This window comes from Ambystoma mexicanum, chromosome 4p, assembly GCF_040938575.1.
Source record: "Ambystoma mexicanum isolate Mex_15411 chromosome 4p, UKY_AmexF1_1, whole genome shotgun sequence".
NCBI classification, from domain to species: Eukaryota; Metazoa; Chordata; class Amphibia; order Caudata; family Ambystomatidae; genus Ambystoma; species Ambystoma mexicanum.
In genome coordinates, this window is record NC_090927.1 from 20,124,074 (window position 1) to 20,268,252 (window position 144,179).

Below are 144,179 nucleotides of genomic sequence, written 5' to 3' on the forward strand. Positions count from 1 at the left end.
AGGCTAATGAAACTGTCTCCCCTGTTCCTCTGTCTGCCTTACCATCTGTACCTACTGGGCCTATAGCAGGTCCCACACTAAGTCCTCAAGTGCTTGAACTAGAAAAAATGAAAATAGACTTGGAATTCAGAAGGATTACTGCTCAAACTGAACAGAAACACCAAGAAATGCAACAAATTCTTAGGCTCAGAGAAATGGAGCTCAAGCATGAGTTAGAAATGAAAAAGTTGTCTGTCGAAACTGCTTCTGTCTCTGGCTCCTCTAGAAGTTCCAGTCCCAAAAGACCCCGGATGCCTAAGGAATTCATTGGTATGTATGAACCAAAGTTGGATGTGTTGGATTGGCTGAGTTTGTTTGAGTACAATCATGTGCTCCAGAACATCACAGGAAATGACTTACTCACCTGGTTGTTCTCTAGGCTCCCCCCTGTTGCAACTGATGTAGTAATAGAGTTGGGGGAGGAGGATAGGAAAGAGTATGAAAGTGTGAAACTAACTTTGATAGCTAGATTTGGGAAGACCCCTTCCCAGTATCTTAAGAGGTTTAGTTCCCTCAAAAAGCATGATGGTACCCCTTGGGCTACCTGGGTGAGTGAAGGGTTGAAAAACTTAGAGGGATGGATTAAGGGTTACAAGGTGAACACTTATGAGGGTATGAAGAATCTTTTTATGTTGGAGTCTATTTATGATGCCTGTTCTCCTGAGCTCAGACAGCACTTGGCTGATTCGAAGGAATTGGATTCCAGGAAGGTAGCTAAGGCTGCTGACTTGTGGGTTGCCAACAGGGCTACTCATAAGGATTCTGGGGCAACTCAGAAAAAGGATGAGGGAAAACAGCCTAAAAAAGACTCAAAAGAGAAGTCTAATAACTCAAGTTCCAAAGAGGGCCCCAAACAAAACCATAAGGGTTAGCCACAAGGAAAACCACAGCAGAATAGTGTACCTTCTGGTGCCAAACCAGAGGGAGGCCAGAACAAGCCACCATTCCAGAAAGAATTTGGAAAATGCTTTGTTTGTGGCTCTACTGACCATGTGAAAGGAGATCCCAGATGCAAGGGTAAACCTTCAGGGCTTGTCTCCTTAGCCTTCGCTCCAGAGGAGGAAGTCCAAATGACAAGTGGAAACTTTCTACTGCTGGCTGATGATCCCATTGGAGTCTCAGCCAGTGTTTCTTTAGTGTCTCTGGGTTTGTGGGAACAACAGAATTTAGACGTCTATAATTCTATCCCAGATAATACTAACGAGTATTATAAGGACAGCGTCCAGGTGAATAGTCAGGAGACTCCTGCCATTAGGGACACTGGGGCCAGCATAACTGTTGTGGATACATCTTTTTTTCAGGCTGAGGATGTTGCTAAGGCACCCAAAGGCCTCACCAAGTTAGCTGGAGGGCCTGTGCAGATGCTTCCCCAATTACCAGTTCTCATCCAGTGTAATGACATGACTGTGAAGATACCTGTCAGCATACAAAGTGAGCTACCAGGACGAGTTCTGTTGGGTAACGATTTAAAAACTCTCGGAGTTGTGTCTCATACCCCCAGACCTCCTAGTAAACGGTTACAGGTGCTAACCAGACCTGCAAGGGAGAGAACCATGAGAGGTACTCCCCAGGAGATGATGAAGAAGGATATCACTCCGGCTCCACTGGAATTGTCAGCTGCTGTCGCAAAGAAATCAGAAGCGAAAGGGAAACCTAAAACTTCTATACCAAAACCAGCAGCCAGCACTTCAGTGCAGCCCACAAGGACTTCCCCTCGGTTGTCTACAGTTACACCCGTAAGTCCCCCTCCAGCTGAGGCTGAGAGGGTGGTACAACCCTTTGTGGTAGAATTAGACTCTGAAGAAGAGCTAATGGAAGGCCAGGAACTCATTGGAGATCTGGATCCTGTTGACCATCCTGAGCTGCAGTCTTTACTGGCAGAAGGTGGACCAAACAGAGCCGACTTCAGTAAGGGACAGAGAGAATGTCCAACTCTGGAAGGTCTTCGCCACCAGGCAGAAGCTCAGGCTGAAGGGCAAGAGCCTGGGAAATACAGGTTGCACTGGGAAGATGGCCTCTTCTACAGTGAACCGATCGAGTCTGAACCTGGAGACTACAAATGACTTGTAGTACCCCAAGAGAACAGACAACAGTTCTTGCAGTTAGCCCATGAGATTCCTTTGGCTGGTCACTTGAGTTTCAAGAAGACTAAGGAAAGGCTATCTCTCTGCTTTTATTGGCCAAAAATGGGGGCCGAAGTAGAAAAACACTGCAGGAGCTGCCACACCTGCCAGACCTCTGGTAAGGTTGGCTCCAGGAATGTGGCACCTTTAGTGCCTCTCCCAGTTGTGGGAGTCCCATTTGAGAGAGTAGGGATTGACATTGTTGGTCACCTTGATCCTCCAACTTCCTCAGGCAACAGGTTTATACTTGATGTAGTAGACCATGCTACTAGGTATCCTGAGGCAATTGCTATGAGGACTGTTACAGCCCCGGCTGTGGCTAAGGCCTTCCTTGGTATTTTTACCAGGGTCGGGTTTCCTAAGGAAGTAATCTCTGACAGGGGGTCAAACATTATGTCCCCCTACATGAAAGCCATGTGGAAAACATGTGGAGTTACTTACAAGCTCTTGACAGCCTGCCACCCACAAACCAATGGGTTGGTAGAAAGGTTCAACCGAACCATGAAGAGCATGATAGGTGCTTTAGAAGAACCCCTTAAACGAAAGTGGGACCTGCTACTGCCATGCCTTCTCTTTGCTTATAGAGAAGTCCCTCAGGAGGGAGTAGGTTATTCTCCCTTTGAGCTTCTCTATGGTCATCCCGTCAGAGGTCCATTGGCCATGATTAAGGAGGGGTTGGAGAGTGCTCCTTCCCCCAAGCCAGTCAGAGTAACTGACTACGTGATAGGTCTCCGGAGGAGAATGTTGCACATGATGACGGAAGCAAGTGATAACTTGAAAGCTGGACAAGCATTGGTCAAGCACTGGCATGATCAAAAGGCTAACATGGTTGAGTTCACTCAAGACCAGCTAGTTCTCGTTATGATCCCAACAAGGCAGAGGGCCTTGCAAGACAAATGGATGGGACCCTTCAGAGTTGTGGGTAAACTCGGAGAGGTCAACTATCTGGTGGACTTGGGCAACTCCAAGGAGGCTCTGACAGTCTTCCACACCAACCGACTCAAAGCGTATGTCTCAAGACCCGATGTAGGAGCGTTGCTTCTAGCATCATCAGAGGAAGAAGAAGAGAGTAAATCTCTCTTCAAATCTGACACCTGAGCAACAAGAAGAGTGCAAATCTATGTTGAATCAGTTTGCCTCTCTGTTCTCACTTTCACCAGGCTTGACCCCTTGGGGCCAGCATGACATACGCACTGGTGACTGTCTGCCAGTCAAAAGCAGAGGATACCGAATGTCAGAAAACGTACGAACCCACATCAAAGGTGAGGTCAGCAAGATGCTTGATCTCGGGATAATAGAGCCCTCTACTAGTCCATGGTCTAGCCCAGTTGTGTTAGTACCAAAGGCAGGATCTAAAGAACTTAGATTCTGCGTGGATTATAGAGCTCTTAATGCAGTCACTAAGACTGATGCCCACCCTTTGCCAAGAACAGATGAGTTTGTGTATAAACTTGGTTCCGCCAAGTTCCTCAGCACATTTGACTTGACGTCAGGCTATTGGCAAATAGCCCTCACGGACCATGCCAAGAAGAAAACTGCCTTTTCTACCCCCGTTGGCTTATACCAGTTTAAGGTAATGCCTTTCGGATTGAAAAATGCACCTGCTACATTTCAACGGATGGTAAACCAGGTTCTGAATGGGATGGAGGACTTCTGCATGGCATACTTGGATGACATAGCAGTGTTCAGCATTTCCTGGGAAGAACATGTAACCCACCTAAGAGATGTTTTGCAGGCTCTTGGATTAGCCAATCGGACCATAAGGGCGAGTAAATGCCAAATTGGACAGAGTAAGGTAGTCTATCTTGGACATGAGGTAGGAGGTGGAGAAATAAGGCCTTTGCTCAGTAAGATTGAAGCTGTGCAAAATTGGACAACACCTACTACTCAGACCCAGGTGAGGGCCTTCTTAGGTCTCACTGGGTATTACAGGAATTTCATTGAGAACTATGGAACCATAGCTTCTCCTCTGAATGTCATCTGCTCGCCCAAATTTCCTAAAAAGGTTCGATGGAACGAGGAGTGCAATCAGGCTTTTGAAAACCTGAAAAATGCTCTTTGCCAAGCCCCAGTACTCAGAGCTCCTGATTACCACCAAACTTTCATTGTGCAGACAGATGCTTCAAATGTAGGAATAGGTGCAGTACTCAGTCAACTGGATAGTGTTAGGGAGAATTCTCTGTTTAGGCTGAATTTCCTAACCTAGTGAGTCCCCCAGCAGCTTTGCTGGATTTCTGGAGTTTGTTTTTTTCCATCCTGCCAAGAGTGAGACTCTTTTTCTCCCACTCTTGGACATGAATGTAGTTAATTCCTTTGAATGTCTATGTGTTCTATTGGCTATGAGGTCTTTTACTCCATAGGGTCTCATATGTTTTGCTATGTGTGTTACACCGCACCCTCTGTGCCGTAACACTGGGGTGTCCTAGAGGATCCCCACCATAGACTCCATACCCTGGGACTGACTACTGTCTCCCAGGGCATGTAAAGTCACCATTGGCTTTACTAGACCTAAATTTACTAACAGAACTAGTACAAACCATCCTATTGTGGAAGTACTGGTAGGGGTAATTCGATTACCCCTGGGTCTGTTATTCGAGGGGGCACTGTCCCGTCCCCCCTCGTCGAGTTTTGGCTGGTGGCAGTGGAAACTACTTGTTATATTCGACCCCGAATATAATCCTATGGGATTCTTCCCATTGTTGGGGACTAATACTTTTTCCCGTTAGTCTCTAACATACCGCCAGTTTATTTGTCTTAAATAAATCTATCGGTTGGTATTTTCTGCCAGAACTCGGTTTTTAAAATGGCGTCTGTGTTTGTCTCTGTGACTCCGAACCAAAGGTTGAGCCCTTTGTTCCACTTTTGACGGGCTTCTGCACAGAAGCCTTCCAAAGTTGTGCCATTCTGTCTGGGTACTACAGGGGGTGTGGGAGGGGGTTTAGGCACCCTGGACTGAGTTGCCTTGCCAACTCAAGCCGCACTCTGGTGTGATTGGCCCAAGTGGTGAGCCACCCCGCTCACCACTTAGCGTGTTTTGATTGACAGCTAGGCTGAATGAATGGGGGTTTGCTGCATAAAAGCAGGGCTTTTGGGACTGGATCTTCAGAATTTGCCACAGGACCTAAGAATCCGACGAGGTTAAAGCTGAGCCGACCTGCAACAACGACACCTCCGGTGGAGCCCTGCTGAACCGACTCACCACTTCCCAACGACAGAGGAGATCTCCCCGCCGGAGGGTCTTCTTCCCCTGACTGGTGGTGTAAGGATATTTGGCGTGTTACAGCACAGAGTACAGCACTACTGCACAGGTAGCAATTTTTATTTGATGCAGCACCACATGGGTGTGGTGCATTGCTATATGTGTTACCAGATTAACATGGAAAGACAGGCTATTCAGTCAAAAACGATTTTTACATATAAGATGCAAATCTATTTTCACGTGCACATTCAAAAATGCACAATACTTTTCACCTGAAATGCCTATGGTGCAAGAGACACATTTGAAAATTAATAACTAACATTATTAATAAACAACCTGACTAATAAAAATTAATTTAACATAACCCACTAATAAAAATGTGTCTCCACTGCAGAATTAGGCCTATTCTGAAAGGGAACTTTTAAATGCACATTCATTTTTTTTTTTCGTTTTCTCTGCTGCTCTGTCCACATAACTACAGGAAGCAAAAGGGCTCGAAAGAACAGGAAATCAGTTGGTTACAAAGTATTACTATAAAAATGAGCCATTGTGTAGAGAGGGAGGATGTGGCATGATTAATTTCTGATTGCAGCAGCGTCATAGCAAGTATCATGCTAGAGGCAGTGATTAGGGTTTTGCTGGGGGGAGTTTGAAGAGAGAGACAGGACAGTCGGGATTTGGAGAGCTGGGAGAAGGACCTGTTTTCCTGGTTGGAGCATTTCTGATGAAAAAGCTGAGAGCTCCAGGCAATAACCCCGGTTTGAGAACAAAAGACGCTTGTTTTCACCGGGGTTAATCTTCAAGGGAGCCACATTCAGAAAGAGAACAGCTGAAGAAAACTTGGGCTGAACAGATAAGGTAATTACAGAAGTGTGGGGGCTGAGTGTGTACGAGAATATTCAGTCAGTGTAGGAAAGGAGATTCCTGTGCCTTAATCACATGTTAATGTTGCAAATTGAGTTCTTTTCTCCGCCACTCTCTTTTCAGTGTATCACAGACAATGCTGTTACTGTGCTATTTTATTTATTTCTGTAAAGAGTGAGATCGTGTTTAAATGCAACTTTTATAATACAGAAAAATATTTGAAAGCAGACGGGTGGTGTGTTTTATATTTACCAATACAGTGCTGATGATGTGGGGTGATTTTTAAACAGTGCAATGGTCATTTTAAGACAGATGTGTGCATGATCATATTCAGTATGGACAGTTGTGAGTGACTGTTTGTAGCATAGCTCGCTGGAGGTACATGAGCCAACGGGAAGAGGGACTCTCTGGACATAGTTCCCTACCGTATATAAGGTAGTGGAAATTACCACAAAATTACCACATATAGCTCTCTGTCGTAAATAAATCAGTGAGATCGCCCATGGTGGCACACTAACACTAGCACTGAAAATGTGGTATTCCTGAAATGTAGGCCTGAGGTCTCTCTAGTGATTACATGAAAAATCTAAGCAAAGATAAGGCATTCTGGACATTGGGGCCACAAATAAAACAAGGGAATTATGCTCACCAAAATACCACCAACCACGCATACCAACCACGCATACCAAATATCCATGTCTGGGTGCTGAAATAATGCATGTCCACTGTATTATTGTTGTACATGGCCCAATCTGAATACAAGGAGTGATTGTTGCTAAGTTATTTTTCGGCGGTAAGAAAATACCGTCAGGCCCCAAATCTCCACAAAATACCCTACATATTTATGGTGCGTTGCAGGCCGGGAAAGTGATCATAGAGTACCTACTGCGCGTGGCAAGCGTGTCTCACACTGCCATTTGCACATTAAAGGGAACCCATTTTATAATAGCAGTGTGCCACTAAAAACGAATTTCAGAATGTCACAAAGGGAAACCACATTCTCAGATCTAGTGCAATATTTAGAGGCAAAGTTGTTTGCACATGGGAATTGGTCGTCGAATAGCACCATAGAATGGAGTAACCATATGGTTTATTTTAAACAAGTCCCTGCGAATGCAAGAGAATGATACTCAGCTAATTAACAGGTTAAAGACTGAATTAGATGGGGCAAGTAAAAATCAGGAAATGTTGAGAGCAGAATTGGATGTATGCCAAAAAGACATGCAATTAAAATGCAGAGACTTTGATACTCAGTTATCCAAAAGCAAGAAACAATTTGAGGATAGTGAGCAAGAATTGGTACACTTAAAAGCCTTAGTGGACCACATTAGACAGGATAAAGATGAGGTTGTTTCAGAAATGCAGATTTTACAAAAAGAACATTGTGAAAAAGAATGTGATCTCCAGAGTGCAGAACAAGAAATGATTAAAATGATTCAAGAAAGAGACAAGAGAAATAAAGAGTTCAATGAATGCCAAATGCAAATGTGCGACATGCAGGAGGTGATTAATAAGATGAGTGATGAAAACAACTATTTGCAAAATGAAGCAAACAGACTCCTTAAAAAGTGTAAGGACTTAGAACAGCAAATGTGCATTCCCAGGTCCCAGGAGAGGCGGCAGGGTACCACATTCAATGGAGTGGAGGTGAATTCTAGCTCTGCCCAAAGAGCTAGTGCTCCAGTGACTGGGCCGGTGACTGAACTTGGTTGCAGCGCCCTTGGGGGATTTGATACTCCCATTGGGGGCAGCCACCAATCTCATACACCTGAAAACAGGATTGAATCACAAAATAGTGCAATTCCATGCATTGCAACAAGTAGCCCCATAAAAATAATGAAATCCATTAAAGCCCTGATCAAACCATTTAAAAAGGGAGGTGAATGCTGCATTGAGGATCACTTAGAAGCGGTGCATGGCATTTTTAAAGCACTCCAGATACCTAAGGAACAGTACAGACAATATTTTCATTTAACTTTAGATGCCCCGATGGCCAGCATCATAAGGGGATTAAATGAACAGCAGAATATGACCTGGGTGGAGTTTGAAAAAGAAATTAGGCGTCATTTTTCTCCTTTTCAGTCATTTCAGGAGGCAAAGAAAGTCGCTTACACAATTACTGCTGGACCTAATACATCCCCTCGCCAATTTTTACAAGACTTAAAAAGAGCATTTTCTCGCTTTGATGTATCTTTTGACTCAAATTCCAATGAGTTTAAAACTGCATACTTCTATGGGCTACAGAAAGACATCATATCCCAATTGGTCCGTGAATTTGACCGTGACAAGTCCCTTGAATGGATTGTACATCGCAGCACAAAACTATATGAGGTACTCTATTGTCAGGCTAGAGGAAGTGATAAAATGAAAGATACTAGACCTAAATCTAAAGAACCCTCAGCCACAGTAATGGAAATCAGGTCAGCCAAAATGTCCCTTGAGTCTGCTCAAAGCCAAGGTAAAAATAATGTGACACCTGAACAAAGGGGTAATCAACAAAGATCGCCATTTCCTGGACCAATGTTCCAATCACATGATCCTAGTAATAGAGAGAGCTACATCAGCCCTAGGTATTTAGGGGACAGACCCCGGGTAGGATATCGGCCTGATATGGCAGGTATGAACAATAACCAGAGACAAAATCAAGATCAAAGAAATGATGGTCCCTACCAGTCATTGGGGACACAGAGCAGATTTGATCCCAACACCATGATATATGGTAATCAGGATAGGCTCCGATATGTGGATCGATTTACTGATAATGGAAATCAACCTAGGGGCCAGTACCCACAATCTGAGAGACAGGACATGAGGCAAAACGTGAACTACAATCCACGTCAGTACAATGATTCCCCACCAGGGGATTATAATCAAAGGATGGGTGCAACCCGCTCCACTCCACAAATGAATCAAGAGTTCAGAAACCATCCCAACCGACATCAATCACCTGAGAGGTATCAGAATAGATCCAATCAGGGGGAAAACAACCAATATCGACCTAGACCACAGAAAGAGGATCCTAGAGAGATGGAAAGGTTCCAGTGCCTTGAGGCCCAAGTGAAAATGTTAGCTGAGCAAATAGGAAAGCTCTGTACAGCACAAAAACAACCTTCCAAAGAGGGGGCTGATGGCCATAGCAATGACCGGGGGGCTTCCGAAAAGTGACTAAGTACTCATGATAACTGCAGTGCCAAAATGACAGATTGCTCTGATATAATTTTGCATAACTACTCTGAGATGCCTAATGGATTAAATGTGAAAGTGCCAGTAAATGAACTTGTGACAGAAAGTGCAAATAATTCTAAAAAATGGTACGGTTTAATCTAGAGCTAAATAAAACAGTAAAGATTTGTACAAATGAAAAAGAAACATTAGGAATTCCAAAAGAAAAAAGGGACAGACTTAAGAAAAATGACTCATGCATGGGGAATACCAGTGGACAGGGAGTAAGTGGGGATGCTATAGCTCCTTCCCTGGGCAAGCAAAACAATGACCAAACACAGACAGAAAAAGGAAATACTCACAAGGAGGGTACAAGTCAATCACCTGAAGAATTCTTTGAGCCACATATTTTTGAAGAGGCTGAAAAGGCTGGTATCACACTAAATGATCACAAATGCACAGAATTAAAAAATGACAAATTGCTGAATGATGTTGTTACACATGTTCAGTTGGAGGATTGTAATGTGGTCTCTGATGTTACCCAGATGGATGGGCGAACAGTGGCCACACTCCAAAAAACCTCTGATCATGCAGAAATGAATAAAGTCTCTCGCGCAGAAATGGGTAAAAAGGAGGGAAAAATGTCTTTCCATTTACCAATGTGTTTAGCCAAAAGTGAAAAAGACCTGAGAAAGGTGAGCCCTGAAATCAGTAAGAATTCACATTCCTTATGTGTATTAGAGGAAGTTGAGGACAGATATTATGCACCCATCACTGTAGAAGAAAAATGCCACACCTTTGCTATGATTGACACTGGTGCGCAGGCCACAATTATGTCCAAGGAGCTGGTAAAGAGTATCAATGAAGGGAGACCCCCACGGAGTCAGATCACAGTGAAGGAAAATCAAGGCCCAGTGCATAACTTTAATGGGGAGGAGGTGCCCATCATAGGTGTAACTGAGGTTGACATAAAAATAGGAAAGCACAGAATGAAACAAGAGGTATTGATCACATCTATTTGTGAAATTCCATTTCTGATGGGGACAGATTGTCTGAAAAGATTGTCTCCTCTAATAGATGGGGTGAATGGAGTGCTGTGGTCCTTAACCAAAAAACCATTGAGGCCTAAGAAACTAAAATCACAAAACAGCAATATAAATGAATGTCACACCGTTGCCAAAACAAATGATGCTGTGGAGGTATATCTCCAGAATAGCTGCATACCTAGTGTCACTGTTATATTAATGTGTCAAGACAAAATGCAGAGCAACAATGAAAAACTACCTGTACAAATATACTTGGACCCAAGGAAAAATTGGCAGACTGCCATAGATGAGCACACATTACGTTTTTATTTAAAAGAGAAAACATGCAAACAGAATATTGCTCTTAAAACAGATTCAGAAAAACACATTACCACTCTGGCAGAAATACACATGGAAGATGAGCAACCATGGGTTCATGTTGGTATAAATGACTATTTTAAAACAATAAAAGCCACTTTAGCGCTTGAACATGAAAGGAGTTTCATTAATGAGAAATTGTTGCAAAAAATAATGGAGAGGGAAGAAATCCCGAGATTTAGGATTAAAAACCAATATGTTTCTGGGTTGGACAGTCCAGACTTTGAAAACCGAATTGCAGGCAGATGCATGCTTAAAATTAGCATTGGGCAGAAAACAATTTACCATAATGTATGGATAGTGAGTGGAGCACAAAATGAATTTTACATGGGCAATGACATCATGCACAGAATGTGTATGGTGTTAGATTTCCTTAATCAAAAAATATGGTCACGCCTAGGTGGTCCGGCACCTGAATTTGAAGACAAAAGAAGGGCTTATCATTGTGCACAACTGGTTCCTTATGCAATCGAATTACAAATGAGGAAAGATACTATTATTCCTGCATTTACAAAACAGTTTGCAATAACACTGAAATGCAAAAATGGACAGCAGATGAAAGGCTCTGATGCATTTGTATGCCTGAATGAATCCATAAAACAGCAAGGCCTGGATTATGAATACATTCCATTGGTAGATATTGGTGAAGGATCTGTAAAAATTCCAACGACAGAGGAGATCTCCCCGCCGGAGGGTCTTCTTCCCCTGACTGGTGGGCACAACCAGTCCCCTTTTGCTTTGTCTTCGATCCAGGACGTAGTGATCGAATTGCCCATGCTGAGCACCCCGGCAACCGGATAGCCACTAACCACTGTACTGCGAACAAAAGGTGGTGCCTTGTGATGGAGCACTCCGCGGCTGGTCTCTTCCCTGGTGGTGCAACGATCTTCAACTTTTCTTCGACGACGAGAGCATCTCATCTCTTGGCAAAGCCCCAACCTGCATCCACCACCAGGAGCAACTGCCCCCGCCGGAGCTGTCCCTCCACATACAAGGTACTGTGTCTGCCTGGCTTCCCTTGTGACGGTTAGCATGAGGAGTCTTAATCCTTGCCTCTCCATTGGGTTGCCTTCAAGCCTTGTTAACTTTCTGTTCTGAACTAGTCCAATCTTTCTGTGACAATTTGCAACCAAGACTCGAAGTGCATTTCCACTGTGATACTTTTGGGACATAGCGCCTTGCCTCTCTCCGAGTGGGCCTGTCCTCTGAACGTTGTGATCTACGGTAGACCCTGCCTTACTTGCCTTGCATTGTTTCGTAAAAGTGTTGGTACCGAGTTGGTTTCATACCCTGCCTTTTCTCTCCCCTCCTAACGAATATTAGAGTGCCATCTAGGTTAAAGCATTCACCTGTCTGCAAATAAGTTGTGCCGATGTTCCTAGACTTGTCGACATATTGTTAGAGGATTGAGACACTTCTAGTAATTGTAATTTCAGTTGTTTGCCGTATTAGTGCCAGAGTGTTTTTCATAGATGTGTTGTTAGAAATAAATACCTATATATCTTTACACCCAAGCTCTGTTCCGTGTGTGCTTGTTCTACTGTGTAAATTGCCCTATTTTGTATACTCCACAAACTGCCTAACTCTTCTTGAGGGAGGTCTGACTGCTCAGCCACAGCTACCAGGTGAATCTGTGTGGTACAGAAAGCTACCAAGTGGGTTTACTGCCAAACACCTGTAGGCCTAAATCTTTTGCAGTGGTCCCAGAGGGAACTGCACAGGTTTCCGCTTAACAGATGGGAAAGGTAGGGAGCACCCTGTTTGCCTCATCAGCCGCAAGCTGAAGGATCCTGAAACAAGGTGGGCAACAATCGAAAGAGAGTGCTTTGCTATCGTGTGGGCTCTGAAAAAGTTTAGGCCATACTTGTATGGTTCTACTTTTGTCATTCAGACTGACCACCAACCCTTGAGATGGTTAATGCAAATGAAAGGGGAAAACCCAAAACTACTGAGATGGTCAATCTGCCTGCAAGGGTTTGATTTCACCATTGAGCACAGGTCAGGGTGTCACCACCAAAATGCTGATGATCTCTCTAGGATGTATAACATCGACTAGAGGTATGAGATTCATCCAGGAGTGGATTAAATCCTCCTGTCCCTTAGTCTGGGGGGGTGAGTGTTAGGGAGAATTCTCAGTTTAGGCTGAATTTCTTAACCTAGTGAGTCCCCCAGCAGCTTTGCTGGATTTCTGGAGTTTGTTTTTTTTCCATCCTGCCAAGAGTGAGATTCTTTTCTCCCACTCTTGGACATGAATGTGGTTAATTCCTTTGAATGTCAATGTGTTTTATGGGCTATGGGTTCTTTTACTCCATAGGGTCTCATGTGTTTTGCTATGTGTGTTACACCGCACCCTCCGTGCCGTAACACTGGGGTGTCCTAGAGAATCCCCACCATAGACTCCATACCCGGGGACTGACTATTGTCTCCCAGGGTATGTAAAGTCACCATTGGCTTTACTAGACCTAAATTTACTAACAGAACTAGTACAAACCATTCTATTGTGGACGTACTGATATGATATGATATGATATGGCATTTGTAACGCGCCTATACACAAGTGTTTCAAGGCGCGACGAGGCAGGGAGGGGGGAACAAGGGGAAGACAGACAGCGATCCTACTAGGCCAGGTGTCATTCAGACCGCGCAAGTGCAGGGGTAGGGGGAAGGGGAAAAGTGCAAGGGGAAGGGGGAGGGGGGAGGGGGGAGTGCAGTACAAGTAGTAGAATAGAAATAAAATAATAAATAAATAGGGCCAGCTGGTGGCAAGTGCAAGGTAAGTGCAGACAAGTGCTGGGGGGGCTGTAGTGATACAGAGACAGTCCCGCAGTGCAGGGGTTGCCAGGGAGGCAGTGCAAGTGAAGAGTGACTGGGCCCAGGACCGAGGTCGGTGAGAGTGGCCCAGTTGCAGAATCAGTGCAGTTTTGGTGAAGAATTTAGCAGGGGAAAGGGAGAGAGAAAGCAGAACTGAAGAGGAATGTTTTGAGGTGCTTCCGGAACCGGAGATGGTTCTCCTCAAGTTTCAGGGAGGCAGGAAGGCTGTTCCAGAGGGAGGCACCTGCCGCGGAGAGAGATCTACCCCCAGCTCGTTGCTTCGAGAAGCGGCTGACCCTGAGGGAGTTGGAGACGGATGAGCGTAGGGCTCGGGAAGGAAGATATTTAGGAAGAGAGAGTTGAAGGTATTTAGGGCCCAGGCCCTAGAAGGCCTTGTGGACAATGCAGAGGGTTTTGAACTTAATCCTCGCAGCCACTGGGAGCCAGTGTAGAGATTTCAGTCCTGGAGAGATACAGTCCCTGGGCTTGAGGCCAAGGACAAGTCTCGCAGTTCTGTTCTGGATGAGTTGCAGAGGGCGGAGAGTGGAGGCAGGCAGATTAAGATAGAGGCTGTTACAGTAGTCCAGCTTTGAGAGAACCAGGGCTCGGGAGACAGTGAGCTTCTGGGGGAAGGAGAGGAAGGGAAGAATACCTCTGAGGAGGTGCAGCTGGTAATGTGACTTCTTAGAGACGTCAGATACATGAGGAGAGAAGGAGAGTGTGGAGTCGAAGATGACCCCGAGGTTTTTTGCCTGGTAGGGGTAATTCGATTACCCCTGGGTCTGTTGTTCGAGGGGGCACTGTCCCGTCCCCCCTCATCGAGTTTTGGCTGGTGGCAGTGGAAACTACTTGTAATATTCGACCCCGAATATAATTCTATGGGATTCTTCCCATTGTTGGAGGCTAATACTTTTTCCCGTTAGTCTCTAACATACCGCCGGTTTATTTGTCTTAAATAAATCTACCGGTTGGTATTTTCTGCCAGAACTCGGTTTTTAAAAGGGCGCCTGTGTTTGCCTCTGTAACTCCGAACCAAAGGTTGAGCCCTTTCTTCCACTTTTGGCGGGCTTCTGCACAGAAGCTCTTCAAAGTGGTGCCATTCTGTCTGGGTACCACAGGAGGTGTGGGAGGGGGTTTAGGCACCCTGGACTGAGCTGTCTTGCCAACTCAAGTCGCACTCTGGTGTGATTGGCCCAAGTAGTGAGCCACCCCACTCACCACTTAGCGTGTTTTGATTGACAGCTAGGCTGAATGAATGGGGGTTTTCTGCATAAAAGCAGGGCTTTTGGGACTGGAACTTCAGAAGTCGCCACAGGACTTAAGAATCCGATGAGGGTAAAGCTGAGCCGACCTCAACCGATGACACCTCCGGTGGAGCCTTGCTGAACTGACTCACCACTTCCCAATGATAGAGGAGATCTCCCTGCTGGAGAGTCTTCTTCCCCTGACTGGTGGGAACAACCAGTCCCTTGCTTTTTCTTTGCTTCCAGGATGTCTAGTGGTCGAATTACCCGTGCTGAGCACCCCGGCAACCGGATAGCCACTAACCACTGTACAGTGACCAAAAGGGGGTGCCTTGTGATTGAGCACTCCGCGGCTGGTCTCTTCCCTTTTGGTGCAACGATCTTCAACTTTCCTCGACGACGAGATCATCTCATCTTCTGGCAAAACCCCGACTTGCATCCACCACCAGGAACAACTGCCCCCGCCGGAGCTGTCTCTTCACTCTCAAGGTACTGTGTCCGCCTGGCTTCCCTTGAAACGGTTAGTGTGAGGTGTCTTAAATCCTTACCTTTCCATTGGGTCGCCTCTTGACCTTCTTAACTTTTGTTCTAAAACTGGTCCAACCTTTCTGTTACATTTTGCTACAAAGACTTGAAGTGCATTTCCACTGTGATATTTTTGGGACATACCGCCTTGCCTCTCTCCGACTGGGCCTGGCCTCTGAACTTTGTGATTTACAGTAGACCCTGCCTTGCTCGCCTTGCATTTGTTTTGTAAAAGTGTTGGTACTGAGTTGGTTTCATACCCTGCCTTTTTCTCTCCCTTTCTAACGAATACTAGAGTGCCATCTAGGTTAAAGCATTCACCTCTGTCTGCAAATAAGTGGTGCCGTTGAACCTAGACTTGTTATGGGATTGATATATACTTATAGTAACTGTGATTGAAGTTGTTTGCCATATTAGTGCCAGTGTGTTTTCCATAGATGTGTTTTTAAATAAATAATTATATATCTTTACACCCAAGCTCTGATCAGTGTCTGCTTGTTCTACTGTGTAAATTGCCCTATCCTGTATACTCCAAATACGGCCTAACTCGTCTTGAGAGAAGTCTGACTGCTCAGCCACAGCTACCAGGTAAATCTGGGTGGTACAGACTGCTACCAATTGTGTTTACTGCTAACACCTGTAGTCTTAAACTTTTTGCAGTGGTCCCAGAGGGAACTGCACAGGTTTCTGCCTAACATTTGGTGTCCCCTTCCGCCTGAAATCTTATATACACTGTTTATCACACTGGAGCCCCTCAGTGTTATTTGGTGTTCCATTCCCCGTGAAATCCTATATACACTGTGTATCACACTGGACCCTCACTGTGATTTTACTGTCCTGTTCCCGCCGAAATCTTATATACACGTGTATCACACTCCAGTTCCTCGTTGTGATTTGGTGTTCCCTTCCCCCTGAAATCCTATATATACACAGTGTATCACTCTGGACCCCCCTCACTGTGATTTGGTGTCCCTTTTCTTGAAATCCTATATATACGTGTATCACACTGGAGCCCCTTACTGTGATTTGGTGTCCTGTTCCCCCTTGAATCCTGTATATATGCTGTGTATCACACTGGAGCCCCTCACTGTGATTTGGTTTTCCTGTCCCCCTGAAATCCTATATACACCATTTATCAGACTAAAGCACCTACTGTGATTTGGTGTCCCATTACCCATGAAATCCTACATATGCTGTGTATCACACTGGAGCCCCTCACTGTGATTTGATGTCCTGTTCCCCCTCAAATCCTATATACACCATGTATCAAACTGGCGCCACGCACTGTGATTTGGTGTTCCATTCCCACTGACATCCTATATACACCGTCTATCACACTGGAGCCCGTCACTGTGATTTGGTGTTCCGTTCCCCCTCAAATCCAATATAAACTGTGAATCACACTGGAGCCCCTCACTGTGATTTGGTGTTCCGTTCCCCGTGAAATCCTATATACACTGTGACTCACACTGTAACCCCTCACTGTGATTTGGTGTCGCATTTCACCTGAAATCCTATATACACTGTGAATCACACTGGAGCCCCTCACTTTGATTTGGTGTCCTGTTCCCCTTCAAATCCTATATACACCATGTATCACAGTGGTGCCACGCACTGTGATTTGGTGTTCCATTCCCACTGAAATCCTATATACACCGTTTATCACATTGGAGCCCCTCACTGTGATTTGGAGTCTCGTTCCACATGAAATCCTATATACACTGTGAATCACACTGGAACCCCTCACTGCGATTTGGTGTCCCGTTCCCCCTTGAAATCCTATATACACTGTGAATCACACTGGAACCCCTCACTGCGATTTGGTTTCCCATTTCACCTGAAATCCTATATACACTGTGTATCACACTGCAGCCCCTCACTGTGATTTGGTGTCCCCCTTCCCCCTGAAATCTTATATAGACTGTGTATCACACTGGAGCCCCTCACTGTGATTTGGTGTCCCGTTCCCCGTGAAATCCTATATACACTGTGAATCACACTGGAACCCCTCACTGCGATTTGGTTTCCCATTTCACCTGAAATCCTATATACACTGTGTATCACACTGCAGCCCCTCACTGTGATTTGGTGTCCCCCTTCCCCCTGAAATCTTATATAGACTGTGTATCACACTGGAGCCCCTCACTGTGATTTGGTGTCCCGTTCCCCATGAAATCCTATATACACTGTGTATCACACTGCAGCCCTTCACTGTGATTTGGTGTTCCCTTCCCCCTGAATTCCTATATACACTGTGTATCACACTGGAGCCCCTCACTGTGATTTGGTGTCCTGTTTCCCCCGAAATCTCATATACACGTGTATCACACTGGAGACCCTCACTCTGATTTGGTGTCCCATTAACTCTGAAATCCTATATACACTGTGTAACACACTGGAGCCCCTCAATGTGATTTTGTGTCATGTTCCCCCTGAAATCCCCTATACGCTGTGTATCACACTGGAGCCGCTCACTTTGATTTAATGTCCCTTTCCCCATGAAATTCTATGTATACTTTTTATTACACTGGAACCCTTCACTTTGTTTTGGTGTTCCCTGCCCCATGAAATCCTATGTACACTGTGTATAACACTGGAGCCCCTCGTTGTGATTTTGTGTCACGTTCCCCCTGAAATCCTATATACTCTGTGTATCACACTGGAGCCCCTCGTTGTGATTTTGTGTCACGTTCCCCCTGAAATCCTATATACTCTGTGTATCACACTAGAGCCCCTCACTGTGATTTGGTGTCCTGTTCCCCATGAAATCCTATATACGCTGTGTATCACACTGGAGCCCACTCAGTGTGAGTTGGTGTCCTGTTCCCCCTGAAATCCCCTTTACACTGTGTATCAAACTGGATCCCCTCACTGTGATTTAATGTCCCTTTCCCCATGAAATTCTATATACACTTTTTATCACACTGGAACCCTTCACTGTGATTTGGTGTTCCCTGCCCCGTGAAATCCTATGTACACTGTGTATCACACGGGAGCCCCTCGTTGTGATTTTGTGTCACGTTCCCCATGAAATCCTATAAACTCTGTGTATCACACTGAAGCCCCTCACTGTGATTTGGTGTCCCATTCACCCTCTAATCCTATATACACCGTGCATCACACTGGCGCCTCTCACTGTGATTTGGTGTCCCATTCCTGCTGAAATCTTATATACACTGTGTATCACACTGGAGCCCCTCACTGTGATTTGGTGTCCCGTTTTGCCTGATCCTACATACACTGAGTATCACACTGGAGCCCCTTGCAGTGATTTGGTGTCAAGTTCCCCCTGAAATCCGATTTACACCGTATATCACACTGGAGCCCCTCATTGTGATTTGGTGTTCCCTTCCCCCTGAAATCCTAAATACACCATGTATCACACTAAAGCACCTACTGTGATCTGGTGTCCCGTTCCCCCTGAAATCCTTATACACTGTGTATGACACTGAAGCCCCTCACTGTGTTTTGGTTTCCTGTTCCCCCTGAAATCCGATATACACTGTGTATCACACTGGAGCCCCTCACTGTGAATTGGTGTCCTGTTCTCCCTGAAATCCTATATACACAGTGTATCACCCTGGAGCCCCTAACTGTGATTTGGAGTCCCGTTCCCCATGAAATACTATATATGATGTGTATCACACTGGAGCCCCTCACTGTGATCTGATGTCCCCTTCCTCCTGAAACCTCATATACACTGTGTATCACACTCAAACCCCTCACTGTTATTTGCTGTCCCGTTGCCCATGAAATCCTATACATGCTTTGTATCACACTGGTGCCCCTCACTGTGATTTGGTGTCCTGTTCCCCTGAAATCCTATATACACCTTTTAACTCACTGGAGACCCTCACTGTGATTTGGTGTCCCAATTCACCTGAAATCCTATATATACTGTGTATCACATTGGAGCCCCGCACTGTGATTTGGTGTCCCGTTCCACTTGGAATCCTATATACACTGTGTATCACACTGCAGCCCCTAACTGTGATTTGATGTTCCCTTCCCCCTGAAATCCTATATACACTGTGTATCACACTGGAGCCCCTCACTGTGATTTGGTGTACTGTTCCCCCCGAAATCTCATAAACACATGTATCACACCGGAGCTCCTCACTCTGATTTGGTGTCACGTTCCCCCTGGAATCCTATATACACTGTGTATCACACTGGAGCCCCTCACTGTGATTTGGTGTCCCTTTCCCGATGAAATACTATATACACTGTGTATCACAATGGAGCCCCTAATTGTGATTTGGAGTGCCATTCCCCCTGAAATCCTATACACACTGTGTATAACACTGAAGCCATTCACTGTGATTTGGTGTCTCATTGCTCCGAAATCCTATATACACTGTGTATCACACTGGAGCCCCTCACTTTGATTTGGTGTTCTGTTCCCCCTGGAATCCTATATACACTGTGTATCACACTGGAGCCCCTCACTGTGGTTTGGTGTTCTCTTCCCCTAAAAAATCCTATATACACTGTGTATCACACTGGAGCCCCTCACTGTGATTTGGTGTCATGTTCCCCCTGGAATCCTATATACACTGTGTATCACACTGGAACCCCTCACTGTGGTTTGGTGTTCTCTTCCCCTAAAAAATCCTATATACACTGTGTATCACACTGAAGCCCCTGACTGTGATTTGGTGACCCATTCCCCCTGAAATCCAATATGTACTGTGTATCACACTGAAGCCCCTCACTGTGATTTGGTCTCCCATTCCCCCTGAAATCCTATATACACTGTGTATCACACTGAAGCCCCTCACTGTGATTTGGTGTTCCCGTCCCCGTGAAGTCCTATATACACCATGTATCACACTGACACCCCTCACTGTGATTTAGGCTCCCATTCCCTCTGAAATCCTATATACACTGAGTATCACACTGGAGCCCCTCACTGTGATTTGGTGTCCCATTCCCCCTGAAATCATATATACACCGTGTATCACACTGGCACTACTCACTGTGATTTGGTGTCCAATTCCCGTTGAAATCCTATATACACTGTGTATCACACTGGACCCCCCCTCATTGTGATTTGGTGTTCCCGCCCCCCCTGAAATGCTACATTCAGTGCATATCACACGGAAGCCCCTCACTGTGATTTTGTGTCACATTCCCCCTGAAATCCTATATACACTGTGTATTACACTGGAGCCCCTCATTTTGCTTTGGTGTCCTGTTCCCCCTGAAATCCTATATACACTGTGTATAACATTGGCGCCACTCACTTTGATTTGGTGTCCCATTCCTGCTCAAATCCTATATACACTGTGTATCACACTGGAGCCCCTCACTGTGATTTGGTATCCCGTTCTGCCTGAAATCCTATATACACTGTGCATCACACTGGAGCCCCTTGCCATGATTTGGTGTCACTTTCCCCATGTAATCCAATGTACACCGTATGTCACACTGGAGTCCCCCATTGTGATTTGTTGTTCCCTTCCCCCTGAAATCCTATATATACACAGTGTATCACTCTGGACCCCCCTCACTGTGATTTGGTGTCCCTTCCCTTGAAAACCTATATTTATGTGTATCACAATGGAGCCGCTCACTGTGATTTGGTGTCCTGTTCACCCTTGAATCCTGTATATATGCTGTGTATCACACTGGAGCCCTTCACTGTGATTTGGTGTCCTGTTCGCCCTTGAATCCTGTATATATGCTGTGTATCACACTGGATCCCCTCACTGTGATTTGGTGCTCCCATCCCCCTGAAATCCTATATTCCCCATGTATCACACTAAAGCACCTACTGTGATCTGGTGTCCCATTCCCCCTGAAATCCTTATACACTGTGTATCACACTGGAGCCCCTCACTGTGTTTTGGTGTCCTGTTCACCCTTGAATCCTGTATATATGCTGTGTATCACACTGGAGCCCTTCACTGTGATTTGGTGTCCTGTTCCCCCTCAAATCCTATGTACACCATGTATCACACTGGCGCCACGCACTGTGATTTGGAGTTCCATTCTCACTGAAATCGTATATACACTGTCTATCAGATTGGAGCACCTCACTGTGATTTGGAGTCTGGTTCCCCATGAAATCCTATGTACGCTGTGTATCACACTGGAGCCCCTCACTGTGATTTGGTGTCCCATTCCATGAAATCCTATATACGCTGTGTATCACACTGGAGTCCCTCAGTGTGATTTGGTGTCCTGTTCCCCCTCAAATCCTATATACACTATGTATCACACTGAAACTATTCACTGTGATTTGGTGTTCCTGTCCCCCTGAAATCCTTAATACACTGTGTATCACACTGAAGCCATTCACTGTGAATTGGTGTCCCGTTCTCCCTGAAATCCTATATACACTGTGTATCACACTGGCACCACTCACTGTGATTTGGTGTTCCATTGCGACTGAAATCTTATATACACCGTGTATCACACTGGAGCCCCTCACTGTGATTTGGAGTCCCGTTCCCCATGAAATCCTATGTACACTGTGTATCACATTGGAGCCCCTCACTGTGATTTGGTGTCCATTCCCCCTGAAACCTCATATACTCTGTGTATCACACTAGAACCCCTCACTGTGATTTGGTGTCCCGTCCCCATGAAAGCATATATACGCTTTATATCACACTGGTGCCCCTCACTGTGATTTGGTGACCCATTCCCCCTGAAATCCTATATACACGTGAATCACACTGAAGCCCCTCACTTTGATTTGGTGTCCTGTTCCCCCTGGAATCCTGTAATCCTGTATACACTGAGTATCACACTGGAGCCCCTCACTGTGGTTTGGTGTTCTCTTCCCCTAAAAAATCCTAAATACACTGTGTATCACACTGGATACCCTCACTGTGATTTTGTGTCACGTTCCCCCTGAAATCCTATATACACTTTTTATCACACTGGAGCCCCTAACTGTGATTTGGTGTCCCGTTCCACCTGGAATGCTATATACACTGTGTATCACACTGCAGCCCCTCACTGTGATTTGGTGTTCCCTTTTCCCTGAAATCCTATATACACTGTGTATCACACTGAAGCCTCTCACTGTGATTTGGTGTCCCATTCCCCCTGAAATCCTGTATACACTGTTTATCACACTGGAGCCCCTCACTTTGATTTGGTGTCCCGTTCCACCTGGAATCCTATATACACTGTGTATCACACTGGAGCCCCTCACTGTGATTTGGTGTACTGTTCCCCCTGAAATCTCATACACACATGTATCACACTGGAGCCCCTCACTCTGAGTTGGTGTCCCGTTAACTCTGGAATCCTATAAACACTGAGAATCACACTGGAGACCCTCACTGTGGTTTGGTGTTCCTTTTCCCCTGAAATCCTATATACACTGAGTATCACACTGGAGCCCCTCACTGTGGTTTGGTGTTCCCTTTCACCTCAAATCTTATATACACTGTGTATCACACTGCAGCCCCTCACTGTGATTTGGTGTTCCCTTTCCCCAAAATCCTATATACACTGTGTATCACACTGAAGCCTCTCACTGTGATTTGGTGTCCCATTCCTCCTGAAATCCTGTATACACTGTGTACCACACTGGAGCCCCTCACTGTGATTTGGTGTACTGTTCCCCCTGAAATCTCATACACACATGTATCACACTGGAGCCCATCACTCTGAGTTGGTGTCCCGTTATCTCTGGAATCCTATATACACTGTGTATCACACTGAAGCCCCTCACTGTGATTTGGTGCCCCATTCCCCCTGAAATCCTGGTTACACTGTTTATCACACTGGAGCCCCTCACTGTGATTTGGTGTCCCATCCACCCTTGAAATCCTATATACACTTTGTATCACACTGAAGCCCCTCACTGTGATTTGGTGTTCCCGTCCCCTGAAATCCTATATACACCATGTATCACACTGAAGCCCCTACTGTGATTTTGTGTCATGTTCCCCCTCAAATCCTATAAACACTGTGTATCACACTGGAGCCCCTCATTGTGATTTGGTGTCCCATTCCCCCTGAAATCCTATACACACGTGTATCACACTGAAGCCTCTCACTGTGATTTGGTGTCCCATTCCCCCAAAATCCTATATACACTGTGTATCACACTGAAGCCTCTCACTGTGATTTGGTGTCCCATTCCCTCTGAAATCCTGTATACACTGTTTATCACACTGGAGCCCCTCACTTTGATTTGGTGTCCTGTTCCCCCTGGAATCCTATATACACTGCATATCACAATGGAGCCCCTCACTGTGGTTTGGTGTTCTCTTCCTCTAAAAATCCTATGTACACATGTATCACACTGACGCACCTCACTGTGATTTGGTGTCTCATTCCCCCAAAATCCTATATACACTGTGTATCACACTGAAGCCTCTCACTGTGATTTGGTGTCCCATTCCCGCTGAAATCCTGTATACACTGTTTATCACACTGGAGCCCCTCACTTTGATTTGGTGTCCTGTTCACCCTGGAATCCTGTATACACTTTGTATCACACTGGAGCCCCTCACTTTTATTTGGTGTCCCGTTCCCCCTGAAATCCTATATACACTGTGTATCACACTGGAGCCCCTAACTGTGATTTGGTGTCCCGTTCCCCATGAAAATCTATATACACTATGGATCACACTGGACGCCCCTCACTGTGATTTGGTGTTCCCTTCCCCTGAAATCCTATATACACTGTGTATCGCACTGGAGCACCTCACTGTGATTTGGTGTCCTGTTCCCCATGAAAATCTATATACACTGTGGATCACACTGGAGCCCATCATTGTGATTTGGTGTCCCTTTCCCCCTGAAATCCTATACACACCGTGTATCACACTGAAGCCCCTCACTGTGATTTGGTGGTCCCGTCCCCGAAATCCTATATACACCATATATCACACTGAAGCCCCTCACTGTGATTTAGTGCCGCGTCCCCCTGAAATCCTATATACAATGTGTATCACACTGGAGCCCCTCACTGTGATTTGGTGAACTGTTCCCCATGAAATCCTATATATGCTGTGTATCACACTGGCGCCCCTCACTGTGATTTGGTGTCCTGTTCCACCTGAAATCCCATATACACTGTGTATCACAATGGAGCCCCTCACTGTGATTTTGTGTCACGTTGTACCTGAAATTCTATATACACTGTGTATCACACTGGAGCCCCTCATTGTGATTTAGTGTCCCATTCCCCCTGAAATCCTAAACACACCATGTTTCACACTGAAGCCCCTGACTGTGATTTAGTGTCCCATTCCCCCTGAAATCCTATACACATGGTGTATCACACTGAAGCCCCTCACTGTGATTTGGTGTTCCCGTCCCCCTGAAGTCCTATATACACCATGTATCACACTGACACCCTTCACTGTGAATTAGTGTCCCATTTCCCCTGAAATCCTCTATATACTGCGTATCACACTGAAGCCCCTCGCCGTGATTTGGTGTCACGTTCCCTCTGAAAATCCATGTACACCGTATATCACACTGGAGCCCCTCACTGTGATTTGGTGTTCCCTTCCCCCTGAAATCCTATATATACTCAGTGTATCACTCTGGACCCCCTCACTGTGATTTGGTTTCCCTTCCCTTGGAATCCTATATACGTGTATCACACTGGAGCCCCTCACTTTGATTTGTTGTCCTGTTCCCTCTTGAATCCTGTGTATATGCTGTGTATCACACTGGAGCCCCTCACTGTGATTTGGTTTTCCCGTCCCCTGAAATCCTATATACACCATGTATCGCACTGGCACCACTCACTGTGATTTGGTGTCCCATTCCCGCTGAAATCCTATATGCACTGTGTATCACACTGAAGCCCCTCGCCGTGATTTGGTGTCACGTTCCCTCTGAAAATCCATGTACACCGTATATCACACTGGAGCCCCTCACTGTGATTTGGTGTTCCCTTCCCCCTGAAATCCTATATATACTCAGTGTATCACTCTGGACCCCCTCACTGTGATTTGGTTTCCCTTCCCTTGGAATCCTATATACGTGTATCACACTGGAGCCCCTCACTTTGATTTGTTGTCCTGTTCCCTCTTGAATCCTGTGTATATGCTGTGTATCACACTGGAGCCCCTCACTGTGATTTGGTGTTCCCGTCCCCTGAAATCCTAAATACACCATGTATCACACTAAAGCACCTACTGTGATCTGGTGTCCCGTTCCCCCTGAAATCCTTATACACTGTGTATGACACTGAAGCCCCTCACTGTGTTTTGGTTTCCTGTTCCCCCTGAAATCCGATATACACTGTGTATCACACTGGAGCCCCTCACTGTGAATTGGTGTCCTGTTCTCCCTGAAATCCTATATACACAGTGTATCACCCTGGAGCCCCTAACTGTGATTTGGAGTCCCGTTCCCCATGAAATACTATATATGATGTGTATCACACTGGAGCCCCTCACTGTGATCTGATGTCCCCTTCCTCCTGAAACCTCATATACACTGTGTATCACACTCAAACCCCTCACTGTTATTTGCTGTCCCGTTGCCCATGAAATCCTATACATGCTTTGTATCACACTGGTGCCCCTCACTGTGATTTGGTGTCCTGTTCCCCTGAAATCCTATATACACCTTTTAACTCACTGGAGACCCTCACTGTGATTTGGTGTCCCAATTCACCTGAAATCCTATATATACTGTGTATCACATTGGAGCCCCGCACTGTGATTTGGTGTCCCGTTCCACTTGGAATCCTATATACACTGTGTATCACACTGCAGCCCCTAACTGTGATTTGATGTTCCCTTCCCCCTGAAATCCTATATACACTGTGTATCACACTGGAGCCCCTCACTGTGATTTGGTGTACTGTTCCCCCCGAAATCTCATAAACACATGTATCACACCGGAGCCCCTCACTCTGATTTGGTGTCACGTTCCCCCTGGAATCCTATATACACTGTGTATCACACTGGAGCCCCTCACTGTGATTTGGTGTCCCTTTCCCGATGAAATACTATATACACTGTGTATCACAATGGAGCCCCTAATTGTGATTTGGAGTGCCATTCCCCCTGAAATCCTATACACACTGTGTATAACACTGAAGCCATTCACTGTGATTTGGTGTCTCATTGCTCCGAAATTCTATATACACTGTGTATCACACTGGAGCCCCTCACTTTGATTTGGTGTTCTGTTCCCCCTGGAATCCTATATACACTGTGTATCACACTGGAGCCCCTCACTGTGGTTTGGTGTTCTCTTCCCCTAAAAAAATCCTATATACACTGTGTATCACACTGGAGCCCCTCACTGTGATTTGGTGTCATGTTCCCCCTGGAATCCTATATACACTGTGTATCACACTGGAACCCCTCACTGTGGTTTGGTGTTCTCTTCCCCTAAAAAATCCTATATACACTGTGTATCACACTGAAGCCCCTGACTGTGATTTGGTGACCCATTCCCCCTGAAATCCAATATGTACTGTGTATCACACTGAAGCCCCTCACTGTGATTTGGTCTCCCATTCCCCCTGAAATCCTATATACACTGTGTATCACACTGACACCCCTCACTGTGATTTAGTCTCCCATTCCCTCTGAAATCCTATATACACTGAGTATCACACTGGAGCCCCTCACTGTGATTTGGTGTCATGTTCCCCCTGGAATCCTATATACACTGTGTATCACACTGAAGCCCCTGACTGTGATTTGGTGACCCATTCCCCCTGAAATCCAATATGTACTGTGTATCACACTGAAGCCCCTCACTGTGATTTGGTCTCCCATTCCCCCGTGAAGTCCTATATACACCATGTATCACACTGACACCCCTCACTGTGATTTAGTCTCCCATTCCCTCTGAAATCCTATATACACTGAGTATCACACTGGAGCCCCTCACTGTGATTTGGTGTCCCATTCCCCCTGAAATCATATATACACCGTGTATCACACTGGCACTACTCACTGTGATTTGGTGTCCAATTCCCGTTGAAATCCTATATACACTGTGTATCACACTGGACCCCCCCTCATTGTGATTTGGTGTTCCCGCCCCCCCTGAAATGCTACATTCAGTGCATATCACACGGAAGCCCCTCACTGTGATTTTGTGTCACATTCCCCCTGAAATCCTATATACACTGTGTATTACACTGGAGCCCCTCATTTTGCTTTGGTGTCCTGTTCCCCCTGAAATCCTATATACACTGTGTATAACATTGGCGCCACTCACTTTGATTTGGTGTCCCATTCCTGCTCAAATCCTATATACACTGTGTATCACACTGGAGCCCCTCACTGTGATTTGGTATCCCGTTCTGCCTGAAATCCTATATACACTGTGCATCACACTGGAGCCCCTTGCCATGATTTGGTGTCACTTTCCCCATGTAATCCAATGTACACCGTATGTCACACTGGAGTCCCCCATTGTGATTTGTTGTTCCCTTCCCCCTGAAATCCTATATATACACAGTGTATCACTCTGGACCCCCCTCACTGTGATTTGGTGTCCCTTCCCTTGAAAACCTATATTTATGTGTATCACAATGGAGCCGCTCACTGTGATTTGGTGTCCTGTTCACCCTTGAATCCTGTATATATGCTGTGTATCACACTGGAGCCCTTCACTGTGATTTGGTGTCCTGTTCGCCCTTGAATCCTGTATATATGCTGTGTATCACACTGGATCCCCTCACTGTGATTTGGTGCTCCCATCCCCCTGAAATCCTATATTCACCATGTATCACACTAAAGCACCTACTGTGATCTGGTGTCCCATTCCCCCTGAAATCCTTATACACTGTGTATCACACTGGAGCCCCTCACTGTGTTTTGGTGTCCTGTTCACCCTTGAATCCTGTATATATGCTGTGTATCACACTGGAGCCCTTCACTGTGATTTGGTGTCCTGTTCCCCCTCAAATCCTATGTACACCATGTATCACACTGGCGCCACGCACTGTGATTTGGAGTTCCATTCTCACTGAAATCGTATATACACTGTCTATCAGATTGGAGCACCTCACTGTGATTTGGAGTCTGGTTCCCCATGAAATCCTATGTACGCTGTGTATCATACTGGAGCCCCTCGCTGTGATTTGGTGTCCCATTCCATGAAATCCTATATACGCTGTGTATCACACTGGAGTCCCTCAGTGTGATTTGGTGTCCTGTTCCCCCTCAAATCCTATATACACTATGTATCACACTGAAACTATTCACTGTGATTTGGTGTTCCTGTCCCCCTGAAATCCTTAATACACTGTGTATCACACTGAAGCCATTCACTGTGAATTGGTGTCCCGTTCTCCCTGAAATCCTATATACACTGTGTATCACACTGGCACCACTCACTGTGATTTGGTGTTCCATTGCGACTGAAATCTTATATACACCGTGTATCACACTGGAGCCCCTCACTGTGATTTGGAGTCCCGTTCCCCATGAAATCCTATGTACACTGTGTATCACATTGGAGCCCCTCACTGTGATTTGGTGTCCATTCCCCCTGAAACCTCATATACTCTGTGTATCACACTAGAACCCCTCACTGTGATTTGGTGTCCCGTCCCCATGAAAGCATATATACGCTTTATATCACACTGGTGCCCCTCACTGTGATTTGGTGACCCATTCCCCCTAAAATCCTATATACACGTGAATCACACTGAAGCCCCTCACTTTGATTTGGTGTCCTGTTCCCCCTGGAATCCTGTAATCCTGTATACACTGAGTATCACACTGGAGCCCCTCACTGTGGTTTGGTGTTCTCTTCCCCTAAAAAATCCTAAATACACTGTGTATCACACTGGATACCCTCACTGTGATTTTGTGTCACGTTCCCCCTGAAATCCTATATACACTTTTTATCACACTGGAGCCCCTAACTGTGATTTGGTGTCCCGTTCCACCTGGAATGCTATATACACTGTGTATCACACTGCAGCCCCTCACTGTGATTTGGTGTTCCCTTTTCCCTGAAATCCTATATACACTGTGTATCACACTGAAGCCTCTCACTGTGATTTGGTGTCCCATTCCCCCTGAAATCCTGTATACACTGTTTATCACACTGGAGCCCCTCACTTTGATTTGGTGTCCCGTTCCACCTGGAATCCTATATACACTGTGTATCACACTGGAGCCCCTCACTGTGATTTGGTGTACTGTTCCCCCTGAAATCTCATACACACATGTATCACACTGGAGCCCCTCACTCTGAGTTGGTGTCCCGTTAACTCTGGAATCCTATATACACTGAGAATCACACTGGAGACCCTCACTGTGGTTTGGTGTTCCCTTTCCCCTGAAATCCTATATACACTGAGTATCACACTGGAGCCCCTCACTGTGGTTTGGTGTTCCCTTTCACCTCAAATCTTATATACACTGTGTATCACACTGCAGCCCCTCACTGTGATTTGGTGTTCCCTTTCCCCAAAATCCTATATACACTGTGTATCACACTGAAGCCTCTCACTGTGATTTGGTGTCCCATTCCTCCTGAAATCCTGTTTACACTGTGTACCACACTGGAGCCCCTCACTGTGATTTGGTGTACTGTTCCCCCTGAAATCTCATACACACATGTATCACACTGGAGCCCATCATTCTGAGTTGGTGTCCCGTTATCTCTGGAATCCTATATACACTGTGTATCACACTGAAGCCCCTCACTGTGATTTGGTGCCCCATTCCCCCTGAAATCCTGGTTACACTGTTTATCACACTGGAGCCCCTCACTGTGATTTGGTGTCCCATCCACCCTTGAAATCCTATATACACTTTGTATCACACTGAAGCCCCTCACTGTGATTTGGTGTTCCCGTCCCCTGAAATCCTATATACACCATGTATCACACTGAAGCCCCTACTGTGATTTTGTGTCATGTTCCCCCTCAAATCCTATAAACACTGTGTATCACACTGGAGCCCCTCATTGTGATTTGGTGTCCCATTCCCCCTGAAATCCTATACACACGTGTATCACACTGAAGCCTCTCACTGTGATTTGGTGTCCCATTCCCCCAAAATCCTATATACACTGTGTATCACACTGAAGCCTCTCACTGTGATTTGGTGTCCCATTCCCTCTGAAATCCTGTATACACTGTTTATCACACTGGAGCCCCTCACTTTGATTTGGTGTCCTGTTCCCCCTGGAATCCTATATACACTGCATATCACAATGGAGCCCCTCACTGTGGTTTGGTGTTCTCTTCCTCTAAAAATCCTATGTACACATGTATCACACTGACGCACCTCACTGTGATTTGGTGTCTCATTCCCCCAAAATCCTATATACACTGTGTATCACACTGAAGCCTCTCACTGTGATTTGGTGTCCCATTCCCGCTGAAATCCTGTATACACTGTTTATCACACTGGAGCCCCTCACTTTGATTTGGTGTCCTGTTCACCCTGGAATCCTGTATACACTTTGTATCACACTGGAGCCCCTCACTTTTATTTGGTGTCCCGTTCCCCCTGAAATCCTATATACACTGTGTATCACACTGGAGCCCCTAACTGTGATTTGGTGTCCCGTTCCCCATGAAAATCTATATACACTGTGGATCACAATGGACGCCCCTCACTGTGATTTGGTGTTCCCTTCCCCTGAAATCCTATATACACTGTGTATCGCACTGGAGCACCTCACTGTGATTTGGTGTCCTGTTCCCCATGAAAATCTATATACACTGTGGATCACACTGGAGCCCATCATTGTGATTTGGTGTCCCTTTCCCCCTGAAATCCTATACACACCGTGTATCACACTGAAGCCCCTCACTGTGATTTGGTGGTCCCGTCCCCGAAATCCTATATACAATGTGTATCACACTGGAGCCCCTCACTGTGATTTGGTGAACTGTTCCCCATGAAATCCTATATATGCTGTGTATCACACTGGCGCCCCTCACTGTGATTTGGTGTCCTGTTCCACCTGAAATCCCACATACACTGTGTATCACAATGGAGCCCCTCACTGTGATTTTGTGTCACATTGTACCTGAAATTCTATATACACTGTGTATCACACTGGAGCCCCTCATTGTGATTTAGTGTCCCATTCCCCCTGAAATCCTAAACACACCATGTTTCACACTGAAGCCCCTGACTGTGATTTAGTGTCCCATTCCCCCTGAAATCCTATACACATGGTGTATCACACTGAAGCCCCTCACTGTGATTTGGTGTTCCCGTCCCCCTGAAGTCCTATATACACCATGTATCACACTGACACCCTTCACTGTGAATTAGTGTCCCATTTCCCCTGAAATCCTCTATATACTGCGTATCACACTGAAGCCCCTCGCCGTGATTTGGTGTCACGTTCCCTCTGAAAATCCATGTACACCGTATATCACACTGGAGCCCCTCACTGTGATTTGGTGTTCCCTTCCCCCTGAAATCCTATATATACTCAGTGTATCACTCTGGACCCCCTCACTGTGATTTGGTTTCCCTTCCCTTGGAATCCTATATACGTGTATCACACTGGAGCCCCTCACTTTGATTTGTTGTCCTGTTCCCTCTTGAATCCTGTGTATATGCTGTGTATCACACTGGAGCCCCTCACTGTGATTTGGTTTTCCCGTCCCCTGAAATCCTATATACACCATGTATCGCACTGGCACCACTCACTGTGATTTGGTGTCCCATTCCCGCTGAAATCCTATATGCACTGTGTATCACACTGAAGCCCCTCGCCGTGATTTGGTGTCACGTTCCCTCTGAAAATCCATGTACACCGTATATCACACTGGAGCCCCTCACTGTGATTTGGTGTTCCCTTCCCCCTGAAATCCTATATATACTCAGTGTATCACTCTGGACCCCCTCACTGTGATTTGGTTTCCCTTCCCTTGGAATCCTATATACGTGTATCACACTGGAGCCCCTCACTTTGATTTGTTGTCCTGTTCCCTCTTGAATCCTGTGTATATGCTGTTTATCACACTGGAGCCCCTCACTGTGATTTGGTGTTCCCGTCCCCTGAAATCCTATATACACCATGTATCACACTGAAGCCCCTACTGTGATCTGGTGTCCCGTTCCCCCTGAAATCCTTATACACTGTGTATCACACTGAATCCCCTTACTCTGATTTGGTGTTCTGTTCCCCCTGAAATCCTATATACACTGTGTATCACACTGAATCTCCTCACTGTGATTTTGTGTTCCCGTCCCCGCAGAAAACCTAAATACACTGTGTATCACATGAAAGCCGCTCACTGTGAATTGGTGAGGAGTGAGGACAGGACTCTGCTGGTCACACTCTGATTTTCTTTCCAGTCCGCCTTCGCTTACCAGTGATTCTACGTGCTACGTGCTACAAAAGCACTGCGCAGGCGCGGAGCGCGGTGCGGTGTGCGAAGCAGTGTGTCTTGTGAGGAGTGAGGACAGGACTCTGCTGGTCACACTCTGATTTTCTTTCCAGTCTGCCTTCGCTTACCAGTGATTCTAGGTGCTACGTGCTACAAAAGCACCGCGCAGGCGCGGAGCGCGGTGCGGTGTGCGGAGCAGTGTGTCTTGTGTCTGGTGTCGGGAGTTGGGTTGGATTGGAGGTAAGATATGTCCCGGTCCACCTCCCTCAACCCCGCTGCCACTCACCCATCATAGATGGCTCCACTATCACCCACGGAGGATGACATCAGCCGACGTCTACGCAGTAGCAAAACAGGCCAAGATCTACATCCAGACTATCAAGACCTTACAAAAGTGCCTGATATGGTCCGGAAATGCGAGAAAGGGCTTTCAACAGCAGCTATCCCCGCCAGTAGGTAAAGAGACCAGCACAAAATTGCCTCGGGCGTGCTCCCCTCTCCCGCTCCCTCGCTGGAACTCACATGTGGATTCCGTCGGACGAAGAAAACTGGGCCGGCAGGGGCGCCGGAAGGCGCCGTTTCATCCAAACACTCCTTACCATCGGTGGCTAGTACGAAAAGCCCATCTAGCCCGGTTGCAAGAAGGTCCTCTATGCCCGGTCCGATCACTGTCTCAACGAGTGATTCCTCACCGGAGGCCGTAGGAGGACGGTCGCGGCTGGGATCTGATCGGCCGGCCTCGACGACTCCAAATCAGCCGCACAATAGTCTTGACAAGAACAATCACCCCGATCATCTCGACCCTTCGGCGGGCTCGTACGCTTCACCGCGCCAGCCAAACAGCCCAGACCAGAAGACCGAGAGAAATCTAAAGGACCGTTGGCCAGCGTACCAGCAGCAGCCGAGACTGGGCAAACGGACACCCGTCCCATAGCTACTACAGTTCAGATCCAAGTACATCACACAGGCCTCTCAAGGGGGTTGCATCATTACAGGCCGAAACCTAACACCCGGAAAATTAGTCCGATTGACTCGTGGGACATGGAATCGGAGGACGAGGTCTTTGCGCCTAACACACAGCCGGATGCGTCGGAGGTGTCGGAGGTGTCAGAGGTGGATGCCGAACCAAAAGCAGCTAGCACCACGGACCCCGAGTCGGCCAAAGACCCCCAAGTCAACACCGAGACCACAAGGTCAAAAGTGGCCAGTGAACCTCCAGTCCAGGATCGGGACTCATTTACGAGAACTCGTACACCAAACCCGGCTGTAGGCACGCCTCCAGTTGTGTTTGAAGCACAGCAGAGTGACACTGAGCAGCGGGGACAAGCCCCTAAGAAATCACTTCACGTCCCAAAGACTCTGTTCAATAATTGGAGCTCAAATCAGAACCAAACAATGGGAAAAACTAGGTCAAAGAAACAGAAAAAATTCACCGCAAAATCCCAAGGGGAGCACAAAGGCACTTTGAGTTCAACAAACCTGAAAACTCTCAAGGAATATTTTCTGAAGCAGCATAAAAGAAAATTAAGCCAGGAACCTGAACTGTCAGACGCGGAAATCTTGGAGGCTATCCAAGATAACTCACCATCGAGCAAAGCCAGAAAAACCGACTCAACTCTCCAAGGGCGAATAGAGACGGCACCACCACGCGAAAAACTCGGCACCGCACCATCGCGGGGCTTAGAATCAATGAGACCAACACCATCAAAAGTCTTACATCAAGAAATAAGCCAACAGGACTCGCCTGAAAAGGAAGCAGATCTTGCCAATAAGTTAGTCGAAGACCCCCCAAGTCCGTCAAAGACATCAAATGCAACTCTTCCAAACCTTTCGACCAACCCAAGCTTACCTAAGCCGACCCAAAAATTCCGCTTCAACCAGCAGACAGATAACTTCGCGTGGACCCGGCCACATATTCAAGGAAACCCGAATCAAGTGTTAGAAAATCTGCCGCAGGCAATACATCCCAATACATTAACTTCAGAAAGAAGACTCTCTGAAAGATTCACGGTACTCCAGGGTTCCAAAGAATCAAAAACCCCGCTTAAAAACAGATGTCCTACTAATGCATCAATCACGTCGGAAAGTGACTTTCCCTCGAAAAAGAAAAAAGACCTTCTGTCAGTGATGTCGGCATTCTCAATCGCCTTAAATCCCTTTGGAAACTGTATGAATCGATACATGAGGCCTTGAAAGACAATACGTCAATGATCAGCGATCTAAAGGACAAGCTGGTTTTTGTCGAAGGCTATCTAACAGCCACTGAAAGAAATTCAAACTACATATATACAAAATTAGAGGAAATAATTGACAGTCTGACCACAGAACTGCAAAAGAGAGGTGGTCTTTCAAACAAAAGCATAGAACTCTTGATGAAAGCCACACAGACCACCCAGACTGAGAAGAACATAGAAGTAGCCCCTATCTTCACAAAAATGGCCCCAAAGACCAAACTGCATTTGGTCACAGCAGTGCTACTGTCCCCGCCAAAGTCTTTACCCAGGGGGAAGGCAAAAGAAAAGAGAAAAAACTGCACTAAAGCGTCCGTGCTCCTATGTGCGGAGGAATCACTGCCAGAAACTTCGCCTACACGGAGCTCTATCAGGGGAACGGAGATGTCACTAAACCAAGGGGAAGCTGCTAAAAATTCAACGTCTATAAACTTGGAGCAGATGGATATGGCAGACACACCTAGAATAAGTGTGGACTCAAACTCATCCTCAGACCTGCAAAACCTATCACAGTATTCAAATGCTAGGGAACTAGATTCACCATCTCCGACGAAGGGAGGTGACCCACCAAAACAGTCCCAAGAAATCCACCCACAAGATCTTGACCCTACACAGGAAGGGGGGGGAAAAATGCATAACAAGGTGTCTAGCGACTACACTGACCAACGATTACGCTCAAACTCCCCGTCTACTGCACTAGAAGCTTTAAGAAATCTAAAGAATACAAATGAAAATTTTAAACACGAGTCACGAAAAGATCAAGATCAAAAATACAACAGATCACATCACGCCGATAGACCGCGACTTCATTCTAGGAAGGAGCCGAGATGTTTCCAGGAGGCTGTCGCAAATAAAGACAGAAAACTCGAAGGGGCACTACTCTTCAAGCTGGAACAAATTTCGGCCAAGGACAGCTACCTGGTTCTAAATCGCAGAACAGTCTTAAATAGACTGGGAAAAATAGGCAAGCTCCGCCACCTAAGATCGGATGACTTAATATTGGTCGAACCTTACCATCGCGAACATAGAGCGAAAGTTTACCTCCACGTAAGAAGTAAAGTAGCGATGGAGCTCACAACGGAAGTCCAAAAAGACCTTCACAAACTGGGCCTCAAACTACATCTCCTCCAGAAGCTACCAAAGGACAATCCTGACAGAACGAGAGACAAAAGGGAATGCTCAAACCAGGGCATGGAACGACCGAGAGAAAGATACGCACAGAACACCCCGAGGAGTGAAAACCTGACAAGTGTCACCGAACGGCGATGGCGATATAACCAAACTAGTCCACCCATTACCAGTCCAGGCAAAAACCATGTTACATTAAAAACCCAAGAAAATCAGGAGAAAAGAGATCAAAGAGAGTCTAGGACTGAAAATACAAGAGAGATTAGATCCAGAAAAGACCTGAGTGCACCATCTGCACCCAAACCATGGAGATGGCTCACGGACACCTTCTCTCGAAACCAAAAGAAATAGCAACAAACACAGGGACCGAATTCTACAAAGAAGCTCAATACCGGTCCCTCAAATCTTCGAACAAAGATTTTATGTACGCTGTGTGTCACATTGGAGCCTCTCACTGTGATTTGGTGTCCCGATCCCCATGAAATCCTATATACGTTGTGTATCACACTGGTGCCCCTCACTGTGATTTGGTGTCCTGTTGCCCCTGAAATCCGATATACACTGTGTATCACAAAGGAGGGCCTCACTGTGATTTGGTGTCCTGTTCCCTCTGAAATCCTATATACACTGTATATCACACTGGAGCCCCTCACTGTGTTTTGGTGTCCCGTTCCCCATGAAATCCAATATACGCTGTGTATCACACTGGTGCCCCTCACTGTGAATTGGTGTCCCATTCTCCCTGAAATCCTAAATACACCGTATATCAAAATGGCACCACTCACTGTGATTTGGTGTTCCATTCCCACTGAAATCCTATATACACCGTGTGTCACACTGGAGCCCCTCACTGTGATTTGGAGTCCGGTTCCCCATGAAATTCTATGTACGCTCTGTATCACACTGGAGCCCCTCACTGTGATTTGGTGTCCACTTCCCCCTGAAATCCTATATACACTGTGTATCACACCGGAGCCCCTCACTGTGAGTTGGTGTCTCATTCTTCCTGGAATCATGCATGCACCGTTTATCACACTGGAGCCCCTCACTATGATTTGGTGTCCACTTCCACTGGAATCCTGTTCACACTGTTTATCACACTGGACCACCTCACTGTGATTTGGTGTTCCCTTCCCCCTGAAATCCTATATACACTGTGTATCACACTGGAGACCATCACTGTGATTTTATTGTCCTGTTCTCCCTGAAATCCCATATACACGTGTATCACACTGGAGCCCCCTTACTGTGATTTGGTGAAATGTTCCCCATGAAATCCTATATACGCTGTGTATCACACTGGAGCCCCCTTACTGTGATTTGGTGTCCTGTTCCCCCTGAAATCCCATATACACTGTGTATCGCAAAAGAGCCCCTCATGGTGATTTTGTGTCACGTTCTACCTGAAATCCTATATACACTGTGTATCACACTAGAGCCCCTCACTGTGATTTGGTGTCCTATTCCCCATGAATTTCTATATACACTGTTTATCACTCTGAAGCCCCTCATTGTGATTTGCTGTCACATTCCCCCTGAAATCCTATATACGGTGTGTATCACACTGAAGCCCCTCACTGTGATTTGGTGTCCCATTCCCCCTGAAATCCCATACACATATTGTATCACACTGAAGCACCTCACTGTGATTTGTTGTTCCCGTCCCCCTGATGTCCTATACACACAATGTATCACACTGACACCCCTCACTGTGATTTAGTGTCCCACTCCCCCTGAAATTCTATATATACTGTGTATCACAATGAAGCCCCTCACTCTGATTTGGTGTACCCATTCCCCCTGAAATCCTATATACACTGTGTATCACACTGGCGCCACTCACTGTGATTTGGTGTCCCATTCCCGCTGAAATCCTATATACACTGTGTATCACACTGGAGCCCATCATTGTGATTTGGTGTCCCTTTCCCCATGAAATCCTATACACACTGTGTATCACACTGAAGCCCCTCACTGTGATTTGGTGGTCCCGTCCCCCTGAAATCTATATATACACCATGTATCACACTGAAGCCCCTCACTGTGATTTAGTATCCCGTCCTCCTGAAATCCTATATACAATGTGTATCACACTGGAGCCATCTCACTGTGATTTGGTGAACTGTTCCCCATGAAATCCTATATACGCTGTGTATCACACTGGAGCCCCCTTACTGTCATTCGGTGTCCTGTACCCCTGAAATCCCATATACACTGTGTATCACAAAAGAGCCCCTCGTGGTGATTCTGTGTCATGTTCTACCTGAAATCCTATATACACTGTGTATCACACTAGAGCCCCTCACTGTGATTTGGTGTCCTGTTCCCCATGAATTTCTATATACACTGTGTATCACACTGGACCCCCTCACTGTGATTTGGTGTCCCATTCCCCCTGAAATCCCATTCACATAGTGTATCACACTGAAGCCCCTCACTGTGATTTGGTGTTCCCGTCCCCCTGAAGTCCTATATACACCATGTATCACACTGACACCCCTCACTGTGATTTAGTGTCCCATTCCCCCTGAAATCCTATATATACTGTGTATCACACTGAAGCCCCTCACTCTGATTTGGTGTCCCATTCCGCCCTGAAATCCTATATACACTGTGTATCACACTGGCGCCACTCACTGTGATTTGGTGTCCCATTCCCGCTGAAATCCTATATATACTGTGTATCACACTGGAGCCCCTCACTGTGATTTGGTGTTCCCTTCCCCCTGAAAATCTATATATACACAGTGTATCACTCTGGACCCCCTCACTGTGATTTGGTGTCCCTTCCCTTGAAATCCTATATATACGTGTATCACACTGGAGCCCCTCACTGTGATGTGGTGTCCTGTTCCCTCTTGAATCCTGTATATATGCTGTGTATCACATTGGAGCCCCTCACTGTGATTTGGTGTTTCTGTCCCCCTAAAATCCGATATACACCATGTATCACACTGAAACCCATACTGTGATCTGGTGTCCCGTTCCCCGTGAAATCCTATATACACTGTGAATCACACTGGAACCCCTCACTGCGATTTGGTTTCCCATTTCACCTGAAATCCTATATACACTGTGTATCACACTGCAGCCCCTCACTGTGATTTGGTGTCCCCCTTCCCCCTGAAATCTTATATAGACTGTATATCACACTGGAGCCCCTCACTGTGATTTGGTGTCCCGTTCCCCGTGAAATCCTATATACACTGTGAATCAAACTGGAACCCCTCACTGCGATTTGGTTTCCCATTTCACGTGAAATCCTATATACACTGTGTATCACACTGCAGCCCCTCACTGTGATTTGGTGTCCCCCTTCCCCCTGAAATCTTATATAGACTGTGTATCACACTGGAGCCCCTCACTGTGATTTGGTGTCCCGTTCCCCATGAAATCCTATATACACGGTGTATCACACTGCAGCCCCTCACTGTGATTTGGTGTTCCCTTCCCCCTGAATTCCTATATACACTGTGTATCACACTGGAGCCCCTCACTGTGATTTGGTGTCCTGTTTCCCCCGAAATCTCATATACACGTGTATCACACTGGAGACCCTCACTCTGATTTGGTGTCCCATTAACTCTGAAATCCTATATACACTGTGTAACACACTGGAGCCCCTCAATGTGATTTTGTGTCATGTTCCCCCTGAAATCCCCTATACGCTGTGTATCACACTGGAGCCGCTCACTTTGATTTAATGTCCCTTTCCCCATGAAATTCTATGTATACTTTTTATCACACTGGAACCCTTCACTGTGTTTTGGTGTTCCCTGCCCCGTGAAATCCTATGCACACTGTGTATAACACTGGAGCCCCTCGTTGTGATTTTGTGTCACGTTCCCCCTGAAATCCTATATACTCTGTGTATCACACTGGAGCCCCTCGTTGTGATTTTGTGTCACGTTCCCCCTGAAATCCTATATACTCTGTGTATCACACTGGAGCCCCTCACTGTGATTTGGTGTCCTGTTCCCCATGAAATCCTATATACGCTGTGTATCACACTGGAGCCCACTCAGTGTGAGTTGGTGTCCTGTTCCCCCTGAAATCCCCTATACACTGTGTATCAAACTGGACCCCCTCACTGTGATTTAATGTCCCTTTCCCCATGAAATTCTATATACACTTTTTATCACACTGGAACCCTTCACTGTGATTTGGTGTTCCCTGCCCCGTGAAATCCTATGTACACTGTGTATCACACGGGAGCCCCTCGTTGTGATTTTGTGTCACGTTCCCCATGAAATCCTATATACACTGTGTATCACACTGCAGCCCCTCACTGTGATTTGGTGTCCCCCTTCCCCCTGAAATCTTATATAGACTGTGTATCACACTGGAGCCCCTCACTGTGATTTGGTGTCCCGTTCCCCATGAAATCCTATATACACTGTGTATCACACTGCAGCCCCTCACTGTGATTTGGTGTTCCCTTCCACCTGAATTCCTATATACACTGTGTATCACACTGGAGCCCCTCACTGTGATCTGGTGTCCTGTTTCCCCCGAAATCTCATATACACGTGTATCACACTGGAGACCCTCACTCTGATTTGGTGTCCCATTAACTCTGAAATCCTATATACACTGTGTAACACACTGGAGCCCCTCAATGTGATTTTGTGTCATGTTCCCCCTGAAATCCCCTATACGCTGTGTATCACACTGGAGCCGCTCACTTTGATTTAATGTCCCTTTCCCCATGAAATTCTATGTATACTTTTTATCACACTGGAACCCTTCACTGTGTTTTGGTGTTCCCTGCCCCGTGAAATCCTATGTACACTGTGTATAACACTGGAGCCCCTCGTTGTGATTTTGTGTCACGTTTCCCCTGAAATCCTATATACTCTGTGTATCACACTGGAGCCCCTCATTGTGATTTTGTGTCACGTTCCCCCTGAAATCCTATATACTCTGTGTATCACACTGGAGCCCCTCACTGTGATTTGGTGTCATGTTCCCCATGAAATCCTATATACGCTGTGTATCACACTGGAGCCCACTCAGTGTGAGTTGGTGTCCTGTTCCCCCTGAAATCCCCTATACACTGTGTATCAAACTGGAGCCCCTCACTGTGATTTAATGTCCCTTTCCCCATGAAATTCTATATACACTTTTTATCACACTGGAACCCTTCACTGTGATTTGGTGTTCCCTGCCCCGTGAAATCCTATGTACACTGTGTATCACACGGGAGCCCCTCGTTGTGATTTTGTGTCACGTTCCCCATGAAATCCTATATACTCTGTGTATCACACTGAAGCCCCTCACTGTGATTTGGTGTCCCATTCACCCTGAAATCCTATATACACCGTGCATCACACTGGCGCCTCTCACTGTGATTTGGTGTCCCATTCCTGCTGAAATCTTATATACACTGTGTATCACACTGGAGCCCCTCACTGTGATTTGGTGTCCGGTTCTGCCTGATCCTACATACACTGAGTATCACACTGGAGCCCTTTGCAGTGATTTGGTGTCAAGTTCCCCCTGAAATCCGATTTACACCGTATATCACACTGGAGCCCCTCATTGTGATTTGGTGTTCCCTTCCCCCTGAAATCCTAAATACACCATGTATCACACTAAAGCACCTACTGTGATCTGGTGTCCCATTCCTCCTGAAATCCTTGTACACTGTGTATGACACTGAAGCCCCTCACTGTGTTTTGGTTTCCTGTTCCCCCTGAAATCCGATATACACTGTGTATCACACTGGAGCCCCTCACTGTGAATTGGTGTCCCGTTCTCCCTGAAATCCTATATACACAGTGTATCACCCTGGAGCCCCTAACTGTGATTTGGAGTCCCATTCCCCATGAAATACTATATATGATGTGTATCACACTGGAGCCCCTCACTGTGATCTGATGTCCCCTTCCTCTTGAAACTTCATATACACTGTGTATCAGACTCAAACCCCTCACTGTTATTTGCTGTCCCGTTGCCCATGAAATCCTATACATGCTTTGTATCACACTGGTGCCCCTCACTGTGATTTGGTGTCCTGTTCCCCTGAAATCCTATATACACCTTTTAACTCACTGGAGACCCTCACTGTGATTTGGTGTCCCAATTCACCTGAAATCCTATATATACTGTGTATCACATTGGAGCCCCGCACTGTGATTTGGTGTCCCGTTCCACTTGGAATCCTATATACACTGTGTATCACACTGCAGGCCCTAACTGTGATTTGATGTTCCCTTCCCCCTGAAATCCTATATACACTGTGTATCACACTGGAGCCCCTCACTGTGATTTGGTGTACTGTTCCCCCCGAAATCTCATATACACATGTATCACACAGGAGCCCCTCACTCTGATTTGGTGTCACGTTCCCCCTGGAATCCTATATACACTGTGTATCACACTGGAGCCCCTCACTGTGATTTGGTGTCCCTTTCCCGATTAAATACTATATACACTGTGTATCACAATGGAGCCCCTAATTGTGATTTGGAGTGCCATTCCCCCTGAAATCCTATACACACTGTGTATAACACTGAAGCCATTCACTGTGATTTGGTGTCTCATTGCTCCGAAATCCTATATACACTGTGTATCACACTGAAGCCTCTCACTGTGATTTGCTGTCCCATTCCCCCTGAAATCCTGTATACACTGTTTATCACACTGGAGCCCCTCACTTTGATTTGGTGTTCTGTTCCCCCTGGAATCCTATATACACTGTGTATCACACTGGAGCCCCTCACTGTGGTTTGGTGTTCTCTTCCCCTAAAAAATCCTATATACACTGTGTATCACACTGGAGCCCCTCACTGTGATTTGGTGTCATGTTCCCCCTGGAATCCTATATACACTGTGTATCACACTGGAACCCCTCACTGTGGTTTGGTGTTCTCTTCCCCTAAAAAATCCTATATACACTGTGTATCACACTGAAGCCCCTGACTGTGATTTGGTGACCCATTCCCCCTGAAATCCAATATGTACTGTGTATCACACTGAAGCCCCTCACTGTGATTTGGTCTCCCATTCCCCCTGAAATCCTATATACACTGTGTATCACACTGAAGCCCCGCACTGTGATTTGGTGTTCCCGTCCCCCTGAAGTCCTATATACACCATGTATCACACTGACACCCCTCACTGTGATTTAGTCTCCCATTCCCCCTGAAATCCTATATACACTGAGTATCACACTGGAGCCCCTCACTGTGATTTGGTGTCCCATTCCCCCTGAAATCATATATACACCGTGTATCACACTGGCACTACTCACTGTGATTTGGTGTCCAATTCCCGTTGAAATCCTATATACACTGTGTATCACACTGGACCCCCCCTCATTGTGATTTGGTGTTCCCGCCCCCCCTCAAATGACACATTTAGTGCATATCACACGGAAGCCCCTTACTGTGATTTTGTGTCACATTCCCCCTGAAATCCTATATACACTGTGTATTACTCTGGAGCCCCTCATTTTGCATTGGTGTCCTGTTCCCCCTGAAATCCTATATACACTGTGTATAACACTGGTGCCACTCACTTTGATTTGGTGTCCCATTCCTGCTCAAATCCTATATACACTGTGTATCACACTGGAGCCCCTCACTGTGATTTGGTATCCCGTTCTGCCTGAAATCCTATATACACTGTGCATCACACTGGAGCCCCTTGCCATGATTTGGCGTCACTTTCCCCATGTAATCCAATGTACACCGTATGTCACACTGGAACCCCCCATTGTGATTTGGTGTCCCTTCCCTTGAAAACCTATATTTATGTGTATCACACTGGAGCCGTTCACTGTGATTTGGTGTCCTGTTCACCCTTGAATCCTGTATATATGCTGTGTATCACACTGGAGCCCTTCACTGTGATTTGGTGTCCTGTTCACCCTTGAATCCTGTATATATGCTGTGTATCACACTGGATCCCCTCACTGTGATTTGGTGCTCCCGTCCCCCTGAAATCCTATATTCACCATGTATCACACTAAAGCACCTACTGTGATCTGGTGTCCCGTTCCCCCTGAAATCCTTATACACTGTATATCACACTGGAGCCCCTCACTGTGATTTGGTGTCCTGTTCACCCTTGAATCCTGTAAATATGCTGTGTATCACACTGGAGCCCCTCACTGTGATTTAGTGTCCCATTCCCCCTGAAATCCTTATACACTGTGTATCACACTGGAGCCCCTCACTGTGATTTGGTGTCCTGTTCACCCTTGAATCCTGTATATATGCTGTGTATCACACTGGAGCCCTTCACTGTGATTTGGTGTCCTGTTCCCCCTCAAATCCTATGTACACCATGTATCACACTGGCGCCACGCACTGTGATTTGGAGTTCCATTCTCACTGAAATCGTATATACACTGTCTATCAGATTGGAGCACCTCACTGTGATTTGGAGTCTGGTTCCCCATGAAATCCTATGTACGCTGTGTATCACACTGGAGCCCCTCACTGTGATTTGGTGTCCCGTTCCATGAAATCCTATATACGCTGTGTATCACACTGGAGTCCCTCAGTGTGATTTGGTGTCCTGTTCCCCCTCAAATCCTATATACACTATGTATCACACTGAAACTATTCACTGTGATTTGGTGTTCCTGTCCCCCTGAATCCTTAATACACTGTGTATCACACTGAAGCCATTCACTGTGAATTGGTGTCCCGTTCTCCCTGAAATCCTATATACACTGTGTATCACTCTGGCACCACTCACTGTGATTTGGTGTTCCATTGCGAATGAAATCTTATATACACCGTGTATCACACTGGAGCCCCTCACTGTGATTTGGAGTCCCGTTCCCCATGAAATCCTATGTACACTGTGTATCACATTGGAGCCCCTCACTGTGATTTGGTGTCCATTCCCCCTGAAACCTCATATACTCTGTGTATCACACTAGAACCCCTCACTGTGATTTGGTGTCCCGTCCCCATGAAAGCATATATACGCTTTATATCACACGGTGCCCCTCACTGTGATTTGGTGACCCATTCCCCCTGAAATCCTATACACACGTGAATCACACTGAAGCCCCTCACTTTGATTTGGTGTCCTGTTCCCCCTGGAATCCTGTAATCCTGTATACACTGAGTATCACACTGGAGCCCCTCACTGTGGTTTGGTGTTCTCTTCCCCTAATAAATCCTAAATACACTGTGTATCACACTGGATACCCTCACTGTGATTTTGTGTCACGTTCCCCCTGAAATCCTATATACACTTTTTATCACACTGGAGCCCCTAACTGTGATTTGGTGTCCCGTTCCACCTGGAATGCTATATACACTGTGTATCACACTGCAGCCCCTCACTGTGATTTGGTGTCCCATTCCCCCTGAAATCCTGTATACACTGTTTATCTTACCCTGGGGCCCCTCACTTTGATTTGGTGTCCCGTTCCACCTGGAATCCTATATACACTGTGTATCACACTGGAGCCCCTCACTGTGATTTGGTGTACTGTTCCCCCTGAAATCTCATACACACATGTATCACACTGGAGCCCCTCACTCCGAGTTGGTGTCCCGTTAACTCTGGAATCCTATATACACTGAGAATCACACTGGAGACCCTCACTGTGGTTTGGTGTTCCCTTTCCCCTGAAATCCTATATACACTGAGTATCACACTGGAGCCCCTCACTGTGGTTTGGTGTTCCCTTTCACCTCAAATCTTATATACACTGTGTATCACACTGCAGCCCCTCACTGTGATTTGGTGTTCCCTTCCCCAAAATCCTATATACACTGTGTATCACACTGAAGCCTCTCACTGTGATTTGGTGTCCCATTCCCCCTGAAATCCTGTATACACTGTGTATCACACTGGAGCCCCTCACTGTGATTTGGTGTACTGTTCCCCCTGAAATCTCATACACACATGTATCACACTGGAGCCCCTCACTCTGAGTTGGTGTCCCGTTATCTCTGGAATCCTATATACACTGTGTATCACACTGAAGCCCCTCACTGTGATTTGGTGCCCCATTCCCCCTGAAATCCTGGTTACACTGTTTATCACACTGGAGCCCCTCACTGTGATTTGGTGCCCCATCCACCCTTGAAATCCTATATACACTTTGTATCACACTGAAGCCCCTCACTGTGATTTTGTGTTCCCGTCCCCTGAAATCCTATATACACCATGTATCACACTGAAGCCCCTACTGTGATTTTGTGTCATGTTCCCCCTCAAATCCTATAAACACTGTGTATCACACTGGAGCCCCTCATTGTGATTTGGTGTCCCATTCCCCCTGAAATCCTATACACATGTGTATCACACTGAAGCCTCTCACTGTGATTTGGTGTCCCATTCCCCCAAAATCCTATATACACTGTGTATCACACTGAAGCCTCTCACTGTGATTTGGTGCCCCATTCCCTCTGAAATCCTGTATACACTGTTTATCACACTGGAGCCCCTCACTTTGATTTGGTGTCCTATTCCCCCTGGAATCCTATATACACTGCATATCACAATGGAGCCCCTCACTGTGGTTTGGTGTTCTCTTCCTCTAAAAATCCTATGTACCCATGTATCACACTGACGCACCTCACTGTGATTTGGTGTCTCATTCCCCCAAAATCCTATATACACTGTGTATCACACTGAAGCCTCTCACTGTGATTTGGTGCCCCATTCCCGCTGAAATCCTGTATACACTGTTTATCACACTGGAGCCCCTCACTTTGATTTGGTGTCCTGTTCACCCTGGAATCCTGTATACACTTTGTATCACACTGGAGCCCCTCACTTTTATTTGGTGTCCCGTTCCCCCTGAAATCCTATATACAGTGTGTATCACACTGGAGCCCCTAACTGTGATTTGGTGTCCCGTTCCCCATGAAAATCTATTTACACTGTGGATCACACTGGACGTCCCTCACTGTGATTTGGTGTTCCCTTCCCCTGAAATCCTATATACACTGTGTATCGCACTGGAGCACCTCACTGTGATTTGGTGTCCCGTTCCCCATGAAAATCTATATACACTGTGGATCACACTGGAGCCCATCATTGTGATTTGGTGTCCCTTTCCCCCTGAAATCCTATACACACCGTGTATCACACTGAAGCCCCTCACTGTGATTTGGTGGTCCCGTCCCCGAAATCCTATATACACCATGTATCACACTGAAGCCCCTCACTGTGATTTAGTGCCCCGTCCCCCTGAAATCCTATATACAATGTGTATCACACTGGAGCCCCTCACTGTGATTTGGTGAACTGTTCCCCATGAAATCCTATATATGCTGTGTATCACACTGGCGCCCCTCACTGTGATTTGGTGTCCTGTTCCACCTGAAATCCCATATACACTGTGTATCACAATGGAGCCCCTCACTGTGATTTTGTGTCACGTTCTACCTGAAATTCTATATACACTGTGTATCACACTGGAGCCCCTCATTGTGATTTAGTGTCCCATTCCCCCTGAAATCCTAAACACACCATGTTTCACACTGAAGCCCCTGACTGTGATTTAGTGTCCCATTCCCCCTGAAATCCTATACACATGGTGTATCACACTGAAGCCCCTCACTGTGATTTGGTGTTCCCGTCCCGCTGAAGTCCTATATACACCATGTATCACACTGACACCCCTCACTGTGAATTAGTGTCCCATTTCCCCTAAAATCCTCTATATACTGCGTATCACACTGAAGCCCCTCACTGTGATTTGGTGTCTCATTCCCCCAGAAATCCTATATACACCATGTATCGCACTGGCACCACTCACTGTGATTTGGTGTCCCATTCCCGCTGAAATCCTATATGCACTGTGTATCACACTGAAGCCCCTCGCCGTGATTTGGTGTCACGTTCCCTCTGAAAATCCATGTACACCGTATATCACACTGGAGCCCCTCACTGTGATTTGGAGTTCCCTTCCCCCTGAAATCCTATATATACTCAGTGTATCACTCTGGACCCCCTCACTGTGATTTGGTTTCCCTTCCCTTGGAATCCTATATACGTGTATCACACTGGAGCCCCTCACTTTGATTTGTTGTCCTATTCCCTCTTGAATCCTGTGTATATGCTGTGTATCACACTGGAGCCCCTCACTGTGATTTGGTGTTCCCGTCCCCTGAAATCCTATATACACCATGTATCACACTGAAGCCCCTACTGTGATCTGGTGTCCCGTTCCCCCTGAAATCCTTATACACTGTGTATCACACTGAATCCTCTTACTCTGATTTGGTGTTCTGTTCCCCCTGAAATCCTATATACACTGTGTATCACACTGAATCTCCTCACTGTGATTTGGTGTTCCCGTCCCCGCAGAAAACCTAAATACACTGTGTATCACATGAAAGCCGATCACTGTGAATTGGTGAGGAGTGAGGACAGGACTCTGCTGGTCACACTCTGATTTTCTTTCCAGTCCGCCTTCGCTTACCAGTGATTCTACGTGCTACGTGCTACAAAAGCACTGCGCAGGCGCGGAGCGCGGTGCGGTGTGCGAAGCAGTGTGTCTTGTGAGGAGTGAGGACAGGACTCTGCTGGTCACACTCTGTTTTTCTTTCCAGTCTGCCTTCGCTTACCAGTGATTCTAGGTGCTACGTGCTACAAAACCACCGCGCAGGCGCGGAGCGCGGTGCGGTGTGCGGAGCAGTGTGTCTTGTGTCTGGTGTCGGGAGTTGGGTTGGATTGGAGGTAAGATATGTCCCGGTCCACCTCCCTCAACCCCGCTGCCACTCACCCATCATAGAGGGCTCCACTATCACCCACGGAGGATGACATCAGCCGACGTCTACGCAGTAGCAAAACAGGCCAAGATCTACATCCAGACTATCAAGACCTTACAAAAGTGCCTGATATGGTCCGGAAATGCGAGAAAGGGCTTTCAACAGCAGCTATCCCCGCCAGTAGGTAAAGAGACCAGCACAAAATTGCCTCGGGCGTGCTCCCCTCTCCCGCTCCTCGCTGGAACTCACATGTGGATTCCGTCGGACGAAGAAAACTGGGCCGGCAGGGGTGCCGGAAGGCGCCGTTTCATCCAAACACTCCTTACCATCGGTGGCTAGTACGAAAAGCCCATCTAGCCCGGTTGCAAGAAGGTCCTCTATGCCCGGTCCGATCACTGTCTCAACGAGTGATTCCTCACCGGAGGCCGTAGGAGGACGGTCGCGGCTGGGATCTGATCGGCCGGCCTCGACGACTCCAAATCAGCCGCACAAAAGTCTTGACAAGAACAATCACCCCGTTCATCTCGACCCTTCGGCGGGCTCGTACGCTTCACCGCGCCAGCCAAACAGCCCAGACCAGAAGACCGAGAGAAATCTAAAGGACCCGTTGGCCAGCGTACCAGCAGCAGCCGAGACTGGGCAAATGGACACCCGTCCCATAGCTACTACAGTTCAGATCCAAGTACATCACACAGGCCTCTCAAGGGGGTTGCATCTTTACAGGCCGAAACCTAACACCCGGAAAATTAGTCCGATTGACTCTTGGGACATGGAATCGGAGGACGAGGTCTTTGCGCCTAACACACAGCCGGATGCGTCGGAGGTGTCAGAGGTGTCAGAGGTGGATGCCGAACCAAAAGCAGCTAGCACCACGGACCCCGAGTCGGCCAAAGACCCCCAAGTCAACACCGAGACCACAAGGTCAAAAGTGGCGAGTGAACCTCCAGTCCAGGATCGGGACTCATTTACGAGAACTCGTACACCAAACCCGGCTGTAGGCACGCCTCCAGTTGTGATTGAAGCACAGCTGAGTGACACTGAGCAGCGGTGAAAAGCCCCTAAGAAATCACTTCACGTCCCAAAGACTCTGTTCAATAATTGGAGCTCAAATCAGAACCAAACAATGGGAAAAACTAGGTCAAAGAAACAGAAAAAATTCACCGCAAAATCCCAAGGGGAGCACAAAGGCACTTTGAGTTCAACAAACCTGAAAACTCTCAAGGAATATTTTCTGAAGCAGCATAAAAGAAAATTAAGCCAGGAACCTGAACTGTCAGATGCGGAAATCTTGGAGGCTATCCAAGATAACTCACCATCGAGCAAAGCCAGAAAAACCGACTCAACTCTCCAAGGGCGAATACAGACGGCACCACCACGCGAAAAACTCGGCACCGCACCATCGCGGGGCTTAGATTCAATGAGACCAACACCATCAAAAGTCTTACATCAAGAAATAAGCCAACAGTACTCGCCTGAAAAGGAAGCAGATCTTACCAATAAGTTAGTCGAAGACCCCCCAAGTCCGTCAAAGACATCAAATGCAACTCTTCCAAACCTTTCGACCAACCCAAGCTTACCTAAGCCGACCCAAAAATTCCGCTTTAACCAGCAGACAGATAACTTCGCGTGGACCCGGCCACATATTCAAGGAAACCCGAATCAAGTGTTAGAAAATCTGCCGCAGGCAATACATCCCAATACATTAACTTCAGAAAGAAGACTCTCGGAAAGATTCACGGTACTCCAGGGTTCCAAAGAATCAAAAACCCCGCTTAAAAACAGATGTCCTACTAATGCATCAATCACGTCGGAAAGTGACTTTCCCTCGAAAAAGAAAAAAGACCTTCTGTCAGTGATGTCGGCATACTCAATCGCCTTAAATCCCTTTGGAAACTGTATGAATCGATACATGAGGCCTTGAAAGACAATACGTCAATGATCAGCGAACTAAAGGACAAGCTGGTTTTTGTCGAAGGCTATCTAACAGCCACTGAAAGAAATTCAAACTACATATATGCAAAATTAGAGGAAATCATTGACAGTCTGACCACAGAACTGCAAAAGAGAGGTGGTCTTTCAAACAAAAGCATAGAACTCTTGACGAAAGCCACACAGACCACCCAGACTGAGAAGAACATAGAAGTAGCCCCTATCTTCACAAAAATGGCCCCAAAGACCAAACTGCATTTGGTCACAGCAGTGCTACTGTCCCCGCCAAAGTCTTTACCCAGGGGGAAGGCAAAAGAAAAGAGAAAAAACTGCACTAAAGCGTCCGTGCTCCTATGTGCGGAGGAATCACTGCCAGAAACTTCGCCTACACGGAGCTCTATCAGGGGAACGGAGATGTCACTAAACCAAGGGGAAGCTGCTAAAAATTCAACGTCTATAAACTTGGAGCAGATGGATATGGCAGACACACCTAGAATAAGTGTGGACTCAAACTCATCCTCAGACCTGCAAAACCTATCACAGTATTCAAATGCTAGGGAACTAGATTCACCATCTCCGACGAAGGGAGGTGACCCACCAAAACAGTCCCAAGAAATCCACCCGCAAGATCTTGACCCTACACAGGAAGGGGGGGGGAAAAAGCATAACAAGGTGTCTAGCGACTACACTGACCAACGATTACGCTCAAACTCCCCGTCTACTGCACTAGAAGCTTTAAGAAATCTAAAGAATACAAATGAAAATTTTAAACACGAGTCACGAAAAGATCAAGATCAAAAATACAACAGATCACATCACGCCGATAGACCGCGACTTCATTCTAGGAAGGAGCCGAGATGTTTCCAGGAGGCTGTCGCAAATAAAGACAGAAAACTCGAAGGGGCACTACTCTTCAAGCTGGAACAAATTTCGGCCAAGGACAGCTACCTGGTTCTAAATCGCAGAACAGTCTTAAATAGACTGGGAAAAATAGGCAAGCTCCGCCACCTAAGATCGGATGACTTAATATTGGTCGAACCTTACCATCGCGAACATAGAGCGAAAGTTTACCTCCACGTAAGAAGTAAAGTAGCGATGGAGCTCACAACGGAAGTCCAAAAAGACATTCACAAACTGGGCCTCAAACTACATCTCCTCCAGAAGCTACCAAAGGACAATCCTGACAGAACGAGAGACAAAAGGGAATGCTCAAACCAGGGCATGGAACGACCGAGAGAAAGATACGCACAGAACACCCCGAGGAGTGAAAACCTGACAAGTGTCACCGAACGGCGATGGCGATATAACCAAACTAGTCCACCCATTACCAGTCCAGGCAAAAACCATGTTACATTAAAAACCCAAGAAAATCAGGAGAAAAGAGATCAAAGAGAGTCTAGGACTGAAAATACAAGAGAGATTAGATCCAGAAAAGACCTGAGTGCACCATCTGCACCCAAACCATGGCGATGGATCACGGACACCTTCTCTCGAAACCAAAAGAAATAGCAACAAACACAGGGACCGAATTCTACAAAGAAGCTCAATACCGGTCCCTCAAATCTTCGAACAAAGATTTTATGTACGCTGTGTGTCACATTGGAGCCTCTCACTGTGATTTGGTGTCCCGATCCCCATGAAATCCTATATACGTTGTGTATCACACTGGTGCCCCTCACTGTGATTTGGTGTCCTGTTGCCCCTGAAATCCTATATACACTGTGTATCACAAAGGAGCCCCTCACTGTGATTTGGTGTCCTGTTCCCTCTGAAATCCTATATACACTGTATATCACACTGGAGCCCCTCACTGTGTTTTGGTGTCCCGTTCCCCATGAAATCCAATATACGCTGTGTATCACACTGGTGCCCCTCACTGTGAATTGGTGTCCCGTTCTCCCTGAAATCCTAAATACACCGTATATCACACTGGAGACCCTCACTGGGGTTTGGTGTTCCATTTCCCTTGGAAATACTATGTACACTGTGTATCACACTGGAGCCCCTCACTGTGATTTGGTGTCCCGTTCCCCATGAAATCCTATATACGCTGTGTATCACACTGGAGTCCCTCAGTGTGATTTGGTGTCCTGTTCCCCCTCAAATCCTATATACACTGTGTATCACACTGGAACCCCTCACTGTGTTTTGGTGTCCTGTTCCCCTGAAATCCTATATACACTATGTATCACACTGAAACTCTTCACTGTGATTTGTAGTTCCCGTCCGCCCTGAAATCCTTAATACACTGTGTATCACACTGAAGCCCCTCACTGTGAATTGGTTTCCCGTTCTCCCTGAAATCCTATATACACTGTGTATCACATTGGCACCACTCACTGTTATTTGGTGTTCCATTGCCACTGAAATCCTATATACACCGTGTATCACACTGGAGCCCCTCACTGTGATTTGGAGTCCCGTTCCCCATGAAATCCTATCTACACTGTGTATCACACTTGCACCACTCACTGTGATTTGGTGTCCCATTGCCACTGAAATCCTATATACACTTTGTATCACACTGAAGACCCTCACTGTGATTTGGTGTCCCATTCCCCCTGAAATCCTGCATACACTGTTTATAACACTGGAGCCCCTCTCTTTGATTTGGTGTCCTGTTCCCCCTGGAATCCTGTATACTCTGAGTATCACACTGGAGCCCCTCACTGTGGTTTGGTGTTCTCTTCCCCTAAAAAATCCTATATAAACTGTGTATCACACTGGAGCCCCTCACTGTGATTTGGTGATTCGTTCCCCCTGAAATCCTATATACACTGTGTATCACACTGCAGCCCCTCACTGTGATTTGGTGTCCCATTTCACCTGAAATCCTAAATACACTGTGTATCACACTGCAGCCCCTCACTGTGATTTGGTGTTCCCTTCCCCCTGAAATCATATATACACTGTGTATCACACTGGAGCCCCTCACTGTGATTTTGTGTCATGTTCCCCTTCAAATACTGTAAACGCTGTGTATCACACTGGAGCCCCTCATTGTGATTTGGTGTCCCATTCCCCCTGAAATCCTATACAAACGTGTATCACGCTGAAGCCCCTCACTGTGATTTGGTGTCTCATTCCCCCAAAATCCTGCATACACTGTGTATCACACTGAAGCCTCTCACTGTGATTTGGTCTCCCATTCCCCCTGAAATCCTGTATACACTGTTTATCACACTGGAGCCCCTCACTTTGATTTGGTGTCCCATTCCCCATGAAAATCTTTATACACTGTGTATCACACTGGACCCCCTCACTGTGATTTTGTGTTCCCTTCCCTGAAATCCTATATACACTGTGTATCACACTGGAGACCCTCACTGTGATTTTATTGTCCTGTTACCCCCGACATCCCATATACACGTGTATCACACTGGAGCCTCTAACTGGGATTTGTTGTTCCCTTCCACTCTGAAATCCAATATTTATGCTGTGTATCGCACTGGAGAACTTCACTATGATTTGGTAGCCCTTTCCCTCTGAAATCCTATATACACTGTGTATCACACTGAAGCCTCTCACTGTGATTTGGTGTCCCATTCCCCCTGAAATCCTGTATACAATGTTTATCACACTGGAGCCCCTCACTTTGATTTGGTGTCCTGTTCCCCCTGGAATCCTATATACACTGCATATCACACTGGAGCCCCTCACTGTGGTTTGGTGTTCTCTTCCCCTAAAAAATCCTATATACACCTTGTATCTCACTGGATACCCTCACTGTGATTTGGTGTCCCATTTCACCTGGAATCCTATATACACTGTGTATCACACTGAAGCCCCTCACTGTGATTTGGTGTCCCATTCCCGCTGAAATCCTATATACACTGTGTATCACACTGCAGCCCCTCACTGTGATTTGGTGTACTGTTTCCCCTGAAATCTCATACACACATGTATCACACTGGAGCCCCTCACTCTGATTTGGTGTCCCATTAACTCTGAAATCCTATATACACTTTGTATCACACTGAAGCCCCTCACTGTGATTTTGTCATGTTCCCCCTGAAATCCTATAAACACTGTGTATCACACTGGAACCCATCATTGTGATTTGGTGTCCCATTCCCCCTGAAATTCTATACACACGTGTATCTCGCTGAAGCCCCTCATTGTGATTTGGTGTCTCATTCCCCCAAAATCCTATATACACTGTGTGTCACACTGAAGCCCCTCCTTGTGATTTGGTTTCCCATTCACCCTGGAATCCTGTATACACTGTGTATCACACTGGAGACCCTCACTTTTATTTGGTGTCCCGTTCCCCCTGAAATCCTATATACACTGTGTATCACACTTGAGCCCCTCACTGTGAGCTGGTGTCTCATTCTTCCTGGTTTTATGCATGCACCGTTTATCACACTGGAGACCCTCACTGTGATTGTTTTGTCCGGTTCCCCCCGAAATCCCATATACATATGTATCACACTGGAGCCCCTAACTGGGATTTGTTCTTTCCTTCCCCTCTGAAATCCAATATATATGCTGTGTATCGCACTGGAGCACCTCACGGTGATTTGGTGTTCCCTTTCCCTCGGAAATCCTATATACACTGTGTATCACACTCGAGCCCCTCACTGTGATTTGGTGGCCCGTTCCCCATGAAAATCTTTATACACTGTGGATCACACTGGACCCCCTCACTTTGATTTGGTGTCCCATTCACCCTGGAATCCTGTATACACTGTGTATCACACTGGACCCCCTCACTGTGATTTTGTGTTCCCTTCCCCTGAAATCCTATATACACTGTGTATCACACTGGAGACCCTCACATTGATTTTATTGTCCTGTTACCCCCGAAATCCCATATACACGTGTATCACACTGGAGCCTCTAGCTGGGATTTGTTGTTCCCTTCCCCTCTGAAATCCAATATATATGCTGTGTATCGCCCTGCAGCACCTCACTATGATTTGGTAGCCCTTTCCCTTTGAAATCCTATATACACTGTGTTTCACACTAGAGCTCCTCACTGTTATTTGGTGTTACCGTCCCCCTGAAGTCCTATATACACCATGTATCACACTGACACCCCTCACTGTAAATTAGTGTCCCCTTCCCCCTGAAGTCCTCTATGTACTGCGTATCACACTGAAGCCCCTCACTGTGATTTGGTGTCCCTTTCCCGCTGAAATCCTATACACACTGCGTATCAGACTTATGCCCCTCAGTGTGATTTGGTGTCCTGTTCCCCCTGAAATCCTATATACACTGAGTATCACACTGAAGCCCCACACTGTGATTTGGTGTTCCCTTCCCCCTGAAATCCTAAATACACTATGTATCACATTGGAGCCCCTCACTCTGATTTAGTGTCCCCTTAATTCTGAAATCCTATATACACTTGGTATCACATTGGAGCCCCTCACTGTGATTTGGAGTCTGGTTCCCCATGAAATCCTATATACACTGTTTATCACACTGGAGCCCCACACTGTGATTTGGTGTCCCATTCCCCCTGAAATCCTATACACACATGTATCACACTGACGCCCCTCACTGTGATTTGGTGTCTCATTCCCCCAAAATCCTATATACACTGTTTATCACACTGGAGCCCCTCGCTTTGATTTAGTGTCCTGTTCCCCCTGGAATCCCATATACACTGAGTATCACACTGTAGCCCCTCACTGTGTTTTGGTGTTCTCTTCCCCTAAAAAATCCTATATACATCTTGTATCTCACTGGAGCCTGTCACTGTGATTTGGTGTACTGTTCCCCCTGAAATCTCATACACACATGGATCACACTGGAGCCCATCACTCTCAGTTGGTGTCCCGTTAACTCTGAAATCCTATATACACTTTGTATCACACTGATACCCCTCACTGTGATTTGGTGTCCCATTTCACTTGAAATCCTATATACACCGTGTATCACACTGGAGCCCCTCACTGAGATTTGGTGTTCCCTTCCCCCTGAAATCCTATTTAAACTGTGTATCACACTGGAGCCCCTCACTCTGATTTGGTCTCCCATTCCCTCTAAAATCATATATACACTTTATATCACACTGAAGCCCCTCACTGTGATTTTGTGTCATGTTCCCATTGTAATCCTATAAACACTGTGTATCACACTGGAGCCCGTCATTGTGATTTGGTGTCCCATTCCCCCTAAAATCCTATACACACGTGTATCACGCTGAAGCCCCTCACTGTGATTTGGTGTCTCATTCCCCCAAAATCCTATATACACTGTGTATCACACTGAAGCCTTTCACTGTGATTTGGTGTCCCATTCCCCCTGAAATCCTGTATACACTGTTTATCACACTGGAGCCCCTCACTTTGATTTGGTGTCCTGTTCACCCTGGAATCCTATATACACTGAGTATCACACTGGAGACCCTCCCTGTGATTTGGTGTCCTATTCCCCCTGAAATCCTATATACACTGTGTATCACACACACTGGAGCCTCTCACTGTGAGTTGGTGTCTCATTCTTCCTGGAATCATGCATGCACCGTTTATCACACTGGAGCCCCACACTGTGATTTGGTGTCCTGTTCCCTCTTGAATCCTGTGTATATGCTGTGTATCACACTGGAGCCCCTCACTGTTATTTGGTCTCCCATTCCCCCTGAAATCCTATATACACTGTGTATCACACTGGAGCACCTCACTGTGATTTGGTGTTCTCTTCCCCTAATAAATCCTGCATACACTGTGTATCACACTGGAGCCCCTCACTGTGATTTGGTCTCCCATTCCCTCTAAAATCTTATATACACTGTATATCATACTGGAGCCCCTCACTTTTATTTGGTGACCGTTCCCCCTGTAATCCTATATACACTATGTATCACACTGGAGCCCCTCACTGTGAAATAGTGTCCCATTCCCCCTGAAATCCTCTATATACTGCGTATCACACTGAAGCCCCTCACTGTGATTTCATGTCCTGTTCCCCATGACATCCTATATACAGTGTGTATCACACTGGAGCCCCTCACTGTGATTTAGAGTTCCCTTCCCCCTGAAATCCTATATATATACAGTGTATCACTCTGGACCCGCTCACTGTGATTTGGTGTCCCGTTCCCCATGAAATCCTATATACGCTGTGTATCACACTGGAGTCCCTCAGTGTGATTTGGTGTCCTGTTCCCCCTCAAATCCTATATACACTGTGTATCACACTGGAACCCCTCACTGTGTTTTGGTGTCCTGTTCCCCTGAAATCCTATATACACTATGTATCACACTGAAACTCTTCACTGTGATTTGTAGTTCCCGTCCCCCCTGAAATCCTTAATACACTGTGTATCACACTGAAACCCCTCACTGTGAATTGGTTTCCCGTTCTCCCTGAAATCCTATATACACTGTGTATCACATTGGCACCACTCACTGTGATTTGGTGTTCCATTGCCACTGAAATCCTATATACACCGTGTATCACACTGGAGCCCCTCACTGTGATTTGGAGTCCCGTTCCCCATGAAATCCTATCTACACTGTGTATCACACTGGCACCACTCACTGTGATTTGGTGTCCCATTGCCACTGAAATCCTATATACACTTTGTATCACACTGAAGCCCCTCACTGTGATTTGGTGTCCCATTCCCCCTGAAATCCTGCATACACTGTTTATAACACTGGAGCCCCTCGCTTTGATTTGGTGTCCTGTTCCCCCTGGAATCCTGTATACTCTGAGTATCACACTGGAGCCCCTCACTGTGGTTTGGTGTTCTCTTCCCCTAAAAAATCCAATATACACTGTGTATCACACTGGAGCCCCTCACTGTGATTTGGTGATTCGTTCCCCCTGAAATCCTATATACACTGTGTATCACACTGCAGCCCCTCACTGTGATTTGGTGTCCCATTTCACCTGAAATCCTAAATACACTGTGTATCACACTGCAGCCCCTCACTGTGATTTGGTGTACTGTTCCCCCTGAAATCTCATACACACATGTATCACACTGGAGCCCCTCACTCTGATTTGGTGTCCCATTAACTCTGAAATCCTATATACACTTTGTATCACACTGAAGCCCCTCACTGTGATTTTGTCATGTTCCCCAAGAAATCCTATAAACACTTGTATCACACTGGAGCCTCTAACTGGGATTTGTTGCTCCCTTCCCCTCTGAAATCCAATATGTATGCTGTGTATCGCACTGGAGAACTTCACTATGATTTGGTAGCCCTTTCCCTCTGAAATCCTATATACACTGTGTATCACACTGAAGCCTCTCACTGTGATTTGGTGTCCCATTCCCCCTGAAATCCTGTATACAATGTTTATCACACTGGAGCCCCTCACTTTGATTTGGTGTCCTGTTCCCCATGGAATCCTATATACACAGCATATCACACTGGAGCCCCTCACTGTGGTTTGGTGTTCTCTTCCCCTAAAAAGTCCTATATACACCTTGTATCTCACTGGATACCCTCACTGTGATTTGGTGTCCCATTTCACCTGGAATCCTATATACACTGTGTATCACACTGAAGCCCCTCACTGTGATTTGGTGTCCCATTCCCGCTGAAATCCTATATACACTGTGTATCACACTGCAGCCCCTCACTGTGATTTGGTGTACTGTTCCCCCTGAAATCTCATACACACATGTATCACACTGGAGCCCCTCACTCTGATTTGGTGTCCCATTAACTCTGAAATCCTATATACACTTTGTATCACACTGAAGCCCCTCACTGTGATTTTGTCATGTTCCCCCTGAAATCCTATAAACACTGTGTATCACACTGGAGCCCATCATTGTGATTTGGTGTCCATTCCCCCTGAAATTCTATACACACGTGTATCTCGCTGAAGCCCCTCACTGTGATTTGGTGTCTCATTCCCCCAAAATCCTATATACACTGTGTGTCACACTGAAGCCTCTCACTGTGATTTGGTGTCCCATTCCCCCTGAAATCCTGTATACACTGTTTATCACACTGGAGCCCCTCCCTGTGATTTGGTTTCCCATTCACCCTGGAATCCTGTATACACTGTGTATCACACTGGAGACCCTCACTTTTATTTGGTGTCCCGTTCCCCCTGAAATCCTATATACACTGTGTATCACACTTGAGCCCCTCACTGTGAGCTGGTGTCTCATTCTTCCTGGATTTATGCATGCACCGTTTATCACACTGGAGACCCTCACTGTGATTGTTTTGTCCGGTTCCCCCCGAAATCCCATATACACATGTATCACACTGCAGCCCCTAACTGTGATTTGTTCTTTCCTTCCCCTCTGAAATCCAATATATATGCTGTGTATCGCACTGGAGCACCTCACTGTGATTTGGTGTTCCCTTTCCCTCGGAAATCCTATATACACTGTGTATCACACTGGAGCCCCTCACTGTGATTTGGTGGCCCGTTCCCCATGAAAATCTTTATACACTGTGGATCACACTGGACCCCCTCACTTTGATTTGGTGTCCCATTCACCCTGGAATCCTGTATACACTGTGTATCACACTGGACCCCCTCACTGTGATTTTGTGTTCCCTTCCCCTGAAATCCTATATACACTGTGTATCACACTGGAGACCCTCACTGTGATTTTATTGTCCTGTTACCCCCGAAATCCCATATACACGTGTATCACACTGAAGCCCCTCACTGTGATTTGGTGTCCCATTCCCGCTGAAATCCTATATACACTGTGTATCACACTGCAGCCCCTCACTGTGATTTGGTGTACTGTTCCCCCTGAAATCTCATACACACATGTATCACACTGGAGCCCCTCACTCTGATTCGGTGTCCCATTAACTCTGAAATCCTATATATACTTTGTATCACACTGAAGCCCCTCACTGTGATTTTGTCATGTTCCCCAAGAAATCCTATAAACACTGTGTATCACACTGGAGCCCATCATTGTGATTTGGTGTCCCATTCCCCCCTGAAATTCTATACACACGTGTATCTCGCTGAAGCCCCTCACTGTGATTTGGTGTCTCATTCCCCCAAAATCCTATATACACTGTGTGTCACACTGAAGCCTCTCACTGTGATTTGGTGTCCCATTCCCCCTGAAATCCTGTATACACTGTTTATCACACTGGAGCCCCTCCCTGTGATTTGGTTTCCCATTCACCCTGGAATCCTGTATACACTGTGTATCACACTGGAGACCCTCACTTTTATTTGGTGTCCCGTTCCCCCTGAAATCCTATATACACTGTGTATCACACGTGAGCCCCTCACTGTGAGCTGGTGTCTCATTCTTCCTGGATTTATGCATGCACTGTTTATCACACTGGAGACCTTCACTGTGATTGTTTTGTCCGGTTCCCCCCGAAATCCCATATACACATGTATCACACTGGAGCCCCTAACTGGGATTTGTTCTTTCCTTCCCCTCTGAAATCCAATATATATGCTGTGTATTGCACTGGAGCACCTCACTGTGATTTGGTGTTCCCTTTCCCTCGGAAATCCTATATACACTGTGTATCACACTGGAGCCCCTCACTGTGATTTGGTGGCCCGTTCCCCATGAAAATCTTTATACACTGTGGATCACACTGGACCCCCTCACTTTGATTTGGTGTCCCATTCACCCTGGAATCCTGTATACACTGTGTATCACACTGGACCCCCTCACTGTGATTTTGTGTTCCCTTCCCCTGAAATCCTATATACACTGTGTATCACACTGGAGACCCTCACTGTGATTTTATTGTCCTGTTACCCCCGAAATCCCATATACACGTGTATCACACTGGAGCCTCTAGCTGGGATTTGTTGTTCCCTTCCCCTCTGAAATCCAATATATATGCTGTGTATTGCCCTGCAGCACCTCACTATGATTTGGTAGCCCTTTCCCTTTGAAATCCTATATACACTGTGTATCACACTAGAGCTCCTCACTGTGATTTGGTGTTACCGTCCCCCTGAAGTCCTCTATGTACTGCGTATCACACTGAAGCCCCTCACTGTGATTTGGTGTCCCATTCCCCCTGAAATCCTAAATACACCGTGTATCGCACTTGCACCACTCACTGTGATTTGGTGTCCCATTCCCGCTGAAATCCTATACACACTGCGTATCAGACTTATGCCCCTCAGTGTGATTTGGTGTCCTGTTCCCCCTGAAATCCTATATACACTGAGTATCACACTGAAGCCCCACACTGTGATTTGGTGTTCCCTTCCCCCTGAAATCCTAAATACACTATGTATCACATTGGAGCCCCTCACTCTGATTTAGTGTCCCCTTAATTCTGAAATCCTATATACACTTGGTATCACATTGGAGCCCCTCACTGTGATTTGGAGTCTGGTTCCCCATGAAATCCTATATACACTGTTTATCACACTGGAGCCCCACACTGTGATTTGGTGTCCCATTCCCCCTGAAATCCTATACACACATGTATCACACTGATGCCCCTCACTGTGATTTGGTGTCTCATTCCCCCAAAATCCTATATACACTGTTTATCACACTGGAGCCCCTCGCTTTGATTTAGTGTCCTGTTCCCCCTGGAATCCCATATACACTGAGTATCACACTGTAGCCCCTCACTGTGTTTTGGTGTTCTCTTCCCCTAAAAAAACCTATATACACCTTGTATCTCACTGGAGCCTGTCACTGTGATTTGGTGTACTGTTCCCCCTGAAATCTCATACACACATGGATCACACTGGAGCCCATCACTCTCAGTTGGTGTCCCATTAACTCTGAAATCCTATATACACTTTGTATCACACTGATACCCCTCACTGTGATTTGGTGTCCCATTTCACTTGAAATCCTAAATACACTGTGTATCACACTGGAGCCCCTCACTGTGATTTGGTGTTCCCTTCCCCCTGAAATCCTATTTAAACTGTGTATCACACTGGAGCCCCTCACAGTGATTTTGTGTCATGTTCCCCCTGAAATCCTATATACACTGTGTATCACACTGGAGCACCTCACTGTGATTTGGTGTTCTCTTCCCCTAATAAATCCTGCATACACTGTGTATCACACTGGAGCCCCTCACTGTGATTTGGTCTCCCATTCCCTCTAAAATCTTATATACACTGTATATCATACTGGAGCCCCTCACTTTTATTTGGTGACCGTTCCCCCTGTCATCCTATATACTCTATGTATCACACTGGAGCCCCTCACTGTGAGTTGGTGTCTCATTCTTCCTGGAATCCTATTCACACTGTGTATCATACTGGAGACCCTCACTGTGATTTGGTGTCCTGTTCCCCCTCAAATCCTATGTACACCACGTATCACACTGGTGCCACGCACTGTGATTTGGTGTCTCGTTCCCCATGAAATCCTATATATGCTGTGTATCACACTGGAACCCGTCACTGTGTTTTGGTGTCCTGTTCCCCTGAAATCCTATATACACTGTGTATCACAATGAAGCTGCTCACTGAGATTTGATGTTCCCTTTCACCTGAAATCCTATACACATAGTGTATCACACTGAAACTCTTCACTGTGATTTGGTGTTCCCGTCCCCCCTGAAATCCTTAATACACTGTGTATCACACTGAAGCCCCTCACTGTGATTTGGAGTCTGGTTCCCCATGAAATACTATGTACGCTGTGTGTCACATTGGAGCCTGTCACTGTGATTTGGTGTCCCGATCCCCCTGCAATCCTATATACACCTTGTATCACACTGCAGCCCCTCACTGTGATTTGGTGTCCCATTCCCCCTGAAATCCTATGCACACATGTATCACACTGACGTCCCTCACTGTGATTTGGTGTCTCATTCCCCCAAAATCCTATATACACTGTGTATCACACTGAAGCCTCTCACTGTGATTTGGTGTCCCATTCCCCCTAAAATCCTGTATACACTGTTTATCACACTGGAGCCGCTCACTTTGATTTAGTGTCCTGTTCCCCTGGAATCCTATATACACTGTGTATCACACTGTAGCCCCTCACTGTGATTTGGTGTCCCGTTCCACCTGGAATGCAATATACACCGTGTATCACACTGGAGCCCCTCATTGTGATTTGGTGTACTGTTCCCCCTGAAATCTCATACACACATGTATCACACTGGAGCCCATCACTCTCAGTTGGTGTCATGTTAACTCTGAAATCCTATATACAGTTTGTATCACACTGATACCCCTCACTGTGATTTGGTGTCCCATTTCACCTGAAATCCTATATACACTGTGTATCACACTGAAGCCCCTCACTGTGATTTGGTGTCCCGTTCCCCCTGGAATCCTATATATACTGTGTATCACACTGCAGCCCCTCAATCTGAGTTGGTGTCCCATTAACTCTGAAATCCTATATACACTTTTTATCACACTGGAGCCTCGCACTGTGATTTGGTGTCCCGTTCCACTTGGAATCCTATATACACTGTGTATCACACTGCAGCCCCTCACTGTGATTTGGTGTTCCCTTCCCCCTGAAATCCTATGTAAACTGTGTATCACATTGGAGCCCCTCACTCTGATTTGGTATCCCGTTAACTCTGAAATCCTATATATACTTTGTATCACACTGAAGCCCCTCACTGTGATTTGGTGTCTCATTCCCCCAAAATCCTATATACACTGTGTATCACACTGAAGCCTTTCACTGTGATTTGGTGTCCCATTCCCCCTAAAATCCTGTATACCTGTTTATCACACTGGAGCCCCTCACTTTGATTTGGTGTGTGTTCCCCTGGAATCCTATATACACTGAGTATCACACTGGAGCCCCTCACTGTGATTTGGTCTCCCATTCCCTCTGAAATCCTATATACACTGTGGATCACACTAGAGCCCCTCACTGTGATTTGGTGTCCCGTTCCCCATGAAAATCTATATACACTGTGGATCACACTGGAGCCCATCATTGTGATTTGGTGTCCCCATCCCCTGAAATCCTATACACACCGTGTATCACACTGAAGCCCCTCACTGTGATTTGGTGGTCTCGTCCCCTGAAATCCTATATACACCAGGTATCACACTGAAGCCCTCACTGTGATTTAGTGTCCCGTCCCCCTGAAATCCTATATACAATGTGTATCACACTGGAGCCCCTCACTGTGATTTGGTGAACTGTTCCCCATGAAATCCTATATACGCTGCGTATCACACTGGAGCCCCCTTACTGTGATTTGGTGTCCTGTTCTACCTGAAATCCCATATACACTGTGTAGCACAATGGAGCCCCTCACTGTGATTTTGTGTCACGTTCTACCTGAAATCCTACATACACTGTGTATCACACTATAGCCCCTCACTGTGATTTGTGTCCTGTTCCCCATGAATTTCAATATACACTGTGTATCACACTGGAGCCCTCACCGTGATTTGGTGTGACGTTCCCTCTGAAATCCTATATATACACAGTGTATCACTCTGGAGCACTTCACTATGATTTGGTAGCCCTTTCCCTCTGAAATCCTATATACACTGTGTATCACACTAGAGCCCCTCACTGTGATTTGGTGTCCCGTTCCCCATGAAAATCTATATACACTGTGGATCACACTGGAGCCCATCATTGTGATTTGGTGTCCCTGTCCCCCTGAAATCCTATACACACCGTGTATCACACTGAAGCCCCTCACTGTGATTTGGTGGTCTCGTCCCTTGAAATCCTATATACACCAGGCATCACACTGAAGCCCTCACTGTGATTTAGTGTCCCGTCCCCCTGAAATCCTATATACAATGTGTAGCACAATGGAGCCCATCATTGTGATTTGGTGTCCCATTCCCCCTGAAATCCTTTATGTACTGTGTATCACACTGGAGCCCCTCGCCGTGATTTGGTGACACGTTCGCTCTGAAAATCCATGTACACCGTATATCACACTGGAGCCCCTCACTGTGATTTGGTGTCCCATTCCCTCTGAAATCCTATAAGCACTGTGTATCACACTGGAGCCCCTCGCCGTGACTTGGTGTCACGTTCCCTCTGAAAATCCATGTACACCGTATATCACACTGGAGCCCCTCAGTGTGACTTGGTGTTCCCTTCCCCCTGAAATCCTATATATACAGAGTGTATCACTCTGGACCCCCCTCACTGTGATTTGGTTTCCCTTCCCTTGAAATCCTTTATATACGTGTATCACACTGGAGCCCCTCACTGTGATTTGGTGTCCTGTTCCCTCTTGAATCCTGTGTATATGCGGTGTATCACACTGGAGCCCCTCACTGTGATTTGGTGTTCCCGTCCCCCTGAAATCCTATATACACTGTGTATTCCAATGGATACCCTCACTGTGATTTTGTGTCACGTTCTACCAGAAATCCTATATACAATGTGTATCACACTAGAGCCCCTCACTGTGATTTGGTGTCCCATTTCACCTGAAATCTTATATACACTGTGTATCACTCTGGACCCCCCTCACTGTGATTTGGTTTCCCTTCCCTTGAAATCCTTTATATACGTGTATCACACTGGAGCCCCTCACTGTGATTTGGTGTCCTGTTCCCTCTTGAATCCTGTGTATATGCGGTGTATCACACTGGAGCCCCTCACTGTGATTTGGTGTTCCCGTCCCCCTGAAATCCTATATACACCATGTATCACACTGACACCCCTCACTGTGAATTAGTGTCCCATTCCCCCTGAAATCCTCTATATACTGCGTATCACACTGAAGCCCCTCACTGTGATTTAGAGTTCCCTTCCCCCTGAAATCCTATATATATATACAGTGTATCACTCTGGACCCCCTCACTGTGATTTGTTTTCCCTTCCCTTGAAATCCTATATATACGTGTATCACACTGGAGCCCCTCACTGTGATTTGGTGTCCTGTTCCCCCTTAAACCTGTGTATATGCTGTGTATCACACTGGACCCCCTCACTGTGATTTTGTGTTCCCTTCCCCTGAACTCCTATATACACTGTGTATCACACTGGATCCCCACACTTTGATTTGGTGTCCCGTTCCACCTGGAATCCTATATACACCGACAACCACACTGCAGCCCCTCACTCTGAGTTGGTGTCCCGTTAACTCTGAAATCCTATATACACTTTTTTTATCACACTGATACCCCTCACTGTGATTTGGTGTCCTGTTCCCCTGAAATCCTATATACACCTTGTATCACACTGGAACCCCTCCCTGTGATTTGGTGTCCCATTCACCCTGGAATCCTGTATACACTGTGTATCACACTGGAGCCCCTCACTGTGAGTTGGTGTCTCATTCTTCCTGGAATCCTGTATGCACCGTTTATCACACTGGAGACCCTCACTGGGATTTGGTGTTCCCTTTCCCTTGGAAATACTATGTAAACTGTGTATCACACTGGAGCCCCTCACTGTGATTTGGTGTCCCGTTCCCCATGAAATCCTATATACGCTGTGTATCACACTGGAGTCCCTCAGTGTGATTTGGTGTCCTGTTCCCCCTCAAATCCTATATACACTGTGTATCACACTGGAACTCCTCACTGTGTTTTGGTGTCCTGTTCCCCCTCAAATCCTATATACACTGTGTATCACACTGAAACTCTTCACTGTGATTTGGAGTTCCCGTCCCCCCTGAAATCCTTAATACACTGTGTATCACACTGAAGCCCCTCACTGTGAATTGGTTTCCCGTTCTCCCTGAAATCCTATATACACTGTTTATAACACTGGAGCCCCTCACTGTGATTTGGAGTCCCGTTCCCCATGAAATCCTGTATACACTGTTTATAACACTGGAGCCCCTCACTTTGATTTGGTGTCCTGTTCCCCCTGGAATCCTGTATACTCTGAGTATCACACTGGAGCCCCTCAGTGTGGTTTGGTGTTCTCTTCCCCTAAAAAATCCTATATACACTGTGTATCACACTGGAGCCTCTCACTGTGATTTGGTGATTCGTTCCCCCTGAAATCCTATATACACTGTGTATCACACTGCAGCCCCTCACTGTGATTTGGTGTCCCATTTCACCTGAAATCCTAAATACACTGTGCATCACACTGCAGCCCCTCACTGTGATTTGGTGTTCCCTTCCCCCTGAAATCATATATACACTGTGTAACACACTGGAGCCCCTCACTGTGATTTTGTGTCATGTTCCCCTTCAAATACTATAAACACTGTGTATCACACTGGAGCCCCTCATTGTGATTTGGTGTCCCATTCCCCCTGAAATCCTATACAAACGTGTATCACGCTGAAGCCCCTCACTGTGATTTGGTGTCTCATTCCCCCAAAATCCTACATACACTGTGTATCACACTGAAGCCTCTCACTGTGATTTGGTCTCCCATTCCCCCTGAAATCCTGTATACACTGTTTATCACACTGGAGCCCCTCACTTTGATTTGGTGTCCAGTTCCCCATGAAAATCTTTATACACTGTGTATCACACTGGACCCCCTCACTGTGATTTTGTGTTCCCTTCCCCTGAAATCCTATATACACTGTGTATCACACTGGAGACCCTCACTGTGATTTTATTGTCCTGTTACCCCCGAAATCCCATATACACGTGTATCACACTGGAGCCTCTAACTGGGATTTGTTGTTCCCTTCCCCTCTGAAATCCAATATTTATGCTGTGTATCGCACTGGAGAACCTCACTATGATTTGGTAGCCCTTTCCCTCTGAAATCCTATATACACTGTGTATCACACTGAAGCCTCTCACTGTGATTTGGTGTCCCATTCCCCCTAAAATCCTGTATATAATGTTTATCACACTGGAGCCCCTCACTTTGATTTGGTGTTCTGTTCCCCCTGGAATCCTATATACACTGCATATCACACTGGAGCCCCTCACTGTGGTTTGGTGTTCTCTTCCCCTATAAAATCCTATATACACCTTGTATCTCACTGGATACCTTCACTGTGATTTGGTGTCCCATTTCACCTGGAATCCTATATACACTGTGTATCACACTGAAGCCCCTCACTGTGATTTGGTGTCCCATTCCCGCTGAAATCCTATATACACTGTGTATCACACTGCAGCCCCTCACTGTGATTTGGTGTACTGTTCCCCCTGAAATCTCATACACACATGTATCACACTGGAGCCCCTCACTCTGATTTGGTGTCCCATTAACTCTGAAATCCTATATACACTTTGTATCACACTGAAGCCCCTCACTGTGATTTTGTCATGTTCCCCCTGAAATCCTATAAACACTGTGTATCACACTGGAGCCCATCATTGTGATTTGGTGTCCCATTCCCCCTGAAATTCTATACACACGTGTATCTCGCTGAAGCCCCTCACTGTGATTTGGTGTCTCATTCCCCCAAAATCCTATATACACTGTGTGTCACACTGAAGCCTCTCACTGTGATTTGGTGTCCCATTCCCCCTGAAATCCTGTATACACTGTTTATCACACTGGAGCCCCTCCCTGTGATTTGGTTTCCCATTCACCCTGGAATCCTGTATACACTGTGTATCACACTGGAGACCCTCACTTTTATTTGGTGTCCCGTTCCCCCTGAAATCCTATATACACTGTGTATCACACTTGAGCCCCTCACTGTGAGCTGGTGTCTCATTCTTCCTGGATTTATGCATGCACCGTTTATCACACTGGAGACCCTCACTGTGATTGTTTTGTCCGGTTCCCCCCGAAATCCGATATACACATGTATCACACTGGAGCCCCTAACTGGGATTTGTTCTTTCCTTCCCCTCTGAAATCCAATATATATGCTGTGTATCGCACTGGAGCACCTCACTGTGATTTGGTGTTCCTTTTCCCTCGGAAATCCTATATACACTGTGTATCACACTGGAGCCCCTCAGTGTGATTTGGTGTCCCGTTCCCCATGAAAATCTTTATACACTGTGGATCACACTGGACCCCCTCACTTTGATTTGGTGTCCCATTCACCCTGGAATCCTGTATACAGTGTGTATCACACTGGACCCCCTCACTGTGATTTTGTGTTCCCTTCCCCTGAAATCCTATATACACTGTGTATCACACTGGAGACCCTCACTGTGATTTTATTGTCCTGTTACACCCGAAATCCCATATACACGTGTATCACACTGGAGCCTCTAGCTGGGATTTGTTGTTCCCTTCCCCTTTGAAATCCAATATATATGCTGTGTATCGCCCTGCAGCACCTCACTATGATTTGGTAGCCCTTTCCCTTTGAAATCCTATATACACTGTGTATCACACTAGAGCTCCTCACTGTGATTTGGTGTTACTGTCCCCCTGAAGTCCTATATACACCATGTATCACTCTGGGCCCCCCGCACTGTGATTTGGTGTCCCATTCCCGCTGAAATCCTATAAGCACTTTGTATCACACTGAAGCCCCTCCCTGTAATTTGGTATCCCATTCCACCTGAAATCCTATACACACTGCATATCAGACTTATGCCCCTCAGTGTGATTTGGTGTCCTGTTCCCCCTGAAATCCTATATACACTGAGTATCACACTGAATCCCAACACTGTGATTTGGTGTTCCCTTCCCCCTGAAATCCTATATACACTGTGTATCACACTGGAGCCCCTCACTCTGATTTGGTGTCCCGTTAACTCTGAAATCCTATATACACTTTGTATCACACTGAAGCCCCTCACTGTGATTTTGTGTCATGTTCCCCCTGAAATCCTATAAACACTGAGTATCACATGGAAGCCGCTCACTGTGAATTGGTGTCCTGTTCTCCCTGAAATCCTATATACACTTTGTATCACATTGGAGCCCCTCACTCTGATTTGGTGTCCCCTTAACTCTGAAATCCTATATACACTTTGTATCACATTGGAGCCCCTCACTGTGATTTGGAGTCTGGTTCCCCATGAAATCCTATATACACTGTTTATCACACTGGAGCCTGTCACTGTGATTTGGTGTCCTGTTCCCCTGAAATCCTATATACACTGTGTATCACACTGGAGCCCCACACTGTGATTTGGTGTCCCATTCCCCCTGAAATCCTATACACACATGTATCACACTGACGCCCCTCACTGTGATTGGGTGTCTCATTACCCCAAAATCCTATATACACTGTTTATCACACTGGAGTCCCTCGCTTTGATTTAGTGTCCTGTTCCCCCTGGAATCCCATATACACTGAGTATCACACTGTAGACCCTCACTTTGGTTTGGTGTTCTCTTCCCCTAAAAAATCCTATATACACCTTGTATCTCACTGGAGCCTGTCACTGTGATTTGGTGTACTGTTCCCTCTGAAATCTCATACACACATGGATCACACTGGAGCCCATCACTCTCAGTTGGTGTCCCGTTAACTCTGAAATCCTATATACACTTTGTATCACACTGATACCCCTGACTGTGATTTGGTGTCCCATTTCACTTGAAATCCTATATACACTGTGTATCACACTGGAGCCCCGCACTATGATTTGGTGTCCCGTTCCACCTGGAATTCTATATACACTGTGTATCACACTGCAGCCCCTCACTGTGATTTGGTGTTCCCTTCCCCCTGAAATCCTATATACACTATGTATCACACTGAAGCCTCTCACTGTGATTTGGTACCCCATTCCCCTTGAAATCCTGTATACACTGTTTATCACACTGGAGCCCCTCACTTTGATTTGGTGTCCTGTTCCCCCTGGAATCCCATATACACTGAGTATCACACTGGAGCCCCTCACTGTGGTTTGGTGTTCTCTTCCCCTAAAAAATCCTATATACACATGTATCACACTGCATCCCCTCACTCTGAGTTGGTGTCCCCTTAACTCTGAAATCCTATATACACTTTGTATCACACTGATACCCCTCACTGTGATTTGGTGTCCCATTCCCCATGAAATCCTATTTAAACTGTGTATCACACTGGAGCCCCTCACTCTGATTTGGTGTTCCCTTCCCCCTGAAATCCTATTTAAACTGTGTATCACACTGGAGCCCCTCACTCTGAGTTGGTCTCCCATTCCCTCTAAAATCATATATACACTTTGTATCACACTGAAGCCCCTCACTGTGATTTTGTGTCATGTTCCCATTGTAATCCTATAAACACTGTGTATCACACTGGAGCCCGTCATTGTGATTTGGTGTCCCATTCCCCCTAAAATCCTATACACACGTGTATCACGCTGAAGCCCCTCACTGTGATTTGGTGTCTCATTCCCCCAAAATCCTATATACACTGTGTATCACACTGAAGCCTTTCACTGTGATTTGGTGTCCCATTCCCCCTGAAATCCTGTATACACTGTTTATCACACTGGAGCCCCTCACTTTGATTTGGTGTCCTGTTCCCCCTGGAATCCTATATACACTGAGTATCACACTGGAGACCCTCCCTGTGATTTGGTGTCCTATTCCCCCTGAAATCCTATATACACTGTGTATCACACACACTGGAGCCTCTCACTGTGAGTTGGTGTCTCATTCTTCCTGGAATCATGCATGCACCGTTTATCACACTGGAGCCCCACACTGTGATTTGGTGTCCTGTTCCCTCTTGAATCCTGTGTATATGCTGTGTATCATACTGGAGCCCCTCACTGTGATTTGGTCTCCCATTCCCCCTGAAATCCTATATACACTGTGTATCACACTGGAGCCCCTCACTGTGATTTGGTGTTCTCTTCCCCTAATAAATCCTGCATACACTGTGTATCACACTGGAGCCCCTCACTGTGATTCGGTCTCCCATTCCCTCTAAAATCTTATATACACTGTATATCATACTGGAGCCCCTCACTTTTATTTGGTGACTGTTCCCCCATAATCCTATATACACTATGTATCAAACTGGAGCCCCTCACTGTGAGTTGGTGTCTCATTCTTCCTGGAATCCTATTCACACTGTGTATCACACTGGAGACCCTCACTGTGATTTTTTTGTCCTGTTCCCCCTGAAATCCCATATACACATGTATCACACTGGAGCCCCTCACTGTGATTTGGTGTTCCCTTTTCCTCGGAAATCCTATATACACTGTGTATCACACTGGAGCCCCTCACTGTGATTTGGTGTCCTGTTCCCCCTCAAATCCTATGTACACCACGTATCACAGTGGTGCCACACACTGTGATTTGGTGTCCCGTTCCCCATGAAATCCTATATACGCTGTGTATCACACTGGAACCCGTCACTGTGTTTTGGTGTCCTGTTCCCCTGAAATCCTATATACACTGTGTATCACAATGAAGCTGCTCACTGTGATTTGATGTTCCCTTTCACCTGAAATCCTATACACATAGTGTATCACACTGAAACTCTTCACTGTGATTTGGTGTTCCCGTCCCCCCTGAAATTCTTAATACACTGTGTATCACACTGAAGCCCCTCACTGTGATTTGGAGTCTGGTTCCCCATGAAATCCTATGTACGCTGTGTGTCACATTGGAGCCTGTCACTGTGATTTGGTGTCCCGATCCCCCTGCAATCCTATATACACCTTGTATCACACTGCAGCCCCTTACTGTGATTTGGTGTCCCATTCCCCCTGAAATCCTATGCACACATGTATCACACTGACGCCCCTCACTGTGATTTGGTGTCTCATTCCCTCAAAATCCTATATACACTGTGTATCACACTGAAGCCTCTCACTGTTATTTAGTGTCCCATTCCCCCTGAAATCCTGTATACACTGTTTATCACACTGGAGCCGCTCGCTTTGATTTAGTGTCCTGTTCCCCCTGGAATCCTATATACACTGTGTATCACACTATAGCCCCTCACTGTGATTTGGTGTCCCGTTCCACCTGGAATGCAATATACACCGTGTATCACACTGGAGCCCCTCATTGTGATTTGGTGTACTGTTCCCCCTGAAATCTCATACACACATGTATCACACTGGAGCCCATCACTCTCAGTAGGTGTCATGTTAACTCTGAAATCCTATATACAGTTTGTACACAATGATACCCCTCACTGTGATTTGGTGTCCCATTTCACCTGAAATCCTATATACACTGTGTATCACACTGAAGTCCCTCACTGTGATTTGGTGTCCCGTTCCCCCTGGAATCCTATATATACTGTGTATCACACTGCAGCCCCTCACTCTGAGTTGGTGTCCCATTAACTCTGAAATCCTATATACACTTTTTATCACACTGGAGCCTCGCACTGTGATTTGGTGTCCCGTTCCACTTGGAATCCTATATACACTGTGTATCACACTGCAGCCCCTCACTATGATTTGGTGTTCCCTTCCCCCTGAAATCCTATGTAAACTGTGTATCACACTGGAGCCCCTCACTCTGATTTGGTATCCCGTTAACTCTGAAATCCTATATATACTTTGTATCACACTGAAGCCCCTCACTGTGATTTGGTGTCTCATTCCCCCAAAATCCTATATACACTGTGTATCACACTGAAGCCTTTCACTGTGATTTGATGTCCCATTCCCCCTAAAATCCTGTATACCTGTTCATCACACTGGAGCCCCTCACTTTGATTTGGTGTCCTGTTCCCCTGGAATCCTATATACACTGAGTATCACACTGGAGCCCCTCACTGTGATTTGGTCTCCCATTCCCTCTGAAATCCTATATACACTGTGTATCACACTAGAGCCCCTCACTGTGATTTGGTGTCCCGTTCCCCATGAAAATCTATATACACTGTGGATCACACTGGAGCCCATCATTGTGATTTAGTGTCCCCGTCCCCCTGAAATCCTATACACACCGTGTATCACACTGAAGCCCCTCACTGTGATTTGGTGGTCTCGTCCCCTGAAATCCTATATACACCAGGCATCACATTGAAGCCCTCACTGTGATTTAGTGTCCCGTCCCCCTGAAATCCTATATACAATGTGTATCACACTGGAGCCCCTCACTGTGATTTTGTGTCACGTTCTACCTGAAATCCTACATACACTGTATCACACTGGAGCCCCTCACTGTGATTTGCTGTCCTGTTCCCCATGAATTTCAATATACACTGTGTATCACACTGGAGCCCTCACTGTGATTTGGTGTCCCGTTCCCGATGAAAATCTATATACACTGTGGATCACACTGGAGCCCATCATTGTGATTTGGTGTCCCTGTCCCCCTGAAATCCTATACACACCGTGTATCACACTGAAGCCCCTCACTGTGATTTGGTGGTCTCGTCCCCTGAAATCCTATATAACCAGGCATCACACTGAAGCCCTCACTGTGATTTAGTGTCCCGTCCCCCTGAAATCCTATTTACAATGTGTATCACACTGGAGTCCCTCACTGTGATTTGGTGAACTGTTCCACCTGAAATCCCATATACACTGTGTAGCACAATGGAGCCCCTCACTGTGATTTTGTGTCACCTTCTACCTGAAATCCTACATACACTGTGTATCACACTATAGCCCCTCACTGTGATTTGGTGTTACCGTCCCCCTGAAGTCCTATATACACCATGTATCACACTGACACCCCTCACTGTGAATTAGTGTCCCATTCCCCCTGAAATCCTCTATGTACTGCGTATCACACTGAAGCCCCTCACTGTGATTTGGTGTCCCATTCCCTCTGAAATCCTATATACACTGTGTATCACACTGGAGCCCCTCACTGTGATTTGGTGTTTCCTTCCCCCTGAAATCCTATATATACACAGTGTATCACTCTGGACCCCCCTCACTGTGATTTGGTTTCCCTTCCCTTGAAATCCTATATATACGTGTATCACACTGGAGCCCCTCACTGTGATTTGGTGTCCTGTTCCCTCTTGAATCCTGTGTATATGCTGTGTATCACACTGGAGCCCCTGACTGTGATTTGGTTTTCCCGTCCCCCTGAAATCCTATATACACCATGTATCACACTGAAGCCCCTACTGTGATCTGGTGTCCCGTTCCCCCTGAAGTCCTATATACACCATGTATCACACTGACACCCCTCACTGTGAATTAGTGTCCCATTCCCCCTGAAATCCTCTATATACTGTGTATCACACTGAATCCCCTCACTGTGATTTGGTGTCCCATTCCCCCTGATATCCTATAAACACTGTCTATCACACTGGAGCCCCTCACCGTGATTTGGTGTTCCCTTCTCCCTGAAATCCTTATACACTGTGTATCACACTGAAGCCCCTTATTCTGATTTGGTGTTCCCGTCCCCCCAGAAATCCTTAATACACTATGTATCACATGGATGCCGCTCACTGTGATTTGGAGTCTAGTTCCCCATGAAATCGTATGTACACTGTGTATCACACTGGAGCTCCTCACTGTGATTTGGTGTCCCGTTCCACCTGGAATGCAATATACACTGTGTATCACACTGGAGCCCCTAATTGTGATTTGGTGTACTGTTCCCCCTGAAATCTCATACACACATGTATCACACTGGAGCCCATCACTCTCAGTTGGTGTCATGTTAACTCTGAAATCCTATATACATTTTGTATCACAATGATACCCCTCACTGTGATTTGGTGTCCCATTTCACCTGAAATCCTATATACACTGTGTATCACACTGAAGTCCCTCACTGTGATTTGGTGTCCCGTTCCCCCTGGAATCCTATATATACTGTGTATCACACTGCAGCCCCTCACTCTGAGTTGGTGTCCCATTAACTCTGAAATCCTTTATACACTTTTTATCACACTGGAGCCTCGCACTGTGATTTGGTGTCCCGTTCCACTTGGAATCCTATATACACTGTGTATCACACTGCAGCCCCTCACTGTGATTTGGTGTTCCCTTCCCCCTGAAATCCTATGTAAACTGTGTATCACACCAGAGCCCCTCACTCTGATTTGGTATCCCGTTAACTCTGAAATCCTATATATACTTTGTATCACACTGAAGCCCCTCACTGTGATTTGGTGTCTCATTCCCCCAAAATCCTATATACACTGTGTATCACACTGAAGCCTTTCACTGTGATTTGATGTCCCATTCCCCCTAAAATCCTGTATACCTGTTCATCACACTGGAGCCCCTCACTTTGATTTGGTGTCCTGTTCCCCTGGAATCCTATATACACTGAGTATCACACTGGAGCCCCTCTCTGTGATTTGGTCTCCCATTCCCTCTGAAATCCTATATACACTGTGTATCACACTAGAGCCCCTCACTGTGATTTGGTGTCCCGTTCCCCATGAAAATCTATATACACTGTGGATCACACTGGAGCCCATCATTGTGATTTGGTGTCCCCGTCCCCCTGAAATCCTATACACACCGTGTATCACACTGAAGCCCCTCACAGTGATTTGGTGGTCTCGTCCCCTGAAATCCTATATACACCAGGCATCACACTGAAGCCCTCACTGTGATTTAGTGTCCCGTCCCCCTGAAATCCTATATACAATGTGTATCACACTGGAGCCCCTCACTGTGATTTTGTGTCACATTCTACCTGAAATCCTACATACACTGTGTATCACACTGGAGCCCCTCACTGTGATTTGCTGTCCTGTTCCCCATGAATTTCAATATACACTGTGTATCACACTGGGGCCCTCACTGTGATTTAGTGTCCCGTCCCCCTGAAATCCTATATACAATGTTTATCACACTGGAGCCCCTCACTGTGATTTGGTGAACTGTTCCACCTGAAATCCCATATACACTGTGTAGCACAATGGAGCCCCTCACTGTGATTTTGTGTCACGTACTACCTGAAATCCTACATACACTGTGTATGACACTATAGCCCCTCACTGTGATTTGGTGACCCATTCCCCCTGAAATCCTAAACACACCATGTTTCACACTGAAGCCCCTGACTGTGATTTAGTGTCCTATTCCCCCTGAAATCCTATACACATAGTGTATCACACTGAAGCCCCTCACTGTGATTTGGTGTTACCGTGCCCCTGAAGTCCTATATACACCATTTATCACACTGACACCCCTCACTGTGAATTAGTGTCCCATTCCCTCTGAAATCCTATATACACTGTGTATCGCACTGGCACCACTCACTGTGATTTGGTGTCCCATTCACACTGAAATCCTATAAGCACTGTGTATCACACTGGAGCCCCTCGCCGTGATTTGGTGTCACGTTCCCTCTGAAATTCCATGTACACCGTATATCACACTGGAGCCCCTCACTGTGATTTGGTGTTCCTTCCCCCTGAAATCCTATATATACACAGTGTATCACTCTGGACCCCCCTCACTGTGATTTGGTTTCCCTTCCCTTGAAATCCTATATATACGTGTATCACACTGGAGCCCCTCACTGTGATTTGGTGTCCTGTTCCCTCTTGAATCCTGTGTATATGCTGTGTATCACACTGGAGCCCCTCACTGTGATTTGGTTTTCCCGTCCCCCTGAAATCCTATATACACCATGTATCACACTGAAGCCCCTACTGTGATCTGGTGTCCCGTTCCCCCTGAAGTCCTATATACACTGTGTATCGCACTGGCACCACTCACTGTGATTTGGTGTCCCATTCGCGCTGAAATCCTATAAGCACTGTCTATCTCACTGGAGCCCCTCACCGTGATTTGGTGTCACGTTCCCTCTGAAATTCCATGTACACCGTATATCACACTGGAACCCTCACTGTGATTTGGTGTTCCCTTCCCCCTGAAATCCTATATATACACAGTGTATCACTCTGGACCCCCTCACTGTTATATGGTTTGCCTTCGCTTGAAATAATATATATACGTGTATCACACTTTAGCACCTCACTGTGATTTGGTGTCCTGTTCCTTCTTGAATCCTGTGTATATGCTGTGTATCACACTGGAGCCCCTCACTGTGATTTGGTGTTCCCGTCCCCCTGAAATCCTTATACACTGTGTATCACACTGAAGCCCCTTATTCTGATTTGGTGTTCCCGTCCCCCCAGAAAACCTAAATACACTGTGTATCACATGGAAGCCGCTCACTGTGATTTGGAGTCTGGTTCCCCATGAAATCGTATGTACGCTGTGTGTCACATTGGGACCTCTCACTGTGATTTGGTGTCCTGTTCCCTCTGAAATCCTATATACACTGTGTATCACACTGGAGCCCCTCACTGTGATTTGGTGTCCTGTTCCCTCTTGAATCCTGTGTATACGCTGTGTATCACACTGGAGCCCCTCACTGTGATTTGGTGTCCTGTTCCCTCTGAAATCCTATATACACTGTGTATCACACTGGATCCCCTCACTGTGATTTGGTGTCCTGTTCCCTCTTGAATCCTGTGTATACGCTGTGTATCACACTGGAGCCCCTCACTGTGATTTGGTGTTCCCGTCCCCCTGAAATCCTATATACACCATGTATCACACTGAAGACCCTACTGTGATTTGGTGTTCCCTTCCCCCTGAAATCCTACATATACACAGTGTATCACTCTGGGCCCCCCGCACTGTGATTTGGTGTCCCGTTCCACCTGGAATCCAATATACACTGTGTATCACACTGCAGCCCCTCACTGTTATTTGGTGTTCCTTTCCCCCTGAAATCCTATATACACTGTGTATCACATTGCAGCCCCTCACTGTGATTTGGTGTTCCCTTTCCCCTGAAATCCTATATACACTGTGTATCACACTGGAGCCCCTCACTGTGATTTTGTGTCCCGTTAACTCTGGACTCCTGTATACACTTTGTATCACACTGAAGCCCCTCACTGTGATTTTGTGTCATGTTCCCCCTGAAATCCTATAAACACATGTATCGCACTGAAGCCCCTCACTGTGATTTGGTGTCTCATTTCCCCAAAATCCTATATACACTGTGTATCACACTGAAGCCTCTCACTGTGATTTGGTGTCCCATTCCCCCTGAAATCCTGTATACACTGTTTAACACACTGGAGCCCCTCACTTTGATTTAGTGTCCTGTTCTCCCTGGAATCCTACATACACTGAATATCACACTGGAGCCCCTCACTGTGGTTTGGTGTTCTCTTCCCCTAAAAAGTCCTATATACACCTTGTATCTCACTGGATACCCTCACTGTGATTTGGTGGCCCGTTCCACCTGGAATCCTATATACACTGTGTATCACACTGCAGCCCCTCACTGTGATTTGGTGGCCCGTTCCATCTGGAATCCTATATACACTGTGTATCACACTGGAGCCCCTCACTGTGATTTGGTGTTCCCTTCCCCCTGAAATCCTATATATACACAGTGTATCACTCTGGAGCACCTCACTATGATTTGGTAGCCCTTTCAATCTGAAATCCTATATACACTGTGTATCACACTAGAGCCCCTCACTGTGATTTGGTGTCCCGTTCCCCATGAAAATCTATATACACTGTGGATAACACTGGAGCCCATCATTGTGATTTGGCGTCCCTGTCCCCCTGAAATCCTATACACACCGTGTATCACACTGAAGCCCCTCACTGTGATTTGGTGGTCTCGTCCCCTGAAATCCTATATAACCAGGCATCACACTGAAGCCCTCACTGTGATTTAGTGTCCTGTCCCCCTGAAATCCTATTTACAATGTGTATCACACTGGAGCCCCTCACTGTGATTTGGTGAACTATTCCACCTGAATTCCCATATACACTATGTAGCACAATGGAGTCCCTCACTGTGATTTTGTGTCACCTTCTACCTGAAATCCTACATACACTGTGTATCACACTATAGCCCCTCACTGTGATTTGGTGTTACCGTCCCCCTGAAGTCCTATATACACCATGTATCACACTGACACCCCTCACTGTGAATTAGTGTCCCATTCCCCCTGAAATCCTCTATGTACTGCGTATCACACTGAAGCCCCTTATTCTGATTTGGTGTTCCCGTCCCCCCAGAAAACCTAAATACACTGTGTATCACACTGGAGCCCCTCACTGTGATTTGGTGTTTCCTTCCCCCTGAAATCCTATATATACACAGTGTATCACTCTGGACCCCCCTCACTGTGATTTGGTTTCCCTTCCCTTGAAATCCTATATATACGTGTATCACACTGGAGCCCCTCACTGTGATTTGGTGTCCTGTTCCCTCTTGAATCCTGTGTATATGCTGTGTATCACACTGGAGCCCCTGACTGTGATTTGGTTTTCCCGTCCCCCTGAAATCCTATATACACCATGTATCACACTGAAGCCCCTACTGTGATCTGGTGTCCCGTTCCCCCTGAAGTCCTATATACACCATGTATCACACTGACACCCCTCACTGTGAATTAGTGTCCCATTCCCCCTGAAATCCTCTATATACTGTGTATCACACTGAATCCCCTCACTGTGATTTGGTGTCCCATTCCCCCTGATATCCTATAAACACTGTCTATCACACTGGAGCCCCTCACCGTGATTTGGTGTTCCCTTCTCCCTGAAATCCTGTATACACTTTGTATCACACTGCAGCCCCTCACTGTGATTTGGTGTTCCCGTCCCCCTGAAATCCTTATACACTGTGTATCACACTGAAGCCCCTTGTTCTGATTTGGTGTTCCCATCCCCCCAGAAATCCTTAATACACTGTGTATCACATGGATGCCGCTCACTGTGATTTGGAGTCTGGTTCCCCATGAAATCGTATGTACACTGTGTATCACACTGGAGCTCCTCACTGTGATTTGGTGTCCTGTTCCCTCTGAAATCCTATATACACTGTGTATCACACTGGAGCCCCTCACTGTGATTTGGTGTCCTGTTCCCTCTTGAATCCTGTGTATACGCTGTGTATCAGACTGGAGCCCCTCACTGTGATTTGGTGTTCCCTTCCCCCTGAAATCCTACATATACACAGTGTATCACTCTGGGCCCCCCGCACTGTGATTTGGTGTCCCGTTCCCCCTGAAATCCTATATACACTGTGTATCACACTGCAGCCCCTCACTGTGATTTGGTGTTCCCTTCCCCCTGAAATCCTACATATACACAGTGTATCACTCTGGGCCCCCCGCACTGTGATTTGGTGTTCCCTTTCCCCTGAAATCCTATATACACTGTGTATCACACTGGAGCCCCTCACTGTGATTTTGTGTCCCGTTAACTCTGAACTCCTGTATACACTTTGTATCACACTGAAGCCCCTCACTGTGATTTTGTGTCATGTTCCCCCTGAAATCCTATAAACACATGTATCGCACTGAAGCCCCTCACTGTGATTTGCTGTCTCATTCCCCCAAAATCCTATATACACTGTGTATCACACTGAATCCCCTCTCTTTGATTTGGTGTCCCATTCACCCTGGAATCCTGTATACACTGTGTATCACACTGGAGACCCTCACTGTGATTTTTTTGTCCTGTTCCCCCCGAAATCCCATATACACATGGATCACACAGGAGCCCCTAACTGGGATTTGTTGTTTCCTTCCCCTCTGAAATCCAATATATATGCTGTGTATCGCACTGGAGCACCTCACTGTGATTTGGTGTCCTGTTCCCCCTCAAATCATATGTACACCACATATCACACTGGCGCCACGCACTGTGATTTGGTGTTCCATTCTCACTGAAATCCTATATACACTGTCTATCAGATTGGAGCACCTCACTGTGATTTGAAGTCTGGTTCCCCACAAAATCCTATGTACGCTGTGTATCACACTGGAGCCCCTCACTGTGATTTGGTGTCCCATTCCCCATGAAATCCTATATACGCTGTGTATCACACTGGAGTCCCTCAGTGTGATTTGGTGTCCTGTTCCCCCTCAAATCCTATATACACTGTATATCACACTGGAACCCCTCACTGTGTTTTGGTGTCCTGTTCCCCTGAAATCCTATATACACTATGTATCACACTGAAACTCTTCACTGTGATTTGGTGTTCCCATCCCCCCTGAAATCCTTAATACACTGTGTATCACACTGAAGCCCCTCACTGTGAATTGGTGTCCCATTCTCCCTGAAATCCTATATACACTTTCTATCACACTGGCACGACTCACTGTGATTTGGTGTTCCATTGCCACTGAAATCCTATATACACTGTGTATCACACTGGAGCCCCTCACTGTGATTTGGAGTCCCTTTCCCCATGAAATACTATGTACACTGTGTATCAAATCGGAGCCCCTCACTGTGATTTGATGTCCTTTCCCCCTCAAACCTCATATACTCTGTGTATCACACTGGAACCCCTCACTCTGATTTGGTGTCCCGTTAACTCTGAAATCCTATATACACTTTGTATTACACTGAAGCCCCTCACTGCGATTTTTTGTCATGTTCCCCTTGACATCCTATATACACTGTGTATCACACTGGAGCCCCTCATTGTGATTTGGTGTCCCATTCCCCCTGAAATCCTATACAAACGTGTATCACACTGAAGACCCTCACTGTGATTTGGTGTCTCATTCCCCCAAAATCCTATATACACTGTGTATCACACTGAAGCCTCTCACTGTGATTTGGTGTCCCATTCCCCCTGAAATCCTGTATACACTGTTTATCACACTGGAGCCCCTCACTTTGATTTGGTGTCCTGTTCACCCTGGAATCCTGTATACACTGAGTATCACACTGGAGCCCCTCACTGTGGTTTGGTGTTCTCTTCCCCTAATAAATCCTATATACACTGTATATCATACTGGAGCCCCTCCCTGTGATTTGGTGTCCCTTTCACCCTGGAATCCTGTATACACTGTGTATCACACTGGAGCCCCTCACTTTTATTTGGTGTTCCGTTCCCCCTGAAATCCTATATACACTGTGTATCACACACACTGTTTGTTTGTTTGTTTGTTTATTTATTTATTGTGCGCACCAGACCCTAGGGTAGCAGGGCGCAAGAGAACAAGGAGGTTTACAGCTTAGTTAACGTTTACAGGTTACAGATAAGTTAACGTTACAGGTTACAGGCATAGTGGACATTTCGAATCTGCAGGGTAGGGCAAGTGCAAGTGCAGATAAGGCGTAGCTAGACAGTCAAATCTATGGCGATCAAACAGTAGAAGCAGGTTAGTACAAACATTATAAGAAGACATTACGTATAAAGTGACGTACGCTATGTCGCATTCTCAATAAGCCATTTTATGGTGTTCTTTCTAAAGTTATTGAAGGTTTGGTCAGATCTGAGTGCAAGGGGTAGGGAGTTCCATAACTGTGCTGCCTTAACTGGGAAGCTGGAGCCTCCAATGGTGGCTAGTTTGAATCTGGGCACTAGAAGGCAGTTGGGGCTGGCTGTCCTTGTGAGTCTCGTTGGATTTTTCCTGTTGAAGCGTTCTGAGAGGTATCGGGGAGCTTTGTTGTTTAGGCATTTGTGGATAAGGGACGCAGATTTAAGGTTGATTTTTTCTTGGGTGGAAAGCCATTTGTGTTTTCGTCTTATTTCTGAAATGTGTGCACTTCTGGGGATACTTAGGGCCGCTCTAAGTGCATTGTTTTGGAGCACTTGGATTCTGTGGATGATTTGTTTGGTAGTCCCTATGTAGAGGGCGTTGCAATAATCTAGTTTCGATAAAATGAGGGCTCTAGCTAGAATAAGACAGCTGTCCTCTGAAAGGAATGGTTTCCCAGCTCGTATTAACTTGCATGTATAGGCAGTGGATGATGACAGTGAGTTCACCTGTTTAGTGAAAGATAGTGTCGCATCAAGGTAAAAACCTAGGGTTTTTACTTCTCTGGCGACCTTGATAGTGTTGCCATCGATGATGAAGGCGGAGTAGTTTTGGTTAAGTTTGGAGATACGGGCTGCCGTGCCCAGGATGATGAGCTCTGTTTTGTCATCGTTCAAGCATAGGCCATGGTTGGCCATCCATGCCTGAACGATGCTGTAGACTCTATTCACCAGAGCCAGATCTTCGACGTAATCCCCAGTAAGTGGTAAGAGAATCTGAGTATCATCTGCATAGTTAGTGTAGGTGATACCCAGATTATCAAGATCGTCAAAGAGTGGCTTGGTGAAGATGTTATAGAGTGTCGGCGAGACGCAGGATCCCTGGGGCACTCCGCAAGTGATTGGGATAGGGTCTGCTGCCGCTGCGGGGGAGAACACCCTCATAGTCCTGTCACTAAGAAATGATTGAATCCAGACTATAGCCTCCTCTGAGAAGTGGGCAGCCGAGTCCAAGTGATTACATAGGACTTTATGGTCCACCAGATCAAAGGCGGCTGAGAGGTCTAGAAGGAGGAGGAGAGCTAGTTTTCCCTCGTCTCTGAGTGAATCTATTTGGGCTTTTAGGTCGATAAGGGCAGTCTCTGTGCCGTGTTGCGGACGGAAACCGGATTGGCGGGTGCCGAGGAGATAGTTCATCTCAAGGAAGTTCTGGATTTGGGTGTATGCTACCTTGTCTAATATTTTTAGTAGGAAGGGAACCGTGGTGATGGGCCTGTAGTTAGTAGGAATGTTGGGGTCCAATGTTTGCTTTTTTAGGAGGGGGAGTACCCAAGATTCCTTTAGATTGCGGGGGATGGTGCCCGTAGTAAAGGAGGCATTGATAAGTTTTGTGATAAAGGGGGCTAAATCCCTAGCCGCATCCTTGATCAGTTGTGCGGGGCATTGGTCGCCTTTGCAATTAGAAGGTTTGAGAGTCAAAATGGTCTTCTCTACCTCAATTACTGAGACCTTGGAGAAACGGAATTGGGTGGATTCTGGGTTGTTGGATGAGGGAATTTTGACTATCAGAGGTTGAGTTGGCAGAGAGGCTTTCTTTAGGGCTATTTTTGTTTGGAGGTTGGATACTTTGTTGGTTAGTGCCAGTTGTATGTCTGTGCACCAAGTTTTGTCTTTGATGGAGTCATCCTGTACTGTGATAGGAGTTTCCAATTCCTTTAGGATGGAGAATAGCTCCTTCATGCTGGAGTTGGATTGGGAGATCCTATTATTATAGGTTTCTTGTTTGGCCAGGATGATGTCTCTTTTGTATTGCGAGGAGATGTTAATTAGGTTAGTTTTATTTTCAGCGGTCGGATGTCGGTTCCAAGCTGTTTCGCATTTTCTCTTCTGTAGTCTTAAGTTTTTTAGGTGGGGTGTAAACCATGAGTTCAAATGCTTTTTGGGTTTACTGATCCGAAGTTTAAATGGAGCAATACTGTCAAGAGCAGAGCACATGGCTGCGTTGAATGCATCCACTAGGATGCCTGGGTCAGAGTGGTCAGGTAGGGAATTTAGTTTGGGTAGGATGTGGGGCAGAATATTGTCGGCTGTAATGTTTTTCTTGTTTCTCGTTAAGGTGGGTGTGGCTGGCGTGGGTGTTAAGACTGTGGGTCTTTTGGTGTTGAGGGTGAAAGAGATAAGGTAATGGTCAGACCATATTTGGGTGGTGATGGCTGTTATAGAGGGGTAGCAGTTGTGACTGGCAATCCAGTCTAGTGTTCTTCCCTTGATATGTGTGGAAGTATTCACGAACTGCGTGAAGCCTAGCACTGACAGAGTATTACCTGTGGCAGTAGCATGATGGTCGTTGATATCGTTGAGCCCTAGATTGAAATCTCCTAGTACTAGTGTTTGGGAGGATTCTTTTAGCTTCTCAGAGATGACAGTGGTGATGTCTTCAGTGAAGGTGCTGACGGGGCCAGGGGGTCTATAGATGAGGTGGATATTTAGTGTTTGGGAGTTTGCAGTCGGTAATTTGATAGAGAGAAGCTCGCAGGATTTGAGGGAGGGTGTGGGTGTGATTCTCATAGAGAGATTAGATTTGGCGATAATTGCAATTCCTCCACCGCGCGAGTCTGGTCTGTCAGCTCTGAGAATGGTATAATTCTCTGGGACTGCCAGAGTGAGAGCCGGACCTGCTGCATCGTGGAGCCAAGATTCAGTAATGGCAATAAAGTCAACACTGGAGCCCCTCACTGTGAGTTGGTGTCTCATTCTTCCTGGAATCATGCATGCACTGTTTATCACACTGGAGCCCCTCTCTGTGATTTGGTGTTCCCTTTCCCCTGAAATCCTATATACACTGTGTATCCCACTGGAGCCCCTCACTGTGATTTGGTGTCCCGTTAACTCTGAAATCCTATATACACTTTGTATCACACTGAAGCCCCTCACTGTGATTTGGTGTCCTGTTCCCCTGAAATCCTATATACACTGTGTATCACACTGGAGCCCCTCACTGTGATTTGGTATCCTGTTCCCCCTGGAATCCTATATACACTGAGTATCACACTGGAGCCCCTCACTTTGGTTTGGTGTTCTCTTCCCCTAATAAATCCTATATACACCTTGTATCTCACTGGAGCCCCTCACTGTGATTTGGTGTCCTGTTCCCCCTGGAATCCTATATACACTGTGTATCACACTGGAGCCCCTCACTGTGATTTGGTGTCCCATTTCACCTGAAAATCTATATACACTCTTTGTATCACACTGGAGCCCATCACTGTGATTTGGTGTACTGTTCCCCCTGAAATCTCATATACACATGTATCACACTGGAGCCCCTCACTCTGATTTGGTGTCCCGTTAACTCTGAACTCCTATATACACTTTGTATCACGCTGAAGCCCCTCATTGTGATTTGGTGTCCCATTCCCCCTCAAATCCTATATACACTGTCTATCACACTGGAGCCCCTCACTGTGATTTGGTGTACTGTTCCCCCTGAAATCTCATACACACATGTATCACACTGGAGCCCTTCACTCTGAGTTGGTGTCCCGTTAACTCTGAAATCCTATATACACTTTGTATCACACTGAAGCCCCTCACTGTGATTTGGTGTCCTGTTCCCCTGAAATCCTATAAACATAGTGTATCACACTGAAGCCCCTCACTGTGATTTGGTGTTCCCGTCCCCCTGAAGTCCTATATAGACCATGTTTCACACTGAAGCCCCTCACTGTGATTTCGTGTCCCATTCCCCCCGTAAATCCTATAAACACTGTGTATCACACTGAAGCCCCTCACTGTGATTTGGTGTTCCCGTCCCCCCAGAATACCTAAATACACTGTGTATCACATGGAAGCCGCTCACTGTGAATTGATGTCCTGTTCTCCCTGAAATCCTATATACACCATGTATCATACTGGCACCACGCACTGTGATTTGGTGTCCTGTTCCCCCTGAAATCCTATATACACTGTGTATCACACTGGAGCCCCTCACTGTGATTTGGTGTCCTGTTCCCCCTGAAATCCTATATACACTGTGTATCACACTGGAGCCCCTCACTGTGATTTGGTGTCATGTTCCCCCTGAAATCCTATATACTCTGCGTATCACACTGAAACTCTTCACTGTGATTTGGTGTTCCCGTCCCCCATGACATCCTATATACACTGTGTATCACACTGGTGCCCCTCACTGTGATTTGGTGTCCTGTTCCCCCTGAAATCCTAAATACACTGTGTATCACACTGAAGCCCCTCACTTTGAATCGGTGTCCCGTTCTCCCTGAAATCCTAAATACACCGTATATCACAATGGCGCCACTCACTGTGATTTGGTGTTCCATTCCCACTGAAATCCTATATACACCTTGTATGACACTGGAGCCCCTCACTGTGATTTGGAGTCCCGTTCCCAATGAAATTCTATGTACGCTGTGTATCACACTTGAGCCCCTCACTGTAATTTGGTGTCCCCTTCCCCCTGAAATCTTATATACACTGTGTATCACACTGGAGCCCCTCACTGTGATTGGTGTCCTGTTCCCTCTTGAATCCTGTGTATACGCTGTGTATCACACTGGAGCCCCTCACTGTGATTTGGTGTCCTGTTCCCTCTGAAATCCTATATACACTGTGTATCACACTGAAGCCCCTCACTGTGGTTTGGTGTCCCGTTCCCCATGAAATCCTATATACACTGTGTATCAGACTGGCGCCCATCACTGTGATTGGGTGTCCCATTTCCCCTGAAATCATGTGTGTATAGTATAAATCAGTCAAGCAATTCACTGTGAGTTTCTGGTCTGTCATTCACAAGAAAGCGTGCTTGTACTGCAGCCATTCACTGTGACAGCACACAAAGTGATCTGGGGTGTCAGAGTGAAGCAAGTCACTGTGACAGCACACAGTGATCTGGGGTGTCAGAGAGAAGCCAGTCACTGTGACAGCACACAAAGTGATCTGGGGTGTCAGAGTGAAGCAAGTCACTGTGACAGCACATACAATGATCTGGGGTGTCAGATTGAAGCCAGTCACTGTGGCAGCACACAGTGATCTGGGGTGTCAGAGAGAAGCCAGTCACTGTGACAGCACACAAAGTGATCTGGGGTGTCAGAGTGAAGCAAGTCACTGTGACAGCACACACAATGATCTGGGGTGTCAGATTGAAGCCAGTCACTGTGACAGCACACAGTGATCTGGGGTGTCAGAGAGAAGCCAGTCACTGTGACAGCACACAACATGATCTGGGGTGTCAGAGTGAAACCAGTCACTATGACAGCACACGACATGATCTGGGGTGTCAGAGTGAAACCAGTCACTATGACAGCACACGACATGATCTGGGGTGTCAGAGTGAAGCCAGCCACTGTGATAGCACACGACATGAGCTGAGGTGTCAGAGAAAAGCCAGACATTGTGAGAGCACACAATGTGATCTGGGGTGTCAGAGTGAAACCAGTCACTGTGATAGCACACGACATGAGCTGAGGTGTCAGAGAAAAGCCAGACATTTTGAGAGCACACAATGTGATCTGGGGTGTCAGAGAGAAGCCAGCCACTGTAACAGCACACCCAGTGATCTGGGGTGTCAGAGAGAAGCAAGTCACTGCTCCCTTCCCCCTGAAATCCTATATATACACAGTGTATCACTCTGGACTCCCCTCACTGTGATTTGGTTTCCCTTCCCTTGAAATCCTATATATACGTGTATCACACTGGAGCCCCTCACTGTGATTTGGTGTCCTGTTCCCTCTTGAATCCTGTGTATATGCTGTGTATCACACTGGAGCCCCTCACTGTGATTTGGTGTTCACGTCCCCCTGAAATCCTTATACACTGCGTATCATATGGAAGCCGCTCACTGTGATTTGGAGTCTGGTTCCCCATGAAATCCTATATACGTTGTGTATCACACTGGTGCCCCTCACTGTGATTTGGTGTCCTGTTGCCCCTGAAATCCTATATACACTGTGTATCACAAACATGATCTGGGGTGTCAGAGAGACAATATGATCTGGGGTGTCAGAGAGAAGCCAGTCACTGTGACAGCACGCAACATGATCTGGGTGACAGAGTGGAACCAGCCATTGTGATGCTCTGCTCCCTCTTCCCAAGTAATCATGTGCTTTATGTAGCACTCAAGCCAGTGGAGGTGAGTTAGTGCTCCTTCAAAATCACATGCGTGTGGCTGTGGATCATGCCATGTGTGTGTGTTTAACTCTTCAATCAGAAATTCATTATAATGCTTTCATTATGCGTCATAATTGTAAGTGAGAATTGCCCATTGATATTTTTACTCTGTGCTTCGACTCAAACTCTAATTTTAATATAGTTTTATTTGTGGGACGCTTATTCAAATTCGACGTTATCCCTAATTGTGTTACACAAGAATATTGAACATGTGTCTAGAGGTGTATGCACCTGCTTTAAGAGTCCAATGATACAAATGTAACATGAAGAACAGCCCACAGTGGAGAGCACTCCAGATGCCCCAGGAACACTGCCCGCAGATGAGACAGAGGGACTGGCTAGCAGACGAGGCAATGCTTCACACTCTATATGCTGACCAAGAAATGAAATAGCCATCAAAATCCTAGAGCCTGGGGCTGGGTCATGAGTGCTGGACACTCACTGAAGAGGGAAACACATACACACTAACCTGGAACATGGTCTCGTTCTGCCGTAGACCGCACCATTCAAATCCAAGATGCCACCAACGATGAAGTCCCCTCCTCTGTAATATCCCCTCATTCTGGCCGCCTGATTCCAACGTCCTTTATCATGGGGATTTGTGAAGGTGCACATCTGAGTGTGCATGACGCTGCCAGCCCAAGGAACGCAGAGGAGGTTCAGCAGAAGGAGTAACATCATGGGATGCAGGACTGACACAGTGGCGCCAAAGACTCTCGCCAAACAATCGAAGCGTGAAATTAAATTTGAACACATTGGAATATTCTGGAACATTTTGATTGGTTGAGTCTCCTTGTTTCCCAAAGAGAATCCCTCACTGCAGCCTTTCCTTTCAAAATATGAACATGGACTAGAAGGGGTACATGCACCAGTGACCCCAAATCACCCATCCAATGGCAGGATCAGTTTCAATGTTAACTGAAGCAGGAAATTGACCTCCTGCAAGACAATCTGTGGGTCTATTTGTAGAGGCACTCTCTGAATCCAAACAAAGAGGATGGCCTATCTTGCCCTGGTGATCAATCACTCTAATTATACATTTATGATCTGTCTGCTCCCAAATTTTCTAAGCACGCAATTAATCTGTTTGACTACCTGTATTTTGTCAAAATGGTCTGGAGCACAGACACCCTTTAGAGAACTGAAAATAGCACACGTACGAGGGAGAATTAGACTCAAGACACTGAAGTCTTCAAGACATCACCTGCGCTCCTCTGACAAGATGTTTACCTGGTGTCCTCTGCGGTGAGGGTCCCTAGAGGGGCAACAGGACAGTGACATAAATGCTTCTAAAGGCAGTCTCCTTGACCATGTGGGACCATGAGCAACAAGATCCAGAAACACCTAATTTGGGACAACTACCTGAAAAGTACTTTTAATTATACACTCATCTGGGGCACCTGCTGCAGGCTGTGTGAGATGTGACTGAAGAACTCTTATGAAAACTGACCTCATCTCGAGAGACCAAGGTCAATTCTGCACCTGTTGCAGTTAGAATAAAACACTTCAGCTTATGCTTTTCTGGCTTTTCAATAGTGCATAATTAACAGAAAGTTTGAAATGGTAAAAATAATTTCTTTTCACAAACTTTATTTAAGTTGCTTGCAGACAAGTTACGGGGTGAACCGCCATAATACAGTTACATCTTGTACATATTATTGTTTGTTCTTGTAGAGTCTGTCACACGTGTCGAGTCATCACATTAATGTCCATCTCACAGGTATTCCCTGAATGGTCCCCATATGTCTTTTAGCCTGCTAGCTGCCAATACCTTTCCAACATATCCCTCTTCCCTCTCATTCACATATGTCAATTCTCTGAGCCATTCAAGCATTGTCGGTGCTGCATTAGATTTCCATGTAGCAACATACATTTCTTGGCAATGAAACAGCACAGGATAAACAATCTACAAATGTTGATATTAACCTTTTCAATATCCCCCAGTAGGTATTTGAGGTGAAGGAGCGTAGGAGGAATCGTGGTCATTTCATGCATCAGTTACCTCATAACAGAACACTGCTACCTTCCAACAGCTCCAGAACATATGCAGTGTGTTTGCTCCCTCCTGTTGACACTTGGGGCAAATGTCTTGTGTGTTTGGTGCAAATTGTGCTACTTTCCCTGGCGTGTAGTGCAGTCTATTCAGAAATTTTAATTGTGTGAGTTGGGGACATGCATTGAGTGAGACCTCTTTAGTTAGGAGACAAAACCTTTGGACTTAGTCTCGTTAATATTTGTTCCTGTGTTTCCTCTCACCGCCTCTTGGCTATATTGTGCTGCTGTTCTCTCCCGTCTTGTATTTTAGCATATACTCTGGATAGTAGACCTTTGTGGTCCTCCCTTTGTGTCACCATTTCGCCACTATAGCATAATTTTGGTTCCTGAGGGAATGATGGCCATTTCTTCCTGACCGCTGCATGCATACGGTGGTATTGTAATATTCTGACTGGATTGTCCTCTAATTTCGACCTACATTTTTCCAATGTCACAAATCTGTGCTTAGGGTATAGATCTCCAAGTGTCATGACATTCCCAAGTTCCCATGCCCTCCGAATGTCGCTGTCAACCGCAGGAAGGAGCCCGGGGCAATTCCACACGGGGATTTTGCTGCAGTAGGGTGCATCAGTGCCTAAACTGCTGAATATTTAGCTCCATGCTCTCAAAGTTGTGAGTACTGCATCGAAAGAGCATGTATTAACATAGTGTTCACTTAATATAAATGACTTAAGATCAGCTGGGGTCACCTCATAACGCTCCAGTGCAAGATGTGACGTGTTCTGATCGTGTGTGTAACAGAGCCCTGCATAGCGAGCCTGTGCCGCCAAACAATATAGTTTAAAGTCAGGGGCCGCTAGGCATCCCTTATCATAGGGTTCTGTCAAAAATTCACAATTTAAGCGGGCCACCCCTCCACCCCAGACGGGCCGAACAGCCAATGTGCAGAGCTTAGTAAAGAATTTGTGGCCTGGTCATGTTGGAATTGTGTTTAAGTAATATAGTAGCTTGGGCACCACTAGCATCTTCACCAGAGAAATTCTACCACAGAGCGACATAAGTAATATAGTAGCTTGGGCGCCACTAGCATCTTCAGCAGAGACATTCTACCACAGAGCGACATAAGTAATATAGTAGCATGGGCGCCACTAGCATCTTCAGCAGAGACATTCTACCATAGAGCGACATAAGTAATAAAGTAGCTTGGGCGCCACTAGCATCTTCAGCAGAGACATTGTACCATAGAGCGACATAAGTAATATAGTAGCTTGGGCGCCACTAGCATCTTCAGCAGAGACATTCTACCATAGAGCGACATATGTAATATAGTAGCTTGGGCGCCACTAGCATCTTCAGCAGAGTAATTCTACCATACAGCGACATAAGTAATATAGTAGCTTGGGGGCCACTAGCATCTTCAGCAGAGACATTCTACCACAGAGCGACATAAGTAATATAGTAGCTTGGGGGCCACTAGCATCTTCAGCAGAGACATTCTACCATAGAGCGACATATGTAATATAGTAGCTTGGGCGCCACTAGCATCTTCAGCAGAGACATTCTACCATAGAGCGACATATGTAATATAGTAGCTTGGGCGCCACTAGCATCTTCAGCAGAGAAATTCTACCATAGAGAGACATAAGTAATATAGTAGCTTGGGCGCCACTAGCATCTTCAGCAGAGACATCCTACCACAGAGCGACAAAAGTAATATAGTAGCTTGTGCACCACTAGCATCTTCAGCAGAGACATTCTACCATAGAGCGACAGAAGTAATATAGTAGCTTGGGCGCCACTAGCATCTTCAGCAGAGAAATTCTACCATAGAGCGACAGAAGTAATATAGTAGCTTGGGCGCCACTAGCATCTTCAGCAGAGACATTCTATCATAGAGCGACATAAGTAATATAGTAGCTTGGGGGCCACTAGCATCTTCGGCAGAGACATTCTACCATAGAGCGACATAAGTAATATAGTAGCTTGGGCGCCACTAGCATCTTCACCAGAGAAATTCTACTACAGAGCGACATATGTAATATAGTAGCTTGGGGGCCACTAGCATCTTCAGCAGAGACATTCTACCATAGAGCGACATAAGTTATATAGTAGCTTGGGCACCACTAGCATCTTCAGCAGAGAAATTCTACCATAGAGCGACATAAGTAATATAGTAGCTTGGGCACCACTAGCATCTTCAGCAGAGACATTCTACCATAGAGCGACAGAAGTAATATAGTAGCTTGGGGGCCACTAGCATCTTCAGCAGAGACATTCTACCATAGAGCGACATAAGTAATATAGTAGCTTGGGCGCCACTAGCATCTTCAGCAGAGACATTCTACCATAGAGCGACATAAGTAATATAGTAGCTTGGGGGCCACTAGCATCTTCAGCAGAGACATTCTACCACAGAGCGACATAAGTAATATAGTAGCTTGGGCGCCACTAGCATCTTCAGCAGAGACATTCTACCACAGAGCGACATAAGTTATATAGTAGCTTGGGGGCCACTAGCATCTTCAGCAGAGACATTCTACCATAGAGCGACATAAGTAATATAGTAGCTTGGGCGCCACTAGCATCTTCAGCAGAGACATTCTACCATAGAGCGACATAAGTAATAAAGTAGCTTGGGGGCCACTAGCATCTTCAGCAGAGACATTCTACCATAGAGCGACATAAGTAATATAGTAGCTTGGGAGCCACTAGCATCTTCAGAAGAGACATTCTACCATAGAGCAACATAAGTAATATAGTAACGTGGGCGCCAATAGCATCTTCAGCAGAGACATTCTACCATAGAGCGACATAAGTAATATAGTAGCTTGGGCGCCACTAGCATCTTCAGCAGAGACATTCTACCATAGAGCGACATAAGTGATATAGTAGCTTGGGCGCCACTAGCATCTTCAGCAGAGACATTCTACCATAGAGCGACATAAGTAATATAGTAGCTTGGGAGCCACTGGCATCTTCAGCAGAGACATTCTACCACAGAGCGACACAAGTAATATAGTAGCTTGGGCACCACTGGCATCTTCAGCAGAGACATTCTACCATAGAGCGACATAAGTAATATAGTAGCTTGGGGGCCACTAGCATCTTCAGAAGAGACATTCTACCATAGAGCGACATAAGTAATATAGTAACGTGGGCGCCACTAGCATCTTCAGAAGAGACATTCTGCCATAGAGCGACACAAGTAATATACTAGCTTGGGCGCCACTGGCATCTTCAGCAGAGACATTCTATCATAGAGCGACATAAGTAATATAGTAGCTTGGGCGCCACTAGCATCTTCAGCAGAGACATTCTACCATAGAGCGACACAAGTAATAAAGTAGCTTGGGAGCCACTAGCATCTTCAGCAGAGACATTCTACCATAGAGCGACACAAGTAATATAGTAGCTTGGGCGCCACTAGCATCTTCAGCAGAGACATTCTACCATAGAGCGACACAAGTAATATAGTAGCTTGGGGGCCACTAGCATCTTCAGCTGAGACATTCTACCACAGAGCGACATAAGTAATATAGTAGCTTGGGCGCCACTAGCATCTTCAGCAGAGACATTCTACCATAGAGCGACACAAGTAACATAGTAGCTTGGGCGCCACTAGCATCTTCAGCAGAGACATTCTACCATAGAGCGACATAAGTAATATAGTAGCTTGGGCGCCACTAGCATCTTCAGCAGAGACATTCTACCACAGAGCGACATAAGTAATATAGTAGCTTGGGGGCCACTAGCCTCTTCAGCAGAGACATTCTACCATAGAGCGACATAAGTAATATAGTAGCTTGGGGGCCACTAGCATCTTCAGCAGAGACATTCTACCATAGAGCGACATAAGTAATATAGTAACGTGGGCGCCACTAGCATCTTCAGCTGAGACATTCTACCACAGAGCGACATAAGTAAAATAGTTGCATGGGCGCCACTAGCATCTTCAGCAGAGACATTCTACCATAGAGCGACATAAGTTATATAGTAGCTTGGGCACCACTAGCATCTTCAGCAGAGACATTCTACCATAGAGCGACATAAGTAATATAGTAGCTTGGGGGCCACTAGCATCTTCAGCAGAGACATTCTACCATAGAGCGACATAAGTAATATAGTAACGTGGGCGCCACTAGCATCTTCAGCTGAGACATTCTACCACAGAGCGACATAAGTAAAATAGTTGCATGGGCGCCACTAGCATCTTCAGCTGAGACATTCTACCATAGAGCGACATAAGTAAAATAGTAGCTTGGGCGCCACTAGCATCTTCAGCTTAGACATTCTACCATAGAGCGACACAAGTAATATAGTAGCTTGGGCGCCACTAGCATCTTCAGCAGAGACATTCTGCCATAGAGCGACATAAGTAATATAGTAGCTTGGGCGCCACTAGCATCTTCAGCAGAGACATTCTACCATAGAGAGACATAAGTAATATAGTAGCTTGGGCGCCACTAGCATCTTCAGCAGAGACATTCTACCATAGAGCGACACAAGTAATATAGTAGCTTGGGCGCCACTAGCATCTTCAGCAGAGACATTCTACCATAGAGCGACATAAGTAATATAGTAGCTTGGGGGCCACTAGCATCTTCAGCAGAGACATTCTACCATAGAGAGACATAAGTAATATAGTAGCTTGGGCGCCACTAGCATCTTCAGCAGAGACATTCTACCATAGAGCGACACAAGTAATATAGTAGCTTGGGGGCCACTAGCATCTTCAGCAGAGAAATTCTACCATAGAGCGACATAAGTAATATAGTAGCTTCGGCGCCACAGGCATTTTCAGCAGAGACATTCTACCATAGAGCGACATAAGTAATATAGTAGATTGGGCGCCACTAGCATCTTCAGCAGAGACATTCTACCATAGAGCGACATAAGTAATATAGTAGCTTGGGCACCACTAGCATCTTCAGCAGAGACATTCTACCATAGAGCGACATAGGTAATATAGTAGCTTGGGGGCCACTAGCATCTTCAGCAGAGACATTCTACCATAGAGCGACATAAGTAATATAGTAGCTTGGGCGCCACTAGCATCTTCAGCAGAGACATTCTACCATAGAGCGACATAAGTAATATAGTAGCTTGGGCGCCACTAGCATCTTCAGCAGAGACATTCTACCATAGAGCGACATAAGTAATATAGTAGCTTGGGCGCCACTAGCATCTTCAGCAGAGACATTCTACCATAGAGCGACATAAGTAATATAGTAGCTTGGGGGCCACTAGCATCTTCAGCAGAGACATTCTACCATAGAGAGACATAAGTAATATAGTAGCTTGGGCACCACTAGCATCTTCAGCAGAGACATTCTACCATAGAGCGACATAAGTAATATAGTAGCTTGGGGGCCACTAGCATCTTCAGCAGAGACATTCTACCACAGAGCGACATAAGTAATAAAGTAGCTTGGGCGCCACTAGCATCTTCAGCAGAGAAATTCTACCACAGAGCGACATAAGTAATAAAGTAGCTTGGGCGCCACTAGCATCTTCAGCAGAGACATTCTACCATAGAGCAACATAAGTAATATAGTAGCTTCAGCACCACAAGCATCTTCATCAGAGACATTCTACCATAGAGCGACATAAGTAATATAGTAGCTTGGGGGCCACTAGCATCTTCAGCAGAGACATTCTACCACAGAGCGACATAAGTACTATAGTAGCTTCAGCACCACAAGCATCTTCAGCAGAGACATTCTACCATAGAGCGACATAAGTAATATAGTAGCTTCAGCACCACAAGCATCTTCAGCAGAGACATTCTACCATAGAGCGACATAAGTAATATAGTAGCTTGGGCACCACTAGCATCTTCAGCAGAGACATTCTACCACAGAGCGACATAAGTAATATAGTAGCTTGGGGGCCACTAGCATCTTCAGCAGAGACATTCTACCATAGAGCGACATAAGTAATATAGTAGCTTGGGGGCCACTAGCATCTTCAGCAGAGACATTCTACCACAGAGGGACATAAGTATTATAGTAGCTTGGGCACCACTAGCATCTTCAGCAGAGACATTCTACCATAGAGCGACATAAGTAATATAGTAGCTTCAGCACCACAAGCATCTTCAGCAGAGACATTCTACCACAGAGCGACATAAGTAATATAATAGCTTGGGTGCCACTAGCATCTTCAGCAGAGACATTCTACCATAGAGCGACATAAGTAATATAGTAGCTTGGGGGCCACTAGCATCTTCAGCAGAGGCATTCTACCATAGAGCGACATAAGTAATATAGTAGCTTGGGCACCACTAGCATCTTCAGCAGAGACATTCTACCATAGAGCGACATAAGTACTATAGTAGCTTGGGGGCCACTAGCATCTTCAGCAGAGACATTCTACCATAGAGCGACATAAGTCATATAGTAGCTTGGGCGCTACTAGCATCTTCAGCAGAGAAATTCTACCATAGAGCGACATAAGTAATATAGTAGCTTGGGAGCCACTGGCATCTTCAGCAGAGACATTCTACCATAGAGCGACATAAGTAATATAGTAGCTTGGGCGCCACTAGCATCTTCAGCAGGGACATTCTACATAGAGCGACATACATAATATAGTAGTTTGGTGGCCACTAGCATCTTCAGCAGAGACATTCTACCATAGAGCGACATAGGTAATATAGTAGCTTGGGGGCCACTAGCATCTTCAGCAGAGACATTCTACCATAGAGCGACATAAGTAATATAGTAGCTTGGGCGCCACTAGCATCTTCAGCAGAGACATTCTACCATAGAGCGACATAAGTAATATAGTAGCTTGGGCGCCACTAGCATCTTCAGCAGAGTAATTCTACCATACAGCGACATAAGTAATATAGTAGCTTGGGGGCCACTAGCATCTTCAGCAGAGACATTCTACCATAGAGCGACATAAGTAATATAGTAGCTTCGGCGCCACAGGCATCTTCAGCAGAGACATTCTACCATAGAGTGACATAAGTAATATAGTAGATTGGGTGCCACTAGCATCTTCAGCAGAGACATTCTACCATAGAGCGACATAAGTAATATAGTAGCTTGGGCACCACTAGCATCTTCAGCAGAGACATTCTACCATAGAGCGACATAGGTAATATAGTAGCTTGGGGGCCACTAGCATCTTCAGCAGAGACATTCTACCATAGAGCGACATAAGTAATATAGTAGCTTGGGGGCCACTAGCATCTTCAGCAGAGACATTCTACCATAGAGCGACATAAGTAATATAGTAGCTTGGGCGCCACTAGCATCTTCAGCAGAGACATTCTACCATAGAGCGACATAAGTAATATAGTAGCTTGGGCGCCACTAGCATCTTCAGCAGAGACATTCTACCATAGAGCGACATAAGTAATATAGTAGCTTGGGGGCAACTAGCATCTTCAGCAGAGACATTCTACCATAGAGAGACATAAGTAATATAGTAGCTTGGGCACCACTAGCATCTTCAGCAGAGACATTCTACCATAGAGCGACATAAGTAATATAGTAGCTTGGGGGCCACTAGCATCTTCAGCAGAGACATTCTACCACAGAGCGACATAAGTAATAAAGTAGCTTGGGCGCCACTAGCATCTTCAGCAGAGAAATTCTACCACAGAGCGACATAAGTAATAAAGTAGCTTGGGCGCCACTAGCATCTTCAGCAGAGACATTCTACCATAGAGCAACATAAGTAATATAGTAGCTTCAGCACCACAAGCATCTTCAGCAGAGACATTCTACCATAGAGCGACATAAGTAATATAGTAGCTTGGGGGCCACTAGCATCTTCAGCAGAGACATTCTACCACAGAGCGACATAAGTACTATAGTAGCTTCAGCACCACAAGCATCTTCAGCAGAGACATTCTACCATAGAGCGACATAAGTAATATAGTAGCTTCAGCACCACAAGCATCTTCAGCAGAGACATTCTACCATAGAGCGACATAAGTAATATAGTAGCTTCAGCACCACAAGCATCTTCAGCAGAGACATTCTACCATAGAGCGACATAAGTAATATAGTAGCTTGGGGGCCACTAGCATCTTCAGCAGAGGCATTCTACCATAGAGCGACATAAGTAATATAGTAGCTTGGGCACCACTAGCATCTTCAGCAGAGACATTCTACCATAGAGCGACATAAGTACTATAGTAGCTTGGGGACCACTAGCATCTTCAGCAGAGACATTCTACCATAGAGCGACATAAGTAATATAGTAGCTTGGGGGCCACTGGCATCTTCAGCAGAGACATTCTACCATAGAGCGACATAAGTAAAATAGTAGCTTGGGCGCCACTGGCATCTTCAGCAGAGACATTCTACCATAGAGCGACACAAGTAATATAGTAGCTTGGGGACCACTAGCATCTTCAGCAGAGACATTCTACCATAGAGCAACACAAGTAATATAGTAGCTTGGGCGCCACTAGCATCTTCAGCAGAGACATTCTACCATAGAGCGACATAAGTAATATAGTAGCTTGGGAGCCACTGGCATCTTCAGCAGAGACATTCTACCACAGAGCGACATAAGTAATATAGTAGCTTGGGCGCCACTGGCATCTTCAGCAGAGACATTCTACCATAGAGCGACATAAGTAATATAGTAGCTTGGGGGCCACTAGCATCTTCAGCAGAGACATTCTACCATAGAGCAACATAAGTAATATAGTAGCTTGGGGGCCACTGGCATCTTCAGAAGAGACATTCTACCATAGAGCGACATAAGTAATATAGTAGCTTGGGCGCCACTAGCATCTTCAGCAGAGACATTCTACCATAGAGCGACATAAGTCATATAGTAGCTTGGGCGCTACTAGCATCTTCAGAAGAGACATTCTACCACAGAGCGACATAAGTAATATAGTAGCTTGGGCGCCACTAGCATCTTCAGCAGAGACATTCTACCATAGAGCGACAGAAGTAATATAGTAGCTTGGGCACCACTGGCATCTTCAGCAGAGACATTCTACCACAGAACGACATAAGTAATATAGTAGCTTGGGCACCACTAGCATCTTCAGCAGAGACATTCTACCATAGAGCGACATAAGTAATATAGTAGCTTGGGCGCCACTAGCATCTTCAGCAGAGACATTCTACCATAGAGCGACATAAGTCATATAGTAGCTTGGGCGCTACTAGCATCTTCAGCAGAGAAATTCTACCATAGAGCGACATAAGTAATATAGTAGCTTGGGAGCCACTGGCATCTTCAGCAGAGACATTCTACCATAGAGCGACATAAGTAATATAGTAGCTTGGGCGCCACTAGCATCTTCAGCAGAGACATTCTACCATAGAGCGACATACATAATATAGTAGTTTGGTGGCCACTAGCATCTTCAGCAGAGACATTCTACCATAGAGCGACATAAGTAATATAGTAGCTTGGGCGCCACTAGCATCTTCAGCAGAGTAATTCTACCATACAGCGACATAAGTAATATAGTAGCTTGGGGGCCACTAGCATCTTCAGCAGAGACATTCTACCATAGAGCGACATAAGTAATATAGTAGCTTGGGCGCCACTAGCATCTTCAGCAGAGACATTCTACCATAGAGCGACATAAGTAATATAGTAGCTTGGGCGCCACTAGCATCTTCAGCAGAGACATTCTACCATAGAGCGACATAAGTAATATAGTAGCTTGGGCACCACTAGCATCTTCAGCAGAGACATTCTACCATAGAGCGACATAAGTAATATAGTAGCTTGGGCGCCACTAGCATCTTCAGCAGAGACATTCTACCATAGAGCGACAGAAGTAATATAGTAGCTTGGGAGCCACTAGCATCTTCAGCAGAGACATTCTACCACAGAGCGACATAAGTAATATAGTAGCTTGGGGGACACTAGCATCTTCAGCAGAGACATTCTACCATAGAGCGACATTAGTAATATAGTAGCTTGGGCGCCACTAGCATCTTCAGAAGAGACATTCTACCACAGAGCGACATAAGTAATATAGTAGCTTGGGAGCCACTAGCATCTTCAGCAGAGACATTCTACCATAGAGCGACATAAGTAATATAGTAGCTTGGGCGCCACTAGCATCTTCAGCAGAGACATTCTACCATAGAGCGACACAAGTAATAAAGTAGCTTGGGAGCCACTAGCATCTTCAGCAGAGACATTCTACCATAGAGCGACACAAGTAATATAGTAGCTTGGGAGCCACTAGCATCTTCATCAGAGACATTCTACCATAGAGCAACATAAGTAATATAGTAGCTTGGGCGCCACTAGCATCTTCAGCAGAGACATTCTACCATAGAGCGACACAAGTAATATAGTAGCTTGGGGGCCACTAGCATCTTCAGCTGAGACATTCTACCACAGAGCGACATAAGTAATATAGTAGCTTGGGCGCCACTAGCATCTTCAGCAGAGACATTCTACCATAGAGCGACACAAGTAACATAGTAGCTTGGGCGCCACTAGCATCTTCAGCAGAGACATTCTACCATAGAGCGACATAAGTAATATAGTAGCTTGGGCGCCACTAGCATCTTCAGCAGAGACATTCTACCACAGAGCGACATAAGTAATATAGTAGCTTGGGGGCCACTAGCCTCTTCAGCAGAGACATTCTACCATAGAGCGACATAAGTAATATAGTAGCTTGGGGGCCACTAGCATCTTCAGCAGAGACATTCTACCATAGAGCGACATAAGTAATATAGTAACGTGGGCGCCACTAGCATCTTCAGCTGAGACATTCTACCACAGAGCGACATAAGTAAAATAGTTGCATGGGCGCCACTAGCATCTTCAGCAGAGACATTCTACCATAGAGCGACATAAGTTATATAGTAGCTTGGGCACCACTAGCATCTTCAGCAGAGACATTCTACCATAGAGCGACATAAGTAATATAGTAGCTTGGGGGCCACTAGCATCTTCAGCAGAGACATTCTACCATAGAGCGACATAAGTAATATAGTAACGTGGGCGCCACTAGCATCTTCAGCTGAGACATTCTACCACAGAGCGACATAAGTAAAATAGTTGCATGGGCGCCACTAGCATCTTCAGCTGAGACATTCTACCATAGAGCGACATAAGTAAAATAGTAGCTTGGGCGCCACTAGCATCTTCAGCTTAGACATTCTACCATAGAGCGACACAAGTAATATAGTAGCTTGGGCGCCACTAGCATCTTCAGCAGAGACATTCTGCCATAGAGCGACATAAGTAATATAGTAGCTTGGGCGCCACTAGCATCTTCAGCAGAGACATTCTACCATAGAGAGACATAAGTAATATAGTAGCTTGGGCGCCACTAGCATCTTCAGCAGAGACATTCTACCATAGAGCGACACAAGTAATATAGTAGCTTGGGCGCCACTAGCATCTTCAGCAGAGACATTCTACCATAGAGCGACATAAGTAATATAGTAGCTTGGGGGCCACTAGCATCTTCAGCAGAGACATTCTACCATAGAGAGACATAAGTAATATAGTAGCTTGGGCGCCACTAGCATCTTCAGCAGAGACATTCTACCATAGAGCGACACAAGTAATATAGTAGCTTGGGGGCCACTAGCATCTTCAGCAGAGAAATTCTACCATAGAGCGACATAAGTAATATAGTAGCTTCGGCGCCACAGGCATTTTCAGCAGAGACATTCTACCATAGAGCGACATAAGTAATATAGTAGATTGGGCGCCACTAGCATCTTCAGCAGAGACATTCTACCATAGAGCGACATAAGTAATATAGTAGCTTGGGCACCACTAGCATCTTCAGCAGAGACATTCTACCATAGAGCGACATAGGTAATATAGTAGCTTGGGGGCCACTAGCATCTTCAGCAGAGACATTCTACCATAGAGCGACATAAGTAATATAGTAGCTTGGGCGCCACTAGCATCTTCAGCAGAGACATTCTACCATAGAGCGACATAAGTAATATAGTAGCTTGGGCGCCACTAGCATCTTCAGCAGAGACATTCTACCATAGAGCGACATAAGTAATATAGTAGCTTGGGCGCCACTAGCATCTTCAGCAGAGACATTCTACCATAGAGCGACATAAGTAATATAGTAGCTTGGGGGCCACTAGCATCTTCAGCAGAGACATTCTACCATAGAGAGACATAAGTAATATAGTAGCTTGGGCACCACTAGCATCTTCAGCAGAGACATTCTACCATAGAGCGACATAAGTAATATAGTAGCTTGGGGGCCACTAGCATCTTCAGCAGAGACATTCTACCACAGAGCGACATAAGTAATAAAGTAGCTTGGGCGCCACTAGCATCTTCAGCAGAGAAATTCTACCACAGAGCGACATAAGTAATAAAGTAGCTTGGGCGCCACTAGCATCTTCAGCAGAGACATTCTACCATAGAGCAACATAAGTAATATAGTAGCTTCAGCACCACAAGCATCTTCATCAGAGACATTCTACCATAGAGCGACATAAGTAATATAGTAGCTTGGGGGCCACTAGCATCTTCAGCAGAGACATTCTACCACAGAGCGACATAAGTACTATAGTAGCTTCAGCACCACAAGCATCTTCAGCAGAGACATTCTACCATAGAGCGACATAAGTAATATAGTAGCTTCAGCACCACAAGCATCTTCAGCAGAGACATTCTACCATAGAGCGACATAAGTAATATAGTAGCTTGGGCACCACTAGCATCTTCAGCAGAGACATTCTACCACAGAGCGACATAAGTAATATAGTAGCTTGGGGGCCACTAGCATCTTCAGCAGAGACATTCTACCATAGAGCGACATAAGTAATATAGTAGCTTGGGGGCCACTAGCATCTTCAGCAGAGACATTCTACCATAGAGCGACATAAGTAATATAGTAGCTTGGGGGCCACTAGCATCTTCAGCAGAGACATTCTACCACAGAGGGACATAAGTATTATAGTAGCTTGGGCACCACTAGCATCTTCAGCAGAGACATTCTACCATAGAGCGACATAAGTAATATAGTAGCTTCAGCACCACAAGCATCTTCAGCAGAGACATTCTACCACAGAGCGACATAAGTAATATAATAGCTTGGGTGCCACTAGCATCTTCAGCAGAGACATTCTACCATAGAGCGACATAAGTAATATAGTAGCTTGGGGGCCACTAGCATCTTCAGCAGAGGCATTCTACCATAGAGCGACATAAGTAATATAGTAGCTTGGGCACCACTAGCATCTTCAGCAGAGACATTCTACCATAGAGCGACATAAGTACTATAGTAGCTTGGGGGCCACTAGCATCTTCAGCAGAGACATTCTACCATAGAGCGACATAAGTAATATAGTAGCTTGGGGGCCACTAGCATCTTCAGCAGAGACATTCTACCATAGAGCGACATAAGTAAAATAGTAGCTTGGGCGCCACTGGCATCTTCAGCAGAGACATTCTACCATAGAGCGACACAAGTAATATAGTAGCTTGGGGACCACTAGCATCTTCAGCAGAGACATTCTACCATAGAGCGACATAAGTAATATAGTAGCTTGGGCGCCACTAGCATCTTCAGCAGAGACATTCTACCATAGAGCGACATAAGTCATATAGTAGCTTGGGCGCTACTAGCATCTTCAGCAGAGAAATTCTACCATAGAGCGACATAAGTAATATAGTAGCTTGGGAGCCACTGGCATCTTCAGCAGAGACATTCTACCATAGAGCGACATAAGTAATATAGTAGCTTGGGCGCCACTAGCATCTTCAGCAGGGACATTCTACATAGAGCGACATACATAATATAGTAGTTTGGTGGCCACTAGCATCTTCAGCAGAGACATTCTACCATAGAGCGACATAGGTAATATAGTAGCTTGGGGGCCACTAGCATCTTCAGCAGAGACATTCTACCATAGAGCGACATAAGTAATATAGTAGCTTGGGCGCCACTAGCATCTTCAGCAGAGACATTCTACCATAGAGCGACATAAGTAATATAGTAGCTTGGGCGCCACTAGCATCTTCAGCAGAGTAATTCTACCATACAGCGACATAAGTAATATAGTAGCTTGGGGGCCACTAGCATCTTCAGCAGAGACATTCTACCATAGAGCGACATAAGTAATATAGTAGCTTCGGCGCCACAGGCATCTTCAGCAGAGACATTCTACCATAGAGTGACATAAGTAATATAGTAGATTGGGTGCCACTAGCATCTTCAGCAGAGACATTCTACCATAGAGCGACATAAGTAATATAGTAGCTTGGGCACCACTAGCATCTTCAGCAGAGACATTCTACCATAGAGCGACATAGGTAATATAGTAGCTTGGGGGCCACTAGCATCTTCAGCAGAGACATTCTACCATAGAGCGACATAAGTAATATAGTAGCTTGGGGGCCACTAGCATCTTCAGCAGAGACATTCTACCATAGAGCGACATAAGTAATATAGTAGCTTGGGCGCCACTAGCATCTTCAGCAGAGACATTCTACCATAGAGCGACATAAGTAATATAGTAGCTTGGGCGCCACTAGCATCTTCAGCAGAGACATTCTACCATAGAGCGACATAAGTAATATAGTAGCTTGGGGGCAACTAGCATCTTCAGCAGAGACATTCTACCATAGAGAGACATAAGTAATATAGTAGCTTGGGCACCACTAGCATCTTCAGCAGAGACATTCTACCATAGAGCGACATAAGTAATATAGTAGCTTGGGGGCCACTAGCATCTTCAGCAGAGACATTCTACCACAGAGCGACATAAGTAATAAAGTAGCTTGGGCGCCACTAGCATCTTCAGCAGAGAAATTCTACCACAGAGCGACATAAGTAATAAAGTAGCTTGGGCGCCACTAGCATCTTCAGCAGAGACATTCTACCATAGAGCAACATAAGTAATATAGTAGCTTCAGCACCACAAGCATCTTCAGCAGAGACATTCTACCATAGAGCGACATAAGTAATATAGTAGCTTGGGGGCCACTAGCATCTTCAGCAGAGACATTCTACCACAGAGCGACATAAGTACTATAGTAGCTTCAGCACCACAAGCATCTTCAGCAGAGACATTCTACCATAGAGCGACATAAGTAATATAGTAGCTTCAGCACCACAAGCATCTTCAGCAGAGACATTCTACCATAGAGCGACATAAGTAATATAGTAGCTTCAGCACCACAAGCATCTTCAGCAGAGACATTCTACCATAGAGCGACATAAGTAATATAGTAGCTTGGGGGCCACTAGCATCTTCAGCAGAGGCATTCTACCATAGAGCGACATAAGTAATATAGTAGCTTGGGCACCACTAGCATCTTCAGCAGAGACATTCTACCATAGAGCGACATAAGTACTATAGTAGCTTGGGGACCACTAGCATCTTCAGCAGAGACATTCTACCATAGAGCGACATAAGTAATATAGTAGCTTGGGGGCCACTAGCATCTTCAGCAGAGACATTCTACCATAGAGCGACATAAGTAAAATAGTAGCTTGGGCGCCACTGGCATCTTCAGCAGAGACATTCTACCATAGAGCGACACAAGTAATATAGTAGCTTGGGGACCACTAGCATCTTCAGCAGAGACATTCTACCATAGAGCAACACAAGTAATATAGTAGCTTGGGCGCCACTAGCATCTTCAGCAGAGACATTCTACCATAGAGCGACATAAGTAATATAGTAGCTTGGGAGCCACTGGCATCTTCAGCAGAGACATTCTACCACAGAGCGACATAAGTAATATAGTAGCTTGGGCGCCACTGGCATCTTCAGCAGAGACATTCTACCATAGAGCGACATAAGTAATATAGTAGCTTGGGGGCCACTAGCATCTTCAGCAGAGACATTCTACCATAGAGCAACATAAGTAATATAGTAGCTTGGGGGCCACTGGCATCTTCAGAAGAGACATTCTACCATAGAGCGACATAAGTAATATAGTAGCTTGGGCGCCACTAGCATCTTCAGCAGAGACATTCTACCATAGAGCGACATAAGTCATATAGTAGCTTGGGCGCTACTAGCATCTTCAGAAGAGACATTCTACCACAGAGCGACATAAGTAATATAGTAGCTTGGGCGCCACTAGCATCTTCAGCAGAGACATTCTACCATAGAGCGACAGAAGTAATATAGTAGCTTGGGCACCACTGGCATCTTCAGCAGAGACATTCTACCACAGAACGACATAAGTAATATAGTAGCTTGGGCACCACTAGCATCTTCAGCAGAGACATTCTACCATAGAGCGACATAAGTAATATAGTAGCTTGGGCGCCACTAGCATCTTCAGCAGAGACATTCTACCATAGAGCGACATAAGTCATATAGTAGCTTGGGCGCTACTAGCATCTTCAGCAGAGAAATTCTACCATAGAGCGACATAAGTAATATAGTAGCTTGGGAGCCACTGGCATCTTCAGCAGAGACATTCTACCATAGAGCGACATAAGTAATATAGTAGCTTGGGCGCCACTAGCATCTTCAGCAGAGACATTCTACCATAGAGCGACATACATAATATAGTAGTTTGGTGGCCACTAGCATCTTCAGCAGAGACATTCTACCATAGAGCGACATAAGTAATATAGTAGCTTGGGCGCCACTAGCATCTTCAGCAGAGTAATTCTACCATACAGCGACATAAGTAATATAGTAGCTTGGGGGCCACTAGCATCTTCAGCAGAGACATTCTACCATAGAGCGACATAAGTAATATAGTAGCTTGGGCGCCACTAGCATCTTCAGCAGAGACATTCTACCATAGAGCGACATAAGTAATATAGTAGCTTGGGCGCCACTAGCATCTTCAGCAGAGACATTCTACCATAGAGCGACATAAGTAATATAGTAGCTTGGGCACCACTAGCATCTTCAGCAGAGACATTCTACCATAGAGCGACATAAGTAATATAGTAGCTTGGGCGCCACTAGCATCTTCAGCAGAGACATTCTACCATAGAGCGACAGAAGTAATATAGTAGCTTGGGAGCCACTAGCATCTTCAGCAGAGACATTCTACCACAGAGCGACATAAGTAATATAGTAGCTTGGGGGACACTAGCATCTTCAGCAGAGACATTCTACCATAGAGCGACATTAGTAATATAGTAGCTTGGGCGCCACTAGCATCTTCAGAAGAGACATTCTACCACAGAGCGACATAAGTAATATAGTAGCTTGGGAGCCACTAGCATCTTCAGCAGAGACATTCTACCATAGAGCGACATTAGTAATATAGTAGCTTGGGCGCCACTAGCATCTTCAGCAGAGACATTCTACCATAGAGCGACATAAGTAATATAGTAGCTTGGGGGCCACTAGCATCTTCAGAAGAGACATTCTACCACAGAGCGACATAAGTAATATAGTAGCTTGGGAGCCACTAGCATCTTCAGCAGAGACATTCTACCATAGAGCGACATAAGTAATATAGTAGCTTGGGGGCCACTAGCATCTTCAGCAGAGACATTCTACCATAGAGCGATATAAGTAATATAGTAGCTTGGGCGCCACTAGCATCTTCAGCAGAGACATTCTACCACAGAGCGACATAAGTAATATAGTAGCTTGGACGCCACTAGCATCTTCAGCAGAGACATTCTACCACAGAGCGACATAAGTAATATAGTAGCTTGGGGGCCACTAGCATCTTCAGCAGAGACATTCTACCATAGAGAGACATGATTAATATAGTAGCTTGGGGGCCACTAGCATCTTCAGCAGAGACATTCTACCATAGAGCGACATAAGTAATATAGTAGCTTGGGCGCCACTAGCATCTTCAGCAGAGACATTCTACCATAGAGCGACACAAGTAAGATAGTAGATTGGGCACCACTAGCATCTTCAGAAGAGACATTCTACCACAGAGCGACATAAGTAATATAGTAGCTTGGGCACCACTAGCATCTTCAGCAGAGACATTCTACCATAGAGCGACATAAGTAATATAGTAGCTTGGGCGCCACTAGCATCTTCAGCAGAGACATTCTACCATAGAGCGACATAAGTAATATAGTAGCTTGGGCGCCACTAGCATCTTCAGCAGAGACATTCTACCATAGAGCGACATAAGTCATATAGTAGCTTGGGCGCTACTAGCATCTTCAGCAGAGACATTCTACCATAGAGCGACATAAGTAATATAGGAGCTTGGGCGCCACTAGCATCTTCAGCAGAGACATTCTATCATAGAGCGACATAAGTAATATAGTAGCTTGGGGGCCACTAGCATCTTCAGCAGAGACATTCTACCACAGAGCGACATAAGTGATATAGTAGCTTGGGCACCACTAGCATCTTCAGCAGCGAAATTCTACCACAGAGCGACATAAGTAATATAGTAGCTTGGGGGACACTAGCATCTTCAGCAGAGACATTCTACCATAGAGCGACACAAGTAATATAGTAGCTTGGGCACCACTAGCATCTTCAGCAGAGACATTCTACCATAGAGCGACATAAGTAATATAGTAGCTTGGGCACCACTAGCATCTTCAGCAGAGACATTCTACCATAGAGCGACATAAGTAAAATAGTAGCTTGGGCGCCACTAGCATCTTCAGCAGAGACATTCTACCATAGAGCGACATAAGTAATAAAGTAGCTTGGGGGCCACTAGCATCTTCAGCAGCGAAATTCTACCACAGAGCGACTTAAGTAATATAGTAGCTTGGGCACCACTAGCATCTTCAGCTGAGACATTCTACCATAGAGCGACATAAGTCATATAGTAGCTTGGGCGCTACTAGCATCTTCAGCAGAGACATTCTACCATAGAGCGACATAAGTAATATAGTAGCTTGGGCACCACTAGCATCTTCAGCAGAGACATTCTACCATAGAGCGACATACGTAATATAGTAGCTTGGGGGCCACTAGCATCTTCAGCAGAGACATTCTACCCTAGAGCGACATAAGTAATATAGTAGCTTGGGCACCACTAGCATCTTCAGCAGAGACATTCTACCATAGAGCGACATAAGTAATATAGTAGATTGGGCGCCACTAGCATCTTCAGCAGAGACATTCTACCATAGAGCGACATAAGTAATATAGTAGCTTGGGCGCCACTAGCATCTTCAGCAGAGACATTCTACCATAGAGCGACATAAGTAATATAGTAGCTTGGGGGCCACTAGCATCTTCAGCAGAGACATTCTACCATAGAGCGACATAAGTAATATAGTAGCTTGGGCACCACTAGCATCTTCAGCAGAGACATTCTACCACAGAGCGACGTAAGTAATATAGTAGCTTGGGCGCCACTAGCATCTTCAGCAGAGACATTCTACCATAGAGCGACAGAAGTAATATAGTAGCTTGGGCACCACTAGCATCTTCAGCAGAGACATTCTACCATAGAGCGACATAAGTAATATAGTAGCTTGGGCGCCACTAGCATCTTCAGCAGAGACATTCTACCATAGAGCGACATAAGTAATATAGTAGCTTGGGGGCAACTAGCATCTTCAGCAGAGACATTCTACCATAGAGAGACATAAGTAATATAGTAGCTTGGGCACCACTAGCATCTTCAGCAGAGACATTCTACCATAGAGCGACATAAGTAATATAGTAGCTTGGGGGCCACTAGCATCTTCAGCAGAGACATTCTACCACAGAGCGACATAAGTAATAAAGTAGCTTGGGCGCCACTAGCATCTTCAGCAGAGAAATTCTACCACAGAGCGACATAAGTAATAAAGTAGCTTGGGCGCCACTAGCATCTTCAGCAGAGACATTCTACCATAGAGCAACATAAGTAATATAGTAGCTTCAGCACCACAAGCATCTTCAGCAGAGACATTCTACCATAGAGCGACATAAGTAATATAGTAGCTTGGGGGCCACTAGCATCTTCAGCAGAGACATTCTACCACAGAGCGACATAAGTACTATAGTAGCTTCAGCACCACAAGCATCTTCAGCAGAGACATTCTACCATAGAGCGACATAAGTAATATAGTAGCTTCAGCACCACAAGCATCTTCAGCAGAGACATTCTACCATAGAGCGACATAAGTAATATAGTAGCTTCAGCACCACAAGCATCTTCAGCAGAGACATTCTACCATAGAGCGACATAAGTAATATAGTAGCTTGGGGGCCACTAGCATCTTCAGCAGAGGCATTCTACCATAGAGCGACATAAGTAATATAGTAGCTTGGGCACCACTAGCATCTTCAGCAGAGACATTCTACCATAGAGCGACATAAGTACTATAGTAGCTTGGGGACCACTAGCATCTTCAGCAGAGACATTCTACCATAGAGCGACATAAGTAATATAGTAGCTTGGGGGCCACTAGCATCTTCAGCAGAGACATTCTACCATAGAGCGACATAAGTAAAATAGTAGCTTGGGCGCCACTGGCATCTTCAGCAGAGACATTCTACCATAGAGCGACACAAGTAATATAGTAGCTTGGGGACCACTAGCATCTTCAGCAGAGACATTCTACCATAGAGCGACACAAGTAATATAGTAGCTTGGGCGCCACTAGCATCTTCAGCAGAGACATTCTACCATAGAGCGACATAAGTAATATAGTAGCTTGGGAGCCACTGGCATCTTCAGCAGAGACATTCTACCACAGAGCGACATAAGTAATATAGTAGCTTTGGCGCCACTGGCATCTTCAGCAGAGACATTCTACCATAGAGCGACATAAGTAATATAGTAGCTTGGGGGCCACTAGCATCTTCAGCAGAGACATTCTACCATAGAGCAACATAAGTAATATAGTAGCTTGGGGGCCACTGGCATCTTCAGAAGAGACATTCTACCATAGAGCGACATAAGTAATATAGTAGCTTGGGCGCCACTAGCATCTTCAGCAGAGACATTCTACCATAGAGCGACATAAGTCATATAGTAGCTTGGGCGCTACTAGCATCTTCAGAAGAGACATTCTACCACAGAGCCGCATAAGTAATATAGTAGCTTGGGCGCCACTAGCATCTTCAGCAGAGACATTCTACCATAGAGCGACAGAAGTAATATAGTAGCTTGGGCACCACTGGCATCTTCAGCAGAGACATTCTACCACAGAACGACATAAGTAATATAGTAGCTTGGGCACCACTAGCATCTTCTGCAGAGACATTCTACCATAGAGCGACATAAGTAATATAGTAGCTTGGGCGCCACTAGCATCTTCAGCAGAGACATTCTACCATAGAGCGACATAAGTCATATAGTAGCTTGGGCGCTACTAGCATCTTCAGCAGAGAAATTCTACCATAGAGCGACATAAGTAATATAGTAGCTTGGGAGCCACTGGCATCTTCAGCAGAGACATTCTACCATAGAGCGACATAAGTAATATAGTAGCTTGGGCGCCACTAGCATCTTCAGCAGAGACATTCTACCATAGAGCGACATACATAATATAGTAGTTTGGTGGCCACTAGCATCTTCAGCAGAGACATTCTACCATAGAGCGACATTAGTAATATAGTAGCTTGGGCGCCACTAGCATCTTCAGCAGAGTAATTCTACCATACAGCGACATAAGTAATATAGTAGCTTGGGGGCCACTAGCATCTTCAGCAGAGACATTCTACCATAGAGCGACATAAGTAATATAGTAGCTTGGGCGCCACTAGCATCTTCAGCAGAGACATTCTACCATAGAGCGACATAAGTAATATAGTAGCTTGGGCGCCACTAGCATCTTCAGCAGAGACATTCTACCATAGAGCGACATAAGTAATATAGTAGCTTGGGCACCACTAGCATCTTCAGCAGAGACATTCTACCATAGAGCGACATAAGTAATATAGTAGCTTGGGCGCCACTAGCATCTTCAGCAGAGACATTCTACCATAGAGCGACAGAAGTAATATAGTAGCTTGGGAGCCACTAGCATCTTCAGCAGAGACATTCTACCACAGAGCGACATAAGTAATATAGTAGCTTGGGGGACACTAGCATCTTCAGCAGAGACATTCTACCATAGAGCGACATTAGTAATATAGTAGCTTGGGCGCCACTAGCATCTTCAGAAGAGACATTCTACCACAGAGCGACATAAGTAATATAGTAGCTTGGGAGCCACTAGCATCTTCAGCAGAGACATTCTACCATAGAGCGACATTAGTAATATAGTAGCTTGGGCGCCACTAGCATCTTCAGCAGAGACATTCTACCATAGAGCGACATAAGTAATATAGTAGCTTGGGGGCCACTAGCATCTTCAGAAGAGACATTCTACCACAGAGCGACATAAGTAATATAGTAGCTTGGGAGCCACTAGCATCTTCAGCAGAGACATTCTACCATAGAGCGACATAAGTAATATAGTAGCTTGGGGGCCACTAGCATCTTCAGCAGAGACATTCTACCATAGAGCGATATAAGTAATATAGTAGCTTGGGCGCCACTAGCATCTTCAGCAGAGACATTCTACCACAGAGCGACATAAGTAATATAGTAGCTTGGACGCCACTAGCATCTTCAGCAGAGACATTCTACCACAGAGCGACATAAGTAATATAGTAGCTTGGGGGCCACTAGCATCTTCAGCAGAGACATTCTACCATAGAGAGACATGATTAATATAGTAGCTTGGGGGCCACTAGCATCTTCAGCAGAGACATTCTACCATAGAGCGACATAAGTAATATAGTAGCTTGGGCGCCACTAGCATCTTCAGCAGAGACATTCTACCATAGAGCGACACAAGTAAGATAGTAGATTGGGCACCACTAGCATCTTCAGAAGAGACATTCTACCACAGAGCGACATAAGTAATATAGTAGCTTGGGCACCACTAGCATCTTCAGCAGAGACATTCTACCACAGAGCGACATAAGTAATATAGTAGCTTGGGCGCCACTAGCATCTTCAGCAGAGACATTCTACCATAGAGCGACATAAGTAATATAGTAGCTTGGGCGCCACTAGCATCTTCAGCATAGACATTCTACCATAGAGCGACATAAGTCATATAGTAGCTTGGGCGCTACTAGCATCTTCAGCAGAGACATTCTACCATAGAGCGACATAAGTAATATAGGAGCTTGGGCGCCACTAGCATCTTCAGCAGAGACATTCTATCATAGAGCGACATAAGTAATATAGTAGCTTGGGGGCCACTAGCATCTTCAGCAGAGACATTCTACCACAGAGCGACATAAGTGATATAGTAGCTTGGGCACCACTAGCATCTTCAGCAGCGAAATTCTACCACAGAGCGACATAAGTAATATAGTAGCTTGGGGGACACTAGCATCTTCAGCAGAGACATTCTACCATAGAGCGACACAAGTAATATAGTAGCTTGGGCACCACTAGCATCTTCAGCAGAGACATTCTACCATAGAGCGACACAAGTAATATAGTAGCTTGGGCACCACTAGCATCTTCAGCAGAGACATTCTACCATAGAGCGACATAAGTAATATAGTAGCTTGGGCACCACTAGCATCTTCAGCAGAGACATTCTACCATAGAGCGACATAAGTAAAATAGTAGCTTGGGCGCCACTAGCATCTTCAGCAGAGACATTCTACCATAGAGCGACATAAGTAATAAAGTAGCTTGGGGGCCACTAGCATCTTCAGCAGCGAAATTCTACCACAGAGCGACTTAAGTAATATAGTAGCTTGGGCACCACTAGCATCTTCAGCTGAGACATTCTACCATAGAGCGACATAAGTCATATAGTAGCTTGGGCGCTACTAGCATCTTCAGCAGAGACATTCTACCATAGAGCGACATAAGTAATATAGTAGCTTGGGCACCACTAGCATCTTCAGCAGAGACATTCTACCATAGAGCGACATACGTAATATAGTAGCTTGGGGGCCACTAGCATCTTCAGCAGAGACATTCTACCCTAGAGCGACATAAGTAATATAGTAGCTTGGGCACCACTAGCATCTTCAGCAGAGACATTCTACCATAGAGCGACATAAGTAATATAGTAGATTGGGCGCCACTAGCATCTTCAGCAGAGACATTCTACCATAGAGCGACATAAGTAATATAGTAGCTTGGGCGCCACTAGCATCTTCAGCAGAGACATTCTACCATAGAGCGACATAAGTAATATAGTAGCTTGGGCACCACTAGCATCTTCAGCAGAGACATTCTACCATAGAGCGACATAAGTAATATAGTAGCTTGGGCACCACTAGCATCTTCAGCAGAGACATTCTACCATAGAGCGACGTAAGTAATATAGTAGCTTGGGCGCCACTAGCATCTTCAGCAGAGACATTCTACCATAGAGCGACATAAGTAATAAAGTAGCTTGGGCTCCACTAGCATCTTCGGCAGAGACATTCTACCATAGAGCGACATACATAATATAGTAGCTTGGGCGCCACTAGCATCTTCAGCAGAGACATTCTACCATAGAGCGACATAAGTAATAAAGTAGCTTGGGCTCCACTAGCATCTTCGGCAGAGACATTCTACCATAGAGCGACATACATAATATAGTAGCTTGGGGGACACTAGCATCTTCAGCAGAGACATTCTACCATAGAGGGACATAAGTAATAAAGTAGCTTGGGCTCCACTAGCATCTTCAGCAGAGACATTCTACCATAGAGCGACATAAGTAATATAGTAGCTTGGGGGACACTAGCATCTTCAGCAGAGACATTCTACCATAGAGCGACATAAGTAATATAGTAGCTTGGGGGCCACTAGCACCTTCAGCAGAGACATTCTACCATAGAGCGACATAAGTAATATAGTAGCTTGGGGGCCACTAGCATCTTCAGCAGAGACATTCTACCATAGAGCGACATAAGTAATATAGTAGCTTGGGGGCCACTAGCATCTTCAGCAGAGACATTCTACCACAGAGCGACATAAGTAATATAGTAGCTTGGGCGCCACTAGCATCTTCAGAAGAGACATTCTACCATAGAGCGACATAAGTAATATAGTAGCTTGGGCGCCACTAGCATCTTCAGCAGAGACATTCTACCATAGAGCGACATAAGTGATATAGTAGCTTGGGCACCACTAGCATCTTCAGCAGAGAAATTCTACCACAGAGCGACGTAAGTAATATAGTAGCTTGGGCGCCACTGGCATCTTCAGCAGAGACATTCTACCACAGAGCGACATAAGTAATAAAGTAGCTTGGGCTCCACTAGCATCTTCAGCAGAGACATTCTACCACAGAGCGACATAAGTAATATAGTAGCTTGGGCACCACTAGCATCTTCAGCAGAGACATTCTACCATAGAGCGACATAAGTAATAAAGTAGCTTGGGCTCCACTAGCATCTTCAGCAGAGACATTCTACCATAGAGCGACATAAGTAATATAGTAGCTTGGGCACCACTAGCATCTTCAGCAGAGACATTCTACCATAGAGCGACATAAGTAATATAGTAGCTTGGGCACCACTAGCATCTTCAGCAGAGACATTCTACCATAGAGCGACATAAGTAATATAGTAGCTTGGGCGCCACTAGCATCTTCAGCAGAGACATTCTACCATAGAGCGACATAAGTAATATAGTAGCTTGGGCGCCACTAGCATCTTCAGCAGAGACATTCTACCATAGAGCGACATAAGTAATATAGTAGCTTGGGGGCCACTAGCATCTTCAGCAGAGACATTCTACCATAGAGCGACATAAGTAATATAGTAGCTTGGGGGCCACTAGCATCTTCAGCAGAGACATCCTACCACAGAGCGACAAAAGTAATATAGTAGCATGGGCGCCACTAGCATCTTCAGCAGAGACATTCTACCATAGAGCGACATAAGTAATATAGTAGCTTGGGCGCCACTAGCATCTTCAGCAGAGACATTCTACCATAGAGCGACATAAGTAATATAGTAGCTTGGGGGCCACTAGCATCTTCAGCAGAGACATTCTACCATAGAGAGACATGAGTAATATAGTAGCTTGGGGGCCACTAGCATCTTCAGCAGAGACATTCTACCCTAGAGCGACATAAGTAATATAGTAGCTTTGGCGCCACTAGCATCTTCAGCAGAGACATTCTACCATAGAGCGACAGAAGTAATATAGTAGCTTGGGCGCCACTAGCATCTTCAGCAGAGACATTCTACCACAGAGCGACATAAGTAATATAGTAGCTTGGGGGACACTAGCATCTTCAGCAGAGACATTCTACCATAGAGCAACGTAAGTAATATAGTAGCTTGGGCGCCACTAGCATCTTCACCAGAGACATTCTACCATAGAGCGACACAAGTGATATAGTAGCTTGGGCGCCACTAGCATCTTCAGCAGAGACATTCTACCATAGAGCGACATAAGTAATATAGTAGCTAGGGCACCAGTAGCATCTTCAGCAGAGACATTCTACCATAGAGCGACAGAAGTAATATAGTAGCTTGGGCGCCACTAGCATCTTCAGCAGAGACATTCTACCACAGAGGGACATAAGTAATATAGAAGCTTGGGGGCCACTAGCATCTTCAGCAGAGACATTCTACCATAGAGCGACATAAGTAATATAGTAGCTTGGGCACCACTAGCATCATCAGCAGAGACATTCTACCATAGAGCGACATAAGTAATATAGTAGCTTGGGCACCACTAGCATCTTCAGCAGAGAAATTCTACCATAGAGCGACAGAAGTAATATAGTAGCTTGGGCACCACTAGCATCTTCAGCAGAGACATTCTACCATAGAGCGACAGAAGTAATATAGTAGCTTGGGCACCACTAGCATCTTCAGCAGAGACATTCTACCATAGAGCGACATAAGTAATATAGTAGCTTGGGCGCCACTAGCATCTTCAGCAGAGACATTCTACCATAGAGCGACAGAAGTAATATAGTAGCTTGGGCGCCACTAGCATCTTCAGCAGAGAAATTCTACCATAGAGCGACATAAATAATATAGTAGATTGGGCGCCACTAGCATCTTCAGCAGAGACATTCTACCATAGAGCGACATAAGTAATATAGTAGCTTGGGAGCCACTAGCATCTTCAGCAGAGCCATTCTACCATAGAGCGACATAAGTAATATAGTAGCTTGGGGGCCACTAGCATCTTCAGCAGAGACATTCTACGATAGAGCGACACAAGTAATATAGTAGCTTGAGCACAACCAGCATCTTCAGCAGAGACATTCTACCACAGAGCGACATAAGTAATATAGTAGCTTGGGCGCCACTGGCATCTTCAGCAGAGACATTCTATCACAGAGCGACATAAGTAATATAGTAGCTTGGGCGCTACTAGCATCTTCAGCTGAGACATTCTACCATAGAGCGACATAAGTAATATAGTAGCTTGGGCACCACTAGCATCTTCAGCAGAGACATTCTACCATAGAGCGACGTAAGTAATATAGTAGCTTGGGCACCACTAGCATCTTCAGCAGAGACATTCTACCATAGAGCGACATAAGTAATATAGTAGCTTGGGCACCACTAGCATCTTCAGCAGAGACATTCTACCATAGAGCGACATAGGTAATATAGTAGCTTGGGGGCCACTAGCATCTTCAGCAGAGACATTCTACCATAGAGCGACATAAGTAATATAGTAGCTTGGGGGCCACTAGCATCTTCAGCAGAGACATTCTACCATAGAGCGACACAAGTAATATAGTAGCTTGGGCTCCACTAGCATCTTCAGCAGAGACATTCTACCATAGAGCGACACAAGTAATATAGTAGCTTGGGCGCCACTAGCATCTTCAGCAGAGACATTCTACCATAGAGAGACACAAGTAATATAGTAGCTTGGGGGCCACTAGCATCTTCAGCAGAGACATTCTACCATAGAGCGACATAAGTAATATAGTAGCTTGGGCGCCACTGGCATCTTCAGCAGAGACATTCTACCATAGAGCGACATAAGTAATATAGTAGCTTGGGAGCCACTGGCATCTTCAGCAGAGACATTCTACCATAGAGCGACATAAGTAATATAGTAGCTTGGGCGCCACTAGCATCTTCAGCAGAGACATTCTACCATAGAGCGACATAAGTAATATAGTAGCTTGGGCGCCACTAGCATCTTCAGCAGAGACATTCTACCATAGCGCGACATAAGTAATATAGTAGCTTGGGCGCCACTAGCATCTTCAGCAGAGACATTCTACCATAGAGCGACATAAGTAATATAGTAGCTTGGGCGCCACTAGCATCTTCAGCAGAGACATTCTACCATAGAGCGACAGAAGTAATATAGTAGCTTGGGAGCCACTAGCATCTTCAGCAGAGACATTCTACCACAGAGCGACATAAGTAATATAGTAGCTTGGGCGCCACTAGCATCTTCAGCAGAGACATTCTACCACAGAGCGACATAAGTAATATAGTAGCTTGGGAGCCACTGGCATCTTCAGCAGAGACATTCTACCATAGAGCGACGTAAGTAATATAGTAGCTTGGGCGCCACTGGCATCTTCAGCAGAGACATTCTACCATAGAGCGACGTAAGTAATATAGTAGCTTGGGCGCCACTAGCATCTTCAGCAGAGACATTCTACCATAGAGCGACATAAGTAATATAGTAGCTTGGGCGCCACTAGCATCTTCAGCAGAGACATTCTACCATAGAGCGACATAAGTAATAAAGTAGCTTGGGCGCCACTAGCATCTTCAGCAGAGACATTCTACCATAGAGCGACATAAGTGATATAGTAGCTTGGGCGCCACTAGCATCTTCAGCAGAGACATTCTACCATAGAGCGACATAAGTAATATAGTAGCTTGGGCACCACTAGCATCTTCAGCAGAGACATTCTGCCATAGAGCGACATAAGTAATATAGTAGCTTGGGGGCCACTAGCATCTTCAGCAGAGACATTCTACCACAGAGCGACATAAGTAATATAGTAGATTGGGCTCCACTAGCATCTTCAGCAGAGACATTCTACCACAGAGCGACAGAAGTAATATAGTAGCTTGGGAGCCACTAGCATCTTCAGCAGAGACATTCTACCACAGAGCGACATAAGTAATATAGTAGCTTGGGCGCCACTAGCATCTTCAGCAGAGACATTCTACCACAGAGCGACATAAGTAATATAGTAGCTTGGGCGCCACTAGCATCTTCAGCAGAGACATTCTACCACAGAGCGACATAAGTAATATAGTAGCTTGGGGGCCACTAGCATCTTCAGCAGAGACATTCTACCATAGAGCGACATAAGTAATATAGTAGCTTGGGCGCCACTAGCATCTTCAGCAGAGACATTCTACCCTAGAGCGACATAAGTAATATAGTAGCTTGGGCGCCACTAGCATCTTCAGCAGAGACATTCTACCATAGAGCGACAGAAGTAATATAGTAGCTTGGGCGCCACTAGCATCTTCAGCAGAGACATTCTACCATAGAGCGACATAAGTCATATAGTAGCTTGGGGGCCACTAGCATCTTCAGCAGAGACATTCTACCATAGAGCGACATAAGTAATATAGTAGCTTGGGGGCCACTAGCATCTTCAGCAGAGACATTCTACCATAGAGCGACATAAGTAATATAGTAGCTTGGGGGCCACTAGCATCTTCAGCAGAGACATTCTACCATAGAGCGACATAAGTAATATAGTAGCTTGGGCGCCACTAGCATCTTCAGCAGAGACATTCTACCATAGAGCGACATAAGTAATATAGTAGCTTGGGCGCCACTAGCATCTTCAGCAGAGACATTCTACCATAGAGCGACATAAGTAATATAGTAGCTTGGGCACCACTAGCATCTTCAGCAGAGACATTCTACCATAGAGCGACATAAGTAATATAGTAGCTTGGGGGCCACTAGCATCTTCAGCAGAGACATTCTACCATAGAGCGACATAGGTAATATAGTAGCTTGGGGGCCACTAGCATCTTCAGCAGAGACATTCTACCATAGAGCGACATAAGTAATATAGTAGCTTGGGCGCCACTAGCATCTTCAGCAGAGACATTCTACCATAGAGTGACAGAAGTAATATAGTAGCTTGGGAGCCACTAGCATCTTCAGCAGAGACATTCTACCACAGAGCGACATAAGTAATATAGTAGCTTGGGCGCCACTAGCATCTTCAGCAGAGACATTCTACCATAGAGCGACATAAGTAATATAGTAGCTTGGGCGCCACTAGCATCTTCTGTAGAGACATTCTACCACAGAGCGACATACGTAATATAGTAGCTTGGGCGCCACTAGCATCTTCAGCAGAGACATTCTACCATAGAGCGACAGAAGTAATATAGTAGCTTGGGAGCCACTAGCATCTTCAGCAGAGACATTCTACCATAGAGCGACATAAGTGATATAGTAGCTTGGGTGCCACTGGCATCTTCAGCAGAGACATTCTACCACAGAGCGACATAAGTAATATAGTAGCTTGGGAGCCACTAGCATCTTCAGCAGAGACATTCTACCATAGAGCGACATAAGTGATATAGAAGCTTGGGCACCACTAGCATCTTCAGCAGAGACTTTCTACCATAGAGCGGGTTAATTAATATAGTAGCTTGGGCGCCACTAGCATCTTCAGCAGAGACATTCTACCATAGAGAGACATAAGTAATATAGTAGATTGGGCACCACTAGCATCTTCAGAAGAGACATTCTACCACAGAGCGACATAAGTAATATAGTAGCTTGGGGGCCACTAGCATCTTCAGCAGAGACATTCTACCATAGAGCGACATAAGTAATATAGTAGCTTGGGGGCCACTAGCATCTTCAGCAGAGACATTCTACCATAGAGCGACACAAGTAATATAGTAGCTTGGGCGCCACTAGCATCTTCAGCAGAGACATTCTGCCATAGAGCGACATAAGTAATATAGTAGCTTGGGCGCCACTAGCATCTTCAGCAGAGACATTCTACCATAGAGCGACATAAGTAATATAGTAGCTTGGGGGCCACTAGCATCTTCAGCAGAGACATTCTACCACAAAGCGACATAAGTAATATAGTAGCTTGGGCGCCACTAGCATCTTCAGCAGAGACATTCTACCATAGAGCGACAGAAGTAATATAGTAGCTTGGGAGCCACTAGCATCTTCAGCAGAGACATTCTACCACAGAGCGACATAAGTAATATAGTAGCTTGGGCGCCACTAGCATCTTCAGCAGAGACATTCTACCATAGAGCGACATAAGTAATATAGTAGCTTGGGCGCCACTAGCATCTTCAGCAGAGACATTCTACCACAGAGCGACATAAGTAATATAGTAGCTTGGGCGCCACTAGCATCTTCAGCTTAGACATTCTACCATAGAGCGACACAAGTAATATAGTAGCTTGGGCGCCACTAGCATCTTCAGCAGAGAAATTCTACCATAGAGCGACAGAAGTAATATAGTAGCTTCAGCACCACTAGCATCTTCAGCAGAGACATTCTACCACAGAGCGACATAAGTAAAATAGTAGCTTGGGCGCCACTAGCATCTTCAGCTTAGACATTCTACCATAGAGCGACACAAGTAATATAGTAGCTTGGGCGCCACTAGCATCTTCAGCAGAGACATTCTGCCATAGAGCGACATAAGTTATATAGTAGCTTGGGCACCACTAGCATCTTCAGCAGAGAAATTCTACCATAGAGCAACATAAGTAATATAGTAGCTTGGGCGCCACTAGCATCTTCAGCAGAGACATTCTACCATAGAGCGACATAAGTAATATAGTAGCTTGGGCGCCACTAGCATCTTCAGCAGAGACATTCTACCATAGAGCGACAGAAGTAATATAGTAGCTTGGGAGCCACTAGCATCTTCAGCAGAGACATTCTACCATAGAGCGACATAAGTAATATAGTAGCTTGGGCGCCACTAGCATCTTCAGCAGAGACATTCTACCATAGAGCGACAGAAGTAATATAGTAGCTTGGGGGCCACTAGCATCTTCAGCAGAGACATTCTACCATAGAGCGACATAAGTAATATAGTAGCTTGGGGGCCACTAGCATCTTCAGCAGAGACATTCTACCATAGAGCGACATAAGTAATATAGTAGCTTGGGCGCCACTAGCATCTTCAGCAGAGACATTCTACCATAGAGCGACGTAAGTACTATAGTAGCTTGGGGGCCACTGGCATCTTCAGCAGAGACATTCTACCATAGAGCGACATAAGTAATATAGTAGCTTGGGCACCACTAGCATCTTCAGCAGAGACATTCTACCATAGAGCGACATAAGTAATATAGTAGCTTGGGCACCACTAGCATCTTCAGCAGAGACATTCTACCATAGAGCGACATAAGTAATATAGTAGCTTGGGCACCACTAGCATCTTCAGCAGAGACATTCTACCATAGAGCGACATAAGTAATATAGTAGCTTGGGCGCCACTAGCATCTTCAGCAGAGACATTCTACCATAGAGCGACATAAGTAATATAGTAGCTTGGGCGCCACTAGCATCTTCAGCAGAGACATTCTACCATAGAGCGACATAAGTAATATAGTAGCTTGGGCACCACTAGCATCTTCAGCAGAGACATTCTACCACAGAGCGACATAAGTAATATAGTAGCTTGGGCGCCACTAGCATCTTCAGCAGAGACATTCTACCATAGAGCGACATAAGTAATATAGTAGCTTGGGCACCACTAGCATCTTCAGCAGAGACATTCTACCATAGAGCGACGTAAGTAATATAGTAGCTTGGGCGCCACTAGCATCTTCAGCAGAGACATTCTACCACAGAGCGACATAAGTAATATAGTAGCTTGGGCACCACTAGCATCTTCAGCAGAGAAATTCTACCATAGAGCGACATAAGTAATAAAGTAGCTTGGGGGACACTGGCATCTTCAGCAGAGACATTCTACCATAGAGCGACATAAGTAATATAGTAGCTTGGGCGCCACTAGCATCTTCAGCAGAGACATTCTACCATAGAGCGACACAAGTAATATAGTAGCTTGGGCGCTACTAGCATCTTCAGCAGAGACATTCTACCACAGAGCGACATAAGTAATATAGTAGCTTGGGGGCCGCTAGCATCTTCAGCAGAGACATTCTACCACAGAGCGACATAAGTAATATAGTAGCTTCAGCACCACAAGCATCTTCAGCAGAGACATTCTACCATAGAGCGACATAAGTAATATAGTAGCTTGGGGGCCACTAGCATCTTCAGCAGAGACATTCTACCACAGAGCGACATAAGTAATATAGTAGCTTGGGGGCCACTAGCATCTTCAGCAGAGACATTCTACCACAGAGCGACATAAGTAATATAGTAGCTTCAGCACCACAAGCATCTTCAGCAGAGACATTCTACCACAGAGCGACATAAGTAATATAGTAGCTTCAGCACCACAAGCATCTTCAGCAGAGACATTCTACCATAGAGCGACATAAGTAATATAGTAGCTTGGGCGCCACTAGCATCTTCAGCAGAGAAATTCTACCATAGAGCGACATAAGTAATATAGTAGCTTGGGCACCACCAGCATCTTCAGCAGAGAAATTCTACCACAGAGCGACGTAAGTAATAAAGTAGCTTGGGGGCCACTAGCATCTTCAGAAGAGACATTCTGCCATAGAGCGACATAAGTAATATAGTAGCTTGGGGGCCACTAGCATCTTCAGAAGAGACATTCTGCCATAGAGCGACATAAGTAATATAGTAGCTTGGGGGCCACTAGCATCTTCAGCAGAGACATTCTACCATAGAGCGACATAAGTAATATAGTAGCTTGGGCACCACTAGCATCTTCAGCATAGACATTCTACCATAGAGCGACATAAGTAATATAGTAGCTTGGGCGCCACTAGCATCTTCAGCAGAGACATTCTAACATAGAGAGACATAAGTAATATAGTAGCTTGGGCACCACTAGCATCTTCAGCAGAGACATTCTACCATAGAGCGACACAAGTAATATAGTAGCTTGGGCGCCACTAGCATCTTCAGCAGAGACATTCTACCATAGAGCGACGTAAGTAATATAGTAGCTTGGGTACCACTAGCATCTTCAGCAGAGACATTCTACCACAGAGCGACGTAAGTAATATAGTAGCTTGGGCACCACTAGCATCTTCAGCAGAGAAATTCTACCACAGAGCGACGTAAGTAATATAGTAGCTTGGGCGCCACTGGCATCTTCAGCAGAGACATTCTACCACAGAGCGACATAAGTGATATAGTAGCTTGGGCACCACTAGCATCTTCAGCAGCGAAATTCTACCACAGAGCGACGTAAGTAATATAGTAGCTTGGGCGCCACTAGCATCTTCAGCAGAGAAATTCTACCACAGAGCGACGTAAGTAATATAGTAGCTTGGGCGCCACTGGCATCTTCAGCAGAGACATTCTACCACAGAGCGACACAAGTGATATAGTAGCTTGGGCTCCACTAGCATCTTCAGCAGAGACATTCTACCACAGAGCGACATAAGTAATATAGTAGCTTGGGGGCCACTAGCATCTTCAGCAGAGACATTCTACCATAGAGCGACATAAGTAATATAGTAGCTTGGGAGCCACTAGCATCTTCAGCAGAGACATTCTACCATAGAGCGACATAAGTAATATAGTAGCTTGGGCGCCACTAGCATCTTCAGCAGAGACATTCTACCATAGAGAGACTTAAGTAATATAGTAGATTGGGCACCACTAGCATCTTCAGAAGAGACATTCTACCATAGAGCGACATAAGTAATATAGTAGATTGGGCGCCATTAGCATCTTCAGAAGAGACATTCTACCATAGAGCGACATAAGTAAAATAGTAGCTTGGGCGCCACTAGCATCTTCAGCAGAGACATTCTACCATAGAGAGACATAAGTAATATAGTAGCTTGGGCGCCACTGGCATCTTCAGCAGAGACATTCTACCATAGAGCGACATAAGTAATATAGTAGCTTGGGCGCCACTAGCATCTTCAGCAGAGACATTCTACCATAGAGCGACAGAAGTAATATAGTAGCTTGGGCGCCACTGGCATCTTCAGCAGAGACATTCTACCATAGAGCGACATAAGTAATATAGTAGCTTGGGCGCCACTGGCATCTTCAGCAGAGACATTCTACCATAGAGCGACAGAAGTAATATAGTAGCTTGGGCGCCACTAGCATCTTCAGCAGAGACATTCTACCCTAGAGCGACATAAGTAATATAGTAGCTTGGGCGCCACTAGCATCTTCAGCAGAGACATTCTACCATAGAGCGACAGAAGTAATATAGTAGCTTGGGCGCCACTAGCATCTTCAGCAGAGACATTCTACCACAGAGGGACATAAGTAATATAGTAGCTTGGGGGCCACTAGCATCTTCAGCAGAGACATTCTACCATAGAGCGACATAAGTAGTATAGTAGCTTGGGCACCACTGGCATCTTCAGCAGAGACATTCTACCATAGAGCGACATAAGCAATAAAGTAGCTTGGGCACCACAAGCATCTTCAGCAGAGACATTCTACCACAGAGGGAAATAAGTAATATAGTAGCTTGGGGGCCACTAGCATCTTCAGCAGAGACATTCTACCATAGAGCGACATAAGTAATATAGTAGCTTGGGGGCCACTAGCATCTTCAGCAGAGACATTCTACCATAGAGCGACATAAGTAATATAGTAGCTTGGGGGCCACTAGCATCTTCAGCAGAGACATTCTACCATAGAGCGACATAAGTAATATAGTAGCTTGGGCGCCACTAGCATCTTCAGCAGAGACATTCTACCATAGAGCGACATAAGTAATATAGTAGCTTGGGCACCACTAGCATCTTCAGCAGAGACATTCTACCATAGAGCGACATAAGTAATAAAGTAGCTTGGGCGCCACAAGCATCTTCAGCAGAGACATTCTACCATAGAGCGACATAAGTAATATAGTAGCTTGGGCGCCACTAGCATCTTCAGCAGAGACATTCTACCATAGAGCGACATAAGTAATATAGTAGCTTGGGCGCCACTAGCATCTTCAGCAGAGACATTCTACCACAGAGCGACATAAGTAATATAGTAGCTTGGGCACCACTAGCATCTTCAGCAGAGACATTCTACCATAGAGCGACATAAGTAATATAGTAGCTTGGGGGCCACTAGCATCTTCAGCAGAGACATTCTACCATAGAGCGACATAAGTAATATAGTAGTTTGGGGGCCACTAGCATCTTCAGCAGAGACATTCTACCATAGAGCGGGTTAATTAATATAGTAGCTAGGGCACCAGTAGCATCTTCAGCAGAGACATTCTACCATAGAGCGACATAAGTAATATAGTAGCTTGGGGGCCACTAGCATCTTCAGCAGAGACATTCTACCATAGAGCGACATAAGTAATATAGTAGCTTGGGCGCCGCTAGCATCTTCAGCAGAGACATTCTACCATAGAGCGACATAAGTAATATAGTAGCTTGGGGGCCACTAGCATCTTCAGCAGAGACATTCTACCATAGAGCGACATAAGTAATATAGTAACTTGGGGGCCACTAGCATCTTCAGCAGAGACATTCTACCATAGAGCGACATAAGTAATATAGGAGCTTGGGGGCCACTAGCATCTTCAGCAGAGACATTCTACCATAGAGCGACACAAGTAATATAGTAGCTTGGGGGCCACTAGCATCTTCAGCAGAGACATTCTACCATAGAGCGACATAAGTAATATAGTAGCTTGGGGGCCACTAGCATCTTCAGCAGAGACATTCTACCATAGAGCGACATAAGTAATATAGTAGCTTGGGCACCACTAGCATCTTCAGCAGAGACATTCTACCATAGAGCGACATAAGTAATATAGTAGCTTGGGCACCACTGGCATCTTCAGCAGAGACATTCTACCACAGAGCGACATAAGTAATATAGTAGCTTGGGGGCCACTAGCATCTTCAGCAGAGACATTCTACCATAGAGCGACAGAAGTAATATAGGAGCTTGGGCACGACTAGCATCTTCAGCAGAGACATTCTACCATAGAGCGACATATGTAATATAGGAGCTTGGGGGCCACTAGCATCTTCAGCAGAGACATTCTACCATAGAGCGACACAAGTAATATAGTAGCTTGGGGGCCACTAGCATCTTCAGCAGAGACATTCTACCATAGAGCGACATAAGTAATATAGTAGCTTGGAGGCCACTAGCATCTTCAGCAGAGACATTCTACCATAGAGCGACATAAGTGATATAGTAGCTTGGGGGCCACTAGCATCTTCAGCAGAGACATTCTACCATAGAGCGACATAAGTAATATAGTAGCTTGGGGGCCACTAGCATCTTCAGCAGAGACATTCTACCATAGAGCGACATAAGTAATATAGTAACTTGGGGGCCACTAGCATCTTCAGCAGAGACATTCTACCATAGAGCGACATAAGTAATATAGGAGCTTGGGGGCCACTAGCATCTTCAGCAGAGACATTCTACCATAGAGCGACACAAGTAATATAGTAGCTTGGGGGCCACTAGCATCTTCAGCAGAGACATTCTACCATAGAGCGACATAAGTAATATAGTAGCTTGGGGGCCACTAGCATCTTCAGCAGAGACATTCTACCATAGAGCGACATAAGTAATATAGTAGCTTGGGCACCACTAGCATCTTCAGCAGAGACATTCTACCATAGAGCGACATAAGTAATATAGTAGCTTGGGCACCACTGGCATCTTCAGCAGAGACATTCTACCACAGAGCGACATAAGTAATATAGTAGCTTGGGGGCCACTAGCATCTTCAGCAGAGACATTCTACCATAGAGCGACAGAAGTAATATAGGAGCTTGGGCACGACTAGCATCTTCAGCAGAGACATTCTACCATAGAGCGACATATGTAATATAGGAGCTTGGGGGCCACTAGCATCTTCAGCAGAGACATTCTACCATAGAGCGACACAAGTAATATAGTAGCTTGGGGGCCACTAGCATCTTCAGCAGAGACATTCTACCATAGAGCGACATAAGTAATATAGTAGCTTGGGGGCCACTAGCATCTTCAGCAGAGACATTCTACCATAGAGCGACATAAGTGATATAGTAGCTTGGGGGCCACTAGCATCTTCAGCAGAGACATTCTACCATAGAGCGACATAAGTGATATAGTAGCTTGGGGGCCACTAGGATCTTCAGCAGAGACATTCTAGCATAGAGCGACATAAGTAATATAGTAGCTTGGGCGCCACTAGCATCTTCAGCAGAGACATTCTACCATAGAGCGACATAAGTAATATAGTAGCTTGGGCGCCACTAGCATCTTCAGCAGAGACATTCTACCACAGAGCGACATACGTAATATAGGAGCTTGGGCACCACTAGCATATTCAGCAGAGACATTCTACCACAGAGCGACATAAGTAATATAGTAGCTTGGGCACCACTAGCATCTTCAGCAGAGACATTCTACCATAGAGCGACATAAGTGATATAGTAGCTTGGGCGCCACTAGCATCTTCAGCAGAGACATTCTACCACAGAGCGACATAAGTAATATAGTAGCTTGGGGGCCACTAGCATCTTCAGCAGAGACATTCTACCATAGAGCGACATAAGTAATATAGTAGCTTGGGCGCCACTAGCATCTTCAGCAGAGACATTCTACCATAGAGCGACATAAGTACTATAGTAGCTTGGGCACCACTAGCATCTTCAGCAGAGACATTCTACCATAGAGCGACATAAGTAATATAGTAGCTTGGGCGCCACTAGCATCTTCAGCAGAGACATTCTACCATAGAGCGACATAAGTAATATAGTAGCTTGGGCGCCACTAGCATCTTCAGCAGAGACATTCACCAAACAGCGACATAAGTAATATAGTAGCTTGGGCACCACTAGCATCTTCAGCAGAGACATTCTACCATAGAGCGACACAAGTAATATAGTAGCTTGGGAGCCACTAGCATCTTCAGCAGAGACATTCTACCATAGAGCGACATAAGTAATATAGTAGCTTGGGCACCACTGGCATCTTCAGCAGAGACATTCTACCATAGAGCGACATAAGTAATATAGTAGCTTGGGCACGACTAGCATCTTCAGCAGAGACATTCTACCATAGAGCGACATATGTAATATAGTAGCTTGGGGGCCACTAGCATCTTCAGCAGAGACATTCTACCATAGAGCGACATAAGTAATATAGTAGCTTGGGGGCCACTAGCATCTTCAGCAGAGACATTCTACCATAGAGCGACATAAGTAATATAGTAGCTTGGGCGCCACTAGCATCTTCAGCAGAGACATTCTACCATAGAGCGACACAAGTAATATAGTAGCTTGAGCACAACCAGCATCTTCAGCAGAGACATTCTACCATAGAGCGACATAAGTACTATAGTAGCTTGGGGGCCACTAGCATCTTCAGCAGAGACATTCTACCATAGAGCGACATAAGTAATATAGTAGCTTGGGGGCCACTAGCATCTTCAGCAGAGACATTCTACCAGAGAGCGACATAAGTAATATAGTAGATTGGGCGCCACTAGCATCTTCAGAAGAGACATTCTACCATAGAGCGACATAAGTGATATAGTAGCTTGGGCGCCACTAGCATCTTCAGCAGAGACATTCTACCATAGAGCGACATAAGTAATATAGTAGCTTGGGCGCCACTAGCATCTTCAGCAGAGACATTCTACCATAGAGCGACATAAGTAATATAGTAGCTTGGGAGCCACTGGCATCTTCAGCAGAGACATTCTACCATAGAGCGACATAAGTAATATAGTAGCATGGGCACCACTAGCATCTTCAGCAGAGACATTCTACCATAGAGCGACATAAGTAATATAGTAGCTTGGGGGCCACTAGCATCTTCAGCAGAGACATTCTACCATAGAGCGACATAAGTAATATAGTAGCTTGGGCACCACTAGCATCTTCAGCAGAGACATTCTACCATAGAGCGACACAAGTAATATAGTAGCTTGGTGGCCACTAGCATCTTCAGCAGAGACATTCTACCATAGAGCGACATAAGTAATATAGTAGCTTGGGGGCCACTAGCATCTTCAGCAGAGACATTCTACCACAGAGGGACATAAGTACTATAGTAGCTTGGGGGCCACTAGCATCTTCAGCAGAGACATTCTACCATAGAGCGACATAAGTAATATAGTAGCTTGGGGGCCACTAGCATCTTCAGCAGAGACATTCTACCACAGAGGGACATAAGTATTATAGTAGCTTGGGCACCACTAGCATCTTCAGCAGAGACATTCTACCATAGAGCGACATAAGTAATATAGTAGCTTGGGCGCCGCTAGCATCTTCAGCAGAGACATTCTACCATAGAGCGACATAAGTAATATAGTAGCTTGGGGGCCACTAGCATCTTCAGCAGAGACATTCTACCATAGAGCGACAGAAGTAATATAGTAGCTTGGGCACCACTAGCATCTTCAGCAGAGACATTCTACCACAGAGCGACATAAGTAATATAGTAGCTTGGGAGCCACTAGCATCTTCAGCAGAGACATTCTACCATAGAGCGACATAAGTAATATAGTAGCTTGGGCACCACTAGCATCTTCAGCAGAGACATTCTACCATAGAGCGACATAAGTAATATAGTAGCTTGGGCACCACTAGCATCTTCAGCAGAGACATTCTACCATAGAGCGACATACATAATATAGAATTGGGGGCCACTAGCATCTTCAGCAGAGACATTCTACCATAGAGCGACATAAGTAATATAGTAGCTTGGGGGCCACTAGCATCTTCAGCAGAGACATTCTACCATAGAGCGACATAAGTAATATAGTAGCTTGGGCACCACTAGCATCTTCAGCAGAGACATTCTACCATAGAGCGACATACATAATATAGAAGCTTGGGGGCCACTAGCATCTTCAGCAGAGACATTCTACCATAGAGCGACACAAGTAATATAGTAGCTTGGGCGCCACTAGCATCTTCAGCAGAGACATTCTGCCTTAGAGCGACATAAGTAATATAGTAGCTTGGGCGCCACTGGCATCTTCAGCAGAGACATTCTACCATAGAGCGACATAAGTAATATAGTAGCTTGGGGGCCACTAGCATCTTCAGCAGAGACATTCTACCATAGAGCGACATAAGTAATATAGTAGCTTGGGAGCCACTAGCATCTTCAGCAGAGACATTCTACCATAGAGCGACATAAGTAATATAGTAGCTTGGGGGCCACTAGCTTCTTCAGCAGAGACATTCTACCACAGAGGGACATAAGTATTATAGTAGCTTGGGCGCCACTAGCATCTTCAGCAGAGACATTCCACCATAGAGCGACATAAGTAATATAGTAGCTTGGGCGCCACTGGCATCTTCAGCAGAGACATTCTACCATAGAGCGACATAAGTAATATAGTAGCTTGGGCACCACAAGCATCTTCAGCAGAGACATTCTACCACAGAGCGACATAAGTAATATAGTAGCTTGGGCACCACAAGCATCTTCAGCAGAGACATTCTACCACAGAGCGACATAAGTAATATAGTAGCTTGGGCGCCACTAGCATCTTCAGCAGAGACATTCTACCACAGAGCGACATAAGTAATAAAGTAGCTTGGGGGCCACTAGCATCTTCAGCAGAGACATTCTACCATAGAGCGACATAAGTAATATAGTAGCTTGGGGGCCACTGGCATCTTCAGCAGAGACATTCTACCATAGAGCGACATAAGTAATATAGTAGCTTGGGGGCCACTGGCATCTTCAGCAGAGACATTCTACCATAGAGCGACATAAGTAATATAGTAGCTTGGGAGCCACTGGCATCTTCAGCAGAGACATTCTACCATAGAGCGACATACGTAATATAGTAGCTTGGGCGCCACTAGCATCTTCAGCAGAGACATTCTACCATAGAGCGACATAAGTAATATAGTAGCTTGGGCGCCACTAGCATCTTCAGCAGAGACATTCTACCATAGAGCGACATAAGTAATATAGTAGCTTGGGCGCCACTAGCATCTTCAGCAGAGACATTCTACCATAGAGCGACATAAGTAATATAGTAGCTTGGGGGCCACTAGCATCTTCTGCAGAGACATTCTACCACAGAGCGACATAAGTAATATAGTAGCTTGGGGGCCACTAGCATCTTCAGCAGAGACATTCTACCATAGAGCGACATAAGTAATATAGTAGCTTGGGGGCCACTAGCATCTTCAGCAGAGACATTCTACCATAGAGCGACACAAGTGATATAGTAGCTTGGGCGCCACTAGCATCTTCAGCAGAGACATTCTACCATAGAGCGACATAAGTAATATAGTATCTTGGGGGCCACTAGCATCTTCAGCAGAGACATTCTACCATAGAGCGACACAAGTGATATAGGAGCTTGGGCACCACTAGCATCTTCAGCAGAGACATTCTACCATAGAGCGACACAAGTGATATATTAGCTTGGCCGCCACTAGCATCTTCAGCAGAGACATTCTACCATAGAGCGACTTAAGTAATATAGTAGCTTGGGGGCCACTAGCATCTTCAGCAGAGACATTCTACCATAGAGCGACACAAGTGATATAGTATGTTGGGCGCCACTAGCATCTTCAGCAGAGACATTCTACCCTAGAGCGACATAAGTACTATAGTAGCTTGGGCACCACTAGCATCTTCAGCAGAGACATTCTACCATAGAGCGACATAAGTAATATAGTAGCTTGGGGGCCACTAGCATCTTCAGCAGAGACATTCTACCATAGAGCGACACAAGTGATATAGTAGCTTGGGCGCCACTAGCATCTTCAGCAGAGACATTCTACCATAGAGCGACATAAGTAATATAGTAGCTTGGGGGCCACTAGCATCTTCAGCAGAGACATTCTACCATAGAGCGACACAAGTGATATAGTAGCTTGGGCGCCACTAGCATCTTCAGCAGAGACATTCTACCATAGAGCGACATAAGTAATATAGTAGCTTGGGAGCCACTGGCATCTTCAGCAGAGACATTCTACCATAGAGGGACATAAGTAATATAGTAGCATGGGCACCACTAGCATCTTCAGCAGAGACATTCTACCATAGAGCGACATAAGTAATATAGTAGCTTGGGGGCCACTAGCATCTTCAGCAGAGACATTCTACCATAGAGCGACATAAGTAATATAGTAGCTTGGGCACCACTAGCATCTTCAGCAGAGACATTCTACCATAGAGCGACACAAGTAATATAGTAGCTTGGGGGCCACTAGCATCTTCAGCAGAGACATTCTACCATAGAGCGACATAAGTAATATAGTAGCTTGGGGGCCACTAGCATCTTCAGCAGAGACATTCTACCACAGAGGGACATAAGTACTATAGTAGCTTGGGGGCCACTAGCATCTTCAGCAGAGACATTCTACCATAGAGCGACATAAGTAATATAGTAGCTTGGGGGCCACTAGCATCTTCAGCAGAGACATTCTACCACAGAGGGACATAAGTATTATAGTAGCTTGGGCACCACTAGCATCTTCAGCAGAGACATTCTACCATAGAGCGACATAAGTAATATAGTATCTTGGGGGCCACTAGCATCTTCAGCAGAGACATTCTACCATAGAGCGACACAAGTGATATAGTAGCTTGGGCACCACTAGCATCTTCAGCAGAGACATTCTACCATAGAGCGACACAAGTGATATATTAGCTTGGCCGCCACTAGCATCTTCAGCAGAGACATTCTACCATAGAGCGACATAAGTAATATAGTAGCTTGGGGGCCACTAGCATCTTCAGCAGAGACATTCTACCATAGAGCGACACAAGTGATATAGTAGCTTGGGCGCCACTAGCATCTTCAGCAGAGACATTCTACCCTAGAGCGACATAAGTACTATAGTAGCTTGGGCACCACTAGCATCTTCAGCAGAGACATTCTACCATAGAGCGACATAAGTAATATAGTAGCTTGGGGGCCACTAGCATCTTCAGCAGAGACATTCTACCATAGAGCGACACAAGTGATATAGTAGCTTGGGCGCCACTAGCATCTTCAGCAGAGACATTCTACCATAGAGCGACATAAGTGATATAGTAGCTTGGGGGCCACTAGCATCTTCAGCAGAGACATTCTACCATAGAGCGACACAAGTGATATAGTAGCTTGGGCACCACTAGCATCTTCAGCAGAGACATTCTACCATAGAGCGACATAAGTCATATAGTAGCTTGGGGGCCACTAGCATATTCAGCGGAGACATTCTACCACAGAGCGACATAAGTAATATGGTAGCTTGGGGGCCACTAGCATCTTCAGCAGAGACATTCTACCATAGAGCGACATAAGTAATATAGTAGCTTGGGCACCACTAGCATCTTCAGCAGAGACATTCTACCACAGAGCGAGATAAGTAATATAGGAGCTTGGGAGCCACTAGCATCTTCAGCAGAGACATTCTACCATAGAGCGACATAAGTAATATAGTAGCTTGGTCACCACTAGCATCTTCAGCAGAGACATTCTACCATAGAGCGACATAAGTAATATAGTAGCTTGGGGGCCACTAGCATCTTCAGCAGAGACATTCTACCATAGAGCGACATAAGTGATATAGTAGCTTGGGCACCACCAGCATCTTCAGCAGAGACATTCTACCATAGAGCGACATAAGTAATATAGTAGCTTGGTCGCCACTAGCATCTTCAGCAGAGACATTCTGCCACAGAGCGACATAAGTAATATAGTAACGTGGGCGCCACTGGCATCTTCAGCAGAGACATTCTACCACAGAGCGACATAAGTAATATAGTAACGTGGGCGCCACTGGCATCTTCAGCAGAGACATTCTACCATAGAGCGACATACGTAATACAGTAGCTTGGGCGCCACTAGCATCTTCAGCAGAGACATTCTACCATAGAGTGACATAAGTACTATAGTAGCTTGGGGGCCACTAGCATCTTCAGCAGAGACATTCTACCATAGAGCGACATAAGTAATATAGGAGCTTGGGTGCCACTAGCATCTTCTGCGAGACATTCTACCATAGAGCGACACAAGTGATATAGTAGCTTGGGGGCCACTAGCATCTTCAGCAGAGACATTCTACCATAGAGTGACATAAGTACTATAGTAGCTTGGGGGCCACTAGCATCTTCAGCAGAGAAATTCTACCATAGAGCGACATAAGTAATATAGTAGCTTGGGGGCCACTAGCATCTTCAGCAGAGACATTCTACCACAGAGGGACATAAGTATTATAGTAGCTTGGGCACCACTGGCATCTTCAGCAGAGACATTCTACCATAGAGCGACACAAGTAATATAGTGGCTTGGGGGCCACTAGCATCTTCAGCAGAGACATTCTACCATAGAGCGACACAAGTAATATAGTAGCTTGGGCACCACTAGCATCTTCAGCAGAGACATTCTACCATAGAGCGACATAAGTGATATAGTAGCTTGGGGGCCACTAGCATCTTCAGCAGAGACATTCTACCATAGAGCGGGTTAATTAATATAGTAGCTAGGGCACCAGTAGCATCTTCAGCAGAGACATTCTACCACAGAGCGACATAAGTGATATAGTAACGTGGGCGCCACTGGCATCTTCAGCAGAGACATTCTACCACAGAGCGACATAAGTAATATAGTAGCTTGGGCACCACTGGCATCTTCAGCAGAGACATTCTGCCATAGAGCGACATAAGTCATATAGTAGCTTGGGCGCTACTAGCATCTTCAGCAGAGAAATTCTACCATAGAGCGACATAAGTAATATAGTAGCTTGGGAGCCACTGGCATCTTCAGCAGAGACATTCTACCATAGAGCGACATAAGTCATATAGTAGCTTGGGGGCCACTAGCATATTCAGCAGAGACATTCTACCACAGAGCGACATAAGTAATATGGTAGCTTGGGGGCCACTAGCATCTTCAGCAGAGACATTCTACCATAGAGCGACATAAGTAATATAGTAGCTTGGGCACCACTAGCATCTTCAGCAGAGACATTCTACCACAGAGCGAGATAAGTAATATAGGAGCTTGGGAGCCACTAGCATCTTCAGCAGAGACATTCTACCATAGAGCGACATAAGTAATATAGTAGCTTGGTCACCACTAGCATCTTCAGCAGAGACATTCTACCATAGAGCGACATAAGTAATATAGTAGCTTGGGGGCCACTAGCATCTTCAGCAGAGACATTCTACCATAGAGCGACATAAGTGATATAGTAGCTTGGGCACCACCAGCATCTTCAGCAGAGACATTCTACCATAGAGCGACATAAGTAATATAGTAGCTTGGTCGCCACTAGCATCTTCAGCAGAGACATTCTGCCACAGAGCGACATAAGTAATATAGTAACGTGGGCGCCACTGGCATCTTCAGCAGAGACATTCTACCACAGAGCGACATAAGTAATAAAGTAGCTTGGGCTCCACTAGCATCTTCGGCAGAGACATTCTACCATAGAGCGACATACATAATATAGTAGCTTGGGGGACACTAGCATCTTCAGCAGAGACATTCTACCATAGAGGGACATAAGTAATAAAGTAGCTTGGGCTCCACTAGCATCTTCAGCAGAGACATTCTACCATAGAGCGACATAAGTAATATAGTAGCTTGGGGGACACTAGCATCTTCAGCAGAGACATTCTACCATAGAGCGACATAAGTAATATAGTAGCTTGGGGGCCACTAGCACCTTCAGCAGAGACATTCTACCATAGAGCGACATAAGTAATATAGTAGCTTGGGGGCCACTAGCATCTTCAGCAGAGACATTCTACCATAGAGCGACATAAGTAATATAGTAGCTTGGGGGCCACTAGCATCTTCAGCAGAGACATTCTACCACAGAGCGACATAAGTAATATAGTAGCTTGGGCGCCACTAGCATCTTCAGAAGAGACATTCTACCATAGAGCGACATAAGTAATATAGTAGCTTGGGCGCCACTAGCATCTTCAGCAGAGACATTCTACCATAGAGCGACATAAGTGATATAGTAGCTTGGGCACCACTAGCATCTTCAGCAGAGAAATTCTACCACAGAGCGACGTAAGTAATATAGTAGCTTGGGCGCCACTGGCATCTTCAGCAGAGACATTCTACCACAGAGCGACATAAGTAATAAAGTAGCTTGGGCTCCACTAGCATCTTCAGCAGAGACATTCTACCACAGAGCGACATAAGTAATATAGTAGCTTGGGCACCACTAGCATCTTCAGCAGAGACATTCTACCATAGAGCGACATAAGTAATAAAGTAGCTTGGGCTCCACTAGCATCTTCAGCAGAGACATTCTACCATAGAGCGACATAAGTAATATAGTAGCTTGGGCACCACTAGCATCTTCAGCAGAGACATTCTACCATAGAGCGACATAAGTAATATAGTAGCTTGGGCACCACTAGCATCTTCAGCAGAGACATTCTACCATAGAGCGACATAAGTAATATAGTAGCTTGGGCGCCACTAGCATCTTCAGCAGAGACATTCTACCATAGAGCGACATAAGTAATATAGTAGCTTGGGCGCCACTAGCATCTTCAGCAGAGACATTCTACCATAGAGCGACATAAGTAATATAGTAGCTTGGGGGCCACTAGCATCTTCAGCAGAGACATTCTACCATAGAGCGACATAAGTAATATAGTAGCTTGGGGGCCACTAGCATCTTCAGCAGAGACATCCTACCACAGAGCGACAAAAGTAATATAGTAGCATGGGCGCCACTAGCATCTTCAGCAGAGACATTCTACCACAGAGCGACATAAGTAATATAGTAGCTTGGGCGCCACTAGCATCTTCAGCAGAGACATTCTACCATAGAGCGACATAAGTAATATAGTAGCTTGGGGGCCACTAGCATCTTCAGCAGAGACATTCTACCATAGAGAGACATGAGTAATATAGTAGCTTGGGGGCCACTAGCATCTTCAGCAGAGACATTCTACCCTAGAGCGACATAAGTAATATAGTAGCTTTGGCGCCACTAGCATCTTCAGCAGAGACATTCTACCATAGAGCGACAGAAGTAATATAGTAGCTTGGGCGCCACTAGCATCTTCAGCAGAGACATTCTACCACAGAGCGACATAAGTAATATAGTAGCTTGGGGGACACTAGCATCTTCAGCAGAGACATTCTACCATAGAGCAACGTAAGTAATATAGTAGCTTGGGCGCCACTAGCATCTTCACCAGAGACATTCTACCATAGAGCGACACAAGTGATATAGTAGCTTGGGCGCCACTAGCATCTTCAGCAGAGACATTCTACCATAGAGCGACATAAGTAATATAGTAGCTAGGGCACCAGTAGCATCTTCAGCAGAGACATTCTACCATAGAGCGACAGAAGTAATATAGTAGCTTGGGCGCCACTAGCATCTTCAGCAGAGACATTCTACCACAGAGGGACATAAGTAATATAGAAGCTTGGGGGCCACTAGCATCTTCAGCAGAGACATTCTACCATAGAGCGACATAAGTAATATAGTAGCTTGGGCACCACTAGCATCATCAGCAGAGACATTCTACCATAGAGCGACATAAGTAATATAGTAGCTTGGGCACCACTAGCATCTTCAGCAGAGAAATTCTACCATAGAGCGACAGAAGTAATATAGTAGCTTGGGCACCACTAGCATCTTCAGCAGAGACATTCTACCATAGAGCGACAGAAGTAATATAGTAGCTTGGGCACCACTAGCATCTTCAGCAGAGACATTCTACCATAGAGCGACATAAGTAATATAGTAGCTTGGGCGCCACTAGCATCTTCAGCAGAGACATTCTACCATAGAGCGACAGAAGTAATATAGTAGCTTGGGCGCCACTAGCATCTTCAGCAGAGAAATTCTACCATAGAGCGACATAAATAATATAGTAGATTGGGCGCCACTAGCATCTTCAGCAGAGACATTCTACCATAGAGCGACATAAGTAATATAGTAGCTTGGGAGCCACTAGCATCTTCAGCAGAGCCATTCTACCATAGAGCGACATAAGTAATATAGTAGCTTGGGGGCCACTAGCATCTTCAGCAGAGACATTCTACGATAGAGCGACACAAGTAATATAGTAGCTTGAGCACAACCAGCATCTTCAGCAGAGACATTCTACCACAGAGCGACATAAGTAATATAGTAGCTTGGGCGCCACTGGCATCTTCAGCAGAGACATTCTATCACAGAGCGACATAAGTAATATAGTAGCTTGGGCGCTACTAGCATCTTCAGCTGAGACATTCTACCATAGAGCGACATAAGTAATATAGTAGCTTGGGCACCACTAGCATCTTCAGCAGAGACATTCTACCATAGAGCGACGTAAGTAATATAGTAGCTTGGGCACCACTAGCATCTTCAGCAGAGACATTCTACCATAGAGCGACATAAGTAATATAGTAGCTTGGGCACCACTAGCATCTTCAGCAGAGACATTCTACCATAGAGCGACATAGGTAATATAGTAGCTTGGGGGCCACTAGCATCTTCAGCAGAGACATTCTACCATAGAGCGACATAAGTAATATAGTAGCTTGGGGGCCACTAGCATCTTCAGCAGAGACATTCTACCATAGAGCGACACAAGTAATATAGTAGCTTGGGCTCCACTAGCATCTTCAGCAGAGACATTCTACCATAGAGCGACATAAGTAATATAGTAGCTTGGGCGCCACTAGCATCTTCAGCAGAGACATTCTACCATAGAGAGACACAAGTAATATAGTAGCTTGGGGGCCACTAGCATCTTCAGCAGAGACATTCTACCATAGAGCGACATAAGTAATATAGTAGCTTGGGCGCCACTGGCATCTTCAGCAGAGACATTCTACCATAGAGCGACATAAGTAATATAGTAGCTTGGGAGCCACTGGCATCTTCAGCAGAGACATTCTACCATAGAGCGACATAAGTAATATAGTAGCTTGGGCGCCACTAGCATCTTCAGCAGAGACATTCTACCATAGAGCGACATAAGTAATATAGTAGCTTGGGCGCCACTAGCATCTTCAGCAGAGACATTCTACCATAGCGCGACATAAGTAATATAGTAGCTTGGGCGCCACTAGCATCTTCAGCAGAGACATTCTACCATAGAGCGACATAAGTAATATAGTAGCTTGGGCGCCACTAGCATCTTCAGCAGAGACATTCTACCATAGAGCGACAGAAGTAATATAGTAGCTTGGGAGCCACTAGCATCTTCAGCAGAGACATTCTACCACAGAGCGACATAAGTAATATAGTAGCTTGGGCGCCACTAGCATCTTCAGCAGAGACATTCTACCACAGAGCGACATAAGTAATATAGTAGCTTGGGAGCCACTGGCATCTTCAGCAGAGACATTCTACCATAGAGCGACGTAAGTAATATAGTAGCTTGGGCGCCACTGGCATCTTCAGCAGAGACATTCTACCATAGAGCGACGTAAGTAATATAGTAGCTTGGGCGCCACTAGCATCTTCAGCAGAGACATTCTACCATAGAGCGACATAAGTAATATAGTAGCTTGGGCGCCACTAGCATCTTCAGCAGAGACATTCTACCATAGAGCGACATAAGTAATAAAGTAGCTTGGGCGCCACTAGCATCTTCAGCAGAGACATTCTACCATAGAGCGACATAAGTGATATAGTAGCTTGGGCGCCACTAGCATCTTCAGCAGAGACATTCTACCATAGAGCGACATAAGTAATATAGTAGCTTGGGCACCACTAGCATCTTCAGCAGAGACATTCTGCCATAGAGCGACATAAGTAATATAGTAGCTTGGGGGCCACTAGCATCTTCAGCAGAGACATTCTACCACAGAGCGACATAAGTAATATAGTAGATTGGGCTCCACTAGCATCTTCAGCAGAGACATTCTACCACAGAGCGACAGAAGTAATATAGTAGCTTGGGAGCCACTAGCATCTTCAGCAGAGACATTCTACCACAGAGCGACATAAGTAATATAGTAGCTTGGGCGCCACTAGCATCTTCAGCAGAGACATTCTACCACAGAGCGACATAAGTAATATAGTAGCTTGGGCGCCACTAGCATCTTCAGCAGAGACATTCTACCACAGAGCGACATAAGTAATATAGTAGCTTGGGGGCCACTAGCATCTTCAGCAGAGACATTCTACCATAGAGCGACATAAGTAATATAGTAGCTTGGGCGCCACTAGCATCTTCAGCAGAGACATTCTACCCTAGAGCGACATAAGTAATATAGTAGCTTGGGCGCCACTAGCATCTTCAGCAGAGACATTCTACCATAGAGCGACAGAAGTAATATAGTAGCTTGGGCGCCACTAGCATCTTCAGCAGAGACATTCTACCATAGAGCGACATAAGTCATATAGTAGCTTGGGGGCCACTAGCATCTTCAGCAGAGACATTCTACCATAGAGCGACATAAGTAATATAGTAGCTTGGGGGCCACTAGCATCTTCAGCAGAGACATTCTACCATAGAGCGACATAAGTAATATAGTAGCTTGGGGGCCACTAGCATCTTCAGCAGAGACATTCTACCATAGAGCGACATAAGTAATATAGTAGCTTGGGCGCCACTAGCATCTTCAGCAGAGACATTCTACCATAGAGCGACATAAGTAATATAGTAGCTTGGGCGCCACTAGCATCTTCAGCAGAGACATTCTACCATAGAGCGACATAAGTAATATAGTAGCTTGGGCACCACTAGCATCTTCAGCAGAGACATTCTACCATAGAGCGACATAAGTAATATAGTAGCTTGGGGGCCACTAGCATCTTCAGCAGAGACATTCTACCATAGAGCGACATAGGTAATATAGTAGCTTGGGGGCCACTAGCATCTTCAGCAGAGACATTCTACCATAGAGCGACATAAGTAATATAGTAGCTTGGGCGCCACTAGCATCTTCAGCAGAGACATTCTACCATAGAGTGACAGAAGTAATATAGTAGCTTGGGAGCCACTAGCATCTTCAGCAGAGACATTCTACCACAGAGCGACATAAGTAATATAGTAGCTTGGGCGCCACTAGCATCTTCAGCAGAGACATTCTACCATAGAGCGACATAAGTAATATAGTAGCTTGGGCGCCACTAGCATCTTCTGTAGAGACATTCTACCACAGAGCGACATACGTAATATAGTAGCTTGGGCGCCACTAGCATCTTCAGCAGAGACATTCTACCATAGAGCGACAGAAGTAATATAGTAGCTTGGGAGCCACTAGCATCTTCAGCAGAGACATTCTACCATAGAGCGACATAAGTGATATAGTAGCTTGGGTGCCACTGGCATCTTCAGCAGAGACATTCTACCACAGAGCGACATAAGTAATATAGTAGCTTGGGAGCCACTAGCATCTTCAGCAGAGACATTCTACCATAGAGCGACATAAGTGATATAGAAGCTTGGGCACCACTAGCATCTTCAGCAGAGACTTTCTACCATAGAGCGGGTTAATTAATATAGTAGCTTGGGCGCCACTAGCATCTTCAGCAGAGACATTCTACCATAGAGAGACATAAGTAATATAGTAGATTGGGCACCACTAGCATCTTCAGAAGAGACATTCTACCACAGAGCGACATAAGTAATATAGTAGCTTGGGGGCCACTAGCATCTTCAGCAGAGACATTCTACCATAGAGCGACATAAGTAATATAGTAGCTTGGGGGCCACTAGCATCTTCAGCAGAGACATTCTACCATAGAGCGACACAAGTAATATAGTAGCTTGGGCGCCACTAGCATCTTCAGCAGAGACATTCTGCCATAGAGCGACATAAGTAATATAGTAGCTTGGGCGCCACTAG